At 48.4% G+C, this 142,414-nt stretch overlaps 2 protein-coding genes and 1 pseudogene across 6 annotated transcripts; 1 reads left to right on the forward strand and 2 right to left on the reverse strand.

The window, feature by feature from the left end:
• Nucleotides 1-2,533: 2,533 nt before the first annotated feature.
• On the forward strand, nucleotides 2,534-18,358 carry HAPLN3 (hyaluronan and proteoglycan link protein 3). 2 transcript variants are annotated; one of them, XM_060293527.1, is made up of 6 exons: nucleotides 2,534-2,684; nucleotides 10,526-10,705; nucleotides 12,667-13,035; nucleotides 15,474-15,776; nucleotides 16,677-16,932; nucleotides 18,137-18,358. In XM_060293527.1, exons 2-6 carry the CDS (start codon nucleotides 10,582-10,584, stop codon nucleotides 18,219-18,221), a joined length of 1,137 nt encoding a protein of 378 aa, XP_060149510.1. In that variant the 5' UTR covers nucleotides 2,534-2,684; nucleotides 10,526-10,581; the 3' UTR covers nucleotides 18,222-18,358. The 2 variants fall into 2 exon arrangements, with proteins under 2 accessions (XP_060149510.1, XP_030734521.2); XM_030878661.2 differs by having other exon boundaries at nucleotides 16,677-18,358.
• A 977-nt stretch (nucleotides 18,359-19,335) lies between these two features.
• On the reverse strand, nucleotides 19,336-83,890 carry ACAN (aggrecan). Of its 4 annotated transcripts, XM_060293869.1 has the most exons (19): nucleotides 83,533-83,890; nucleotides 60,990-61,084; nucleotides 55,197-55,273; nucleotides 53,059-53,442; nucleotides 51,950-52,124; nucleotides 50,510-50,637; nucleotides 48,484-48,777; nucleotides 47,068-47,472; nucleotides 45,035-45,209; nucleotides 44,409-44,536; nucleotides 42,819-43,112; nucleotides 40,812-41,027; nucleotides 34,688-37,786; nucleotides 26,448-26,561; nucleotides 23,100-23,258; nucleotides 22,594-22,676; nucleotides 21,582-21,726; nucleotides 20,589-20,771; nucleotides 19,336-20,209 (listed from the first exon to the last, which is right to left on the reverse strand). In XM_060293869.1, the coding sequence occupies exons 3-19, from the start codon at nucleotides 55,264-55,266 to the stop codon at nucleotides 20,133-20,135; spliced, it is 6,129 nt and encodes a 2,042-aa protein (XP_060149852.1). In that variant the 5' UTR covers nucleotides 55,267-55,273; nucleotides 60,990-61,084; nucleotides 83,533-83,890; the 3' UTR covers nucleotides 19,336-20,132. The 4 variants fall into 4 exon arrangements, with proteins under 4 accessions (XP_060149852.1, XP_060149853.1, XP_060149855.1 ...); XM_060293870.1 differs by lacking the exon at nucleotides 60,990-61,084; XM_060293872.1 differs by lacking the exon at nucleotides 40,812-41,027.
• Nucleotides 83,891-98,965: 15,075 nt separating this feature from the next.
• On the reverse strand, nucleotides 98,966-99,065 carry LOC115864738 (U6 spliceosomal RNA; annotated as a pseudogene).
• Between the last annotated feature and the right edge of the window lie 43,349 nt (nucleotides 99,066-142,414).

Here is a 142,414-nt window from a genome sequence, read left to right on the forward strand (position 1 = left end):
TCCTGAGAGGCCACTGGCAACTCCACTCCAGGGCTGGGAGGAGAGCTCCAGGGGTACCCCTCTCCCCTCACCCCCTCACACCATGCAGGGGCCATCAGGAGGTGGCCAGTGGGAGGCAGTGCAGGCCAGTGATCTGGAAGTGGGGCTTGCAGATAAAAGAGGGACTGACTAGCTGGGAAAGGGCATATGAAACCACCCTAGTATTCAGTGCCTTGGGACACAAGATGGATTTTCCAGAACAGACTTTGGGAGCCATGCCTTTGTACACATAGGCACCTCTAGGCAGCAGATCTGGCCATGTGGCTGCCAAAGGGAGGGTGTGGCTTTGTTGGAAGTTCATCAGAGATGTTAGTCTGGAAGTGGCTCCCCCCCCACAAGAGCTCCTGTTGCCAGGGCTTCTTGGCTGGGCAGGGATGGAATAAAAGGCCCAGGCTGTGGTCTCTGAATGAACTGGGTTTGTGGGGCTCCCCACCCCTGGGGGTCTATTGGCTCACTCCTTCCTGTCTCAGAACTCTCCTCTGTGGAGTTGCATGGGTTGGGTTTGAAGTCAGTCTTTCTGGGTGGTTGCTGGCTTTAGGACTCCCTCCTGGGAGCATTTCCTACCACCCAACCTGTTCAGGCCTCTCCTGGGAACTCTTGGATGCCTCCTCAATAAGTAACTGCAGTCGAGCCTTGTTAGAATGTCCCACTTGCAGAAGGGGAAACCAAGCATCACTCCCATCTGTCAATTTGTCCCTCTTTGTGGCGTTGAATATTTTCTGTGGGCCAGTCTCATTGGCTGGTTGGCTGGGTGGGCTGGTGTCACAAGCCCCCACCTGGACCAGGAGATCCAAGGTGACTATGGAATTGCCTAAGCCACTTCTCAGTCCCTTCTTCCTGCTCATCTTTGCAGCCTTGGATGTGTTGGCCACAGCCTTCTGAAAGTCCCCTTCCTGGGACCCTGGACCTGGGGCCCCTCCCTCCTGACCCCTTCTGTCTTTGGCTTCTCTCCCTGAACAGCCCCCTCCACTTCCACAGTGTTCACTATCACCTCCACAAATTTACTTTTTTATTCCTGACTGCAGTCCCGAGAGCCAGCTCTGAGATTCCACCTGCTGGCCAGCCCTGCCACTGGCTGGGACATTAAGCTTGCTTAGCTGTTACAAAACTGACCTCTGCTGTCCATCCCTCTCCCTACACGTGTGGCTGTCAGCACTGGCATCTGTTGACCCGCCTCTCCCAGGAGTCTAGATTGCTTTCCGTTCCTGGTTTAAATATAGTGGAGTGATTGGGAGTGCAAGGCCTCAAGTTGAAGAACCTGGGTTCAAATCTTGGCTCTGAGTGACCTTGGGCAATTTACTTAAATCTCTCTGGGTCTCAGTTCCCTATCTGTAAGGTGGAAATAATAGAACCGACTCCATGGCCTTGAGACTGATGGAGAGAATGTACATAAGCACTGATGTAAAGCCTGGCCCATCAGAGGCCTCAAAAACTTTGGTCATTGTTGTTAGAAAAGCTTGCAACTTTCCTAATTGGAACTCGTGTCCTATTTATTTCCCCCTCCAATCCATCCTGCATCCAGTGCACAGACTGGTCTCTCTTCCTTATGGAGGAACTTTCATTGGCTCCCTTTTGCTCATCAAGCTGGGAGTCACTTTGTGCAATTTAGCCTTGTCCACCACAGCTCTTTGTGCTCTGATTTGCTCCTGGCTGTGGGTATGTAATGCGTGCGTGTGCGCACACACACACACACACACACACACACACGCTGTCAAGGTGTATTTAGGAAGAGGCTGTGGGTTCAGTGACCACTTGGCCAAGGCTGAAGGACCTCCTTAGGCTTTGCTGCTGAGGAAACGAAGGGGCTGTCCAGGCCAGGCCTCCTGTTTGTCTGGAGGGGAAAGAAAACACCCTGTCCAAACAGAGGCATCCTGGGAGGTGGCTGCTTGATGGCTGTGCTGACAGATGTCAGGATTCTAAGGTAGGGTCACCCCTGTTGGAGGACCAGTCAGAAAGGCTTCCGACCGCCCCTGTGGGCTGCTGGGATCACCATCCCCCATCCTGTGCTCCCCCTCCTCCCAGGGCTCATTCAAGCCCCACCTACTAGGGGCAGCATCCCGGTGCCTGACATCGAGTTAAGAGGCGGACTGGTGATTTCCTGACGGTCAAACTCAGAGGCAGGAGGGATGTCAGCGCCCCCTTGCCTTCTATAGGGGGAAAGGCGGGTATACAGAACGCTCACCCCTCCCTCTCCTGAAGGTGGGGGGCAGCCATAGTCCACCTGCAGTGTGGAGAGGGGCTCCACCTGCTTAGTCCCAATGCTTTTGGTAAACCGGAGCGTGCTAATGAGACCCTCCCTCTACAAGCGCTCCGCTTCCATCCTCCCCCACTTCCTTCCCCCAGATGTGACAGCCTCAACTCCTGGATACTCCCTTCACATCGCGGCCAGCAGCTCTGCGGGTTGGGTGGTTTCCAGCCGAGTCTGGAGACAGCCCAAGTCTGTAGCACCTCCTCCCTTTGGGCCCAGCCCGAGGGAGGGAAAGGGGCGTGTGTTCCTTTAAGGGGCTGGCCCGCCGGGAGCGCGGGGATTTGTCCGCTGCCGCTTCCTTTCTGGCCATTCAAGATCCCCAAATCCGCCTGCTTCCTCGGACCCTGTTAGCCCGCAGCCTGGAGCGCTCGAGCCGTCGAGGAGCCACCTGGGGACGGTACGTGGCTCAGAGGTGGCCGGGCTCCTGGGGCCCCCTGTGGGCCGGTTCCTCTTTCCCCGCTTTGGGTCTCCTGCAGGCCCCACGCCTCCCGGGGCAGGGTTGGGGAACCGGCCGGAGGAGTGAGCTGGGCACCGTGGGGCCAGAGCGGAGCTGGGTTGTGATCGCCAGCGCCGGTGGGGGGGCTCCCCCGGCGCCAGTGGGTTGAGAGCAGCGCGGGGCGCGGGCTGACTTGCCTGGGACCCTTGTGCATAGACCCTTGTTCGCGAGGAGGCAAATGCCGAGGGAAACCAGTGGCCTCCGAGACCACTACCCGGGTCCCCTCTTTCCCACCGGGAGCCACCGGGTCCCTTCCCGTCTCGTCCTGTCGCGGTCCTGCAGCCTCCAGCACAGCGCAACGCCCGCCAGGCTCTGCCCCGGGGCATCTGTCCGATGCTTCCGGGGGCCGCGGGAAACCTGGCACGGGCTGGGGACAACTCGTGAGGCAGCGGGCAGGCGGACCTGCGCCTCTCGGCCTCTTACGGCCTGCTCTGGCCATCCCAGGGCAAACGCAATGGATGCCCGTCGGTTTCAGGCCTGGGTTCACTGGGGTTTCTGTCTTAGGAACAGCAGAGGGGCAGGGAGGGCTGAGGGTAGAGCCCTGGGTGGGAGATGGGATCGCTCAGGGAGGAATTTAGGGCTTTTGAGCAGACAGGAAAGAAACAGCTCCGGGCACTTGGACCCAGCTCTGTCACCAGCTCGCTGGGTGGCCTCCAGGAGCCTGTGACCCGGTCTGGACCTTGGCGTCCAGCGCCGACCTCCGGAGTGCCTTTGCCCTCTGCAACGAGGGGAGGTGATTGAGAGGGGCCCTGACCCCTTTCCCGCGGCCTTGCATGGGCCAGTGGGCTGGGAATGCTGGTAGGAAACACCTCCAGCTTCCACTTTCCGGGAACCGCAGGTTTCAAAGGCCCTTGTAAGCCTTGCCCAAACAGGGGGCACCGAAGTCAAATTCCTCTCGGGGAGCCGGGGCTGCTGCAGACCTGGAGGGCAATGCTGCCCTCTGCTGGTGTCTGGGAGACCTGTACTCCACAGCTGTGTAGTCGGGGTGGTCCGGTGGAGCTCCATCTTCCTTCCAAGTCAGGGTTCAGCTTACTCGGGTGTGTGGAGGGGTCCCAAGGCAAGTGGTGCTAGGAAAAGCAAGGGGATGGGCTGTCAGGAGACCTGAATTTTCTCTAACCTGTTTTCCGAAGTTAAAGCCTTGGGTCTTCACCTCCCTTGGCCTCAGTTTCCCAACAGTGGCGGCTTCTCTTCTAGACGATGAGAGAGAACAATCTACTGAAATCTTGTGAGACTCACTTTGTAAACTGTTAACAGTAGTAATCGTAGCTAATATTTTTTGAGTGCTTGCCCCCTCCAGGCAGTTTTCAAAGTACTCAGTAGCCATTCTCTTCCTTAATCTTCACAAAAAGATTTTCTGGTTGGTATTATTGTTGACTACCACTTTACAGATGAGGAAACTGAGGCTCCGTGACTTGCCCGGCGACAGACTGTTAGTAAGTGGGTGGAACCAGAACTGATTCCAGGTGGCCAATCTGATTCTAGAGCCTGAAGCCTGTCACTGTGTCTTCCGCCAATATGTATTAGCTACTATTTGTTGAGCGCCTGCTGTGTGTCAGGGGCCGAACAAAATTCATCTTTATAATTCTCACCACAGACCCATAGGGAGGTGCTACTATTATTATTTTTTACAGGGGAGGAAGTGGAGGCCCAGAGAGGTTGAGTAACTTGCCCAAGGTCACACAGCAGGATGCAGGTGTGTCCAGCCCTAATGCTGGGCCCAGACCTGTGTGCCCAAGTCTGGGTGCCCCAAATCAGCTGGAGCCACTCACTGCCAAGGTGACTGGGCTGGACTTGAACATGGGCCTTCCAGCTGGTGACATCTCTGTGGTGGTCCTGAGGGGCTGATGGCGGGGTAGCCAGCCTCAGGGAGCAGAGGCCGTCCATCGCTCCCCTTGGTGGTTGTGGTTGGGGATTGGCCCAGGGCAGGGCAGCAACTAGGCAGCAGTTGCCACCCCTGATTCACACCCAGGACTCTGTTCTGTGTTTTAGCCTTGACATTCAGGGTGGTCCTTGTCCTCAGGCCCTGAGCCTGTTAGTATTCTGTTAGTATTCTCTGGAGACAAGGAAACTTCTGTGCAGATGAGTCAAATGACTTGCCCAGGGTCAGTACTCCAAAGGAGGGTCGTAGCTCCTGGACACAGGCTGATCTTTTCTTCAGACTCATTTTGTTTTTCCTGGCATCCCCACACCTATTCTAAGGTTGCTTGACTGCTGGGTTGACATCCCAGAGGGATGTTAACCAGATCACACCTCTCCATTTGCAGCTGTGTTAATAAGCCAGGGAGTGAACCAAGGTGGGTGCTCAGACCGGGGGAGTAATGGAGAGCACTAGGGCTGTTTGTAGCTGGAAAGAAAGAGCCAGGATGAGGACATGCACTTGACTGAGGTAGGAAGATAGCCAGAATGATCCTTTTAGAATGTAAGTCAGATTCATGACACTCCTCTGTGGAAAACTCTTCCGTAACTTCCCTTCAGGGCTACAGCCCGGGGCCTGTGACTGCTACTTGGACCTCATTTCCTGCCACCCTCCCTTTCTCTATCTCTGGGCTCCAACCTTACTGGCCTTCAAGCTGCTCCTGCCATAGGCTTTTGCCCTTGCTGTTCCCTCTTCCTGCAAAACTTTTCCCTGGGATTTTTCAAAGCTCATGCCTTCACTGCCCATCCGCTTCTCAGGGAGGCCTTCCTGACCCATCCTGTTGACAGGACCCCCCCCCCCCCCGCTTCATCCTCTTCTGTCACGAGCCACATGTTCATTCACATCACATTATCCCACATGGTGTTTATTGTCCGTCTCCCTGACTAGAGTGTAAACCCCACAAGGACCCCTGGTTTGTAATCCCAGTGCCTAGAACCATGCCTGGCACATGGTAAATGCATGATAAATATCTGTTGAGTGAATGCAGTCAAGTCCCAGCTCCTTCATCTATTACCTGAGTAACCTTAGCCAAGCAACCTAGCATTTCTGAACCTCAGTTTCCTGGTCTGTACAATGGGGATAATTCTGACATTGTGAGGCCTATAAGCAATGATGTTCATGAAAGTGTGTTGACAAGTAGAAGGCAGCCCTTCAGTATGAGAGATTGTTATGGAGATTGGCTAAAAAGAGTTCAACAGAGTCCTGCCTCTACCACCTCCAGGCTGTGTCACCTTTAGACAGTTGCTTCATGCCTCGGTGTCTCTGTTCACTTAATTCACTTGTGGATTAATTGGGGAGAATGAAATTCTCCTTGCTGATCAGGGTGGGGGTGGGGAGCTCTTGGGAGGATCAAGGGAGCTGTTGGATGTGGAAGCCCTTTAAAAGCCAGGGAGAAAGTGTGGTGCCCAGGCTCAAGGTTGTGAGTGTGTGCCGGGGTCTCTGAGGCTGGGAAAGGGTGCCTCGGAGACTTACACTCTGCAGTTCTGGAGGGCAGAACTCTGGTTCTGGAGACACCAGAAGGTGCAACGGTCTGTTCTGCCTCAGCTCATATTTCTGAACTGTGAATTACCTCATCCATGGTTGGTAAGAACCCTGGGGGAACAATGTCAGTAAAACATGGAATCGCATTGGTCTGGTGGTGATTTTTTTTCCAGCTCGCTAGTGTATTGGAGTGACTGAAACAAGCGTTCTCACAATTAAAGAGAAAACCTTAGCAATGTATGAATTCCTTAAGATAAATGCTGCCAGTCCTGCAGAAAGTGCTTTTCTTTAATACAGATGTCCCTCGCTATCCAAATGCTTGCTATTCACTGTCCAACACAGAAACCAAATAGATTTGAATAACACAGCATCCCTCCCTACCTGGATCCCCCGAATTCTCAATATCCAAACTCTTGCCATCCCAACTCAAGGATGCAATAGATTTGGTGAGGGAGGAATGCCTGTACAGCTGGTTTAGCTGCTTAACAGAACTTGGCGTAAAGTTTTCTGATAAAAGTTGGAACCAGCTGAAGAAGTTGCAAAGACATTTCCTCTGTGTTAAAACAAAACAGAACATTGAAGAAGGTGACTTCACCCTGTGGCAGATTTTTAATTTTGGTAAATCCATTGGAATTTACCAAAATTGGAATCCAATGTCCCCAAGGGCCTACATGTTGAAGAAAGAAGCACTTGCCCCAGTGGTGGGTGAAGTCTGCAAAGGACTGATTGATGGGACGTGGGTGCCAGTGTCAGTGGAGTGTTAACGATGCTGGTGTTTTTTTGTTTTTTTTTTTAGAATTGCTCTTGTTTTTGTTAGTGCTCTGGTTATAAAGTTGCATATGTTTCGAGTAGTTTGCCCCAAACTTATTTTTCCCCTAACCTTGTTACTTTTTAATACATGATTTTACAAAAATACACATTTTTTTTCCAGGCAGACAAAGATCACTTTGTGGCAGAAATGCCTGCATTTGCTCATCCTGGGGAAGCCATTTCTCACTGGGGAGCATCTGTACTAGATGAGGTGCTGGAAAGAGGCTGGAAACGTTGCAGGCGGAGGCTGGGGAGCCCCTCTGCTCCAGGAGGCTCTGGGTGCCCAGGGACAGGGCGGACCCTGGGACATCCAGCCTCTCCAACCTCATTCCACTTTTCTTTGCATTCTAAACATGGAAACCCAAGGAAGGGAAAGGAAACTAACTCCTACGAGGACCTGCTGTGTGCCAGGCAGTGGACTATGTGCTTTATACATGTCACTTTCCCTAGTTTGATATTGTGGTTCCAGGCTTTGGAGCTGGAGTGCGTTCAAATCCTGGCTTTGCTGCTTCCTAGCTGGATGACCTTGGGCAGATTATTTAATCTTTTTGTGCCTTGATTTTCCCATCTGTAAAATGGGGATACCAATAGGTCCCTCTCTAGAGGTTGTGGTGAGAATTAAGTGAGATAGTAAGTGCTCATTAAAGTCAGCTGTTAATATTTTTATGCTGATCATAGCAACCCTGTGGAGTTATTTTTTAGGCCAAGTGTGGCTAAGCTACGTTCATGAAGAGACTCAAATGTGGTGGCTTAGATACAATAGGACTTTCTTTTTCTCTCATGACACAGTGTAGGTGGGGGAGATCCAGGGCTGGTGGGGTGGCTCTGTCATTAAGCCTGTGGTTTCCAGCTCTGAGTCTAAGGTGGCTACTCTGGCTGCCAACAGGTTGGGGGAAAGAATACCAAGGAAAGGCATCCCAGATCGTTTTCAGTGTGAGACCTGCATGTGGCATGTATTATTTTTGCTCACAAGCATATTAACTGTGAGCACATTAGCTGCACAGCATACATATAACAGAAAAGTGCATTATCAGGGGTCCAAACTTCTGTATTGGGTTGTTTGTGCTTAGGCTGCCCAGATCCAAGTCACCAAGAGGCTTTGTGGGTGTCACCTGGGGATTCCTCTTGGACAAGAAGCAAGACTCACGGTGTCCTCCTGTTGTACAAGGCACAGAGGGCAAGTCTGGGCCTTGGGCTCTCTGCAAAGAGGCCTAAGGGAACAGTGGATTCTACCCCTCAACTTCCTTCACATCCATTCCTTCCTCTCCAGCAAGAGCTCCTAACTGTTCTGGAAACAAGAATGTTTGCCCCACAATCCCACCACCCTTACAGGCCAATGCATTTCTTTTCTTTTTCCTCCCTCCCTTCCTCTCCCTTTCTCTCCTTTGGCTGCTCCCTCCCCTTCTGGTTCCTGTTCACAGGCATTCTTAGGGCCACACACTTACAATCAGAGCAGAGTGGCAAGTCTATGTTCTGCCTTGTCTATTCTAAATGATACCCTAAGCACTTTCCACGTTGCTGCATGATAATCACAGTCATGCTTCCAAATGCCTGCTGTCAACTCTGGTCTTGCTGCCCTACTTTCCACTCAGCCCCCAGAGGGATGTTTCTAAGATGTAGGTCTGATCCTGTGGCTCCCCTGCTTAAAGCCATTACTGGCACCCTAGGGCTTTGGGGACAAAGGACAGGCTGCTGGGTCTGACACACAAGGGCATCTAGACTCTGGTCCTGCCGTGCCCTCTCCCCTCCTTTCCCCTATATCAGCCAGGGCCTTGGCAGGAAGCAGAATTCACCCTAGATGTTTCCAACAAGAGATTCTAATGATGCGATGACATTTAGAGAGGAGAGTAAAGGCAACAAGCTAGGGAGTTGGGGCGCAGAGACAAGCAATGGCAGTCGGTGCCCCCCTGGCCTCGAGGAGAAAGGGGAGGAAAGAGTGTTACAAAGCCATGAGAGTGGTATTGGGGAGAGGAGCCGCCCGGCGGAGTTGTGATCCTGACGGGACACGGGTACTGCAGAGACACAACCTCTCTCCCCTCCTGCCCATCTCCTGTGTGTGCCTCCTGTTGGCTGAATCCAGCTGGAAGCCAGAGGGCCTGGGGGCCTGGGAGGAGTGATCAGTGCAGGGCAGAAAAGAGCAGAGATGGACCAGGGAGTTGGGGGGGGGGCACAAATGGACACCTGGCAGCACACCCCAGCCCTCCACGTGCTCTCTGGCCTCTGAACCTTTGCACTTGCTGCGCCCCCTCCTGGGCAAACCCTGCTGTCCTTTTCCACCTGGCTACCTCCTGTGTCTTCAAGTCTAGTTTTCTGTACCTTATCTTTGTACTCACCACACGATATCTCCTGCCTATGGCTCTGCCCCTTCCCTGGACGGGGCTCCTGCAAGGTGTGACCCAGCCTTTTAATTGTTGAGAGTACTCAGTAAATGGCAATGAGCAGGGCAGGGATGGGGGGAGGTGAGTGAGTCACTAGCTTCATGTGCAAATTTAAGGGAGGGGAGTGTGTGTGCAAAAAAACTCAATAATCAAGAAATAATATTTTGGGACTTCCCTGGTGGTGCAGTTGTTAAGAATCCGCCTGCCAATGCAGGGGACACGAGTTCGAGCCCTGGTCCGGGAAGATCCCACGTGCTGCGGAGCAACTCAGTCTGTGCACCACAACTACTGAGCCTGAGCTCTAGAGCCCACGAGTCACAACTACTGAAGTCCACACGCCTAGAGCCTGTGCTCCGCAACAAGAGAAGCCACTGCAATGAGAAACCTGCACATTGCAACGAAGAGTAGCCCCCACTCGCCACAACTAGAGAAAGCCTGTGCGCAGCAACAAAGGCCCAACGCAGCCAAAAGTAAAATTTAAAAAGATATAGTATTTTGATGCAATACAAAAAAATAGAATCAACAAACTACAGCCCATGGGCCAGCTGCCTATTTCATTTGCATGTCCACTGAACCTGGAATAGCCCCCCAGAAGTACTCTAGCATGGTATTAAATTTTTTTTTTTTTTACCTTGACCCGGGATAAGAAATAATTTCACACTGTGACCCCCCCCCCCACCACGACCTCATCCCCACAGATATTTCTGGACTGAAACAAAAGCTCTGCAGTGCAGGACTCATCTTCACTAACCATGAATGCAACCTGATGTTTTCTAGTCTAATCTAGTCTCTCGGTTGTCATTAAAAAATGCTGCTCACAACTTTTCCAATTCAATCCCGGTGTTTGAAAAATGGTGATACTGTCATATCTTCCTGCTTAATTTTCTCCATGGTCTTTTTGCTGCCTCCTAACTCCTGTTTAGGACTTGTTGGCTTGCTTGTTGCCCATCTTGCCTGCAGGGTGCAGTCCCCTGAGAGCAGGGACCTTGTCTAGCTCATCACCACTGTCTCCTTGGCCTCGAGAAGGGTGCCTGGCACACAGAAGATGCTCTACAATTTCCTGTCGATCGAGTGAATGAGTGGGTGCTGGAACCCAGGGGTCCCCGGCCTCCTGCCTCAGGGCTTCTCTTACTGGCTTGTTTTTCTCCTCTTCCCAGTTTGCCCCAGCCCCCAGCCTTCCCCGACGCCTGCGCGCTGCCACGTGCGGGACGCCATGGGCCTGCCGCTGCTGGGCCTGCTGCTCTCGCTGTGCTGCGTCTCGGGCCTGCCCTTCTACAACGGCTTCTACTACTCCAATAGTCCCCACGGCTGGAACCCGGGCAAGGGCCACGGCGAAGGTGGGTGGCCTCCTGGGTCAACTTCTGGCTTGGCCAGGTGACGAAGACCTGTCCTGGCCTCTGCTGTGTTGTGCAGGTTCCAGGCTGGGACAGGGGCGAGGGTATTAAGCCAGCAGCCCCTCTCCCAGCTGTGCAGTGGTCCAGCCTCGTTTCTAAGATAAGCAGAAGAGGTGTGGTTCTGTTACTCCGTGTTTGCTGGCCCCTCAGATGTGGAGCCAAGTGCACTGTAGGACAGTCATTTTTGCTTTTTATACTTTCCCCAAAATCCTGCCGAATTTTCCAAGATTCTGCTTAAACGTGACCTCCCCAGGTCTCCCCATTGGAAAGGGGGTTTGGGGTTAGGGAGATGTGAGTCTGAATCTCAATTTTGCCACTTCTTGGCTACGTGGCTTTGGGCAGGTGACTCTTTATCAGTGGTTTTACACACCTACTATGTGTCAGGCATGCTTCTAGGTGCCTTACATATGTTACCTGGTATGATCCTCACAGAAACCCTGACATAGGCGAGGCCTTGTTAGGTGTAGCTGTTTTTCAGCATGAGTTCCTTTGCAGGGAGCCTCCCTGTCTGTCTCCTGCTCACCCCCGAGGCTACCCCCTGCCCCCACCCTGTGTACCTCCAAGGTCTCAAGTCCAGACCCAAGGTCCTGAGACCATGAGGCCCCTATAGAGGGGCTCAAGTTAGAGATGGGCCAGCCTTAGCCCATAAACCTGGTTCTTGTGGTGCATGGGAGGCTCTGTGTTTGTTTGTCCCCCTAGTCCTGACTATAATCTCTAGAAGTCCTGGCCTCATCTCACTTGTGTTTCCGGGTGTTTGGGAAGAGTCGTGGTGGACAGTGGACAGAGAGTGAAGGGCAGGCTGTGGTCTCCTGTGGCCAGTGTGTTCGGGAAGGAGACTCAGGGAGATTAGAGTCCCAGCCATCCACCCATCTGGGGGTGCTCTTGCTGCCTGCTACACCAGTTTGCTTCTTTTTTTAAAAAAAAATATTTTCTATTTTATCTTTTTTTATTTTTGGCTGCGTCGGGTCTTAGTTGTGGCACGTGGGATCTTCCTTGCAGTGCACGGGCTTCTCTCTAGTTGTGGTGTGCAGGTTTTTTCTCTCTAGTTGTGGCGCGTGGGCTCCAGAGCACGTGGGCTCTGTAGCTGTGGTGTGCGGGCTTAGTTGCCCCACGGCATGTGGGATCTTAGTTGCCCGACCAGGGATCGAAACGCTGTCCCCGGCATTGGAAGGAGGATTCTTTACCGCTGGACCACCAGGGAAGTCCCCCAGTTTGCTTCTTTTTTTTTTTTTACATCTTTATTGGAGTATAATTGCTTTACAATGGTGTGTTAGTTTCTGCTTTATAACCAGTTTGCTTCTTATACCTAACAAACCTAGTGGCTTAAGACAACAGCCATGTATTTTGCTCATGATTCCATTTTGGTCAGCATTTTGGGCTGGGCTCCATCTCCTCAGTCTTGGCTGTGCTCACTTAATTGATCGTGCCTGCGGTTGGCAGGCAGATCAGCCAGGGGCTGGTTGGTCTAGGATGGCCTCGGCTGGGATGGCTTGTCTCTGCTCTCTGCGTGTTCTCACCCAGCAGATGAGCCCAGTCTTGTTCTGATGGTGGTTGGCAAGGTTCCGGGAGAAAGAGTAGCCTCAGCAGGGCCTCCTGGAGCCTCGGCTCAGAGCAAGCACCACAGAACAGTCACTTCCATCATATTCATTTGGTCAAAGCAAGTGGCAGGGCTAGCAAGGATTCAAGGTCACAGGGGGGCGGGGCATAGAGTCACCTCCTGATGGAAGGAGATGTAAAGTTGCGTTGCAGAGCGTGTGGATGCAGGGAGGGGTGCAGCACTGCAGCCATTCTTGCAATCTAGAACTCCTGGGCCTAGCGGGACCTGAGAGTGAGGGTGGGTTGGCCTTTGCAGGGGTACAGATGTGCTGCAGCGGGTCCCCATCTGCACCCGCCTTTCCCCCCAGGCATCTTCAATGGAGTGAAGCTGGTGGTAGAGACGCCTGAGGAGATCCTGTTCTCCTACCGTGGGGCCAACGTGACCCTGCCCTGCCGCTACCACTACGAGCCGGCCGTGGTCTCTCCTCGGCCCGTACGCATCAAATGGTGGAAACTGTCGGAGAATGGGGCCCCGGAGCAGGACGTGCTGGTGGCTATTGGGCTGAGGCACCGCGCCTTCGGAGACTACCAAGGCCGGGTGCATCTGTGGCAGGAGAGGGAGCGTGAAGTGTCACTGGAGATCCGGGACCTGAGGCTGGAGGACTATGGGCGCTACCGCTGCGAGGTCATTGATGGGCTGGAGGATGAAAGTGGCCTGGTGGAGCTGGAGCTGCGGGGTGAGACCCCAATGGGGGCTGGGTCCTGGGAACTACAGGGAGAGGGCTCTGAGAAAGCATCCAAACCTCTGTGCTTTTGGCAGATAAACATTTAATCCTCAGAACAACCTCAGGAGGAAGCTGCTCTTATTCTTACCCCCATTGTACAGCTGAAAAAACTGAGGCACAGAGAGGTCAAGTCACTTACCTAAGGTCACACAGCTCATAAATGGCCGAGTAGGGGTTTGACCTCAGGCAGTCAGGCTCCAGAATCCACTACTCTCTACTCCCTCTTGCTCACATCCTGTTCAGAGAGAGGGGGACAAGAGCGGGGCACCCAGCTGATGGAGACAGAGCTGAGATTCAAGCAGGGTTGGCAGGCAACACAAGCAAATGAGGCAGCCCAGGGAGAGTGATAGGGAGTGGTGGGGACTGGGGCACACTCCTGAGCCCTCATCCATCCGAAAGGAGCTGCTCTATTCAAGCCCAGCCGATGATGCTACATCAGAAGCAGGCCTAGTGCAGCCAGATTTTCTGATTTGAAAAGAGAAGCTTATATTTTTATGTGAAATCTAACTAAAAAAAAAATCAAACCAGTGCTGTGCAAGCCAGCCAAACTCTACACACTAGATCTTATGTATGGGTCCCTGTTGTGATCTCTACATGACTCCTACCTTCTCTGTCCCTAGGATGGGGCTCTGTGTCCTCATATATCTCCTACCTGTTAGGGAGGCAGCTGGGGGGTATGTAGAGAAGGGTGACCTGACTCCATGTCCATCCCATCCCAGCTGTGGTACCCTGGGTCAGTGCTTCACTCCCAGAGCTGCAGGCCCCTCACATGTAAAATGAAGAACAAGGGCAGTTCCTCCTTTACCTCCTTCGAGGAGATGAGGATAAATGTGAGTCAAGGGCCTATCAATCAGTGCAGCTCTTTGCCATCAGCAGCCGCATCCCCTGTCCACGTGGCTTAGATGGTGGCCCAGAGGTGGCCTATGACGTTGGGGATGGGAGGGAGCCTGTGAGAGCCATTTGTCTGGGGACCACAGAAGCAGCCTAGAGAAACAGGGAGCCCTCACCGTGTTCCTGCTGCTGGAAGGGCTGGGAATTTGGGACGGAACCAGGCATGAAATAAGCCCCCTGCAAACACACATGGAGGTTGTACGCTGATCGTCAAGGCCCTGGGGCCTCTCTGCCTCTTCAACCTGGCTCTGCCCAGGGGCCTGGCTTCCTGCCCCAGGTGATACTGGGGGTGTGGGGCCCAGATGTTCCCAGGCCCCTGGCCACAGGAAGGAGATTCTAAGGACTCCAGGCCCTGCTTCTAAACAACGTCAGTCCGAGGCACTAGGGACACCGCCTCTCCTTAAGGTTTCATCTGACTTGGTAGAGACTGGATCTAGGGTGTTTAATTTTTTTTTTATTATGGTAAAGTTTCAAACATGAATGGTGACTTTTGAGGGAGCCTATGGTACCTATAAGCCTCTGGCACCAGAAAGGGAAGCCCCCTGCCCAGGACCTCCCTGACCTTGAGCCTCCCCTTTATTAAGACCTTTTACCATCCCTCCTCTTCCCCTGAATTCCGTCTGTCCCACATGGAAACTTGTATTCTCCTAAGAAGCTTCCACATTAATGTTAGTGTTAATGTAGATGATGAGGTCTCAGCTACCGACAGGGAGAGCCAGAGCCCAACAGTGCACCCTCTCCTGTAGATGGCAGTACCTCCTCACTGGTGTCTTGGCTCAGGCTGCTGTAATAAAATACCGCAGTGTGGGCAACATAAACAACAGCAGCAATTCATTTCTCGCAGTTCTGGAGGCTGGAAGTCCCAGATCAGAGTGCCAGCATGGTCAAGTGAGGGCCCTCTGCTAGACTGCAGACTTCTCGCTGTGTCCTCACACGGTGGAAGGGGCTGGGGGTGGGGGGTGGTCTCTGGAGTCTCTTTTAAAAGGGCACTAACCCCATTCATGAGGACTCCACCCTCCTGACCTAATCACCTCCCAAAGACCCCACCTCCTAATACCATCACATTGGGTGTTAAGATTTAAACATCTGAATTTGGGGGAACACATTGAGACCATAGCACTGGGGTTCTTGCAACAGCCCTGTGAATTAGGCCTTAGTCTTATTCTGTAGTTGGGGATATTATTCTGTAGTTGGGGATATTAGTTAGCTGATTAATTCATTACCTTAACAAGCTAATAGTTTTCTGAGTACTGCTGTGTGCCAGTCTAGCTCTGGGAGGGAGGTGTAAAGCAGATATAGGCTCTGCCTCAGATTTGGATATTGGACAAGAGATGACAGGTTTACAGAGTTTTTCTGAGGGATTTTGTGTGTGTGTGTGTGTGTGTGTGTGTGTGTGTGTGTGTGTGTGTGTTGAGGGGAGCATCTGTCCCAGTAGATTTGGGTCTCCAATCAGCTGGGCCCGGCCCACCCATTCAAGCTGCTTTTTCCTCCCTCCCCAGGTGTGGTCTTCCCTTACCAGCACCCCCAAGGGCGCTACCAGTTCAACTTCCACGAGGCCCAGTGGGCCTGCGAGGAACAGGACGCGGTGGTGGCCTCCTTTGAGCAGCTGTTCCGGGCCTGGGAGGAAGGCCTGGACTGGTGCAACGCAGGCTGGCTGCAGGACGCCTCTGTGCAGTACCCCATCACGCAGGCCCGACACCCCTGCGGTGGCGTGGGCCTGGCACCTGGTGTGCGCAGCTACGGCCCACGCCACCGCCGCCTGCACCGCTATGATGTGTTCTGCTTTGCTGCTGCCCTCAGGGGTGAGTGGAATGGCTGAGCACAGGCCTGCGGGTGGAAGGGCAGTGTCTGGGGAGCTTTCAGACCTCTCTCCCCACCCTGCTGGCACCTTCACCTGGAGGTCTGGAGCACCCGCACATGTTGAAGCCATGTCCAGCTGAGTTTTTTTTTTTTTTTTTTTAAGTTTCCTGGTGTTCATTAGGGATGCTCTTTATTTTATTTATTTATTTTGGCCGCGCCTTGCAGCATGCGGGATCTTAGCTCCCCAACCAGGGATTGAACCCATGCCCCCTGCATTGGGAGTGTGGAGTCTTAACCACTGGACCAGCAGGGAAGTCCCCCAGCTGAGTTTGGAGTGCTTTGCTGCTGTTGCTTCACACCAATCATTGGTTTAGTCATTCATCAAACATTTCCTGAGTGCCTACTATGTGCTGGGGCCAAGGCTAGGCACTGGTCATCATAGACAAATAAAACACAGCCCGTCCTCACAAAGGAGTTCATTTCATGGGAAGAGAAATGAATAAAAACAAATTGGTTCCGTGCCATATCCCAAGCACTTAGAAAATTGCCTGGCACATAGTAGATGCTCAGTAAATGTCTGAGTGAATGAGAGACTCTGATTGGTCCAGCAGAGGTGGGGCACCAACCCAGGGTGCAATTAGGGAAGGCTGGGGTGGTGTACCGATATGACTGGAGGAACCCCAGCCCCATGGCAGGTAGGATGGCACTCTCAGAGAGGGAAGTTATCCCCCAACAGTATCCACTGCTGATGCCCATAGCCTGGCATCTCCCTAGGCTCAGAGAGCTGTCAGGTCTTTGGGGGCTGGTTGGTGGGGTCTGGATGGGCTGGCATTGCTCCAGGCCCTGTTGTCTTCTCTGGCTGCCCACTCCACTGCGCAGCTCTCACGCCCCACATCCCACAGGGCAGGTGTACTACCTGGAGCACCCTGAGAAGCTGACACTGGCAGAGGCAAAGGAGGCCTGCCAGGAAGACGGTGCCCAGATCGCCAAGGTGGGCCAGCTCTTTGCCGCCTGGAAGTTCCACGGTCTGGACCGTTGCGACGCTGGTTGGCTGGCAGATGGCAGTGCCCGCTACCCTGTGGCTCACCCACGTCGCAACTGTGGGTCCCTGGAGCCTGGGGTCCGAAGCTTCGGTTTCCCAGACCCACACAGCCGCAAGTATGGCGTCTATTGCTACCGGCCACGCTAGCGCCGGGCTCCAGCTCTGTACTCACACCTACCCCATCCCCTCATGGGCTGTATTTATTGAGTAGTTCATTTTCCCTTGCAGGTTGGGGCAATTTTCATTTTGTTTTTATACTTTTCAACTTAAAATTTTTTTAAATACTATTTTTTTTTGTAAATCCCACAGATCCTAGATCTTCCCTTTACTCAGGTAGACACTCCAAGGCTCTCCCCCTCCACGAATCCTCCTGCCCCTCTCCTCCAGGACACTTGAGGTTCATGGGCTCATGAGGGTGCTCTCTGCCATTGCTGAGTCCAGCCCCTTTTCCCTGCCCCTGGGAGGCTGGCGCCCAGAGCTGGCAGTGGCATGAGATGCCAGGGCGTGTTGGCTGCAATCCTCCCTCCGCCTCAGCCTGAGGGAGGAGAGGGCATCCAGGGCGGCTGTGGAGCTGGGCTTTGGGCCTTGCAGCCTCCTGCCCCCTCGTACTTCTTTGGCAAGCAGTTGGCCCACATCAGCATGGCGGAGGAGCTAGGGCTGGAAGTGGGTCCCTGGGCTTCTGTGTGACATCCCAGGGAAGAGAGAGACTTTCCTCCCCATCTTTTCCTTTTCTTAGTTCCAAATAGTCCATATTTTGTTCTCATTTTTCCCTATTTGGGGAGCAGCCCTCAGGTGTGTGTACTTTTTTTGGACAATAAATGGTGCTGTGACCCCTTCCTCCACCCCGAGTCCCTGCTCTGGGTCTCACTCTTTATCTCATTCAGTCTTAGGGCCCAGCTCCCTGCCCGGTGGGAATGGGGGACCATTCTGTCCCAGACTTCAAAGGTCGACTGGGTCTGTCCACTGGAGTGGGTGGGAAACACCATGGGCTGCACCTTTGGGCTGCCGTGGTCTGGCCTTGCCTGCCCTGGGGACACCCTGCCTCGGGGGCTGGCCTAGCAGCTGGAGGTGCTGGCTCGCTCTCCCACCATCCCACTCCCGGCTGTGAGTCTGTGCGGACACAGCACAAGAGTGGGAGGTACCTCTCGGGAGACCAGAGGAAGCTGTGCCCTGCAGAGGATCTTGGAGACCAGCCCTCTCTGTGCCTCACCTTCTGTCCCCACCGCCCCCCATGTCAGCCTCAGGAAACCAGACCATTTGCCTCTGCACAGGCACACCTCTGTCACCCACAATCAGTAACTCACTCTATCCTTCACGTAGCCCAGTGCTTCTCAAAGTGTGGCCAGCACCACCAGCTTCACCTGGGAACGTGTTTGAAATGCAAATTTCTGGACCCCACCCCTGACCTGCTGAGTCAGAAACTCTGGAGTGGGACCCAGCACAAGCCCTCTCGTTGCTGATGCAGGCTCAAGGTTGAAAACTACTGACACAGTCGTGTTCCCAATGAATCAGTTAATTAATCAATAAACTGCATGATTATTGCGTTCCTCCTATGTGACCATTGCTGCATCCTCTGCTTTTGTCCACTGATCCTTTCCAGATCTGTAGGTAACCTGGGTACACAAAAATATTCACCAACAAATACTCAACCACACACGTACACACCCAAAGAGACACTAGCAGACTCACACTGGCACACACTAACCAACACCCAGACACCTTCATAAACACAGAATCAGTGCCCGCTGAGCAAGTGTGATGAGAGGGTGGCGCCGACCTGGCCTTCTAAGGAGGAGGCTGGCGGAGGGTCACTGCCTGGAGTGCACACTCCAGCTCGACTCAAGGTCTGTTGAGGGAAATCCATAAACAGTCGAAATCGTTTTCGTTGGTATCCTACAGCCTACTTAAGGGCAGGATGCCCGGACCTTTGTGCTAGCGGCTAGCTAACCATTTGACCTCAAAAATGTATAAGCAAGATTCACTGTTCCTAGGCTGTCTGCAATTTTTTTCTTCCCTCTTATAAATCCTGATTTTGCTTCTGTTCTTGGACTCTCTCTACCAATCGACTCTTCCTATGTGAGCAAACAGTGTAAATCAAAGGACCAAACTCCGGATAGTGGCCAGATGTCTCACTTGAGTTGTTCTTTGACAGCATGCCAACTGGCAAATCCATACACAGCACCCGTTGGCGGTCTCTCTCTCTCACACACACACACACACCCCCACACCCACACCCACACCCACACACACACACAATCCATCATCCGCACAGGTACACTTGCGAAAATAAAGCACCACAAGTGTGACTGTCCCAGGCTTTCTGATCAGGCAGGATTTGCAAGAATTCGGGGTCATTTGATCAAAATGTGTCCCCACTGCCCCCATACCTAAGAGCCCCTTCAGTTGACCCTGGACCATGGTCGCCTTCTCTTTAAATTAAGAAAAGAAGGGAAAAGAAAAGAAATAGATCTCTTCCAATGTCTTTATTATCATTATAATTATCATAATCTTTAGTTTTCAAAAATATAAATAGGTGCACGGAACCCTGGTGCCTGCACGGTCCCGGGGGGTGGGGGAGGGAGGGGGGAGGGTTGGGCGGCACTCCCACTGGGAAGGAAATGCCCCCCGCCCAGCCCTGCCAGAGATCGAGATCGACACCTGCTGGGGTGGCAGACCTGGGTGAGACGACTCTGGAAAAGGGTCCCTCGGAAGGAACTCGACCCCCACGCCTCGGAAGATCCCTCGATTGCTCTCTCCTGCCCGCTCACCTGCGGCCGGAAGCCACCCCGTCTCCCCCAGGCTTCTCCCCCGCACAGATGGTGCAGCCCTCAGACTCCGTCTCATCCCATACATTCAGCTGCGGTTCCGCACTCTTCATGCCCTCAGGCCTCTGCCCCTTCCTCCCTCCTCCCTAGCTCTCCCTGGAGGTGAAAGAACCAACGATTGCACTGCTCTTGGATAAAGTCAGGAAACAAAAAATTACCTTCTTTATTTAACTTAACTCCTCCCCTTCTCCCCCTGTCCCTGCGCTGGTCCCTGGAAAGGCACAACGGGAGATTGAAGAAACGTCTCTAAACTCAGTCCACGGGTTACAATACGTTTGCTTTGCTTTGGCATTTGGGAGGAAAATTAGATGCAGTTTGGCGATTTGGGGGGGTGGGGGGGTGCATACACAATGTGGGATTTATTTTTTTTCCTTCTTTAATGGAATTCCTTATATGACAGAAAGCGACAAGGAGAGGACACCATCCCTGTGGGATGTCAGCCTGGCAAGGCTCCTGGGCTCAGCATCCTGGGCACATCCTGGAAGCTCCTCTCAGTGGGCCGTGCTGGGGCGGCTCCTCCGCAGGGGCTGTGAGCTCCGCTTCTGTAGTCTGCGCTTGTAGGTAGAGGCTGGGGTGAAAGGGAGATGGAAACATCTGGGTGAACCCTGGGAAGAAAGTGGGCCAACCCAGCCTCTCCCCGTCCTGACCCTTCTCCGCTGGCTCCCCTCCCTGCAGAAACCATGGGCTCTGGAAGGCAGCCTGAGGCTTTACCCACTTCCTGTTTTGACTTTTCTTGGAACCACCTTGGGCTTCGGGGCTTCGGGGCTTCGGGGCTGGTGTTGAAAAGGAAAGTGGGCCACCTGCTTTCATCTTCACCTTCTCAGTGCAAGTGAGCCCTCCCTGGGGGCAGCGGACATCTGTGATTGAGCCCATGGACGGTGCAGACAGCGGGGGGCAGGGAGGAGGACGTGTTGGCGGTATCTAACGCTGTGTGGGGCGATGCTCACGGTCTGTGCAGGTGATCCGAGGGGCCTCCCAGTGCCCGCTGGGCTGGCACCGGATGGTGGGCACATGGCGCTGGACAAAGCCCTCGGTGCACTGGTACCGCACCAGGGAATTGATCTCGTACCGGTCCTTCTTCTGCCCGAAGATCCTGGCGTGCTCCACCACGGGGGGCTCTCCGCAGGCCACTGAGGGGCAAACACCCTTCAGAAAGGGCTCTGAGAGGGTCTCCCGTGATGCCCCATACTGGTCATGAGCCAGTATGGCCCCCTCTGGCTGTGAGGAGATGGGCTCAGAGCCCAAGGAAGGGGCACGGAGCCTGAACACCCAGCAGTGAGCCCTGACTGCTGGGGAAGGGGTGCTTTCATGCCGCACTAAGAATCTGGAAAACACTGGTTCTAACATTTGGGTTCCTCGATGATTTAGAGCAGCAGTAAGGGAATAAAAGGGAGAAAGGTGGGGAAAGAGGGTGAGAGCCGGGCAGACTGTCTGTGACTTCTCTATGAAAACAGTGATGCAGGGGAAAGTGGGAACTAAAGGAGGCCTCGGGGGCAAGGGAGGGGAACGCGGCCAGGAGCGGAAACAGGTGGGGAGTGTCCTACCCGCACCTAGGTGTCCACAGACTTAAAGCTGATGATCAAGGCTGACAACTCAGACTCTGCGACTGACGGGCTTGGGAACCCCAGAGAGGGAGGCTCCCAACCTATGTGTGATTGTGGGTGACTTTCTGTGCTGATATCCAAGGCACCGTATGTGTGGAGGGGGTCTGTCCTCCTGTGACCTTCACCCTCTTCCTGTCCCTAGTGGGCTGGCCCTTTCCATCAGCTCTGGGATGCTGGCATTGGGAGTGGCCCCCCAGGTCAGCTCCAATCTGCTGGTTGGGCGGGTGAGGTGACCTCAACAGCCAGAAGTCCGGGTGACTCGCCCCAGGTCACACAGCAGGAGCCTGGAGTCTTGATTCTCTCCACGCTGCTTATCCCTCCCAGGCTGCTGTTTACCTGTGCCCTTTTTACACGTGAAGGGCAGCTGGTAATTGCAGGGAACGTCATTCCACTCGCCCTTCTCATGCCAGATCATCACCACGCAGTCCTCCCCAGTGGCAAAGAAGTTGTCCGGCTGGTTGGGGCGCCAGTTCTCAAATTGCTGTGGGTGGGAGTGGGGAAGGGGTGAGGAGGGGGCAGCCGCAGTACAGCTTGGCCGGACCCCTGCTCTCCCTCTGCATCAAGCCCCTTCCGGGCGGGGGCGCAAAGACTGCTGGGAGTCTGGTCAGGGCTGTCCCAGGTGCCACAGAACCCACGGGCCCTCCAAAGAACTGCTCACACCATCTGGCTGTGGTCCTTGCCAGGAACTCAGAGCCCCCAGGACTCACAGTCCCTGTTAATGAGCTGACAACACTCTCCTCTTCCATATGGGCCAACGGGGCTGGTCACCCAGGCTGCCTGCTTGGGCAGGACTGGGAGGTAGAGAGAGATATGGCTCGCAAGTCCAGACTCTGCCATCCCAGGCTTCTCCCTCTAGCCTGACTCAGGGACAAACAAGTCCCCTTTCCTCTAATGTAACTGCTCCCCTCCCCCATGACCCTGTTCATCTTCGCCTCTTCCAGGGAGCCTTCCCTGAGGTCCTTTGCTGACCTCCATCATTTACTATGTGTACTGTTCAGCTGGCAACCATGTTGCTTTCTATCTGTCTGTCTGTCTCCTTGAGTGGACTCGAGTCCTCTGTGGGCAAGGAACCACTCTAAAGCTTCCACGTTCCCTCTCGGTGGTTTGCCTTCATTCATTCATTGCCCTCCTCATCCCTCACCCTTCCTTTCAGGCCATTATTCAGTTGTGCAGCCCTGGCCTGGTCTCTAAAGGGACAAGAACGAGACACAATCTCGGATCTCAGGGCTCCCAGTCCAGCAGCTGCTCAGTGAATGTCTGCATGTGATTTGAATGTGTCTCTCTCCGGGGGTCTTTATTCATTTCCTCTGGGCCGCCAACTATCCCGGGTGCCCCCAGCAGAACTCACCAAGGAGTGTCCATCTGACCAGCGGAAGTCTCCTTCGATGGTCTTGTCATTCAGGCCGATCCACTGATAGTCCTGAGCATTGTCTGGAGAGAGGACATGGGTATGGGGCGCCCTGAAGGTGTCTGAGAAACTTGAGCTCGTAGAGACAGAGGGGATGGAGGGGTGGCAGGAGCTGGGTGGGCTCCTAGGAGCGTGACACCTGCCTCCAGGGTCCTGACAAGGGTCTTAGCACCTGCATGTTTGGAGTGCATTTGGACCATCTCCCTGAGCTGACATGGACTGGTGACAGACTCGGGGTTAATCCAGGGCTGACTCTGACAGACAGTGGGCTGTCCTGGGTGCAGCCAGAGCCGTTGGCCCCTCAGGCGGCGGAAATGCCCTTCCCTCCCTCCCTGCCCCCGACCCCTGCTGCCTCACTGGGCTCAAGTCCGCTGACTGCTGTCAAGGGAGATCCTTCGCCCACGTGACCGTTATCCGTTTGGGCCCCTGAGGCCCGGCGCACTCACTGTTGACAAATTCCTGCTCCTCAGGGGTGACGATGCTGCTCAGGTGTGACTGCTGCTTCCGGCACTGGCCCTCGGCGTCCACCCAGGTCGCCCGGTCGGGGAAGTGGCGGTAACAGTGGCCCTGGAACTTGGTCCAGCCCTTCTCACACAGCTTCTGGTCTGCAACACAGGTCAGGGGCTTGAGGAGAGGGCCTGGAGGCCGACTGGGGATGGCGTCTGCTGCCAGTCTCAGGGCAGGGATTCCTGCGTTCACCCTGCCTTCCGTGTCACTCCCCAAAGGAAGGGAGAGGCCCGACTGGATCGGGGCTCAAGTTGGAAGCCAAGAGGCCTGGCCCTGCCCCCTCCTCCCCAGGAGCCTCTGGGAAATGCCAGGGACCCTTTCTTTTCCTGATATTGCCTCCCACCCACAAAGCTTTTCTCCTGTTGAAGTCTGCGCTGCAGGGCTGGCAGAGCTCAGCAGCCAGGTAAAAAGAGATGGGAAGGTAGGAGGTGTTGAGGCTTAGGGAAAAACATGGCTCAGAGGCTGTGAGGGGCTCCAGGGAGAGAGGGAGCTGTGGGGAAGTGTGTGAAGGGGGCAGCAGCAGGCGGTGCTGGGGGCATGAAATGGAAACTTGGGTGGGGACAGAGGAGCAGAAATGTCTGCTTTGGGTCCAAAGAAGACACAGAGCTCTAAGTCTATCCTATCAGAGCACACGATACTGCCTCAGGGTCCACGACCCAGGGACCCTGGCTTTTCATTCTATTTCTTGGTGGCAGATGGGAAGAGGGGAAGGGCTTCTCTCCTCCCAAGCCTACATTGGTAATGGATTCTGAGTCCAGCAGAAGGCACTGATGTGGAGCTCTTGGAGCAGAGCCTAGAGGGACAGACAGAGGCAGGTGGTGCTGGAACTGGCCCCTTCAGGCTTGGGAAAGCCATTAGGAGTGTGTCTTCCCAACTCGGCCTTTATTTTTTAATTTTATTTTATTAATTTATTTATTTAACTATTTTTGGCCGCTCTGTGAGGCATGCGGGATCTTAGTTCCCTGACCAGGGACTGAACTCGCGCCCCCTGCAGTGGAAGCGTGGAGTCTTAACCACTGGACCGCCAGGGAAGTCCCCAACTCGGCCTCTAGTGACATTACATGGGTAGCTTTAACTGGCCCTCGTGCGAGTGTTATACCCCAGAAATTGGCAGATGCTACAAATCAGGGATCCTCCTTCCTCTCTGAGAGTCAGTTGTTAAACACCTGCCAGCACAGTACGGGACAGAGGGAATTCCAAGACCCTCTTTTCTTTCTTCCCCTGGTGCCTCACAGGTGAAGGGCTGTCCCTAGGGCCCCGGAGCTGAGTGTAGGGCCATGAACCCCCCAGGCTGTATGGCAGCCTCCCTGGTCTGGCTGTTCCGGGAAGAAAGGACCAGTACCTGAAGGGAAGGATGCTTAAGCTGAAGGAGTGGATGCTTGGCAGGGTTGGAAGACGGACGCTTGGGAAGAGCAGAGAGAGAGAAGAGTTTGAGGCCAGCAGCCTTTGAAGAAAGAGGCAGAGCAGCAGGAAGGCTTGGGAGGATGCTGCCAATGCCTTCCCCAAGGGTTTGGAAAGAAAGGCAGAGAGACTTCAGAGGTAGCTGAGCACCTGAGGAGGCCAGAGACATGTCATCCCAGGGCTGACTGTGGGTCCATTTTGGGGCCACCTGAGTGCCTGAGGGCTGAGTTGGGTGGGCAAAGCTGGAGGCAGCAGCTGTGCTGGGAGGGGCCAGGGCCATGCAGGATGGAGGCTCTGGGGAAACAGCAACACAATTCCAGGAAGGCTGCAAAAAGGAGCAGGGCCAGAGCCAAGGCTTGAAGCACCCTTGGGGTGGTGAGCGCTCAGGATTGGAGTAGGAGAAGAGATGCAGCCCTGCTCGGTTGGGCGCCCAGGCCCAGGGACCGGTTCGGGGGCTCTGGCACCCTCTCTCTGCTCCATCAGAGTGCAGAGCCCTCTGCGGGCCTGGCCTCCACTCCAGCAGGGCACTTCCTCTCCCAGTCTGACACCCAAGAGCTGTTGTCTGCGTGGACATTCCGTGCCCTTCTCCCTGTGGCAAATATTCTGGCACCCTGGAATCCTTGTAACTCTCCACTCCCACCCCAGACAAGACCCCATGCACCAGTTTCTTGGAGTCTTGGGGTGAAAGTGGAGAATGGGAGGCTGCAGGGAAGGAGGGTCCAGGCCAAGTCTTTTCTTCCAGAAGTTCCTCCACCAGTCTGTAACCTTGGCAGTGCCTCCAAGGAACATGCAATCCAAAACTACCTTCCCACTCTGATTAGGAGTTTCAGTTGCTGTCTGGAAGTTTCTGGGATGTCTAAATTGAGAGTTCATTGAAAATGGTTTTGAGCCCCTAAACACTTCCAGTTCTGCATGGACCATTGCTACTAGCAACTGCAAGCTCCACCTCCCCATTTCTGAGACGGGGTGGCCCTGAGATGGGGAGACTAGGAAACACTGAAGGTGAGAGGGCTGTGGGCTCAGTCTGGCCTCAGGAAGTTCCTGGCCCACAGCTCCCCTTGGCAGGGCCTGGCCCAGGTGCAGAAACTGAGGGGTTGGCAAGGCCCAAGAGAGGAAGCTCAGAGCCCTTGCAGCGAGGCTCTGTTCTCTCTGGCCAGCCTTTTGCCTTGCACAAGGGAGAGAGCAAGGAAGCGTGGACCGGAGTGGCACTGATGTGGCAGCTGTCACGGTGGCAATGAGGACAAGGTGACATGCAGCTGTCCTTGTGCATGCATGACTTGAGCATGCTGGTGACACGGGAGCTCTCAGACAGACCATAGCTCTTGCCAGAGAAGAAGAGGAAGGCAGCTTGACCAGTGTGGCACGGTGGCTCCCAAGGCCATGGAGGGGCCACAGAGGTCCTGTGGGCAATACGGCAGGCAGACACATGCCCATGGCCACGCTGGGAAGATCCGGGGCTCTCATCCGGAGCAAGAACCAATGACTCCCACCCATAGTGTCCTTCAAGACAAATGCATGGAATTGGCCCTGTCTTCTTAGTCTGATGCATGCACCAACTTTGCTGGTGGCATCTGGAAGCCCTGGAGCAGGTTAGTCTTTGAAAGGTCCCCCAGAGCCCCACCTTCCAAAGTGCAGGCTGGCCCGGCCTGCATGTCTCTTCTGCAGTCAGATCAGCCAGTGCCCCAGAGGAGGGTTTCCGCAGGGAACAGCAAGAGAAGGAGTGAGAGTGAGTGGGGCCGACTTCTCACTTGTGGCCCCTGAAGTGGCTGTCTGGATGGATCTTGGGGGCCCCACAGGGCCTAGAACCTGTGGTTAGCAGGGAAGGATGAGGGAGGAAGAGGGGTTGTAGCAGTTAGTAACATTAGCTGAAGCCGAGACGGTCGTACCGATCTCACACAGGTCCCCTTGGTAGCTGGGAAGGCATAAGCATGTGAAAGAGTCGATGGCGTCCACGCAGGTGGCTCCATTCAGACAAGGGCTTGAGAGGCACTCGTCAATGTCTGCAAGAAACCAAGGGCCACCATTAGGACTCCTGCCGGCAACTCCAGCTTCACAATTGCACTGCAGCTTCTTTATGGGTGGCCAGCCCTGCTGCTCTCCAGAGCCCTGGATTTTCTAAGAACTGTTGCTGCTGCTGCTGCTGCCGCCATCTTGGAGTGCTGAGCCAAAGATCCAACAAGGGTTTTCTTGGATGTGTGTGGCTCTGGATGGGCAAGCTTGGAGCATTGGAGCCAGGTTTCCCAGTGGGTGAAGGGATCTGCTGCTTCTGAGGGCAAATGCCTACTGTGAGAGTGAGCTTGGAGTTCCTCCAGGACGGCTTCTCTTGTGAATATTTCAAGAGGCCTTGAGGTCTGAATTGGCTCTCAAACGTGGCGCTGCGCAAGGACACTGGAATTCCAGTTCTTGAAGCTTGGTTAGAGCTCTTTCTTTTCCTAGCTTCTTCTGTAGTTATGAACCAAGGAAAGAGGACAAGGCCGTGCAGTACTACAACAAACAAGCTAGAAGTGGTTCACGGACTATAGGATCGTGAGAAAATGGCAGTGTGGGATATCCGCATGAGATTGTTAGATTTTTTTTTTTTTTTTTGGTTGCAGACACCTTCTTTGTCTTCAGTAAATTAGATTCTAGAGTATCTTATAAAGATGAAGCCAACATTGTTATCTTGGGGGGAGGGACAGAGACCCAGCCTAATATTTCCCCATGTAATCTCCTTCCAGTTTAAGGCCTCAGAACATGGACCTCTCCAATGAGTCATGATTTCTAGAAGGGCTGCATCCTGGCCAGTGGGAGACCAGTGTTTGAAGCCAGTGAGGCACTTAGTAAGTGGCCACCCACCAGCACCAGCCTGGGATACTGTCAGGTCCCCATCAGCCTCTGTTCCCCAGAAGACTCTTCTTTCCGTCTGTTCTTCTGGTCCAGGATGTTCTTTGTGATCCAACTTCTTTGTGGGACTTACATTGGTAAGTCATTGGCCTTTGCCTCAAATTTTCATCCATTAGCCAAGGTGAGAACTGAAACTCCTAATCTGGTCTTTCTGCACTTTCAGAGAAGCCAGAGACCTAGAGGATCCTTCTACTCTCTTTGTATTCGTTCTCCAAAAACACCGGCTGGGTTACTTCCTCTGGGAACATTATAAAAGGTATTGTGAAGCTCCTCTTCCCAGGGGATTAATAAAATTCTGGAATGAAAGGGTTCCACTGGCTTATGGGGGCAGCATGATATGTACAGCTATGTTCATACAACCTTCAGGACCTGGCGTGTCTGTGGGTGGTCTCCATGTAGGCAGCTCCCTAAATATGTTCCAGGACTTAGTTCTTACCTCTCGTAAGAACTGACTAGATCTTAACGTCAATCCTCTGATAAGAAGATAAAAGCACTTTCTTCTGGATCCTTTTCACTAGTGCATAGCCGATGTTATCTAGACCAGAGCTGGGTTTGTGCAATGGGAGGCCTGAAAATCTCAAGTCCTCAGGTATGTCTCTCTTCCCGCGAAGTTCTTGACTTTATTTCACGGAGTGTACACCATGGGCTAGAAACCAACAGTTCCAAGTTTGAAACTGTTCCAAGCAAAACCAAAATGCATGGAGGAATGGACTGAAATCCCAGCATGCACTTGGATTCCCAGCATGCACCAGGATTCCCAGCAGCAGCAGTAGCAGCAATAGGTCAGGCCGGTGGGCGGAAGCTGGGGGAGGTTCTCCTGCTTCAGAAAAGCTACTGTTGTCTTTCATCCATTAGCGTCATTATGGAAGATGGGAAGCACTGGGCAAGGGGGTATTAAGCAAATGTAGGCGCTAAAGCAGTTGTACAGAGCAGGGGACAGGAGTGGCCCGTGGGGAGAAGAGCCAGACATCAACCCCGGGGCCTCCGGCCAACCCATGCGGGAGAGGGCGGGAGGGCGGAGGCCCCAAGGGAGGTCAGGCCAGGTAGCTTCCAGTGGTCCCAGAAGCTTATTTCACATCACTTGCCCCCACAAGGCGGCCTGAGGACTAGGACAGTTTTCCTTTGGTGTTTGGCCAGGGCACAGGATCTGAGAAGGCTGCAGGGACTGAAACTCAAGGAACCAGGTTCCCGGGCTCAGAAGCTGTTTTATGCAGGGCCCTGGATTCACAGATGAGGAGGAAAGGAAGGGCCATAATCCTGAAGACCAGAGAGCCTGTGAGTGGCTCTGGAGCAGCTTAGAGAGGCCTTCAACAGTACGGAGAGGGCTGAGCATCCTGCGTGGGGCCTTCTCAGGCCTGTGGTGCATCCTCTCCCCTTCCACTGGCTGGAAGAGCCACTCTGGCCCTGATTTGCCCACCTCTTCCTGTGAAGGCAATTGGAACATTGCTTGTCTTCTGGAACCATGAGAAGAGTTGGGCTGGGCCCTGCTGTACTTTGGGTACCCCAGACAAGGTGACAGCAGATGGAGGACAGGAAGGGCTTTGGGCAATGGGCAGACTGTATGAAAGAAGAGAGGAAAGAGAAGGAGCCAATATCTCCCCAAAATCTTCTCTGAGCCAGACACTATGTCTCACACACACTTATCCTCCCAGCGGCCCTATGGCATGGATGTCGCTGGGCCATTTTACAGATAAGAAAACAAATGAAGTGACCTGCCCATGCTGGTAAGTGAGGGAGACAGACTGGAGAAGATGGAGGAGAGAATTAGACCATGAGGATGAAAGCTGGGCCTCTGTTCCACATGGAGAGAGAGAGAGAGACACTGGACTCCTGAATCTCAGCATCTCATTACCATTTCTGCTGCCCCAGCCAAGGGCTCACCGGTCATCACTAAGCAGCAGGGACTTTGAGTCCTCTTCTCTCTACTCTAACCAAACGGGATGGTTTGTTCCTGAACAAGGCCCTCTAGTGATATCTCTAACTTAAGGGAGAAAATAACTGAGAACCCTGGTAAAGGTGAGGGTTCTGAGTTGGAGACCACAGGTCTCCACCCTGAAGGGGTCTTGTCCAGCTGTTGCCTGGGTCAGAGCCCAGGATTTCCAAGTCAGAGCTTATTTTGTTCATAGAAAAGGTTGAATGAAGTGACGGCAGGCGCTTTTACTCAAGTGATACCCAACCAAAGGGGTTGCCACTCGTAAATAGCATGGTATGAATTGTACCCCTCAAGTTGTTCTGTGTACAACCTGTGCAGCTGTATGTACTGACCCTGGACATGACTTTCCTGGACAAGGATAGGGGGAAAATCTCCTCAAGAAGCACAGAGACAATTTCTTAGCTCAACAGATGCTCTGCACCCTGCAAAGACCTAGGATTAATCAGGATGAACAGAATTGAATACGTACACTCACTTTCTGGTGTATCACAATCGGCAGAAGGATTACAAGAGCATATTTATCAGTTCCAATTTGCTTTAAAAACAAACATGATTAGATTAAAAGTATGTTATAGTTATTTATACTATCAAGTTGTTTATATTTTTAAAGTTTGATCTTGAATGTAACTTTAATATCCTGCTAAATTCAATTAGTTGCCTGCTAAAATCTGCCCATGGACTTCTTGGTTAAGTCAAGAAGGTGTAATTTGTATTTTCACTTGTAACCCTGTATTTTCACTTGCTTGGAAAGCACTTCCCCCCACCTCCCAGGGATAAGGTGTCACTGGAATTCAAACATCACCCCACTAGGGGGAGAGACAGGGTCAGGTCATAGATCAGAACCCCAAGTCCACAAAGTAAAAGATGTCAGTTAAACAGAAAAGAGGCTGATTAAATTTTAATTTCACGCCCTTCTAACCAAGGAGTTTAGAGAAATCCAGGCAATGCCAGTGATTCCTGGGAAACTGGATGTGAGATCTGATTTCTCAAATTTAGCTGCCCATTAGAATCACTGCGGTAGTTAATCTTTAGATTAAAAAGAATTACCGCCAGCACCAGAGTCCCCGTCCCCGCCCCGCCCCCCCCCCCACCCCGACCAAGTGAATCAGAATAGCTCAGGGCGGGGCCCAGCTATTCTGATTCTAAGGAGTAGCCAGGATTGAAGCCTCAGAATCAGAAATCTAATCCCCACAGGAAATACTGTATTAGCAATGGAGGTGGGGAGGATGCTTCTGCTTTTTAAGTGGATCCGAATAGGATAGTCCTGCTTTTCTTTTTTGGCCACATTGCTAGGCATGCGGAATCTTAGTTCCCTGACCAGGGACCAAACCCGCACCCCCTGCAGTGGGAAGCGCAGAGTCTTAACCACTGGACCGCCAGGGAAGTCCCCAGTCCTGCTTTTAATTGCTAAAGAATCTAAGTATTCATTAAACATATTTATTTTGATGTAAAGAGTAGAGATTAATAATTTATCAAGAACTTATTTGTGGAACGCTGACTAAACAAGATGACACTGATCTATACGGTCTTTTAACAACCTGTGGTTCTCAGTTCTAGAGCCAGATGACAGGTGGGTGATCTGTGGATACTGGACACTTTCTGCAGTCCTTTTGGAAGCACCAGATCTTGAGCCTGAATTGAACAGGAGCGACTTGGGACCCCACGGGTAGAGTCATGGACAATGAGACCCCAGATTTTGCATGTGGATGACTCTTACCACTTGCCCTTTAGAGATGACAAAGCTTTTTGTAATCAGTGGCTTGAGAGATGGGGAAGGGGAACTGGTCAGATGTACACAGATGGTCTTAATCCTCATAGCAGTGTTTCTCAGCTCTGACTGCACACTGGAGTCACTTGGGAGTTTAAAAACCCCCAGTGCTGGGCTTCCCTGGTGGCGCAGTGGTTGAGAGTCCGCCTGCCGATGCAGGGGACGCGGGTTCGTGCCCCAGTCTGGGAAGATCCCACATGCCGCGGAGCGGCTGGGCCCGTGAGCCATGGCCGCTGAGCCTGGGCGTCCGGAGCCTGTGCTCCGCAACGGGAGAGGCCACAACAGTGAGAGGCCCACGTACCGCAAAAAAAAACCCAAAAACAAAAAAAAACCCCAGTGCCAAGGCCACAGGACCATTCCAATCAGAATCTGCGGGGATGAGACCCAGTGCCAAGGCCACAGAAACACTCCAATCAGAATCTGCAGGGGTGGGACCCAGGCATCAGAATTTTTTTGAAGCTGAGAACCGCTACCTTTGACCCTATTTACAAATGAGGTAGTGAGGGCTTGTCTGTGAGTGTCTAGTTGGACCAACTCCAATTCTACAGCTATTCTTCATTCTGGTTCCCCTGAAGTCTGGCTTCTAGCTCTTTAAGACCGACAACCGGTTGTTATGTTCAAGAGAAGGCTTCTTATTTAACCGAGTGTGTTAAACAGCGAACACCTCAATTCTTGATTGGACTTGCTCAGTGAAGTTAAGCAAATCACTTAACCTCTCTGTGCTGCAGTTTCAAATGGGGATGATTACCAAGCTCTCAGAGCTGCCTAGGAAGAAACTGTGGGAAAGAAAGCCCTTTGGAAATATACACCATTAGAGAAAAGCTGTCCTTATAGCAGATTAGTTAAGGGCCATTGTCACCTACTTCTAATTTCAGAGGTGCCAGGACATGAGTCTTGCTGTGTGACTTCTGATACCAGCGTCACATTTTTGCTTCAAGCATCAGATTGGGGAAGCAGTTGTTAAGAATGGAGAGAGGTGTCAAAAGATACCAAAAGAGGGCAAAGGGGTTCTGGTCCTGGCGGCTGTCCCCACCCCGGAAGTCCTGTCGGGCTCTGAGTCTGTTCCTCCCTGACCCAGGATGAGCTGGCTGACGGAGCTGAGCTCCACAGCACTTCACCCAAGATGGGCCCCCTGCTGCTCTCCATCTGCACACCCAGACCCAGGGGGGGACGTGTCTGCACACCTGGCACGATGCCCTCCAGGGGCACTGCTCACGGGGGAGACAGAGCCACTCCCACTGCCGACTGAAGACTTTGTGTGCTGGAAAGCGCACAAGGTCTCCCCAAGTTTTCATCAGGGGCGGGCTCTCCCAGGACAGAGGCAGTGCTCTGCCTTCCCTTGGGGGTGGATGACAGAGGGGTATGTCTATAGCCCCTGGGGTCACTATGGCTCAGTGGAAACACTGTCCCCTCGGTAGAAAGGCCAGGACCTTCCTAGGAGAGCCTACCTTCTCTGGCCACGGAGGCCCATAGTGTTCTCAGTCACGGCCCCCCACACGTGGGCACAGGCTGACCCCAAATCAGGAGAGAGTGAATAGGTATTCACCTTAGTGCCTGTTTATATAAACATATATATTTCCTGTCTAAGTGCCAAGGATACAGCATCTTTATATTATGAGTATATAATGTATTATGAGGTGTTATTCTGCATATATATTAATGTCTATAAACACAGAATGCTTCTTTGTGTATGATGTAAAGGTATTTTGCATGTGTCCTAGGTATGAAGCCCTTTTAGGGAAGGCCTTGGGTCTCTGATGCCTGACTTCAGACAGGGCGGGGCTAAGGGCCTGGGAGCAGCACAGAGAGCTAACCCAAGAATCTGAGCTTGGAGGGGACCGGGAGTTTCTTTTCTCAAGGGTGGTGATGTTCATGAGCTGAGATGTCCTCATGGCCACAGGCCTCAGGGTGCTCAGGGAGCGACAGGTAGATTCTAATCATCTTGTTTTCAGGGCCACCTTCAATCAGAGGATCCCCCAGACTCCTCACTCATCCCACAAGCTGCTTGGGCAAACAGGGGTCCCAGGGTGGTGGGTGCCCAGGGGTGGGGCACTGCTGGGTCACAGCTGACCTGCAGCCATGAACCCTGGAGCTGGGAGTGACAAGCTCTGTCTGTGTCATCTCCTTCAGGGCCAGAAGGGGACCCAAACCCCGCCCAGATGCAAGCATGGAGGGGACCATAGGGTCTTTCCTGGAGGGCTCCACTCTGCATGATGCAAGACAGCCTCCATGGAGATCCCCTCCCAGGAGCTGTGGGGCATGACGGGGTCTCCTCAACACACACCCTAGCTCAACATTTCTTTGAAATCTCAAGTTTTATCTTCAAAATTCCAGCACGTTTTGCATTCTACTCATAAAACAATCATTGGCTTGACAAAAAAAACCGAACTATTTCTCAGTTTAATTACTTGACTTTTTTCTCCTAAACCGCCATGTAGACCGGACACTCTAGAAAGACGTTCCATGTTTACCCTGTGCCTGCTACCCAGCACGTCACTGTGTACTCTCCTTCCCGGTGTGAGAAGCCTGAGCCCCAACTGACCTTGGTTGCCTCCTCCCAACCCCTCTGCCTGTACCCCCCATGGCCGATGAGGCTCTTACCTATGTCTCAGTGCTTGCCAGTGTGGCCAGGGGGACACAGGCATATGATGTGTCCCTCTGTCTCCTGGCAGGTCCCTGCACCGCAGGGCTCCTTGGCACAGGTGGTGGGGTCTGCAACTCCCGGGGAGAGGCTGAGCATCAAGAATGTAGATGCCTGGGGTACAGTGCAGCCTCTACGACCTCGAGGGTGGGGCCTGAGGCCCCAGAAGCCCACAAGGCTGGTTCTGGGTCAACACGCTTCTGAGGACCCTGTCCTTCCTGAGTCCCAGCATCTGGGAGTGGTTGGGGGCTCTCTGACTGGGGAAGGTCTCTCAGTACACAGGGGGAGGCAAGGGATCCCAACGCAAAAAGCAAAGGAAAATCATCAGCCTCTGGTGCCCAGTGCCAGGTTTGTGTCAAGGTGAGGCCATCACTATAGTGCAGAGGATTCACCTGCACAGGGTGAGGGTGGGGAGTCAGGGTCTAAAGGCAGGACACAGCCAAAATGACACTTCATAGTTCCTTGAACTGTGCAGGTTTTCACCCTGCACAAAGCAAATACTGGGGCATAAATGTCATCAGCAGATTCATTCTCTCATCTCACACTCACTCCATGGGAAACGGGCATAAGCAGAATTTCCAGCACTATCTAAATAGTGCTTCCCATGCCAAGTACAGACAGTTGAATTCACATATAAATGTTTGTGTCATGTAACTCCACTGTAACAATAATAATCACGAATCTACAAGTGTGCACTGTGTGCAAAGTATGACGCTTGTTCTCTACATATTTATATCTTGCTTAATCTTTCTTGGTACTATTCCCGTTCTACAGATGACGCTCAGAGAGGTTAAGAAACTTGCTTGAGGCTGCACAGCTCATCTGTGCTCAGAACTTGAATCTACACGTCTACAGTTTGAACTACCCAAACCCATTTAAAGGAAAATAATCCCAACAATACCTGCCATGGTTGCCTCTGATTCATCTGTCCCTCCTGGAGAGTTTGGGATGGAAGCATCAGTTGGGGAGGTGGGTGTTTCGGCTGTTTGGGTCTCTTCTCCTGAGTGCTCGGGGCTTGAGGACTCCATTTCTAGATGCGCCTCTGCAGGGCTCTGGGTCTGCTGAGTCCACTTGGATTCCAGGATGGTGGTGCTGATGACAACATCCAACCCCGAGGTGTGACCAGACAGGTCTCTGCTGATTTCAGTCCTGTCTCCAGAAGCCATGGGAATGGCCGAAGGTGAGCCTGATGCCTCTGTGCCCACATCATAGGTGGTGGTTGACTCTCCACTCACTTCCGGGGCAGCCGAGCCCTCCCTGGGGCCTTCCTGAAAGGCTGAGGTGCTACCTGTCACTCCCAGGCCTGAGGCTCCCTCCAGATCAGCTTCATGGAAGGTGGAGGTGGTTCCACTCAGATCAGGGGACCTGGAAGTGCCTCCGCTGGCCTCGGGGACAGCAGATGCTCCCACCTCAGCCTCAGGATAGGCAGACGTCTCGCTGCTAGATTCTGGGACTGATGATGCTTCTACCCCAGACCCGGGGAACCTTGGTGTATCCCCAGATGCAGAGGTTTCTCCACTGGACTCAAAACGCTGGGGGGTGTATGTTACAGGGGGTCTTTGGCCCAGTTCCTGGGAAACAGTAGGCTCAGTAACACCCTCCACGAACTCAGAAATGATTAAAGTAACTTCTGGAAGTCCTGAGGCCTCCCCACTGGTGCTCGTGGGTGCAGAGGATTCTCCGCTTACATCAGTGGTGCCAGAAAAGTCCCCACTAAAATATGGAGTACTTGATGGCTCTCCACTGGGCTCTACCAGTCCAGACTGAAGTCCACTTAGGTCCAAAAGTCCTGAATGGTCTCCAGACATGTCTGGTGCTCCAGACGGGGCACCACTAAGTTCCAAAATGCCTGAAGGCCCTTCTCCTGCTTCTTGGGCTGTGGGAACCTGGGTTACAGATTCCACCAAAGTTCTGTCTACAAGAGAGACAGTGGAGAAACCAGATGGAAGTCCACGGCCGTCATATGCTCCAGAGGGCTGGCTGCTCCCACTCTCAGCTCCAGAGGACTCTCCACTGACCTCAGCTACTCTGCTTGGCAGGCCACTGAATTCTGGAGGCTGGGGTGTAAACCCACTGGAGTCAATTACTCCAGAAGAGAGTCCACTGACATCCACAATCCCAGATGTGCCTGAGAGATCTGCCTCTCCTGAAGGGAGGCCACTGAGTTCCACGGACCCTAAACCTTCTTCTTCTTTAAATGTAGTTGGGGTCACTTCAACCAAACTGGTGTCCACGAATGTAATGCCAGAAGATTCACCACTGCCACTCACGGCACTGGAAACCAGGTCAGGGATTCCGGATGTTGTCCCACTGAACCCTGGTAACCCTGATGGCTGCCCACTGAGATCAGGGATCCCGGACGTTTCTCCACTCATGTCGGTTATGCCAAATGGTGGACCAATGCCAGAAAGAACTCCAGAAGCTTCTCCACTGATTTCTGGTTGTCCGGAGGACAGTCCACTAAGCTCAGTCACACCAGATGTTTCCCCAGAAAACCCTGATGGCTGCCCACTGACCTCAAAAAGTCCAGATGTTCCCCCACTAATGTCAGGAAACCCTGATGGCTGTCCACTGACACCAAAGAGTCCAGATGTTTCCCCACTGATGTCAGGAGTCCCAGATGCCTGGCCACTGAGTTCAGCTCCTGAAGAGAGTCTGCTTGCTCCTCCACTAATGTCCAACTCACTGAAGGGCAGCCCAGATGTTTCTCCAGCACCACTGATGCCAATGGTTCCCCTTCCTTCTAGTTCACCTGCAGTGGTGGCTGTGACCACTTCCACCAATGTAGTATCCACTAGGGAGACAGTTGGGAACCCAGATGGAAGTCCACTGAAGTCAGGAAGGCCAGAAGATGGGCCACTTCCAAGGTCCACCCCAGAATACTCACCACTAAATCCAGAGGGAAGGCCACCTGCTTCTGGAGCTTGCCCACTTCCTAGAGTTCCAGAAGGTATTCTGCCAAGGTCCAAGACTCCAGAAGCTGACCCAATCAAGTCTTCTTTTCCAGAAGTCAACCCACTAAGATCCTCAGCTCCAGAAGCAGAGATCTCCAGACTTTCCCTTCCAGAAGGAAGTCCACTAAGGTCCCCTACTCCAGAAGCAGAGGTCTCTAGATGATCCTCACCTACAGAAGGAAGTCCACTGAGGTCCTCTACTCCAGAGACAGAGGTCTCTAGACCCTCTCCTCCAGAAGGAAGTCCACTAAGGTCCTCTACTCCAGAGGCAGAGGCTTCTGGACCTTCTCCAGAAGGAAGTCTGCTGAGATCCTCTATTCCAGAGGCAGAGGTTTCTGGACCTTCTCCAGAAGGAAGTCCACTGAGGTCCTCTACTCCAGAGACAGAGGTCTCTAGGTCCTCTCTTCCAGAAGGAAGTCCACTAAGGTCCCCTACTCCAGAAGCAGAGGTCTCTAGATGATCCTCACCTACAGAAGGAAGTCCACTGAGGTCCCCTACTCCAGAGACAGAGCCCTCTGGGACCTCACCTCCAGAGGGCAACCTGTCAACTTCAGGAGTGGTGGTCCACGTAATTCTATCTTCATCTCCTGAAGCCAGTCCACTTTCCACAGGCAGGCCTGAGCCCACTGTAGAGGTGAGCCCACTGAAGTCAAGGTCTTCAGAGGGCAGTCCACTTGCAATTTCCCCTGAAGGCTGCCCACTGGAGTCTAGGTGTCCTGAAATTTCGCCACTGCCTGTGAAGTCACCACTGACTTCAGGCACCCCAGATACCTCCCCAGAGCCTGGCAGCTCAGTCCTGCTGGGTACTGGGGCTGAAAGTGTGGATGGCTCCTCTGAGGGGAACAGCTCCTCTGAGGGGAACGGTTTCTCTGAGGGGAACGGTTCCTCTGAGGGGAATGGCTCCTCGGAGGGGAATGGTTCTTCTGAGGGCAACGGCTTTTCTGAGGGCAATGGCTCCTCCGAGGCTGAGGGCACTTCCGTCGCAGAAGGGGCTTCTGTGCTCTCCTCTGTTGCTGTGCTAGTGGGAAGCCATGTAGGAGGGACCCCTGGAGGAAAGGAAGAAGAAAGATGAGGTGTGGATTTAGTAACTCTGCCCCATTTTAAGCTCATGCAGAGAAGCTGAACTCCATTCCTTCCACAGTAAAACTTTTCTCTCAAGAGCTCAGAGATGTGTCCAGACATTTTCTAATGGAACCTCGCACAGCCTCTTGGGAAGGATGGGGACCAGAAACTCCCCGCCACCCTCAGGCTATGCTTTGTGAGACCCTAGGGGGCGCCATTCACACTAGTTACAGAATGTGGGGGACTGGCTGCCACTGAAGACAGTCAAGGTCACCTTTCAAGTACTTCCACATTATTACCTCATTTATCTAAAACCATGATTTTTAAAGTGTGGTCTCCAGACCATCAGCACCAACCTTCACCTGGGAACTTGGCAGAAAAGCAAATTCTCAGATCCTACCCCAGCCCCATTGACTTAGGAATTCTGGGGCGGGACATGGCACTATGTGTTTTGTTTTTCTTTTTTTTTGCAGTACGCGGGCCTCTTACTGCTGTGGCCTCTCCCGTTGCGGAGCACAGGCTCCAGAAGCGTGGGCTCAGCGGCCATGGCTCACAGGCCCAGCCGCTCCGCAGCATGTGGGATCTTCCCGGAGCGGGGCGCGAACCCGTGTCCCCTGCTGTGGCAGGCAGACTCTCAACCACTGCGCCACCAGGGAAGCCCATACTATGTGTTTTAATAAGCTCTCCCTATCATGCTGATACTCCTTGAAAGTGGGAATTGTTCATCCGGACCCATCCCTCTGAGGCTGAGAGGGCCAGGTGATGTTTGCAAAAATACGTGAACTTTTTCAATTCTGAGAGCCCTATTACAGAGGACTTGGAAAATATAGAAAAAAAAGAAAAGAACAGAAAAGAAAACCCCACCATCCTAAATAATCATGGTTACATTATTTTCTTTCTGTCTTGTTTCCTTTGGCATTTAAAAATAACTAGCTGGGATTATACCTTGCATGTATTTTTGGGCTAATTTCCCAGGCAGAGAACATGAGCACAGAGGGTACTGGGTCCCAGTGGGCAGGTTTACAGCCTACTCTCACTTAAAGGAGAATCCTGGAGGGGGGGTGGGGAGTTCGATATAGCAGTGGTGACATGTAAGACGATTTTAAATGGATATATACACACACACACACACATACACGTATTGGGTTGGCCAAAAGTTTGTTTGGGTTTTTCGGTAAGAGGCTATGGAAAAACCCGAATGAACTTTTTGGCCAACCCTATATATATATATATATATATATATATATATCACATATCAGAAAATAGACACTTACAGATATGATATAACGTTTCTCTTTGAAATACATCTACATTTCTTTTCAAAAGGAGGTCAATTTGAAGAAAAAGATACAGAGTTAATAGCAGTAGAGATGGTTCCCCGGTAAGGCTCAAATCAGCGAGGTGGTGGGGAACTGAAGAAATATTGGAAAACATTTCTATGGGGCCACTGGAGTCCCCTCCCATGGATAACTCTCGTTAGTGGCTGCCCGAGTCCTGTGCCAAGCCACACACTCATGCCAAAGAGGCCTTGGTTATTCTTGTCCTTGTGAAGGTCAAGGAAAGGGCCTCAAGCAGGTATGGCTGCTGGGTGAGGTCTTGGGGTTAGAATCCCACCTGCTCCACTGATGCACCTTTACCTTCTGGTTTTGCATTTCCAGCACCCAGAGGAGCACTTGGTGTGGCCAAATTGCTTGGGAACTGTGCACTGAATAACTGGATAAATTAGTGGGAAGCTTTGATATATTCCTTTCTTCAAATGCATGTACCCCTGGGCGAGCTGACTCTAACAGGTGCACACAGGTTACTGTGCATTGCTCTAATTCAGCCTTACCCAAAGTGGGCCATGTTAAAAATGCTCCGTGAAGGGGCTTCCCTGGTGGCACAGTGATTAAGAATCTACCTGCCAATGTAGGGGACACGGGTTCGAGCCCTGGTCCGGGCAGATCCCACACACTGCATAGCAACTAAGCCCGTGCACCACAACTACTGAGCCTGCGCTCTAGAGCCCACGAGCCACAACTACTGAAGCCTGTGCACCTAGAGCCCGTGCTCTGCAACAAGAGAAGCCACTGCAATGAGAAGCCCTGAGAAGACCACACACTGCAACAAAGAGCAGCCCCCATTCGCCACAACTAGAGAAAGGCCACGTGCAGCAACGAAGACCCAACGCAGCCTAAATAAATAAATAAATTAATTAATTAATTAAAAAAAATGAAAATGCTCCATGATAAAAAAAGACCCTCTGGTCAGATTCATTTGGCACACACTGAATACATTGCCCCCCTCTGCCTTACAGTGCATATTAGCATATCCAAGGCTCTGAGAAGGTCTGCAGTGGGGGAAATCTGTATCTTCCTGTAAGCCAGGATTTCCCAAACCTTATGGCTAGAAAACACTTTTTCCAATAGGGTTTGGGGGTCTTCCGATTTCATCCCATCAAATCCCATCTGATTTAATCATACCAGATGTTGCTCAGCAAGTTCTGACTGGGGACGCCTGGCCCAGAAGAGGGACACGGAAGGAGAAGTGGGGCAAGGAGACAGGTCACAGTCAGACTGCCCACAGCCACCCCCTCCCAGGCCCTTTCCCCTCTACTGGAGCTCCCCCTGCAAGAGAGTTTTTAAGAGGTTAGAGAGTAGGGGTGTAAATGCAGGAGCACAGAGTGAGAGCCCTCTGATTGACACAGTGCTGGGCATTTGGGGGTGTGTAGCTGGAAGACAGTGCGGAGAGAGAGAGAGACAGAGAGAGAGAAAGAGAGAGACAGAGAGAGAGGGAAAGAGGTGTGTTTTATGAACAAAGCTGCCCTTTCTCTCCCTTGGGGTTTGTCCTAGAGGCCCGCTGAGGTGGCCGAAGTTGCCCACAGCGGCACATTTAGCTAGTGTAAGGGCAGGGGAAACAGAGCACAAGTCCCAGGGGGAGACCACCCTGCCCTCCCCCCACCGGGGCACACCCTAGGCTGCCAGGCGTGTGACGCATCGGGACGTGGCCCGGAGCCCGAGCCACACAGACCTGGCAGTGGGGAAGTGCCCGCTGGCGTGTAGGCGGGCTCCCATTCCGTCTGGTTTTCTGGCTCAGTGGTGAACTCTGGGATTGCAGTCGTCTCCTCCCCAACAGGGACAGCAGCCACGCTGGGCCCCACTTCAGTAGTGATCCAGGCTTCCACCTCAGGGCGCTCTGTGGGTGTCCTACCCTCCTCTTCTCCTGGAGAGGGCGCCGCTGGGATGCCTAAAGGGCACGTGGGTGGTGAGGGTTCCTTCTTACCAGTGACCCAATCCAGGCTGGCCCTTCTTGAGGGCAACTAGGGGATCCTGAGGTGGGCCAGGCCAGTGCACAAACCTTACTGGTCCTTGGCCTCCCACCACCCCACCCAGTCCAGTAGGATGGCTCTTGTCCTCAATTAATAAGAGCCGTTTGCATCAGCTATATCGATATGCACACACCATCGGCACTTTATTTCAGAGTGGTCTGGGGCACCTCTTCTACAGAATCTATTATACCTGCCAGGCGTTGTTTAAAGGTGTTATGCATATAAAATCATTTTATCTCACAATGGCCATGTGAAACAGATACTATTATCTCATTTACAGATAGGGAAACTAAGGCACAGAGGTAAGTGACTTGTCCAGTGTCAGTGGCTTCTAAGTGATAGATCTAGTCTTTGGACCCAAGTATCTGGTGCCAGACTCTCTGCTCTCAAGTACTGCAATGATGCTGCTTTTCTTGGGGACAGAAATTATATTCCAAGTGTGTCTGGATCAAAATCAGGAGAGTGCTATTTAAAATGCATGAAGCCATCCTGGCACTGATGGCTGAAGGCAGGATTCATTGACTGGGGGTAATTGTTCTGGTTTAGTGGGCTCGATTGGGAAGGAAGCCAAACTTCTTGGCAGTTATGTAAGAGGCTGAGTTTACAGAGGGTTGGGCATGGATGGTGGAGATGCATGGGAGGAATTTACTGGGAGGCTAACTGGCTTGGCTTCTAATTCCCAGAGCAGGGAGAAGGGTACTGGGGCAAGATCCTCATCAAATCCTCTGGGAGGGGACTGGCTTTCTTAGGCTGGCAGAGTGGGACTGAACTTTCTTTGAATTAGGTTTTAATAGGGGACCTGAAAGTCTGGGAAACTTTGGGGTTCTCAGGGTTTTTTTAAAATTAACTTTATTTTGAAATAATTACAGATTCATGGGCAGTTACAACTATACTGAGTTTTGATGTATAATATGTAAAATATGGCACAAGCCATTACCACAATCTACATTCTAGGCAGTGCATCTAGACCCATGGACCTTGTGAGAACTCATCCAATCAGAACCCAGCAAGGCCTTGGCCATGCCCTGGCCATGCCCACTGAGTTGTTTGATGACGTCACTCTCAGAACGCTGGTAACATGGCATCGAGTACCCAGCATGGGTCAATTTAAAATGTGAATTTTTGGTGCTTGGTGAAGAATAATAATTTGACTAAACTCATCACAGAAATATTTAGAAGGTGAAAATTTGACAAAGGTGTACAAATTAAAACAGTATATGAATATATATGTGTGTGTGTTATTTACTTATAATAATAAAGGTAACATTTATTGAGCACTTACTATGTCCTAGGCACTATGCCAAGCATACTGTGTGCACTACCCTTGTTAATCCTTCCAGCAACCCTTTGAGGTAGAAACTATTGTATCACTATTTTATAGAGGAAGCAGAGGAACAGAGAGGTTAAGTGACTTGCACAAGGTCACATAGCTACTAAGCAGCAGAGCCATGATTAAAATTCGGGTCTGCCTGATCTTAGAGCCCAAGTTCTTACTCATTTCTCTCTATGTGTCTCTGGGAGCATTTTAGAAGGATGTGCTTGCCTTGGGGTCAAAGTCTAGGGTCGTGCTAGCTCCAGAGCTGCCCCTGCCCAGAAAAACTGCCTTTTTCCTCTTTGCTGTGATGGATGGACGGAGGTCAGGGGGGATGAGCCGGGGGAGTCACCACCCCAGACAGAAGGGGTGCCGGAGGAGAGGTGAAGGCACATACCTCGGAAGCAGAAGGCGTGGTGCCGGGACAGCGGGTCCAGGAGGCCTGTCTGGTTGGGGTAGAGATAGACGGTTCTCACACCTGGCTTGTCCCCACCGCAGGCAGGCCTTGGGGTGACGATGGGGTAGCGGAGGCTGCCGTCAGATAGCCAGCCAGCGTAGCACTTGTCCAGGCCCTGGCTCCAGGCAGCATAGAGCTGGCCCGTGGTGGCCAGTGTGGCATTTTGGGTTTCACAGAACTCCTGTGCTTCCTGGAAGGTGAACTGCTCCGGGCGTGTGGCGAAGAACACCTCCCCTGGGGGCAGAGGCAGATGGCAGGTGTGACCCTCCACCCTCATGGCCAGAGCAGCCTCTGCTCACCCAGGGTCAGGGCAGCTAAAGTAAGATGAGTTGGTTTCTCACCATGGGAAGAACCTTCCCGCCTTTCTGGATTCTCCAGTCACACTTAGACACCCCCTCCTCTGGCTAAGAGAAGAACTCCCTTGGGCACCCCGTGCTCCCCCTAACCACAGCACTTAGTCACTGAGCACTGAATGCTGTGGACCTGCCAACCCACCCGCCCCACCCTGTGAGCTCATCGAGGGCAGGAGGTGGGGCCTGTAGCCGCTGTTGGGGGTTGGGGTCCCAATACCCAGAACAATACCCGGGTCTCTGTCTGATTTTGGGGAAGGAAGTTCACATTTACTGAAAACCTGCTTATACCAGGCACTTTTCATACACGTCTTATTTAATACTCAAAAAAGTCTCTGACATAAGCATAAATCAACCACATTTTATAGATGAGGAAACTGAGGCCTAGGAGGTTAAGTAACTTGTCCAGTTCCCAAAACAAGTGAGTGGCAATGTTGAGATCTTTCCTGAATACGAGCATTTCCAAAATTGGGTTCACTGGAACGGTAATTTGGTGATTTTAATTGAAATGAAAAGAAATGAAATAAGACCAAACAAAGGGTCTGTGTTTTTTGTTTTTTTGTGGTACACGGGCCTCTCACTGTTGTGGCCCCTACCATCGCGGAGCACAGGCTCCGGACGCGCAGGCTCAGCGGCCATGGCTCACAGGCCCAGCCGTTGCGCAGCATGTGGGATCCTCCTGGACCGGGGCACGAACCCGTGTCCCCTGCATCGGCAAGTGGACTCTCAACCACTGTGCCACCAGGGGAGCCCCAAGGGTCTGTGTTTAACTAAGCTTGGGCGATGCTTGGTTAAGCAGAGTTAGAGATATTTTTTACTGCAGGACTTGTCAGAGCCTTTGATTTGTTCATAGGCATTGGGATTCTCCATGAGGCAGAAGGTGTATGTAATACTTTTTGGTATAAGTAAATTAATTCATTTATCCTTAGAACTTATTGCTTTTTCAAGAAACCAACGCTCCCCCGCAATGCTGGGGAATCCACATGAACCATCTGGGAGGGAGAGGAGGGGCCTGACCTGAGAGACCGGCTGGGAAGCCCTTCTTTCTTAAACAGGATCCTTCCCCTGCTCCCTGCCCAGGTGGGAATGGGATTAGGTGGATGGTAATTCCCTCTTCTCTGTGTCACCCCATCAGCCCCCTGCCTGTCTAGAGACCAAAATGTGAGAACGTGGTCTGTACCATCGAGTCTGTCCACGTAGCAGTAGACATCATAGGTTTCTGATGGTGGTCGCACGCCATAGGTCCGGACCCCCGGGCTGCTGTCCTTGTCACCCACACATGGGGTCCGTGGGCTCACAATGGGGTATCTGCAGAGGAGGATGGGAAGGGCGGATGAAGGCCTGTTCCGGGGCCTGGGGATGCAGGGCCTCAGAGTGTGGATGGCAGGTCACTTGGGGACTTGGGCAGGGTGTGTCTTCTGCTGTCCAGTGGGATTCAAACCAGGAAGGAACTTCTCAGTCAGCACATTCCCTGTGTGGCTGGGGGAAGGGTCTGGGGGCCGCTGGGGGATTCCTGGCTTCAGAAGAAAGCCCACGGCATGGAAGGGCCAAGCTGGGGAAGACTGTGGGGCTTGACAAGGAGCTCTCTCTATGTCTCTTGAGGTGAAATGGCCAAGGAGTTAATGTCACCTGAGGCCCATCCCCACTGTCTCAGAATATGCCTTGATTCTGAGGGAGAAGTTAAGGGATTAGCCAGAAACCACTAATTAATGGGCATGCAGTGTGGTGGGTGCCCGCTCTGGCTCCCCAAGCCTGACCTCTCATGGTTGGGTTTGGGTTAAGAGGGGAACCCAGCTAGTCTGTCACCTGACGGTCTGGTCCTGCAGCCAGCCAGCGTCACACTGCTCGTAGCCTGCTTCATAGGCGGCCTGGAGCTGTTCGGGCGAGGCGATGACGGCCCCGGTGCGCAGGCAGGCCTGCTGGGCCTCCTCAAAGGTCAGCGAGTAGCGGGAGGAGCCCGGGCGGTAGTGGAACACAACTCCTGGGTGGGGAGGAGAGGGAGAGAAGGAGAAACAGGTCAGGCTCAAGGCATGGACCAGGTGCCACAATGCCAGTGACCATGGTGCCTGGTTCTCAAGGCTCTGCAGGTATGGAGGGAGCCCTGGCTCCTTGAGGAATGACCTCCCTTCATCCCCTCCTTCCTTTCCTACTCCCGATCTGATTCCTAGTCAAGCTAGTCCTCTCTGCTTGTTCAAACCACTCATGAAAGCCACCTCCTTGAGAGAGCCTTCTAGGACTCTTCTGCCGTAAGTCTTCCCAGCCCTCCTTTCTGGACTCCCTACTCCTAGGCTGCTCATTTTTCCTATTACTCTTGAAAACAAATGCATTTTCTCTTATTGTGGAAAGAATAAACAATCATTACAGAGCATTTGGAAAATATAGAGAAGGATAAGGAAGAAATCAAACAACCACTGCATTTCTTCCACTTGGCCCAGGGTCCAGGGTTCAGGGGATGGGTGGTCCTCCTGAAAGTGGCCGCAAGAGTTTGTGTGGGTGCACCGGGTGTATTTCTGGTGAGTGAGCTCATAGCTTTTGCCAGATTCCCAAAGGGTCTGGGCTCCACACAGCTTATCCTGGAGCCCCTACTTACTCTGCCTCCCCCATTGCATTCAGCTGGACACACATCTGCTTTTGACACTCCCCTGGGTGACTGGCCAGTTTATGTCACAGCTGTGGATCCCCAATCTGAGTCTGCCCCTGTTCTTGTCCTGTTCTGGGTTAGCTGTTCATGTGTCCATTGGCACCTTCCCATGTGGTGGCCACGTGGAGACAGTGAGGGTCTCTCCAGCCCTGGGCCAACCCTGGGACTCAGCTACGGTTGGTGTTACTCCAAAACTTCTAAACAATTCTTCCTTCTCAACATACTGTATTAATCTGGGCAATTCAGGCTGAAATCTCACTTGGTGGTATCGTGGGTGTGATGGTGGATGGCAGTGTCCATTTGCCCCTCCTCCAGGAGGGGACACCACCAAGGTCCTTAAGGAGGCCACCCCACTACGTCCTTCCTGATCACGGACTTGAGTCTGGGGACCAGCTGGGCTTTATGTGATGTGACATTCCAATAATCCAGACACTTACTAAGCACCCGAAACACCATCATCCCAGAACTGGGGTGGCAAACGTTTTCTGGAAAGGGCCAGACAGAACACATTTTAGGCTTCGTGGGCTAAATGGTTTCTGCACAACTATTTAATCCTACCATGATAGCCCTAAATGGCCACAGACAACATGTTACCAAATGGGTGTGGTTTTTTTTCCAATCAAACTTTATTTGTAGACATTAAAGTTTGAATTTTATATAATTTTCATTATATGTCACAAAATATTCTTCTTCTTTTGACTTTCCCCCTCAAGTATTTAAAAAGTTTCTTAACTCTTAGTTCATGGGCCATATAAAAACAGAGGATGGGCTGGATTTGGTCCACGGGCCAGTTTGCTGACCCCTGTCCTGGAGGGTCAGTGCTGTGAGAGGCCCAGGGGTCACCCAGTGCAGCCGACCTCAAGCGGTTCTATTCTATGGAAGTGCCTGATGGGGCTAGGAGGGCCCCTGGGAAAAAGAGCCCCCATTCTCCATCACACTTCACCTCTACCTGTTGATATATACCACCTATGACTTCATTGGAAGGAAATGCTTTGTGGCAAAAGAGCCATAGACACACAAAAGAGCGTGGGTATCACTGGTCTGGCCCATCCCCCTTGTTTCACAAATGAGGAGAGTCAAGTCTGAGAGGAGGGAGGCTTGTCCCACGTCCCAGGTTAAGCTAAAGGTATAGAAGACCCCCAGGCCAAGCTCTTTCCACCTACCCTCGATGCAGCCCCCCTGAGGGCCGGGCACTTACCCCCTGGCAGTCGTGGCTGCCCAGGGACCTCGGTTGCACCTGGGGCTGCGGTCACCTGCACAACGAGGTCCTCGCTGGTGAAGGCCGTCGGAGCGCCCAGGCCAGGTGTGGACTCCTCGGGAAAGGCCCAGGGCCGGGTAGCCTCTCCAGTCCTGTTCTCGGCCTCAGAGAAGGCGGTGGCCCCTACTTCGGGGGCAAAAGTGAAGGGCTCCTTGGGCTCCAGGGCGGTAGGGGTGATGTCAAAGACGGGTTTCACTGTGAGGATCACGCTGCCTCGGGCTTCACCCTCGGTGATGTTTCGTGGCAAAGGCAGCTCCACATCAGGCCAGGTCACCGTCTGGATGGTGATGTCCTCCTCACCACCCACCCCGAAGAAATCTTCTGGGATGTCCACAAAGTCTTCACCTGGGGCCGGGGGTTAAAGACAGGCATTAGTGCTCAGCCTGGGGCTGGCTTGGGGGAGGTGAGCAACTGATTGCCTCCTCCTCTGCTAAGGAAGGAAAGCACCTACTGTGTGCCTGGTACCTGGCTAGGCCCATTGCAGTGGTCCTCAACGATTTGAGTATTTATTATAGGGGTGCCCACGATTTCCAGACTGTAAGAGAATGCAGTCACCAGAGCACAAGACTGACCAATCAGCTCACTGCTTGTAAAGCCATCTTGTTCCAACATCCCTTCCTGATTAATGCCAGCCAGTTGTCTCCTTACCTATCTTGTGAGTACCTGTTGACCATCTGATGTTATAACTAGCCAACCGGACAATGTAAATCCGCTACAAAGAGAAATGGAAAAATCTTCCCAAGGATGCAGGAGCTCATGAAGTTGATGAAGGTGCCATGAGAGAACTGCCTGCCTCAGTCATGAACAAACGGGGGTCTGGCAGAAACAAGCCATTTAGTAATTAACAAAGAGAGCAACCATGAGGCGGCTAGAACTTCAAACAGAGTGGTAGGAATATTGAAAGGTTAAGAGAAGTTTTGCGGGAAATTCTAATTATTTTTGCACAAGTAACCCTCTTCATGTAAGATCAGGCTGTGGAAGTTAAACATGAAATGAGCTATGTTGTTGTGCTAGCACCAGTTTTGTCATTAAATTTACTCAACTCCAAATTATTCATTGTTTTTTTTCCCCTCCAATAATTAGCACTTAATTGTAAGTATAACCTAGGCTGTGTAAAATATAAGATAAAAACATTTTTTAAAGTTTTAGTTTTAAGGCTGGGTACGCTGCAGCCTTCAGTGCTTCTACCTTAGCTCCCCTAGGAACCCGTGAAAATAGGGGGTGCTAAGACAAGGGGTTCAGGTACCCAGTGGTCCTTTGGAGGGGGTAGAAACCAGCCCCCCACTCTAAGATCTCATCCTCTGGGCCCGAATTTCGGTGGCACGATCCCCTTTCCGGCCTCCAGCCCAAGCCCACCTGTGTAGCAGATGGCGTCGTAGCGGGATGAGGGGTCGGGGTATCCCGTCTGGTTGGCGTGCAGGTAGACAGTCCTCACGCCCAAGAGGTTGCCCCCGCAGTTGGGCCGGGCCTTGGAGATGGGGTAGCGCACGCTGCGGTCGGCCAGCCAGCCGGCGCTGCACATGTCCATGCCACTCTGCCAGGCCAGGTAGAGCTGGCCCGTGGTGGCCAGCCGGGCGCCCAGCCGCCGGCACTCATTGGCTGCCTCCTGGAAGGTGAACTTCTCCGGGGATGTTGCATAAAAGACCTCGCCTGCGAAAGATACATCCGGCAGGGTGAGGCGCTCCCTCCCACGCCTGCCCCATGTCCCCAGGGAGATCCATGTGGTTCCTTGGGGTTTGGCTTCTAACTTCTCAAAGCCCTGGTCCCACATGTCTGTATTTCAGATCCTGCCCTCCACTTCCTATGGGCTTTTGGGTGGGGTGATGTCAGTTTCCTAAAACAGGGACCAATAAAGAAGCTGCCAAAAAGACAAAGAAGTGAGGAAAGTGCAGAGCAAATGTGAGGCCCGGGAGGAAACTCCTGCCGGAAAGCATCTTCGCCCACACTTTTCTATGGAACTTCCTATCACCGGGGCATCTCTCCTATGAGTCAAGCATTGCCCACTGGAACAATCCTTTTTTTAAACTGATTTTTTAAAAAATGTTTATTTATTCGGCTGCGTCAGGTCTTAGTTGCGGCACATGGGATCTTTGTTGAGGCATGTGGGATCTAGTTCCCTGACCGGGGATCGAACCCACAGCTCCTGCATTGGCGTGCAGAGTCTTAACCACTGGGCCACCAGGGAAGTTGCTGGAGCACTCCTTTTTACAATTCCACATTCTGATGGGAAAAGCAGGCATCAGACTTTGACCCTAATAGCAGTGTTTCCCAAATTGGGGTCTCTAGGCCCCAAAGTGTCCATAAGGTCAATGGTGGGGGACTGTGGTCTCTTTTTACTGTTTTTGAAAACCTAACAAGGTTGTGCTGCAGGGAGGGATAGGGTGGTGGGCATCGCTCCCGGGGGTTGTTCTGTCTGTCCCTGTTCAGTGGCAGCTCTGGTTGGCCCTAATCAGTGTCTTTAATTAGCCCAAAGTGGGAACACAAATATTCGTTACTTAATCTACCAGCTTGGGCCCTGGGGTGAGAATGAGGAAAGGGGTCATGGTGGTGAGGAAGCTGGGGACGTTCCCTGCCTCACAGTGGGCCAGGTTGTCAGCCCTTCTCCTTCCTGGGCGCAGCCGTGATCTCGGGGTAGGGGTGGAGGTGCAGAGTTTGCAATGTCAAAATGTGTGAATGAGTGCTGATGGGGGAAGGGGTGTCATCCACTTGCCTGGGTAACTTGCTCAGCTCTGACTGTGACCAAACTTAACTCCCCTTACAAACCAGAGAAAGACTATAGGTTTCTTCTCGCTGCCCCTGGTGCTCTCCAGAACTAGCCCATTGGGGTGGCCTGGATAGGGCTGGGGGCTGGCAGCACAAAAGCTGAGAGGGTGGCTGGGAGGCCAGCTCTCCTGGGAATGACATTTCTGATAGGCTCTCCCTGGAGTGGCCTGGGTGGGAGGGGGTCCTTTGTGAGGGTGACAAGGCTGAGCTGGGCTTTAATTGTGCAGTGGAGCTTGGGACAGCGATGGGCTGGTCAAGCAGCGGGGGTCCTGGCTGGGAGGAACAGTCACAGGTGAGAGACCAGCTATAAATATTCTTGGGCCTAGTGATGGCCCAGTTTGCAGGTACCTCGGGCCACTGAGGCCCTCCCCCAACGTGGAGAGTGAGGGGGCCAGACCCTTCCTTCCTTAACTCTTCCCTCCCCCACCCACGCTGGGCATGATGAGGCTGGGGGCCAGGGAGGGGGGCGGGGCAGGGGCGGGGAGGAAGGGGGTGTTGAGGGTGTGATGTCCTGGATCAATGCCCTGCCCAGGAGGAGGCCCCTGTGATCCTGAGGGTCAGCAGGATGAAGGGACTGGGGAGCCGGCTCTTGGGAGGTCGGGGGGGGGGGTGGCCTCACCCTCCATCTCCTCTGCGAAGCAGTACACGTCATAGGTTTCATTGGTGTCACGGATGCCGTAGGTTCTTACACCGGGAAACTCATCCTTGTCCCCATAGCAGGCTTCCCTTGGAGTGTGGATGGGGTACCTACCAGGAACCCAAAGTAGGGATGTGACAGTCAGGGGATGGAGGGGGCCAGTGGCCCATGCCCTTGTATCCTCTTCCCTTGTGGGAGGAAACGGTGACTTACTGATGTGTTTGCTGAGATCTGCCTAGATCTGTGGGCTACTTGTTTCTACAGCTTTTTCCCCAGCTTTATTAAGATATGTTTTCACCGTTACTGGTGATTAAAGGCGGACCCCTTTACTGAATATTTATTGGTACCAAACATGTTCTATCAGGAGCTTGCAAATCTTTTCTGTAAAAGGGCACATAGTAAATATTTTAGGTCTTACAGGCCATAGGGTCTTCATTGTGACCTTGCCATTGTAGTGTGAATGAAGCAACCACAGACAAAATAACAGGAGTGGCTGTGTCCCCATAAAACTTTGTTTACAGAAACAAGGGGTGGGTTGGATTTGGCCCATGAGCCGTAGTGTGCTGACCCTTGCTCTGTAACATTTGAGTCTCTCATCAACCAAATGAGGTGCTATTACAACTCTATTTTAAACTGGAAGAAACTGGGGCCCAGAGATGTTAAGCAATTTGTTCCAGGTCACACAGCTTCCAAGTGTCAGAGTTGGGATTTGAGCCCAGCTCTTTCTGAGGCTGAGGTGTGGGCTCTTGCACTATGCTAGGCTGTTGTCTTATTTTGCTTTAAAAAAAAATGGCTAATGGGTTTTGTGTCCTAAGATCTTTTGCCTACCCCAAGATTACAAAGGGATTTCCCTTTGTTTTCTTCTTGTGGCTTTGTGGCTCTGGCTTTTGCATTTAGAGCTCTGATCCATCCCCAAAGAAGTGTCTCATCTTGCTTTTACAGACTTGATCACACAATTGCAGTCCCTTGAAGGCAGGGCTCTGACTGTCCTGCTGCGCAACCTATTCCTCAGCAGCTGTGCTCAGGGAAAAATGCATCAAGAGGCTTAATTTACATATGGCTTGCCTTATTAAAGACAAACTGAATGTAAAGTGGTTTACAAAAATGTATAAACAACAAAGTTTTAAAAAGATATAAGTGAAGAAATCATGGCAAAGGGAAAAATGAGTAGGAAAAATAATCATGTGTAATTTGCATGGAGAAAATGCTTGTGTAGCGCAAAGTTGCTAGTGGCCACTCACTCCACCGCAGGACAGAAGACCAAGGATTTGGGACAGGTTATCGGGGCCTGACCTAGAACTGGTCAAGGCATCCCTTCAGCCCCAGCTGAGGTTGGGCTCTGTGTCTGGCCGGCACCAGCTCAGTACTGTTCAACGTTCCAGCCCATCACCCACCCTACTCCTATGGTAGCCTGGGGCTCACCTGACAGTCTGGTCTGCCAGCCAGCCGGCGTCGCACTGGTGGAAGCCGTCCTCATAGGCGGCCTGCAGCTGCTCGGGCGTGGCGATGATGGCGCTGTTCTGCAGGCAGGCTCGCTGCGCCCTGTCGAAGTCCAGGGTGTAGCGTGTGGAGATGGCTCTGTAATGGAACACGATGCCTGCAAGACGCGAGACGGCAAGAGAGCAGGTCAGGCACAGCCTCCCGTCACCCAGGCCCTTGCAGAATTAGGGCAGGAGTCAAGGGGATGTAGAGACATCTGGTCGGGCCCCTAGCTGATGGGTGGCTCCTGTCTCCACATTTGCATGTGGTCCTTCTGCCTTTCCTGAAACACCTCCGGTAATGGGGAGCTCACTACCTCACAAGGCATCTTTTTGGAAACCTGTGATAATTCTGATAATCAGAAAGTTCTTTGACTTGAACTAAAATCTGCCTCCTTATAATTTTTTCTTGTCATTCCAGGTCCCTATATTTGCTTTGCAGAAAGAGACACTTAGAGCTCCATGCACCCTCAGCCCAGGGGCATCCTAGTGGGAATCCTGTTTAAGGCACAGGCAGGAGTGGACCGTCTTTGGCAGAGTCACCCAGCAGAAAAAATCTGGTGCCGACTGAAGTCCTAGAGCCAACCAAGGACAACCACATTCCTTGGTCCATCGAGAGCAAGGGAACCAGGGTGTCCTCATCCCTTTCTTTGGCTTCTGGAACTGGAGATGGGGGAGGGAAAAGACACCTGGGTAGAGAGTCAGGAGACTACTCTGGCTCACTTCCAGGGAAACTTCATTCAGGCAAGTCACTTAACCTCAGTTTGCTTGTCTGTAAAATGGGGATGATCACAAGGCAACCGAATCACAGGATTGATGGGAAGAATAGACTGTCATTTTCATGCGACTGTGGCCCTGAAGAATTTAATTCATTTAAATTCCAGAGAGAGTGATGTTACCAGCTCTGTGTTAGAAGTTAAGTAACTTGACTGAGGTGCAAACCGTCAGGGGGAGGAGCCGGGATTTGAAAGCCAGACAGCCTGGCCCGAGAGAGGATGCCATTCTGGTTCTTCCTGCAGGTGAAGCAGGGCCCCTGTGGGAGGAGGCTCTCACCTTTCACCACGACCTCCACGGTGGCCTTGCTGTCCTCGATGCCGTGCATCACCTCGCAGCGATAGATCCCAGAGTCATTGGAGCGCAGGTTCTGGATTTCCAGGGTGGCGTCGCTGGGGATGGCCGGGTAGTTGGGCAGCGTGACCCTGTCTCGGTAGGCACTGTTAACCCGCACCTGCCCTTCAGTCGCCACCAGCAGCACCAGCTCCTTCTCCTTGGAAATGCAGCTCCACTTGATTCTTGGGGCGAGGGGGGCGGTGGAGGGGGCGGTGGTCACGGGGTGCATGGGGTCGATGAAGTAGCAGGGGATGGTGAGGGAGCTCCCCAGGAGGACCCGCAGCGGGGACGGTTCAGGGATGCTGACACTCAGCGAGTTGTCAGGGTCTGTGCGGGAGACACGGGGGTGGGAGACAGACCTGTTAGTGCCCAGAGAGGACCACCCAGCCTCCCTGTCAGTGTTTCTGGAAATGACAAAGTCCCACGAGTGTGCTGGTGTCTATCCTGCGCCATATGGAATTCCCTTTCCAGAGCAGCTTTCTCAAGACCTCTGGTCTCTGTGCCTCAAGACAGGAACTATGGAGCCAGAAAGGGCTGCAGAGGAGGGCAGGGGAAGCTTCAGAGGGGAGACCACTTCTCTGTTTCTGAAACTGGGGTACCCAAAGTGATGCCAAGCCATAGGATAAACAGAACCCATCTTCCTGGAGTGACAGCTTGACTCAAAAATTGGCAAAAAATTATCTGGAGATAGAAAAAATTATTATAGGGAGGAAAAAATATCCATACAACTTTTTAAGCTAAGATATAAAAATATCAAATACTTAAGGAGTATAGCGAGGCCTGCTATAAGGAGGTCTGCCTCAGGCTCCATCCTGACCTTGCAGAAGGATGAATCATTCTCTTCTGCTGTTGGGGGATCGGGAGCCTAGCTGGAGAAGCACCAGAGAGGATCAGACATTTAAGTCTGCAAAGGGTCAGACTGGGGTGGGGTGGGATATGATTAGACTCCACAAAAACACATGGAGAGCATTGATAGGGAAGATGCAGCGTGTCTGCCAAATCCTGTTAGAAGTCAAAGATCTTCCTGGAATTGGCAAGAAGTTGCCTTTGAAAAAATAGCACCTTTCATGGAGATTCATACACTTATTGAATCTTTTTTTTCCAGGAATCTAGAGGTTGAAAATAAAAATGTTTCAGGTATTTGTGGGTGGCAGATACATAACAAGGCAGGGAAAGGGGAGCCAGGAATGTTTGGGGTGAACTCTAACCTTTTGATGTCCTGGCCGGTCACCACCAGGCCCTTCACAGAAACCTCCCTCTGATACTCAACCCTAGCACGTGACACAGTGTGGTTTTAGTGGTGGTGGTTGTCTGGGGACAGCTGGAAGTGACAGCAGCGCCTGGCTCTACAGTTTTGAAAGCTCTCAACCAACCCTCGTGAACTGGGTGGGCTGTGTGGGCAAACCACCCCAGGTTATAGCCAGGGGTCCCAGAGCAAGAGTACAGATGGAGACCCATGGACCATATGTCTAAATATTTAAAAGCTATAAATCAAGCCAACAGATTGTTAAGTAAAACATGTTCTATCTTCTTATTTGACAGTGATACTTTTCAAAATGAAAAGCCGGATTCAAATTTAGAATTCTTGGATTCCTTAGAGTTTTGCATTGAGATGTGTTGGCTAAGCTGGAGGAGGGGAAATCAGGGCCCCTTCTCTTCCCACCACAGCTCTGCATTTTGAGGGGTCTGTGTGTACCCCAGTCCTCACATCCCAGCCCTGTCTACACTCAAACAGCCACCCCTTCACCTCTCAGACTGGAGGCGTGGTTCCTCCATGGGAGGATGGACCCAGAGGAACGAACCATGCAGCCCTGGAAGTGACTTGGGTCCAGCTGGACAGGGAATTCTGGGCGTTCTGGGTACCCAGAGGGAGCACAGATCTGAGCGGACACATCTCACTGGCCCTACAGATTCCTCATTCTTTAGGGAGCTTTGGGGCTGGAGGAGGATAAGAGGGGCCTCTAGGGTGATGGCCCAGAGTAAGCACCAGGACTGGCAGGACTAGGTTCGGGTCCCCCATCCCCAGGGTCCAGTCCTCAGTGCCTGCTGGAGAGATGAGACATGAGTGGGAATGTCCTCACCTGAAACTTCTACTGAGATGGCTGCTGCGATGACTCTCAGAGTCAGAAACACGAAGAGTAAAGTGGTCATAGTTCACCTGGAAGAGAGGAGTTATTCGGAGGTTCAGATACAGTGAGGTTGAGGGTCATGTGTCACATGACGAGTGTGATAAAGTCCTGGCCTGTGGATCTGAAATTGCATAGGGATAAGGAGGCTATACTGTATAAGCACAGGGAACTCTGCTCAGTACTCTGTAATGACCTATATGGGAAAAGAATCTAAAAAAAGAGTGGATATATGTATACGTATAACTGATTCACTTTGCTGTACAGCAGAAACTAACGCAACATTGTAAATCAACTATACTCCAATAAAAATGAAAAAAAAAAAAAAGGTAAGGAAGCTGCCTGTGACTCGAGAGATATCTTCTGCAAGAATCCCCTCCTCACAAAACCTTCACGGATTTCTCAGTTTAATTACCGGTGTGAGGCTGGAAACCTCCTCCTACATTTTCTAGGGAACCTCTCATCTTCTGACCAACAAAGGCTCATCCTAAAGGATCCCTGCAATGGTTGATTTTATGTCAACTTGACTGGGCTCCAATATTTGGTCAAATGTTATTCTGGGTGGGTTTATGAGGGTGTTTTGGGATGAGATTAACATTTTTTTAAAAGACTTTTCGTTTTTTTTGATGTGAACCATTTTTTAGTCTTTACTGAATTTGTTACAATATTGTTTCTGCTTTTTATGTTTTGGTTTTTTGGCTGTGAGGCATGTGGGATCTTAGCTCCCCAACCGGGGATCGAACCCACACCCCCTGCATTGGAAGGCGAAGTCTTAACCACTGGACTGCGAGGGAAGTCTCAAGGATGAGATTAACTTTTAAATTGGCAGACTGAGTAGAGCAGATTGCCCAGCTAATGGGGGTGAGCCTCGCCCAATCAGTTGAAGGCCTGAGTCAAACAAAACGGCTGAACCTCCCCCGAATAAGAGATAATTTCTCCTGCCTGATGACCTTCAAACTGCCTTCAGACTCGAACTGAAACATTGGTTCTTCCTGGGTCTCAAGGCTTCAGACTCAGGCTGGAACAACACCCTAGCTCTCCTGGGTCTCTAGCTTGCCAAAAACCTCAGTAATCATGTGAGCCAATTCCTTAGAATAAATCTCTTTCTATGTGTATACACACATCCAAATGGTTCTATCTCTCTGGAGAACCCTGACTAACACAATTCCCCAGGCCCAGAAAAGTGACATGAGTTACCCAACCTCCCTGATGAAATCTGGACCTGCCACCGATTTCAAATTCAGGAATCTTGTGCGTTTTAGGATGGAGGATGCTCCAAGATTTGGGGCACAATTCAGGGGCCTGGTTCAAGTCAGGGGAAGGATGCTCACCCAGAGAGCTCTGTGGGATGGACAGGTTAATAATTTAGGAGAGAAATGAGAGCCCAGGATCCCTGGAGCCCTCTTGCTGGCCCAAACAATGATTTCATGTGAATTAGAGAAACAAACTTCCCTTATTGCCATCTGCTGGAAAACGGTCATGCTAAGTATACTAATCTTTGAAGGGCAACCCCTGCATTACTGGGATCCTGACTCCAAGTGGGCGAGTGCAGTTAGACCCCAAGAAAACCCATCTGAAGTTCCAAGAGATCAACCAGAGCGGTGGTTCTCAGCTTTGGCTGCACGTTGAGATCACCTGGGCTTCAGCCTGGTCCTCAGGCATTTTAAAATCTCCCCAGAAAGTTCTAACGTGCAGCCAGGATATGGGCAGTCACACTGCTGACACCTGTGACTCACACCCCATGACACGTGCCCGAGGATGTTTACTGAGCTGTTCTGTTGGATGGACCTGCATTGGCACGTTCCCTACCCTCCTCTCAGTCTGTGAGCGTTTAGTCTTGGTTTAATGAGAGTTTGCATGCTCCGCCGGAAGGAGGGAGGAAGCCTGGAACTAAAGACAAGAAGGGAGCTTTCAGAGGCTAAGAGTAATGCCCAACTGAGGCTGCGGCCAGTGTCCCTGACCTTGACTCTGTCAGCATCTGATGGCCCAGCAGGCGTCGCTATTGGCTCAGTCACCATCAGCTGGGGCCGGATGGATGTGAGGATGAGGGCCTCCCGTGGTCCCCATCTCTGGAATCTGTGTGGGAGGGGCGGGCAGGGCCCAGGACTCTAGGGACCCTCTTGGGTGACCCCAGTCTGTCATTTGAGTGATCTTTCCACTGCTATTCTTCATTCATTCCACATACATTGGGCACCTGAGGGATGAAGGGCCGTCTGTACGGGTGCTGCTGGGGCCCCAGAGATGGAGCCATGAGGCACAAAATGAGTGGGAAGTCTGGGAAATCCCAAAGGCTTAAGAAGCAGCTCCTTGCTCCTCCTCAGGGATGTTTCTCCTTAGAGGCTGTCTTCAAAAAGAAAAATCTCTGGGGCTCCAGGTTCTGGCTCTCTCAGGTCCAGTGTGATCCGTCATGGCCAAGAAATATTCCCCCGGAGGCTAAAACGGTCAGGTGTCTCCTCCACTGTGAGGAGGGGGCTAGACTTGCGGGCCCCCCTCTTCCCAGAGCCTCAGGGAAACCGTGTCCAGACACAAGGCCGCCTGTTCTTCTTCCCTCAGGAACACCCTTCACGGAGAAGTTCTGTGTATGTTTTCGGAGTTGTGCTTCTTTTCTCACTCTCTGAACAAGCCTGACATTGTCCAGGAGGCAATGGTTCTCTGTGGGGCTTGGGTCCGCTCTGTTTTTCTCCCTGGCCTCGGCCAGGAATGAAAAGGGCAGGGAGTGGGCATGGGGGAGGCGGAGTGTGGGCAGAGAAACTAATTTTATTTCTTCTTCTTTTTTTTTAAGACAAACTTTGGGATAGAAATATCGCAATAAATATGCTCTTGTGTTTGCGTGTGTTTTCTCAGCTGTAAAGAAAATAGGGAGAAATTCCATTCTGTCTGGGTTCCAAGTGTCTCCAGGACTCACTGAGCCTTTATGTGATGAGATGGACTTTGCCAGTCCTTCAACAGGGAGGCCTTTCTCCATGGGAGGCAGAGTTAGTTGTGGCGAGGGGATTGGGTAGCTGGGACTGAGGAAGGGGTAAGGGGGCATCTGAAATGGAGGGAAAGAGGAGCCTGGAGAGTGGGAAGTGGATCCTGGGTGAAGGCAGGGGTGTGTGAGTGGAGCTTCTGTGGGAGCCATGTGTGTGAGCTTGGGTTCATCATCAAGGAATCGGCTTTTTTAGGAGAGAATTATTAGGAGGATTGATGGGAGAAAATAAGCTTGCTAGTGCTTTGAACCTGAGCTGAGGCTGCGTGTGTGCATGTGTGTGTGTGTGTGTGTGCATGTGTGTGTGTGTGTGTGTGTGTGTGTGTGTGTGTGTGAGAGAGAGAGAGAGAGAGAGAGAGAGAGAGAGAGACCCATAGCTGAACACAGGAAAACCCACCTCCTCTTCAGCTAGACTCTGTCCCATGGTTGCCAACCCTGCTGGGCCTTTGACCTTTATTCCATCAGATTATGGGATTGAATGGGCAGCTTGCCTGCTTGCCCTGAATTCCTATTCCAGCAACGTGCAGTGGAGACCCCCAGACCTGGGTCCCAGTCCTGGCTCGGCCACCTCCTGCTCTAATAACACAGGACCCACCTCCACCGCTGTTTCAGAGACCGAGTAGGATAAGGTGCCAGGCAGGCCCTGCTTCTGGAGGGCGGGGGCTGTGTCTCTGGCTTGGTACCCAGCCCAGGGTCTGGCACTCAGCAGGCATCCACCAGCGCCACTCTCTTCCCACCTCCCTGGCGTCAGGCCCGGGTGAGCCCCTCAGAACGTGGGGACTGGAGAGCGTTTAGCGGTTACAGGGTGGCTTCTTGCCCTGGGATGAGGGTTGGACTAGATGACTTTCTATAAAGAATAAAACTGCGTTTGCTTCAAAAACAACATCACCACCCTACCAAACTTTGGAAAATAAGAAACTAGAGAAAATAAATCACCATAATCCTCGATCCTAATCCAACCATTATTCGTGTTTTGATAGTTTTCCTTCTGGTCTTTTTCCTTAGGCATCTACTTGCTTTTCATGGAGTTGTAATCTTTTTGCATCCTATTTGCTTCTTCCACATAGCACGATGGACCAAATGACTGCTTTTGGTTCCTTCAGAACTGATGGCTTTGGGGTTTTACAATCATGACCTCACTGCCGGAAATCCTTTCTATGTGGCCGGGACAGGTGGTCTTCAGCCTCTAATCGAACAGGAAGTGCTCATTCCTTCACGGGGTGACCCACCCATGGCTGGACAGCTCCAATTGTGCTCAATATATTTCAAGACGGAGTCAAGGTGACCCACCCCTATTACAATTTCCACCCATGAGTTCTCCCCTCAGGGACCACACTAAACAAGCCCACTCCTCTTTTATGGGACTCATGCCAGATCTTCAGGGGTCTAATCTGCTCTCCCATCTGCTGTTCTCCTATGGAGACATTCCTAGTCCCTTCAAATGTTCCTCATGTGGCTTCTCCTCCCTCCCTGGAGCCACAGAAGGTCAAAGCTGGGATAGACTTTAGTGAACATCAAGTCCAACTCTTCCATTTTACAGGTGAAGAAACCGAGGCCAAAGGAGGTAAGTGATTTGCTCAAGGCCACACAGTAAGTTGGAGATGGAGCCAGGACCAGCGTTCTGGTCCCGAGTTCTCAGGACTGGCTGTCTTAATGCCAGGTTTGTGAGCTCCACAAGGCGGCGACTGTGTCTGCTTGTTCCTCACTGTCTCCCTGGCCCCCAGCAGAATATCCAGCAAAGAGAGAGGGCAATTAGGAAATATCTACCAAATGAATGAATGAATGAATGAACAAATGGAGGCCCAAGAACCTTAGAAGTCACCTCCTTCAACCCCAGGCCTCTGAGGGAGGAGGCTTGGGCTGGAGGCCCACATTTGTTGAGCACCCATGAGGGACACAGCCCTTTGAGGCAGACTATTTTGCAGTCAATAAATCTCAGCTAGAGACATATATTGCTTGCTTGTGATGCGCACAGCAGTAATGATTAATGCTAGTGCATCAGTACAGTGTGTGACAGTGTGTGACTTTGGGAAGGTCATAGTCCAGGTGCAGCCCAGGAGTGTGACCCCCCCAGGGTCTTCCCTTCCCAGGGCTCCAGGGAGAGCCAATGCTTGAAATTGGTCACGATGGGAGTATTTACACCATGGAAATCAGGAAACACTACAAACAAGGGCTTTTCTTTTTCTTCTTTCCTTTTCTGAGAGTGGGCTTACCAGCACACTCCTGGAAGTTACTAACACTAAATAAAGAAGGCAGCCGGCAGAAGGGTAATGAGCACTTCTCCTTTTCTAATGAAGCCTTATTCGTCCTTCGTTTTGCTGTCCTGCATGAGTTCTGAAGCTGACCCTGAAACCAAGGCCAGTTTGCCAGCCTGAGGGCCGGGTGGGGTCACAGTCATCTCCATGTCATATTCTCAGGCCCAGCCTGACAGCCACATTAGTGTGGACTCAGCAAATGTTTGCTGGTTAAGTGAATGTATTCACTCCCCCTTCCCTGACCCTGCAGGGCCCCTGTGTCCTCCGTGAAGCCTCATCAGGCCCTGCCCCTCAGTTCTGCTCTCCCAACTGTGACTGCTTGTACAGCCACTTTGGCACTTATTTTTCTCTATTGTTTTACATACGTTAGCTTGGCCTCATCATGCAGACTGTGACCTCCTTAAAGTTAAAATCAAGCCTTAACTGAAAAAAAAAAAAGTCCTCCTGTGTTAATTCACACAGTGCGGGTCGGGTGGGGAGTGGGTTGGGGGTCAGGAACAACAAAAAATGGTATTTGACACCTACTTGTTAAACGAATGGGTGGATGCTGGAATTTAGTAGACTAGTTGACCAGTAAGATTTGTCAGTATCCAAGAAGCTCTGTGTCTGTGACTTAAGTCCTGAGGAGAGATTCAAGAGGACCAAGGTCAGCCATTCCCCTAGCCACCAGCCTCCAGCACATCATTTATTTGCAGGCTAACTTCCCAGTGGTGCCTCTTCTCTTACCACTCATGGATCCATGCATACAAGTGGTGGCATATGCACTTGAGATTGGAGTTTTAAACCCAGCATAGGGGAAGTGGTAGGGCTCCCACACCAAGGACACATCTGGCCAGAGTGACCCCAGCTGCAGCTGCTAATTTTCCACATATTCTAAATAGACATGGTGGGGGGTGGTGTGCAAAAGGGGAGCCAGGAAACTGATTCCAGGAGAACATATACAAGCCCTCAGTTTTCCTAACTGCAAACTGGTATCAGAATGCAAGCTTCACCCCAGGAACACTGTGAAGGTAATTTTCATGGATGCTAATACTGTTTTTGTATTTCCTCCTCTTTCTCTTCTCTCCCTTTTCTGTATTCTCTCTCCATCTATATCTTTTCCCATATAGTTGATTTCCTTATTCCTATTGTGTTACTTGCTTGGTCATCACCAAAGCATAGTAAATTCTGCAAATGTTTTCCTGCTTTCTGGGCAATTAAGTGGGTCCTCTGAAAAAGGCTGCTGGCAGTGGGTGGGGGGCTGTAGATCGACCTTTCAAGCCCATAGTTTTGTCTAGGATTGGCCTCAAGCAGCATTGTGCTTAGACAGAAGGGCACAATGAGGTGGGGAGGAAGGGTTTTCCTCTGAGTTGCTTATAGCCTAGCGGATGGAGACAAACCTATACCCAGAGATAGCAGACATCAGTGAGTGGGCGCTGGACCCTAACCTTGACCCTGCCTAGAATGACTGTATGACCCCGAGCGTCAGTTTTTCCATCTTTGACATGGGGCAGAGTGGGAAAATTGGCCCTGGAGTTCTCTGAGATTCTAAATGCCAGCTCCACACAGTTCAGAAGAGAGACTATTTGATATGGGGTCAGAGTGAGTCACATCTCACAGTCACATCACAGCCTCCCCCATGGTTAAGAACCAGATCATCTGTTACTTGCCCCTGCACCAAGAACAGCATTATCTGGGAAAGTTCAAGCCCACTTGGAAAGATGTCCCTTGTGCCCTCAATGTGCTGGGGAAGAAGTGAGGGGCAGCAGGATGCAAAGAGGGGAGCTGTGAGGTTGTGGGGGTCCTGCCTAAGTCTCAGAGGAATTAGGGGAGGCTCTAAGGAGAGGAGCAAGGCTCAAGTGGTGGAATTGGGAGAAAAAATAAAGAAATCAAGAAACGACACAGGTCCATACCTGGTATCTCTGCAAATGTGGCCATGGGCTTATCTCCCAGCAGTGCCCTTGGCTTGGGTCTGGCCCTGCACTTTCCCATCCTTCCTTTTGCTCACACAGTTTGTTCTTTCCAGAAGACTCTACATCTGTAGAACAGCTCTACATCTGACCTAATCATAGCCTTCTCTGAACGCAGTGCAAATACTGCCTCCTGGGAACTTCCAGGTACCCTGGCCTGAAACCATCTCCTTTCCGCCCATGTTCTTGTCATTCCTTGTTGTTACCACCAATTAATTAACGAATACATCCCAGCTTGTGACTTCTTTCCCACCGCTGGTTTAAACTACCAGACCAAGCACTTATGGGGGTGTGTGGGTGGCTGGGTGGAATGGCTTGGGTGGAGGGCAGGGCTGTGTAGTGAGAAGATGGCTGTGGAGTCACAGAGATGCTGTTAACTCACAGTCCTGATACTTATATGGGAACATAAAATCTTGGTCCAATTATTTAACCTCTTGAAGGATCGGTTTCTTTACTTCTAAAGTGCTGATCAAATAGGATCTATCGCATAGGGCTTTCGTGGGGATTAAATGAGAGACACTGTGTGGCTCTCAGTAAATTTTGTCTCCTTTCCTAAGTCTTGTCCAACTGAATCCTCCCTCACTGAGGAGGGAGAAGAGAACAGCTGCATCATGCACACCCATCACGGCATTCAGTCTAGCATAGACGCACTGAGCACCTGCCGTGGTCGCCGAGGACAGGGCTCTGCATGTAGTAGCTCCACAACCAACACGTGCTGACTTGATAAGAAGTTACACCCAAATACAGTTTATGCCTCGATCTAATTTAAATGATGCCCCATGAGGATGGTCTTTTGATCTGCAATGATAACAAACCATGGGACCCCCTCCCCCACCAACTAGGTTAACCTAGGCTCATTCCTGCATTCGCACCAAGCCTGGGCACAGGATGTGGGTTCGAGTAAAATTCTGGACTGTAAGTAAGATCCTAATGCTGCTGGGGTCGTATCCAGTGACACAAGACCTGTCACTCTCAGAGCTTCTCCGTGTTCACTGACTGAGGGCAGCCCTCCCGGTTCCACCCTCCAGCAACAGTGAGTATCTTACAGTCAGAAGCAGCTTATACAGTGGTTTCAGGGACCATCTGAAGACTACCTTTATGAAGGGCTTACTATGTGCCAGGAACTATACTCTGACCATAATGGTACATAACGCCATGCTTAAAAAAACCTTTCAAAGGTTGGTTTTGTTATCCTCACTTTACAGATTGTGAGATGACTGCTCAGAGAGGTTAAACAACTTGCCAAAAGTCACACAGATAGTAAGTGGCTGAACTTGGCTTGGAACCCATGTCTTATGGCTATAAATTCCATGTTTCTTCTCAACATTCCCAGCCCCTCTACATTCATTAGTTTTACTCATTCATTCACTCTTCAGTCAACAAACATATTTAAATTAAGGGGAAGATAGGGGATGTTCTCATTGAATTTCAGATCCAGAGGGTTTTAGGGATTGGTAGAGCGTAAAATGAGTCCCTAATTAGTTCATCAGAGGGAAATCCACATTTACTCCAGCTCTGCCCAGGACTACAGAGCACCTGGAATATTGGGCAGGGCTGGGGGGATCTTGACAAAGATTAACACAGGGTCCAATCTGGAGAAGGTGAATTCCCAAGTGAGAGTCCTGACCCACTCTTGGACCTTCCATCAGCAGGGAGGTCCCCAGCCAGAGCTCCGAGTCCTGTCTTTCCCTCTGTGCCTAGAAGTCCAATGGAGGAATGGCCCCTGCAGCCCAACATGGCAGCTCTTCCCCAAAGTCCTTCAGGCAAATTGCCTGAGGGGGTCCAAAAAAAGATGGCCACTGCACAAATCCAATTCTGCTCTGCTGGGCTGCAGGCAGCCCTTGCTAACTTCTTTCCAGGGGTCTTCAGGGCTGGTTTTTAAAAGAGCTCCAATCAAGTCATTCTTGATTGAATGCGCCATGTCTCAGCCAGTGTCTGCAAAGGCATGAACATCACTTGCTCATGAATAATTGGCCTCCTATCAGCCAACTCACCAGAAAAGTCAGTAGAGCCCTCCCTTGGGCTGGGTGTTCTGGACCTTTCTAATGTCCCACCCTGCCACGTGAGGACCCTTGCCTCCACCAGCTAGAAGAACTGGCCAACTCCTTGCAGGGAGAGGCGACTCAAGGGAAGGAAGCCCTTTCTGAATTTCAGCTTCAGACATCAGCCCAATGAGCTATTTCTGCCAACGTCAATCTGTGGCCAAACTCCCTGTCCTTACCAGGGGCCAGGAGGATGCTGGTCCCACAACAAAAACAGCACTGGCCTTGGTTTGCTGAAGGTCTATGTAGGTTTGAAGGTAAAGGCCCTCCCTGCGGAGGTGGGTGATGTGCACAATGGGAAATTGGAAGGAGTAGACCCTGGTTCAGGGCACAGAGCACATAAAAGACTTTAGAAAACATCAATTTCTCCTCTCTCTGGCCTTTCTGTCGTGATTCCCTTCACCCACCAATAAAGGTCCTTGCTAGTAATAACTGACCTGGATCTATTGTGACAAGATATATTCTGTTCTTCATCTTCTCTCTGGGGTCTACTTTAAACCCCATGCAATTTCCTCAAATGGCCTCTTCTCAGTTTCCAGGGAGACAATATGGTTTGGGAGAAGGTGGGTACCTTAAAAATACAACCTGAATTCATACCGTTGACTCATCACTTGCTATCTGGGTGAGCTTGGGGAAGTCTCTTGGCAGCTCTGGCCAGAATATCCATGAATGAGGCCTCTGGAAATGGCTAATTTCCAGTTAGGAGGAGAGGCAGGGAATGATGATTCCCATGACAAATTGCTCTAAACTTCTAATTTCCTTTAAATTATCAAACAGAAGTCTTTATGTCCCCTGAGTAGTCTGGTCCTGTCGGGTGGTGTGGCAGGAGGAGATAGAGGAAGGGAGCTTGTATCACACTGGAACCTTGAATGAGTCAGGGATGCTGAGCTCAGGTCAGGAGGGACAGCTAAAGCAAAAGGGATCTTGGCCTGGGCTTCCCTGGTGGCGCAGTGGTTGAGAGTCTGCCTGCCGACGCAGGAGACACGGGTTCGTGCCCCAGCCTGGGAAGATCCCACATGCCGTGGAGCGGCTGGGCCCGTGAGCCATGGCCGCTGAGCCTGCGCGTCCGGAGCCTGTGCTCCGCAATGGGAGAGGCCACAACGGTGAGAGGCCCGCGTACCGCAAAAAAAAAAAAAAAAAAAGGGATCTTGGCCTATATTTCATGGCAGAACAGGACGAATGTCCTTAGAATGAAGTCCAGCCTGTCCCCATGGCCTGTAAGTATCCTACATGATACGCCCTCGCTCCTGCACACACCTCATCCTACCTCTATTCCCAGCCACATTCTAGCTGTTTCTTCTTTTTTCTTTTTTTCTTTTTTTTTTTTGCCGTACGCGGGCCTCTCATTGTTGTGGCCTCTCCCGTTGCGGAGCACAGACTCCGGACGCGCAGGCTCAGCGGCCATGGCTCACGGGCCCAGCGCATGTGGGATCTTCTCGGATCGGGGCACGAACCCGTGTCCCCTGCATCGGCAGGCGGACTCTCAACCACTGCGCCACCAGGGAAGCCCCTAGCTGTTTCTTGAACATAAAAACTTGTTTCCCTCTAAGGGCTTTTGTACCTGCACTTCCTTCTTCCTGGTACACTTTTCTGGATCTTTCCCTAGTTGGCCACTCTTCATCATTTCAGCCTCAGTTCAAAGGTCCCTTCCCTGACCACCTTGTTCCCTCACCCCTACCCAGTGCCTCCCTATCATGTCACCCTATTACTGTTTATTTATATCATTATCATTATTAGAAATTATTGCCATTTTCTGTTTGTTTGTTTATTGTTTGTTTCCCCTCCTAGAATATACACTCCATGAGGGCAGGGACTTTTGTCTGTTTCGCTTACTAATCTACACACTTCAGGTGCCTGGAACAGTGCCTGTCACATAGCAGGTGTTCAACAAATATTTGCTGAATAAATGAATGAATGGTGCTTCATGAATGGGCAATGTTCTTTCTGGATTAAGTTCTGGAATGGAAGGAGTGTTAAGCTTAAGACTGATCATAACTGTTGCAAGTGATTTCAAAGCATTCTTGCCTCTGCAGTCCTGGAATATGTTGGAAGCTCTAGGAGGAAGGGTAACTCCAAATGTGGCGAACAGGGGTAGCCTAGAGCATGCCATGGCCCCTGGAAAGATTCATCCACCCTCCTCTCCTGTTAAGAGGGGACCAGGAGTGGTCAGGATGGGCCCAGGGACCACCAAGCAGGGAGTGGTGGGTGACCCAGGAGATAGCATCCAGGGACAAAACAGAACTCAGAGTCATGCTGGCAGCCTGATGAAGGCTGCTTTTCTAAGGTGCCGGGAGTGAGCCAAGTCCAGAGCTGGGAAGGAAGGCCAGCCATGATGGAACTTCCTAGGGTGGGATGGAAGCAGCCAAACCTGGCCCCGAAGCCTATGACTGGACCTGGGTGGGCACCAGAGGGAAGAATTCAGCTCAACACCACCAACCTTTCCCCGTTATTCCCACCTCTCCCCACTCCCAGTTGCAATTTCCTTGTAAAACCAGTTTAAAGTGGAGAGTGGTACACGGCAAGATTAATGGATCCTGATTCACTCACCCGGGGACACTGAGCTTTGCCCTGCTCTCTTTGTGGAAAAAAACCTGGTACTTGGGACATACCCCTTCCTGTTCTCAGCCTTCCGTTCCAGCCCGGGCACTTTGGAGGTTTTCTCTGCATTAATTTCAGACGTTGTGTAAATATCAGGCCTGGGAGTTTGGAAGAGTATCCTTCAGCCCAAACTTTCCATCAGGCACAAGCACCTTTCTTGGGGCAGGAATCTTGGGCCAAGAACTGAGTTCCCTCAACTTGGCGCTGACCACCAACCTGGCAGGACAGAATGCTCCTTCCTGCAGGAGTTTGGGAAGGGGCTAGGGGACCAAGCATGACTCCTTGGTGGCCTCTCTGGGTAGAAACTGAGCCCAGGTTTCAAAAATGATCTTCAGTAATGGTTTCTAGAAGCCGAGGGTCCTTGCCAGAAAGGGCCACCAGGCATTTGGGGTTACAGCCAAATTCCTGAACAAAGCCGAGGGCCAGGTGCCTGAGATGCAGCTGAAAGGAAACAAGGGGCAACTAGCCCAACCTCTTAAACTCTAGGGGCGGATGCACGTTCTTGGAGTTTAGTCCTGGGGTCTAGTCATTTGGAATCAAACCTCATTCTTTTGACTCTAGTTTGCGTGCCCTGATTCCAGGACTGGGAAGACTTCATAGAGAACATCCACTTAGCTCCTTTTGGGTCATGCTTCTCTTTGAGAGCCAATGGGAGCTGCAGACCTGGCTCCCAGAAGGTAATCTCTAAGCCCTTATTTAGCTGGGGGCCTTGGGCCATGCTGGATAGTCTATACTAACAGTGTGATTTACGGTGGGGGTCTTGGGTCATGTGATATCAACTTGACCTCTGGAGGGGCTGGAGACTAAGGTCAGCCATGTGGGTGGTCAGCCACGTCTATATGACCAACCTCCAGTGAAAACCCTGGACAGCCAGGCTCAAGTGATCTTTCCTGGCTGGCAACACTCTATGCATGCTGTAACCCATTGTTGCTGGGAGAAGTAAGCATTGTCCACAGAATGCCCTGGGCGAGCACATCTGGATGCTCATGCCCGGTCTCTCTGGGACCCTGTCCTGCGTGCCTCTTCCCTTTGCTGATTTTGATCTGTATTCGTCTGCTGTAATAAACCGTAACTTGTGAGCATAGCAGCTTTGCTGAGTTCTTTGAGTCCTTCTAGTGAATTACTGGACCAAGAGGAGGTCTTGGAGACCTCCTGAAACTGCACCTTTCTGCTACATCAGGTTAGTTTGTCCTGCCCAGGGTGGTTCAGTGTGGGTTGAGTGGACGAGACAGTGGACAAGCCCTCTTCTTCCCACAGCCGTCCGTCAGTGACACTGCTTTCCCTTCTTGGTGCATGTGCTCTGAAGAGCCGAGCATTCTTTTTTTGGCCCTCATGTGGAAGGAATAATTGCCTTTCATCTGGAAAAGTTCCAAGGACTTCTTGGCCCTCCTCCTTCTCTCGTTTCCTCTGTCAAACACCCACCATGTGGAAAACTCTGCAGCAGGTGATGAGGGGGATTTAAGGAAGGACCAGTGTGAATCCACCCCTGGGGCTCACTGTGGGAGACTGGAGATAAGATATGGGAATAAATCCTACAATACAAGAGGGGAGCCTCTCTCAATGAGAGGACTCCAGAAGCTGCGATACAGAAATCACTCCTGTTGGGAGGACGTGAGAGAGCTTTGAAGAAGAGGTGGCTTTTGAGCTGAGCCTTGAAAGATGAGGACACTCTGGGCATGTGGAGGTAGGGAGAGGGCATTCTAGGAGGAAGGGACCACATGAACAAAGGCATGGCGAAAGGAGTGGATCCAACTGGTGAAGGATCAAATAAAGTTAGAAACAAAGTTGGGCCAGATTCTGAGGAGCCTCCATGATTGGGCTAATGACTTTGGCTTTATTCTGTAGGTGATGGGGGGCTCTCGGGGGTTTGGGGAATGACCTGATCTAAGGTGTGTGTCAGGAGGAAATCACAGCCCCCACTATCTCTGCTGGCTGATCCTTGCTCTGTGAAGTTCCCATGGTGATCAGGTTCACCTCCTCCATTACAGCAGGAGCACATGCTCCTAGAGCATTTGTCTGCCTCTGCAGGGAGATTTCACCCACTGGGCTTGCCCGTCCTTGGGCCTCCCTCACCCACGAGCACCTACCATAACTACTTCCTCTAAAAATGGCTGTCTGTTGAAGGTTGAGCCCAGGCCGGGCACGGCGCGCAGCAGCAGTGTGAACAAACAAATAATGTCATTCAAGGCTCACAGTCATCCTGGGAGGGGCACCGTTACTAGTCCCATTTTTAGAAAGGAGGATACCGAGGCTCAGCGTGGGTAAATGACTTACCGTAAATCCCACAGCCAAGGAGCGGCCGAGCCAGAATTCAAACCCAGATTAGTCTGACTCCAAAACCAGTGCTCCTAGCCAATTCTCTGCTTCCCATGCCCGTGCCAGGGATGGGGGCAGGTGCTGAGGACGCAGACTGTCACGAGTTTGTTCTTGTCACCCAAAGACCTTTGACAATCTGTGGCCTCAGCTTAAAGGCACGATTCAAAGAACGGACATTAGTTGTGTGCCTCCTACACGGGGAGGCTTCGCATTTTGACTCAAAGCACCAAGGCGCTTCGGTGCTGTAGAATAAGACCTCACGAGAGGCAGGGAGCTTGCTCTCTGAGCCCCTCACAGACCTCTCTGACTCTTGACTTGTTCAAGAATAGTCGGCGAAGAGGTGCAAACATCGACATGAGATGATGTTGCCCCCACCCCGTTCCCGTTTCCTCCCTTTCCAGCTGTCCCTGGCGTGTCCCCCGTTCTCTGCCAGCTGTTCCTGGCTGTGTAACTGTGCCCTGCAAGGCTGTCAGGATTATGGTGCCCAACAGCCTCCCGACAGGATGCCAGAGCAGCGAGCTTCATGAAAGCACCTTCTAGGGATTCATGCCATCTGCTGCCTCCCAGTCAGGGTTTCTTCAACAACATTGTCCTCACAAGAAAGTTACCTTTCCCTTTTTAACAAATTGACCTCCTTTTTAAAAAAGCTGTGATAAAATACACATAACATAACATTTACCATCTTAACTATTTTCAAGTTCATATATTTTATAGTTCAGTGGCATTAAGTTCATTCACATTGTTTCTTTTTTTTTTTTTTTTTTTGGGGACCTCTCACTGTTGTGGCCTCTCCCGTTGCGGAGCACAGACTCCGGACGCGCAGGCTCAGCGGCCATGGTTCACGGGCCCAGCCGCTCCGCAGCATGTGGGATCTTCCCAGACCGGGGCACGAACCCGTGTCCCCTGCATCAGCAGGCGGACTCCCAACCACTGCGCCGCCAGGGAAGCCCTGTTTCTTAACCATCACCACTATCCATCTTTAGAACACCTTTCATCCTGCAAAACTGAAATTCTGTACCTATTAAACAACAACTCCCATTTCCCCTCCTCCCCTCTCGCCCAGCCCCTGGCAACCACCATTCTACTTTCTGTCTCTATGAACTGGACTACTGTCTTTCCTTTTGAGGAGGCAAATATATATCCGTAACTGGAACCATCTAGAGATCTTTGCATGCTATTTCTATTGGACAGGTTCCATGTTTTTCTGGACTGTTTTTTATATCCAAGGAGGCCTTCATATACTCAGGGCTCTCCCGGGTACCACCTGGTCTCCAGCATCCTGGGACGTCTTCACATACCCCAGAGAGGAGCTGTACCTTCATGGGGTTGGGCTCTAAAACCACACACAAGATGGAAACCAGGTACGATCAAAACTCACCTTGAAAATCTCTTAGGAAGGTGTCATGGCGGAGCCCCCCACATTCTCTCCTAAAGAGTTGAACACAATCATCTTTCTTCCATTACTGGGTGGGGCTGTTGTTTGTTTATCTGAGCAGCAGATGAATTGCTTGTTAGGAGGGCCATGTTGTATGAGAAATACATGTCATGAAACACTAGATACACGTGTGGTGCCTCAAAATGCTCTCACTCAGAGAAATGAGGGAACGGAGGCCAACTCTGGGAGCAGCAAATTTGAGCTCCTTGTCTCTGGCTCACTGGGAACACAGACCCATCAGCGGAATGCCTGCAGAGTTTCTTACTAAAGCATGCTCTCTCCCAGTGACCACCACTGCACTGTAGCTGAGCCTCCAACCCAGGATAGCCTGATGCCAATTTCCCTTGATGGAAAAATTCACTCACAGCTGCACAATCAGCTGTACGAGGGCAAGGAACTAGGGCTCTCTGCATCACATGATGAGCACACATCACTTTCTCCAACCTAGCTTGTGGGCTTTCCGGAAAGTCAGGGAAAACTTTTAATTTCTCCTTTTGTATTCCCTACTGTGTCCAGTAGAGAGCCTGGCATGTAGAATAGTCCAATTATGGAAAACTGTTTACTGACTTGGAAACATGTTCACACTATATCATAAAGCTCAAAAATCAAGTTGCAAAATAATATGTAGAATGCAATTCCATTCTGTACTTATGTATACCTATTCACAGAAAAAAGACCAGAAAAATAAATAGAAATTTAACTCTGGTCATTGTTGGGGGAGAGTTTACAGTAGATTTTAATTTTTTCCATTTTGAGCATTTTTATTTCCTAAACTTTCTATGTTGTTCTCTATTATTTTTTAAAGGAAAAATGTTTCTAAAAATAAAATGAAATTTTATATCCTTTAAAAAAATCTAGGGGCTTCCCTGGTGGCACAGTGGTTGAGAATCTGCCTGCCAATGCAGAGGACACGGGTTTGAGCCCTGGTATGGGAAGATCCCACATGCCGCGGAGCAACTAGGCCCGTGAGCCACAACTACTGAGCCTGCACGTCTGGAGCCTGTGCTCCGCAACAAGAGAAGCCCTGATAGTGAGAGGCCTGCGCACCGCGATGAAGAGTGGCCCCCACTTGCCGCAACTAGAGAAAGCCCACACACAGAAACGAAGACCCAACACAGCCAAAAAAATAAATAAAAAGCTGAGCTTATGTCCTTCCTAAAAAAAAAAAAAGAATCTACATTCAGGCCAATCGCAGTAGAAAATAAGCTCCAGTCCTGCCAGGCCGTTAGGAGAACTGGAGTTTGTGGGTCAAAGCCAATGGACTCCCCAGTGACCAAGGTGACAGCCAATTAGGGTTGGTGTGGGGAGGTGGGGAGGAGTGTCTCAGGGAGGAAGGGAGGAGGGAGACAGTTGTCTATGTGTTAGAAGTCTTGGAAACCTGCTGGGAAACAGAATTTTCTTCTGTCACAGTGAGTGTTCAACAGACTTTGGGCCCAAGGTCTTTCCAGCTCATGGCTCCCTCTCCTGAAGGTGGCCCTGACTCTGAGCCAAGGAATCCCCATGAAGTTCAAGGGCATAGTGTGCAGGAATAAACAGGGCTTTACACACACCCCCTGAAGGACAGGCCCCAGACTGGGTAACAAGCCCTGGTGCTTCTCTTTCTTATGCTAGATGTCAGGGTCTGGTCTGGGAAATTCATCTTCTCTCGAGGCACAGTGCACAGAATAGCCAGGAAACCATGAACTTTATAATCAGAGAGTCATGAGTGCAAGTCCTGGCCCTACCACTTAACAACTTTGCCTCAGTTTCACTATCTATAAAATAGGGATAATTAGACCTACTTCAAAGAGCTTCCTGCTGACGCAGCATGAAGTGTGCGTACGTGGAGAGTTTGGTTCAGGTCATGGGAAGGCATTTATATCCTTTGTACTCAACTTGCCCAGTCTCTGGTTAGCTTACACGCACTGACCTATTGGAAGATATATCATTTATTTAATCTGCCTTCCCTGATAGAACTTCCTTTGTATCTTACAAATGAAGCATAGATCTAAAATATAACAGCAAGTCAATAAAGGATGCCATAGGCTGAATTTTGTCTCTCCCCCACGCCGAAAGATATGTTGAAGCTCTAACCCCCAGTACCTGTGAATGTGACCTTATCTGGAAATAGAATCTTTGCAGATATAATCGTTAAGATGAGGTCATTACAATGGAACAGTAGGCTTGCTGCAGTTTCCAGGTGTGTCGGGAGACTTGTGCTAGCTTCAAGGTGGCAGGGAACATAAGGCTCTTGTTGCATCCCTCAGGTCCCTTCCTGCTCCAAGCTTGTATGACTACCTTAAGAGCATAAGTGGGCAGGAAAGCAACTGAGGAACTTCCGTTTGGGCAAGAGGAGGCAGTCACATGATCAGCCAACCCACTGCTACAAAACGTCAGGTTCTGAGACACCAGGAACGGGTCCGGGGATATTCATGATGAACAGCTTTGAGAGTGTTTCGAGAGCACTTGCTCTGTGCTACGTACCTTGGTTTAGCTATGTTATCTTGCTTTATCCTCCCAATAAACTTATGAGGGGAGAGTCATTATACCCAATTTGCAGATAAGGAAACTGAGGCATGCAAGACTAATCAACTCTGGCAAGGTCACACTGCTGGCGAATTGGCCAAACTGGGCCTGGAGCCCTTTGACCTGACTCCACCCCTGGAAGACAGTGGCCTGATGGATTTCTTGGTGAGTCCAAGTGCTAGATGTCATCAGGAAGGGAACTGGGAATAAAATGTAGGTGACAATGTGCTGGACTCTCCACCACAAAAGAAAGACAAGGTGGAGCTGGAGTTCAAGGAAGGCCCAGAGTGGGCGGGGCCTGAGAGGACAGGTGCAGAGCTGGTCGGGGGTAATGTTGCTCAGTGTGGACAGTGAAGGTGCAGAAGAGCTGCCCACTGAGGTCTTCAGAATCATGAAGACGCTGAGCTCTGAGGCCAAGGAAACCTCGTCTTGTTCTCTATGCTCTCCCTGGTGCCTGGCCTACCTCCTACCATGTCATGGGTAGTGCTGGGACCCTGCAGCTTGAAAGATGTACAGGAAATGAGATGAAAGATAGCCCATGGTCCATGTTGGGTGGTCCAATGATAGAATTTGAAGCTCCAAAGGTGGTAGAACCTAAAAATGTAAATTTATTTCTAGAAGCAGCTGCTCCCCAAGACATTCAATTCATCATGAACTGCTAAGGAAAGCTTGGAAGGGGAGTGGCCATTCCTCTCCTCAGCTGGGTCCCGCTGATGGCAGAACATCAGCTGGCCCAGGTGACTATGCAAAGTCCCTGGGCCCTGGCCAGGGTGGGATGGGGCTACTAAGGTGGCTGGGACAATGGGGACTGTTCTTAGACAGCCACCATGTTCTGGAGATAGAGCATTGGGAGCTGGGAGACTGGGCCCTTGTTCCAGCTCTGACAGCCACACCTCTAGCCAGGACATACTCTTTTCTAGGTCCCAGCTTTCATATCTATGACAAGAGAAAGATGCACCACACGATGGCTTTCAAAAGACATAAAATCAGAGTTGTTCTCATAGAACCTGACACAGACCCTCACAATCACTGCCCCTCTCAACTCACTTCCGTGGCCCCTGAGGGGTGTCAGAGACACCCGCCCCCATGCCGACTCCTTGTGGAGCATGGTTTGAAAATTACTGGATTGAAGTCACTCAGCAGACTTTGACTGAGCACCTACTGAATGCTAAGCATTTTCTAGGTGTTGGAGACAGAAGATGATCAAGACAGACAGGGCTCCTGTCCCATGCAGCTTTTGTTGTTGGAGGGGCTGGGAAGGGGGCAGACAACCACCAAGGAAAACAACCAAGCAGCAACTTTTAGATAGTGATAAGCTACAGAGAAAATGCAACAAAGGATTGCTGGGGCGTTGGGGTAGAGGTGTTCAACTTCTTGAAATTGGGTGGCCAACTTAAAGGCTTCACCAAGGAGGTGACATTTGGACCTGAATGACCAGAATGAACCAGCTACGCAAAGTGATGTGGGAAGGGCATCCTGGCAGGGGAGACCATGTGGGCAAAGGCCCTGAGGTGGGAACGAAGTGGGAGGCCAGTGGCTGGAGGGTGGTGGATGAGGGGAGAGTGAATCGTGGATGCTGAGATGGCAGGGAGACAGCTCCTGAGGGTCTTGGGCCAAAGAAGGGGATTGGGCTTTATTCTTAGTGTGAGAGGACCACATCTCTACGGCCTTCTAAGGGCCTCTGCAATCCCCAGAGGGCTGAGGCAGGCGTGATTGCTGCCTGCATCTAAGGGTAGGTCATCCCACAGGGTACTTGCAGTGACTGAGGAGTAGTCCAGACTAGTTGCCAGTTTCCAGCCATTGAAGTTGCCTGAGCCTTATCTGGTGTATATAAGAGTCTTGCTGACCCCCGTGGGTAAAGCCCGGGTGCTCCCAGGCACTGAGAGGGCAGAGGGAGCTCCTGAGAGACGAGCGATGGAGGCCGAGGTGGGTCGAGGGGGCAGTAGGAGGCCAAGGCTCTGAGTCAGTGCTAGGAGTTTCCTTGACTAACAAAGCCACTCCAATCCCCAACCCGGCTACATAGCAGTCCTCTCCCTCAGGGATGGGTTTGAAGACAATCTAAGCAATCAGGTTCCCTCACACCAGGGGGACCCTGTCTCTTAAAACATCACCAAAGCGAGTTACAGCAGAAGCCACTGCAGGCTGGGCTTAGGAGGCAAGTAGGAATCCCAGAATGAGGCTGCCCTAAGGGGAATTAAGGGCTGAGGAAAGGGCTGGAGAAGCCCCCTGGCTGGGCTGTGTGGGCCTGGGTGGGGGTGAAGCCCACCGACGGAGTGGTGAGGACAGGAGACAGAGACAGGTAGGTAGACAGGGCACCTCTTTGCTCAGCTCTGGGGCTGCCATTCCCCCCTGGGGATGCTACTCACTGAGACTTCTGGGAGACTGGTGCCCCCTGGAGTCGGACAGCCAGTAGAGCACACAGGGTTAGGCCTGCAGCCGATGGGGTAGGAGGCAAGGGCAGTCAGGTCTGGAGAGAGAAAGTGTTCAGATGCAGGACTCAGTCAAGGAGCCAGGGCCCCACCCTCCGGAAAACCACACTGAATGTTCTACCTCTCTCCCCATTTTTCTTTTAAATCCAGGAAAAAAAAGGAACTAAAATGAGCTTCCAACATGACCACCCTTTAAACGGAAGGTAGCAGGTAGGAGGTGAAAAAGGAGAGGTTGGGTCCAGCCTTGCCCTGGGGATGGAGAAGGCTTGTTGGGTCAGTGACTGCATTTGAAGTTTAGGGTTTTAAGCTCTACTTGGTGGGGTCTCCCTTGTCCCGGGTTGGCCCTGGGGCCCTGGTGCAGCAGCCTCATTCCTGCTGCAGCATCAGACCTGGCTGACTGCCTAGATCAGCATCTCTAGACTGAGTCCCTCACTCTGCTCTAGGGAAGAAGAGTCCTCTGGTCACATTCAATGTGAGGAACTTGATGGAGATTTCCAATGCCCCTTAGCATATTGAGCAGTCCTGCAAGAAAGGGCACTTTTTATTCTGTTTAACCCTTAGGGATGAGATCCTTTTTACATGCAATGCTACTGACATCCCTGGAAGGAATGTTCTACTTTGGGGAACCCTGGCCTAGCTTTTTCTGCCCCTTGGGACAAAGGTACTTTAATCCAGGGTCAAGGACAATTGTGTTAAGGAAGAAGGGCCCCTGTCTCAGGCAGGAGAGGGGAGGCAGGCTTCCACTTTCTCACTCCCCTAAAGGACAAAGGTGAGGCCAGAGGCTGTAGTTCTGTCTGCAGGGAAGGTAGGACAAGTCACCTTGAGAGGCAGGGCTAGAGGGAGGGGCTTAGAACCAAACACAACAGGAGGAACTGTTTTGGGCTTTAAACTAGGGGTTCAGAATCAGGACTGCATTAGAATCACCTGCGGAGATTTTGAAAAATGCAGATTACTAACCTGCCCCCCACTATCAACAATCTCTGGGGGCACATGAGGCCTGGGAACCCTTGTTTCTCAAAAGCTCCTTAAATGTTTCTGATTCTAGGGACAGAGGTTACCTCTGGTGACAGCCTTCCAGACCCCTTTTTCAGTGCCTCGTAAAACTGGCAAACATCTGCTACATCCCTGAGTCATCCTAAAATCGAGGTGTTCCCCTGAACCATCTGAATAAGCATGTCAAAGTGAGGGGGTTTGGTCGGGAGGCGGAAGGAGCACCCTTGATGGGGAAGGGAAGTAGTGGAGGGAAGGTCAGGGAAGATCTAGGGTTTGTTGGGGAAAATACCCCTACATATGACCCAGGGTGGTGGCCAGGACAAGGAAGCCCAGGTTTCTTGAGAGAGACGGGAGTCTGGGCTCCCCCCTTGCCTTGGACATTTCTCTTCTAAAGGGTTTTCTTCCCCAAAGCAACCCTGGGGCCAGGAAGGACCCTGGAAGGACAGAGTCAGAAGGTGGCCCAAGGGTGGGTAATGGGTGGTCCCAGGACAAAATGTGTCCACAGTTGGATGGGATGGCACAGTGTTTATGTGACCTAGCACCTCCTATTACTGGTTTGGACGTGACATATGATGTGGAGGGAGGAGCCTCAGAAGCCTGGTTAAAGCCGTGGCTCTGCCAAGAGCAGCCTGTGCCCTCCCAGTCCAAGGCCCTCCCCTCTCTGGGACTCAGTCTCTTCACCTGCATGATGAAGGAGCCAGGTGATTTAAATGTCTCCTTAGTCCCCCTGTGCTCTAATGCTTCATGATTCTGAGAAGCCTCAGGGAAGTTTGCTGATTTCCCAAATCCACCCATTTGGCTAGTGGCTTTCAGTTAGGCCTTAATTTGTTGTGATTTCAACTCCATGTGGTTGAGTAATGGTTCCATTTTAAAGAAAGGAAAATGGAGGTATTCAATGACGTGCCTGCACTGAGATAAGTCTCCAAGTTCCTGATCCTGATTTGGTCCTCTATTCAGCAGCTTCCTCAGTTCTGATGTCCCATTCCTACCTCCCTCCCCCCATGGGGATCCTGCTCTTGGGACTGTCACAGCTCAATGGCTCAAAGGCTGTACCTGAAGTTCCCTCTAGAGGGCGCTGCTGCCTGGGCGGTAACCTGACCTGGCGGGAACCAGAGGTCCTGGCTTCTGGCTTTCTTGGGATAGAGTGGCAAAGTGGAGGATGCCTGTTTGGGTGTTGCTGGCACTTTCCTTGTCAAGAATTGAGAGGAGTTTATAGTGCAGTGGTCCACTGGTTTGTTCATTCAGACTGTGCCCAGCACTGGTTTGGGCACAATGCACACCAGATACAAAAGAGTCCTGCTTGGGCTTCACAGGCACCCCTTCCTGGACAGTAATTTCTCACTGGATCTCGACCTATGAGGGCAGGGCTTAGTATATCCATTTTACAGATAAGGAACCTGAGGCTCAGAGAGGTGAAACAATTTCCCCACATCACACAGCCAGTCAGTGCCCAGTTCACGTGACTCCAAGTCAGTGCTCTTCCCCCTGCACACACTGGAGGATGCACACATTGGGCTTCTTGCTGCAGCTAACCATTCTCCCATCTTCTCACCCCTTGCTGGGAGCTGTGTGTGTGAAGAGGTGCTGACCCTGCACCCCCAGAAGCAGAAGGCATTATTGTGGCAACCGTGTCCCAAACAGCAACCTTCTTTGACCTCATGATCACATGTCCGTACCTGCTGATACTGTAACTTTCCATAGTGGGACCTTTAAAAACCTCAGATAATCATAACAGCTGCTATTTTATTGTAGGTCTACTCTGTGTCAAGTCCTTTATTTGCTTTATCTTGAATTCTCTCAGCTGTCTCACAAGCCCAATTTCACAGGTGCAGAAACTGAGGCTCAGAGAAGATGACTTGTCTAAGTGCTCATAGTTCGGATTTCAACCTGTATCTGGGCCACCAGAGTCCAAGTTCTCTCTACTTTACCTCTGTGCCCCTGGCTCTTTTTTCATTTGTTGTCTCCTCTTTATTGCCTGCCAAACTCTCCCTTCTTGCCCTCCTACCCCCAGCTTACCTTCCTGCTGTTACACACAGTTGGGCATGGCCTGACCCAATGACTAAATGAAGATCTGGAGCAGAGTTTCTTAATCTTGGCACTAGGGACATTTGGGGCTGTATAATTCTCTCTTGTTGAGGAGAAGGCACTGTCCTGTGCATTGTAAATGTTTAGCAGCATCCCTGGTCTCTACCCACTAGATGCCAGTAGTATCGCTCCTCTCCCACCGTGACAACAAAAATTGTCTACAGACATGACCAAATGTTCTCTGGGGGGCAAAATAGCTCCCCAGTTGAGAACCACTGCTTTATAGAAATGAGGGGTCAGGGTCAAGTTGATTATAACCTGTCTTCCCCTTTAGACCATGAGTGGCTGGAGGGCAGGAAGAGTGAATCGTTTTATTCACTGCTGTGTTACCCACACCTAGTGCTGTGCCTAGCATGTGACAAGTGCTGCTGAAAGAAGAATGAATGAATGAATGAACGAGTAGTTTCCACGGGCATGGTATGTTTCAGGATGAGGGCCTGAAGGCCTAGGTTCCCTTCCAGATCCTCACTGATCTGCACGAGGCTGGCCTGGAGCACAATACCTTTTCCTCTCTAGGCCTTGGTCCCCTTTGCCATCTCTTAAATAAGGGTCCTCACTGGCCCTGAAGCCCTGGACATCTGTGGCCTGGGAACTGCCATGTTCCACCTCAGAGGCCCGGAGTCCAGGGGTTGAGGAGAGGGGCTGTCTCCCAGGCTGGACATTAAGATCTGCCCAGTCTTGAGTTTCTCCTTCCTACTCTTGCTCCCCAAGTCAAATCAATTACAGAGAGACGGGAAGTACACCCCCTCCCGCCCCAAGACCATATGCAGCAGAGGTGGCTCCCTTTTTGGGTGTGTGTCTTAAAAGGAAAAACATGTAACCTCAAAGGTAACCAAATATCCAAATCACGGTGCCCAGCATCACACACCCCAAATCCACCTATTCATGAGTTTAACAAAAAGCTTCTTTAGGATACACTGTAAGGCCATTGAGAGGGAGAAAAGTCGCCTCTTACACGCCCAGGCCAGCCCACAGGGCCGCCCTCCCAGCACACACATACACACACTCACACACACACACATACTCGGCCGCTTACAAGAAGGCTCTGAGTTTTTAAAAGTAAACTCTACCGTTTCCGTTCTTGCCCTGGATTCAACTTTTTAAAAAAGGAACCGTTTCACTGGTTTCCCTACAAATTCCCGTCTCTCTGGTCCTCCCTTTGCCTCAATCCTGCTCCCTCCCTCTACCCCTACCCTTGCCCACCCCCAGCAACCCATCCTCTTCAGTCACCACTCCAGCTCCCACCGTGCCCAGGGGCCCAGACCCCCTGACAGGGATGGGGCTGTTCTGTTAGGTCAGGGGAAGGAGAGCAGCCTCCCCAGGGGAGATGCCACACGGACAGCCCAACCTTTGCCCCCTGCAACAGGGCTTTCTTAAGGAAGGAGGGTGGTAGTAAAGCTCCCATCAGGACCCAAAGCATGGCCCACAGGCAGCCTGGTAACAGCAGGAGAGGATGGTTCCCGGCTCCCATTTCAAGATGTGTTCCCATCCACAGACCCTCTTTACCAGGGCAGTCCATTAGCCCTGTCCCTTCTTCTGCTCCACTTGTAAGCAGGCTTGTCCTCTTCCTTGAACTTGCCCTTCACTCCCACCTCCAGCTTCCATCCCTCGCTGCCTCTACTCCCATGATACTTAAGGGTTTTGTTCCTATAGGGGCAGCAAGGATGCCCCAGCGCCTGCCAGCTGGAGCCACGAGGCAGGAATTTCTCAGAGACAGAAATATCATCAGGATCAGAGTCTCCCAAATTCTTTTGATCACAACCCGCAGTAAGAAATACATTATACAAATATCAAATTTGTGTCTATTTGTGTGTATACATATATATTATCAACACATATACACTTATGTAGACCTGCATAAGTATATATCAGAAAGAAAAGTTTCCAGAAGCAATACTTACCTTTATGACATGGGAGGCACTATGAGATTATTCTTTCCTATTTCATTAAACCTCCACGAAATTGGTTTCAAAACCAGCAATTGGACCACTCCTGTTCTAGATGTTCATGTGCGAGCGGACTAAAAATGACACTCCGAACAGGGTCCTGAGGGCTTCCCCTGGCTCAGCTGAGGTCTTCCTACTATCCAACAAGAAGGGCCTTGGGGGGACCAGGTTCTAGCAGGGATCATTAAAAAAATCCACACCAAAAGTTGGACACACGGTCTTTTACTAAGACAGAACTGGGACCCCAAAGGGGCCTAGAAACCACTAGAGGAGAGGAATTCAGGTTTGTGGTACCTGCTGAGAGCCAAACAAGGCACCCACACTGGGTCTTTTAATTCTCATAAAAATCCCCAATCGGAGGTTTTCATCCCCTTTTTAGAGAAGAGGAAACTGAGTTTCCTTTGTCAAGGAAACCTTGCTTGACAAAGTCATGTAGCTAGTAGTTGGCCGAGCCGGGATTTGAACCCGGGTCTGCCTTGGCCGGCAGGCTGCCTGCCCACCCACATGGCTCTTTCCCACCAGCTCAGCAGGCGAGCTCTCTCTTGGACTCCCTCTCAGACTGGGGAGTCTGACAGGCCATTCTGGGTCTGTGAGGATGGAGAGTGCCCCATCTTGGCAGGCGGGGGTACAGGCTGCCTGGGATAGGAGTGTGTGTGTGAGAGGGTGACAGGGGCAAAATGTGTGCCTGGGTGTGAGGAAAGGCATGGGGACAGGTGTGGCTCACACCAGACAGCGCAGGAGCTCACCCCTCAAGCGCACAGACTTCCTCCAAAGAAGTAATAATATATGTTGTTTTCCCCTCTGGCTTCTTTGCTCTTGTGTTGATCAGAGGGCTTTCAAATAATAAAGGAAGAATGCCAATTTAAGTATGATTTTCACTGAAAATTCTAGGAAGGAAAAACTTCTACTTAAGATTAAAATCAGTAATAATAATAATATCGAACAGCTTTGAGTACTTGTCCAGTGGCAGGCACTGTGCTAAGAGCTTTGCTTGGGTCACATCACAGCTTCTGTTTATTGAGGACCCGCTATGGGCCAGCACTGAGCACAGAGCCTGGCACCTAGGTGGTGCTTAGCAGATGTCAGAGAATGAATGAATGAATATACCAGGCATTTAGCTAGAAACTACACAGAAATACATCGAATTTAAACACAACTTGATGTAACCTGAGGAATTGCAGCATTTCTCTGAGAGAGATTTTCTTCCTTTTGATAATTCCTCCATCCAAAACTTCTTAAACTGGAGAGATCTTTTGTTCTGTAATTTTTTCTTTCAGGTTAGAAGCGTCTCCCCAGCCCCACACTCCCACCCCTAACGAGCTTTTGGGTTTTCTCCCCCATTGCTTTTCCATTCCTGAGTAGTCTCTTCCTGGCTCAGTGACTGACAGGCCAACACGCCAACATGGATCTTCACAGAGCCTCCTAAGCCCCTTTGCCCCTTCTCCCTGGCAGCCCAGAAGACAAGGAAGAGAGAGGAGGATTTGATCCCAGACCTCCGGACCCTTCAATCAGTACTCGTGATCAACTATGGCCTCAGAAAACCTAGATTCTAGTCCTACCCCTACCCCTAAGTCACAGTGCAACCTTTAGTGAATGATCACACCTTTCTAGGTTCACTTTCACTTATCATGAGATGAGATGAGTGTGTTTCAGATTGTCAGCTACCCGCCCACCGCAGCATCCAGGAACCAAAATGCCACACTAACCCAATTCAGCTTTGCATCTTCCTCCCTTCCCTCCTGGTAGCCAGCCACCCCCCCGCAAAACTGGAATTTACACATCAATCAAAATGCAGAGACCTGGGTTCCTTAGTGGTGAAACCCTAGAAAAACCCCATCAGAACCCCGCTATGACTGCAAGGAGGAGAATGATGAAGAAGTTTCGGTTGGATCTTGTTCCCCAGTAGGAGATGACTCCCACCCCTACAGTTTGCGGTAGCCTAGAATGTGGCTTCCATTGGCATTGACAACTGCCTACCCAACCCCAGGGGTAGAAAGGGTTCCTGCTCCACCATCACTGGCTTCTTCTGCAGAGGGATCCAGAGATGGAAAGGCAACCCATGGCCATGTGTCCTCCCCTCCCCTCCTTTTCCTTGAGAAATGCCCCTTCTTGGTGGCATGTTCAGAGCGCTGCTCTTGTCTCCCTTGCTGGCAGCTCAGGAGCCCTGTCCCAGGCTCTGCCAATTCCTCCTGGCTTTCCCCCACCCCTCCGGGTGCCCAGTGGCCAAGGAAGTGGGACCAAAGGGTTCTCTCAGCCTCTACTTAGGCACCTGCTGGGTATCTGACACACTGCCGTGTCATTTCGTTTATTCCTCAGCCACTCTGCTGCTGAAGAGGCCTCCTCCTTCCCCACTGACAGAGGGCAGGCCAAGGCTCAGAAAGATGAAGCAACTCCCCCAGCTCAAAAATAGCACAGCGGGATTTGGACCCACAGTTTCCTGACTCTGGAGCTGCTACTCTGTCCACTATGGCTCCTCCCAGACCCTGGGGCTTGAAAAGTGGGTCCCTTAATTCTGGGGACCAGGAGACAAGAGCCCCTCCTCACGTGTCCCTTTGCCCCATTCACTCTGAGTCTGCAACAGCCAGAAAGTTTGCTCAAGTCCACTGCGGACGCAGCCGGTGGATGTCGGGGCCCCCAGCACACACCTCCCAGGGGGGTGGGGGAGACGGAGGCAGCACAGCCTCCAGCACAGAGGGGGCAGCCACAGCACCGCTCCCGACTCGCCAGGCGCCCTGGGAGAGCCTCTCTCTGGAGGGCAGGAGACGGTTACCTTGAAGAGTTGGGCTCCCTTCTCCAAGAACTTCAGTCCCATACACTTGGCGAGGCAGCGGGGTCTCCTGGGGCCAGGAAGCCCGGGTCTCGCCGCGCACAGGCGGAGACGCTCTGGGAGGGCGCTGCGCACTCCTCCTCCTGCCGGCGTCCTGTCCGCAGGTCCCCTCGGGCGGTGGCCGCAGCGGCAGCGTCTGGGTTGCGGAGTCCCGGCCGGCCTAGGGAAGGGACACTGAAAGGCGCCCGGAGCTCCCTGGCACCCGTGTCAGATGCCGGCCGGCGAGGGTGCTGAGAGAGAGACTTGAGCAGCGCCGCGCGCGTCCTCAGCTCTGAGAGCCCCCTCTGGAGCAGCGGGAAGGTAGGTGGGCGGGCGGGCACGGCGCGCGGTGACACATACATAGGGGCGGGCGGGGGAGGGGAAGGCCCAGGAGCGGGGCGGGAGGGGGCGAGCGCGAAGGGAAACCCCACCCCCGGGGGACCCGAGGGGCGGCCGACAAAGGGAGGGGAAGGCAGAGGCGCGGACCGGCGCGCGGCTAGGGAAGCCGCCGGGCGCGCAGGGCGCGAGAGGAGCGCTCCCCGCCGCGGCGCGGCCCCGGCGGCCCCGGCGCCCGCCGGAGGACGGCGGCGCGGGAAGGGCTAGAGCGCCCGCGTCTGCAATGCGGTCGGCCGCTCCTCAGTCGGAGGGGCCCGGGAGGGCTGTACCCGCACTGGCAGCCCCTGCGGGCCCGGCTCTGCAGCCGCCGCGGCCGGACAGGGCTCCCCGGCGCCCGCGCGGGGGTCTGCAGCTGACGCCCCTCAAGATGCGATAGGGAGGGGCGTGGCCCCCTGCTCCCAGGCCACAATTCGGAAGGGCCCTCCTGAAGAGCTGGCTGAAAGTTTTTGGGGATGGGGTGCGGCGAGATGGCAGGGGAGTGCGGAGCGGGGATGGTGGTGGCGGTGGGGAGGAAGTTAGGGGACAGCTGGGAGGCGTGCTGGGGCTGGGAGCCTCAAGACCAAAGGCTGAGGGTTTTCAAAATCTAGGAGAGACCAAGGACATCTCAAATGAAGCAGGAATTCTCCAGTAGCTGCAGAGACCACCCTCCTTAATTTTGTTTCCACGCAAAAGAATAAAAGAACTAACAGGTTTTGAAGACCTTCTGAGCTGGTTGTTTAATACACATTAATGTCTCATTTAATTTTCTCAAAGAGCCCAATGAGGTAAATACACGTAAATATTACAACTAATCTCCCCTTGCAAAGAAAAAAAAAAAAAAGATGTGAAAACTGAGGCTCAGAGGGTAATGGAGTTACCAGTCAAGGTGGGGTTTGAATTCAAACCCAAGGTCATACTCTCTGCTGCTACACAAGCTGCTGGTTCAACCTTAGCACTTTGGGGGACCCAGGCTGGCTGGTGGCCTTCAGGGTCCTTATGGAGGAAGCTGCTGGTGATTGACACTAAGATTTAGTGGCCTTGGTCAGTGTGGTAGAAGCCGCTAGACCCCTGATTGGGCAGGGACTGAATGGAGAAAGACAAGAAGTGGGATCTTTGCGGGCTGCCCATTACAGAGATAACAGACCCAGCTTTTCCTTGGCTAAAAGGAGTCGGAGTGCCTCACTTTCCCCAGCGTGAGTCCTCTGGAATTGTGTGGGTATTTTACTGGCCATCTCTTCTGCGGGGCAGGACTGGCCCTGGCCCAGCACATTCTCTGGAGCTGGCCCCCAACCCTTCCCTGCACAGGACAGTGAAGCTTAGGGAGGGCGTGGTGCCCACTCCACCCGCTGGTCCGGGGACCTGGGGTTAAGGTGTTCCACTGGTTGGCGATTCTGGCTTCACCAGTGTTCTACCTGAGTCTGTTGGCTTCTCCGAGTCAGGTCTCTAAGTTGCAGAGCACTTTGGGCACTGCTAACAGGACAGTGACCAGAACCCCTTAGGTGGAAACAGCAACTTTCAAAGAAATGGGATGAAATCTTATTAGTTACTGGCCCTAATGTCGGGACCAGGGGAAATGACCCTTCTAGAAAAAAAAAAACTTTAAAATTCCAACAGGAGGGTCATGAATTCTCATGTCAGTATTCATTCATCAGATGCTCTTGGTGAGAACAAACCGCACCCTCATCTGTGAAATGGGGCCATATCTGACATATATCCCAGGACACATGGGGTTAGTGAAGGACAATTCAATTCAAGGAAAAATATTAATTAGGTAATTAATCTTTGTAATGAAGGGAATGAATGTTTATTGATCATCTAGTTTGTAATGAAACCAAGAAGCATATAATAGGCACCTTTTGTGTGCCAGACACTGCTTGATACCACGGCCTGGCAGGTGACTCTTATTACCATTTTACACACTAAGAAGCTGAGACTAAGAGGCCACCCAGGTAGTGAATGAGTGCAGGTTGGCATGACTCCACACTGCCTACCTTTACAGGCTGCAGAAAACCCAGCATGATGGGAAAGCATTTGGATACTTTAAAGACCGTGTTGAGAGAATCAAAGGACATGAGTGTCTGAAAGCCCTTGGTGGCATATGGACGTTCCCCTATTCAATGCAGGAGTCTACACAAGGGAACTCCTTGTGTAGTATTTCTGATCCTGGTTATCTCTCCTCTGCTCAAATACTTTGTAGCTGCCTTTTCCAGGCTGCCTGACCTGGTCTGCTGTCATAGGCAGGTTCTAACCTCTCACTGCTCAGAGTAGTCTACAGACTAGCACAGCCAGCTGGGAGCTTGTTGGAAATGCAGACACTCATGCCCACCCCAGACTCAGAATCTGCATTTTAATGAGACCCCCCCAGGTGTTTCCTATACCTGCTGATGTTTGAGAGGCACTGTGCTGGCATTGTTCAGCAGGTTTACTCATTACAGAACAAGAGAATCTCTGAGCTAGGAAGGGCTCTTAGAGAAGGTTGAAGACAACTTTTTCTGGGTCTTCACTCAGCCTGGGACTGAGTTCTAGGGCAGGGCACTGGAGACATCCCTCCTAGGATGCCATGGCTCCATAACCCAGTAATTATGGCTGTGTGTCACATCACCCCAAAACTTACTGGCTTAAGACTCATTTACTATCCCTCATGGTTTCTATGGGTCAGGAATTTGGGAGAAGCTCGCCCAGGCAGTTCCGGCTTGGGCTGTCTCATGGGGTTGCAGTCAGATGTCAGCTGCAGGCCCATCATCTGAAGGCTAGACCGAGGCTTGAGGATCCAGGTCAAAGGTGGCTTACTCACATGGCTGGCGAGTCGGTGTTTGCTGTTGGCTGGAGGCTTCAGATCTTCCCCATACAGGGCCTGCTGGTGGAGCTGCCTCATGGCATGACACCTGGCTTCCACCACAGTGAGTGATACAAGAGCACAAGGCGAAGCCACAATGCTTTTTTGTCCTAGCTTTGGAAGTCACACATGGTCATGTCCACTGTAGTCTATTGGTCACATAAGGCCAACCCTGTATTAGTGTGGGAAGGGACACACAAGGGTGTGAATACCAGGGCATGGGGATCGCCGAGAGGCATCTTGGAGGCTGGCTTCTACCCTCCATTAAACTGACTGTTAGAAGATGGCCAGTCTCCCAGTCCATCTAACTGTATCATCATGTTATTGTCCCTTACATGGTGATACCATGTAAATGCCTCACTAAGTCCAAGTGTAAGGTGTTTTCAGAATTCCTCTGAAGCATCTTTCCAATACCCCTGTATGAGTAAGGGGTCTAGCCTGCTCTCTGGGACAACACATCTGTCTCAATTTCTGCAGGACAGGCTTCATTTAGCCCAAGGGCGTTTTCATATCATCCCTCTATGTCTCTCCTCACAGCAGAATGCCCTCAGGTCCTTCAACTATTTCCCAAAGGAGTTTCCTCTGGCTTCCTCACTCTCTGGAAACTCCTGTTTGTGGATGCCCCTCAAATGTGTAATTCCCAGCATTGGATGCCCAAGCTCAGCTGTGGACTGACCAGGGCAGAGCCAAGACAACCTTTCCCTCTCACCGTTTGGGCATTCTGCTCCTACTGGCACCACCAAAGATTGGTGAGTCTTTGAGCTTATGCTTTTGGTTGATATTGAAACTTGTGGACAGTTGAAACCATCAAACCGTTTTCATGCTGGCCACCACGAAAGGGCTTCCTGTGTATCTCAAGCAACAAAACAGGGTTGAGGAGGGGAAGGTTCCCTGTATGTTCAAGAGCATTGGATGTGAATCCCATGTCTGGCACACAGATCTTGGGCAAGTTTTGTAAGCTCCCTGGGTCTTGGTGTTCTCATCTGAAAAATGGAGCTACCTTATGGAATTGTTGTGAGAATTAGAATGAGCTAGGCTGTCAGCACCTAGCAAATGATCTGGCTCAAGGTGCAAGGTGGTTAGTTTTCTTCCCTGCTGCCCTTCTTTGCAGTTTGATGTCCCTGAATAAGTGCATTCTCTTCTGTATGCTGGTTTCTGGGTTTGTAAAAGAAGCTAAAAATACTCACCTCATAGGAGTGTGGCAATGATTAATACTATATGTAATGTGTGTAGAAAACGCTGTGATCCTTTCTGGAAGCAAAGGGCCATAGAAACATGATAGAGAAAAGCGTTCTTATTGCAGAACTGGGCCGGGGAGTGGAGTCTTCTGAGAACTAATGGAACATTTGAAAAGTGCCGTTTTATTTCTTTAACACCGTGCGAGTGACAAACTCAGAGGGAAGTGGGGTGTTACCGTGTTGGTTTCTACCGTCATAGTTGTCATCATCATCTTCATCATCATCGTCACCAATTACAAAAACACTTTTCAAGCAGGTCTGGGGTAAGAAGAGGTGTAGAAGGATGCTTCCCTAGGTAACTCCAGGCCCCAAAGCTCCTGAAAGCCTCCCCATCTTTCCTTTTCCCCACCCTGCATCCTATGGGGCACGTCCTACAACTGGGCCTGAGCTGAGCTGGCTCTTCTCTGCTTTTCCCTTTATTCCAGCCATCAGAGTCTTTGGGGACTGACCGCCCAGCCCTTGTCACACTGGACTTGATGTTTTCATTTCTTTCACTGGTAAACATTGTGTCATTCTGGAAAATTTTTCCTAGATTTTTACACATAATAGTACAGATACAAAATATGTATAAAATGAACAAATATGGTACCCCACAAACAAATGCTTGCTAGAAATGAAATATAAGAGGAACAGACAGCAACTCCATAGTTTGGAAATGATCTGCTAAGACAGGCATGACTTTTCACCACAAAACTTGGTACTCATTTGATATACGGTGCTGGAGAATAGTCATCTTGACATTTTGGTTGTTTCTCCTGATCTATTTGGTTTTTTAATGTGTATGCCTTCAAGAGGAGAAAACCAGAATATATAAGAAAACTCAGAATATGAGAAAAAGTCTTATTTAAGTAGATGATCTTTCATTCTTAGGACATTTACTTGTTAACATTTTAATCTTGAAAGAGTCATAAAAATAGGCATTAAAAATGCTGGCGGGTTCTCTGACTGGTCTCAAAAATCCCCAGTTTAAAAAAATGCGATTTCAGTTTCTTCATGGGCTAGCGCAGCCTCATCATCGTGATATTTATTGGTTTGTTTATTTGTTATTTATGATATTTAATATTTATTATTGTGGTAAAATATAAGTAACATAAAATTCATCATTTTAACAGTTTTAAGGGTTTAGTTCAGTGGTATTAAGTACATGCACATTGTTGTGCATCCGTCCCCACCCTCCATCTCCAGAACTCTTTCATCTTCACAAACTGAAACTCTGTACCCATTAAATAGTAAACTCCCCATGCCCTCTCTCCTTCCCACGCCTGGCAACCACCACTCTACTTTCTGTCTCTGAGTTTAACTACTCTAGGTACCTCGTATAACTGTAATCACACAGTATTAGTCCTTTACTGACAGCTTGTTCATTTAGCCTAATGTCTTTAAGGTTCATCCATGTTGTAGCAGGCGTCAGAATTTTCTTTATTTCCCAGTAATCTTTACTGGGTACTTACCCTATGCTAGGCCCTGTGCTAAGTGCTTTGTTAAACCTCACAATGATCCTGTGAGGTCTTGTTGCCTGCATTTCACTGATGAAGAAACTGAGGACAGGGAAGTTTAGTAAGCTGCTCAAGTTCATGTAGCTGCTAAATGGTAGAACCAGGCATCTAATCCAGGCCACCTGGCTTCAGAGCTCTCATACTTAAAGAAAATGTCAATATCAGTCATTTATTGAGCACCTATGTGCTTGGTACTAGGCTAGGCATTGTACCATTCCCCCCCCTTTCTTTCTTTTGATATATAATTTACATAGAATAAAGTACATCTTAAGTATGCACTTTATTCTATGTAATTTTTTTACATCGACAAACACCACTCTAATCACAACCAAATCAGGATGTAGAACATTTTCAGCTCTTTAGAAGGTTCCCTTGTGCGTGTTCTAGTGAGTACACCGTCTCCTGCCCGCTTCCCCCCTCGGCCCCCGCCCCAGGAAGATCACTGTTCTAACCTCACTGACAGACCAGTTTTGTCTATTTTTTACTTGATAGAAATGTGATCTTCACATGAGTACTCTTTTTTTTTTTTTTTGCGGAACGCGGGCCTCTCACTGTTGTGGCCTTTCCCGTTGCAGAGCACAGGCTCCGGACGCGCAGGCCCAGCGGCCACGGCTCACGGGCCCAGCCGCTCCGTGGCATGTGGGATCTTCCCAGACCGGGGCATGAATCCGCGTCCCCTGCATCGGCAGGCGGACCCTCAACCACTACGCCACCAGGGAAGCCCGAGTACTCTTTTTTGTCAGGCTTCTTTCACTCAAACCAGAGGCAAACTGGAGAGGGTGTGGCCCACCCAAAAGGAGAGCCACTAGCCAGCTCCAACTAAATGTTGCCATTCAGGAGTTCAGGCTCAGTGTTGCTGGGTCATGTAGTAGTAGTAGTAGTAATAGTAGTTATTATTGTTGTTTTCCTTGAGAAGCCAAATATCTAGACTTTTATGGAATATCAAATTATGATTAATTTGAGAAGTTATAGTACATGTCAAAACACTGAAGGATAAGCAAAATTCATCTATGAGTGGTTGGATGAATACTATGGTGATGGCAGTGAGAATGGACAGGAAAGGACATCTGAAAGGAAGAATCAGAGACACTGGACCTTGAGGGAGAGAGAGAGACGCGAGAATGAAGAATGGCCTCGGGACTTCCCTGGTGGTCCAGTGGTTAAGACTCCATGGGGAACTTAAAAAAAAAAAAAAAGAAAAAAAAAAAAGAATGGCCTCAACCTTCTGAAGCTGAATGACTGGGAATGGGGAGTCCCTGTCAAGAGCCGGGCAGTCTGGAAGGGCAGCTGTCTTGCGGAGAAAAGACAGGGAGTCCCCTCTGTAGCCAAGTTGGGTTTTCCGAGGTGGAGGGACATCCAGAAGGAGGTGGCCAGCAGGCGGAGAGGAATGTGGGGCTCGGGCTTGGGGAAATGCTCGGCCTGAGATTCCACACGTCTGCTTTTAAAATAAGATCAGGGAACATTAAATTCCAGTCGACAAATGCTAAAATATACTTTAATTTCATACTGTAACTAATTAAGGGAGAGAGTAGAAGGGCAGAAAAGGGGGCAGAAGAGAGGCTGCTGGAGAGAAATGCAAGGATGCGCAGAAACAGGAAAGGAATGCCAGAGACCCTGACACACCAAGGAAAAGCGATGCATGTAAGGTGGTTCTAGAGAAAAAGAAATGTGGACAAGTATCAAACGTTGAGCTTCCATCGGCCGTAGACAAAACTAGGGTTTGATTGCATGACAGCTGCATCTTGTGGCTATTAGGACCTTGTAGCTAATGAATTTTTAAATTCATTTTTTGAATGACCATTGCATTTTTGCAGCTATAAGCACAAATACAATATGAATCTGATGCTTCGTGGCACTTACTCCTAGGCCCAAATAAATGAGATCAACAGCTATGACCTTCTTATATACACTGGCCAGATCTCACCATGGAATCATGGCATCAAGTCCACCTTAGGTCCCAGATCAAGTCAGAAGTCCAGCCCTGCAGAAGTCACCCCAGCCTTCCTGAGGATCCCTGGCTTAATAAGGGCATGTATAGCTCAGGCTAGAAGTTCTCCACAGAGTTGTGTCAGAGCCAGTTTAACCTTTGAGAGATGAAGAAAAGAGACATGGTAAAATTCATTCAGCTTAGGGGGTGGTGTCGTTTAATTGTTGTTCTTTCTTGCATCCCATCTTCCACAATTGAAGGAATAGGACCATTGAGTCCCACTATTGTCCCTACAGAGTAAAATGGTCGACCAGGTCCTAAGTTGTGTGTGTGTGTGTGTGTGTGTGTGTGTGTGTGTGTGTATGTGTGTGTGTGTGTGTGTGTGTGTGTGTGTGTCAAAGGAATAGTAGCCATACAGCTACCAAAGGGACACTTACAATTGAATTCAAAAACAGAAAATTGACAAATGAGAGTGACTTAAAGCCATAACAAGCAAATATGTATATATAAGAAAATTAATACTCAGTAAAACTCCCTGATTGAGAGGTGATAAATGACAGATGCAGAGGAGAGAATGGTTAGCATTGAGTGGGGTGAATCAGAGAAGACTAAGAGGGCAAGGAAATTCTATGAATATCTGGGGGATAAATAAATAGAAATTACAGTGGAGGGGCAGAGGGCTTCCTCCCCAATACCCTCAGTCTGCAGATCAGTTGTTGCCTGTGCCCAGGTGAGCTGGGTCCCACTGCCTGTCCAAATCTCACACCCGTAAATTTTCTCCCCATCACTGGCCCCTCTGCATGCCATAGTTGGAAACGTGGCTTTTCCAGAGTCAAAAGCCAGAGCACAAGGCCCCTATTCACCCCGCTGGGTTTGAAATTCTCCTCCGAAATTCCTTTAACTGCAAACGCCTTCTCCCAAGTACACTGTGCATCTTTTCAAATTTCAGACATAAACAGCTGTGTAGCCCCACCTGGCAACCCCCTCTCACCCTCCTGATAAAAATAGAAGGGGCTGAGGTGGGGAAAGCCGTGGGCACAGTGGGGTTTTGTGGATCAGCTGTTTGCACGAGTGTTCCTGACCCCTCTGCCTATTTTGGGAAGGGGTTTCTCTCGGGGAAGCTTGGAGCTGGATTCTTGGGGGATTTGTCATCCCTGGCACCTTGGCCCCTTCCATTCTGGGCCCAAGATGCATCTCTGTGGTTGTGTGTTTAACTCTGTGTCCCAGGGAGAAACACCTTTACCTGTGGTTATTGGCTTGGGTGTCAACTCTGGTGACTGTGGGGGATGGAAAAAGTGGTGGCAAGAAGTGCGGGGAAGCAGCTCGTTTGCAGAAGCCACTGGTGTGAAAACTGTCACCAGGCCCCCAAGGCAGGCACCATGACCCCACGAGCAGGTGAAGGGCTTTTAGAGGTAATAAGCTCTTACCTTGTACACTTGGTTCCTCTGTATGGGACAGGGGTGAATGAGCAGTGCAGGGCGAACTGGCAAGTTCCATGAGATTGGCCTTATGTGAACTGTTCTAGGTCCAACTGTACCGTTTACCAACGATGTGACTTTGAACCTCAGTTTCCTCCTTAGTAAAAGAGGAATTTCAATATTCCCATAGAAAGATGCAGATGAGATCCTGCTGCTTCTCTGCTTACAACCATCCAGTGGTTTCTGGTTGCATTCAGGACACCACGGCCAACAGAGCTTGAGCAACCTGGCCCTGCCTCTCTCACCTCATCTCCCCACGAGTCACCTTACTCTTCCCCTCTGTGTTTTGGCTCCATTTCATCTTCAGATTGTACTTTATTATTTTTTTTTATAGATTTATTTTTGGCTACGTTGGGTCTTCGTTGCTGCACGTGAGCTTTCTCTAGTTGCGGTGAGCAGGGGCTCCTCGTCGTTGCCGTGTGCGGGCTTCTCATTGCAGTGGCTTCTCTCGTTGCCAAGCACAGGCTCTAGGCACGCGGGCTTCAGTAGTTGTGGCACGTGGGCTCAGTAGTTGTGGCGCGTGGGCTCAATAGTTGTGGCGCACGGGCTTAGTTGCTCCACGGCATGTGGGATCTTCCCAGACCAGGGCTTGAACCCATGTCCCCTGCAGTGGTAGGCGGGTTCTTAACTACTGTGCCACCAAGGAAGTCCCTCAGATTGTACTTTAAATATCAGAGAGGCCTTGCCTGACCACCCAACTTCTCTGCCTCCCCCAGTTTCTATTACGGCATCTCATTCCTTCCCTTCCTGGGCTAGACCACGCCTTGCTGGTGTGTATTTTGAGCTGTTTACTTGTGTAGTGTCCACCGCCCTCTCTCACCAGACTCTGAGCTTCAGGAGGGTAGGGACAAATATCGTCAGCTCCCATCTCAGTGTGGGGCATTGCAGCCTCCCAATTGATATTTGTTGAATGAATGAGTAGGTCTAGTTTGCTCTCCTTTGTATCTGCTGTGTCTGGCACATTTAGAGAATCTAGAAGTGAATCATAATAACTCACATGCGTTGAGCACTCTGTATTAGGCACTGTTCTAAGCATTTTGTGTCTAGTAACTCATTTAGTAACCATAGTAATCTTACTGTTTGTTAATGGCCCTCACAACTTATTCCTGTTTTACAAAAAAAGAAACTGAGGCCTGGAGAGATCAAGCCCCTTGCTAGTGAACGGCAGAGCAGAGATTCAATGCCAGACAATTAGGTCCCAGAGATTGTGCCTTTAACCTCTCACCATCCTGCTTGAATGAGAAGTGAGTGAAGGAGAGCAACTAGCTCATTGCAGGGACTCATAAACATTCATTTATCCTTTCCCCCTCCCTGTCCACTTGGTTGAAAGGGTCAAATTAGAGCTATATAAGACAGTAAAGATGTGTAAGGTATAAAATCTCTAAGGGTGTGTAGGGTGAGGCCTCTGTACCGATCAGCCAGCCTCTATCAGCCAGGAGAATTTCCTGGGCATGGTGGGGTTAGGAGAAGTCTAAATGACAGGAGAGAAGGGTGATGACAGGCCAAGGCCATGGGCTGAGGCTTGAGCTGGCAAGGGTGGGGAGCAAAAATAACTAGAAGCTACAAATCGCATGAGATAGCAAGTTAGAAAATTGATGGGAGAAGAGGAGTACCGCTAAGATGCATTAGGACGTGAAGCTGAAGATGATGACCCAGCAGGGCCGTCAAGTCAGGACCCACAGACGGGAGTTCTCCTTTTCCAAGATGAAACCACAGAAGATGTAAAGTTAGTTTTTCTTTAGTCAAACCTGGCAAGAAGTGTTCGAGCTCCGTAGTCTGACATCAGACATCAGTTCATATGTCATGGTTCGACTTCTGGCATTTGCTTGGCAGCCTAAAGTTTGCCACCTGTAGCTGCCTAACCCTGACTCTAACACTGAACCAGAATCTACCAAATCCGGAAGAGTTGGCATCTTTGACTCAGAGAAGATTATAGATTTGGAGTCTTCGAGCTGGGCAGGATTATGTGGAATCCTTACTCTTTCATTGTATTAGGACTGACGTGTTGACTTGGACCCCAAATTAAAAGTGGATGATGGGGAAGCAAAGCAGCATGGGTCACTGGGAATAGTGATATTGAACTTGTTCTGTGCTGGTTGGCCTTTGGCCCATGTTTCAGTCAGGATAGGCTGGGTTATGCTTCAGTAACAACAGTCCCCAAATCTCAGTGAGTTGAAATAACAAAGATTTAGTTCTTGCCCACGTCCACTGTGGATAGTTGGGAGCTTTGCACCAGGTCATTATCCTCCAGGTCAGGCTGATGGAGCAGCTGATGGATTACTGTCTCTAGTCAGTATCTCAGTGGTCGAATAAGGTTTGGGTTCCACATGGCTATTTTGGTCCCTGGGATCCCTTCTTTAGGGGTCAGAATATCTCCCAGAGTAGGTAAGGGTGATATGATGCATGGGGGGCTGGGGGTGCAGCCTGGATGGCTCCATTATTGGATCCTTGTTGCCAGAACAGCCTTCATACTCTGACAAGGGTCTTGGACATTTGGTGGAACCCCATTTAGTGCCCATTTGCCTGTGGTCCAGACCCACTCTTCTGGAAAGAAAGGAGGGCAGCCTCCTCCTTGTGTTCCTTACCTGGGCATTTGGGACCTGGAGGCCCCACTTAAGATGTGTTCAAGCCTTTGACACAAGGTGGTGGGTTCAGTGTGCTTGCCAGGGTGAGGGCTCCTCTTCACTCTAGAATTGTTAGCTCTGCAGAAGGCCCCTTTCCTTCCCCATGGCTTTCTTCCTTTTCTTCTGGGACCAGATCTTGGAGGCCACTGGGCTCTCCAAAAGGTGGAGGCATCACTGGAGTTGGTTGTGGTCTTGCCGGCTATTCCCATTTGGGGACCTCTTGCAGGCTTACCTGCTCAGCTGGTCAGTGAGGAGCTCTGATGACACCTAAAAATGATACAAACAAGGAATGATTATAAGAAAAGAATGGAGCATCTTGTGCAGTGACAGCAAGGATGCAGGGAGGCATACCTGGAGCCACAGGGCTCCGCTTTCCTAGTCGCGGCTTGGCCCTGGCTCCAGGAAGCCTGCCCTTCCTCACTCAGCAAAGGAGGGAGAAGCTTCCTGGCTTATTGGGACAAGGGGAGGATATAGGCTAAGAGATTCCAAGCTGTCTCCTTAGGCAAGGCACACAGAACAAAATCCAAGGGTTTGTGCTGGGACTAAGGCCTGAGAAGCCTCAAATTGCTTCATTTTTGGTCCAGGGAAGCCATGGGGCCTTGGCCTGGGTCCATCCGTGAGAATCTAGGAGTTGAAATACTGTGGCCTAGGAAGAGCCAGGAATGGGGAGTGGAGGTGGGGATCAAGAGCCAGGTCATAGGAGAAGGCCTAACCATCCACAGCACCCCTGCGCTATGTAAGATAGGGCTCACCTGGAGGCAGGTAAAGGCTTCATGAGGAACCAGAGCTAGAGAAGATGCAGGAAGGGACCAATGATTCAAGTCAAAGAAGTAGAACCCTGGGAACATGAATGCCTGGCTGGAGCTGTGGATTGGAACCTGGGGTGGAGGAGTCAAGAGAAGGGACAACCAGGCAGCTTGTCTACAGCAGGGGCCTTATTGAAGGTCATGTCTTGTTGTTGGGGCTTTGTTGGTGACGAATCTAGAGAAGGCACTGGCATGACTGGCACATGGCATAGCGTGGGCAAAAGACAGGAGGCAGAATAGAATGCCTGGAGAGGCCACCCTGAGTAAGCTTGACTCAAATGGGGAAGGGGCCAAGAAGACTCAGGACACACTAAGGGGTTCTGAGCAAGAGAAAACTGGCACTGATATTTCTGCATGTAAAAACCGTGCCCCATTGTCAGGGCCCAGCTCAAATGCTACCCCATCTAGAGAGTTCTACCATAATCTAGGGTCAAAATATACCTTCTTCTATGATTCTATATCTGTCAGTTCTTGTCATAGGTGCCTTGTACTTGAGTTAGTTATGGCTGTCTCTCCCAACAGCCTGATCTCTCTGTGGACAGGACCCCACCGCAGGGGACTCCCAGCTCAGCACCTGGCTCTCAGGTATCTGAGAAGCCAAGGGGAAGGCAGCAGGACGTGGTGGGTCCTTTCCCCATCTTCCAGAGTGCTGCTTCTCCAGGGACGAGCCAGGACCACCTGCCTTCCAGGTACTTGGGCTGTTTGTTTAGAATTCACCCCAGACTTGCCAAATCTGACTTTCCGAGGTTGGCCCCCCAAATCTTCACTTTTTTACTTTCTTTTAAAATTACTGTTGGGACTTCCCTCGTTGTCTAGTGGTTAAGACTTTGCCTTCCAGTGCAGGGAGGGCAGGTTCGATCCCTGGTCAGGGAGCTAAGATCCCACATGCCTCGTGGCCAAAAAACCAAAACACAAAACAGAAGCAGTATTGTAATAAATTCAATGAAGACTTTAAAAATGGTCCACATCAAAAAAAAAATTAATGTTAACAAAGCATAATTTATGCATAACAAAATGTACCCATTGTAATAAAGTTTGATGAGTTTTGGTAAATTTACACAGTCATGTAACCATCATTTCCATCATGATATAGAGCATTTATTTCACACCAGAAAGTTCTCTTTTGCTCCTTTGCAGTCAATCAACTACCCCACTTGGCTCCAGATGACCACTTCTATTTGTTTCTAGAGATTTGTTCCAGAATTTCATATAAATGGAAACTTGTGATGTGGTAGGTTGAATGGTAGTCCCAAAGATGCATCCTAATCCTTGGAACCTGTAAATGTTACCTTATTTGGAAAAAGTGCCTCTGCAGATGGGATTAAGTTAATGATTTTGAGATGAGGAAATATTTCTGGATTATCTGGGTGGGTCCTAAGTGCCATCACAAATGTTTTTATAAGAGAGAAGTAGAGGGAGATTGAATACCACACACACACTGGGGGAAATCAGTGTGAAGATGGAGGCAAAGATTAGAGTGATGTGGCCATAAGCCAAGGAATACTGGCAGCCACCAGAAGCTGGAAGAGGCAAGGAATGGAATCTCTCCCAGAGCCTCCGAAGGGAGTGCAGCCATGCCGACATCTCGATTTCAGTCTTCTGGCATTCAGAACTCTGAGAGAATAAATTTCTGTTGTTTTAAGCCACCAAGGTTGTGGTAATTTTTCACAGCAGCTCTAGGAAATTAATGCATGTAGTACGCAATTTTTTGTGTCTGATTTCTTTTGTTCAGTTTGATTTTAATATTCCTCCATGATATTTGTGTTCATAGTTCATTTTTCTTATTTCTAGTAGTATTTCACTGTATGGATATTCCACAATTTGTTTATTCATTTTACCTATTGATGAATATTTGAATTGTTTCTAGATTCAGAGTATTATGAATAAAGCTGTTATGAACAAGTTTCTGTGTGTGTGTGTGTATGTGTGTATACATGTATTTTATTTCTCTTGGGTAAATATCAAGGGGTGGAATTGTTGGGTTATACTATAAGTATATGTTTAACTTAATAGGAAACTATCAAGTTCTTTCCCAAAGTGGTTGTACTATTTTGGATTCCCATGAACAATGTACAAGAGTTCCAGTTACTTCACGTTCCCACCAACACTTGATTTTGTCAGTCTTTTATTTATTATATATGTATATGTAATAAATAAAAATATATAATTCAACTTTAATTAAAAAGTATGATCTATATATTATATATAATCTATAATAAATATACATATTTATGCTAGAGTTAGTTATAGGTTATTTTAATAAATATATATGTACTATATATAATAAATATACTGAATATATGTAGTATACACATAAATTCCGAAAAACACTTACTTGTTAAAAAAAATGCTTCTTTTTTTCCAAAAAAAAAAAGTTAAAAAGTTCATGATAAGTGATGTACAAAGGTGATACTTTAATATTACCGGAAGATTGAAAATACTAGTAGTTTTAACTATAGAAATATCTAAATATGAACCAAATGATATTTAGTGTAAAGTGTAGATATTTAGTGAAGTGTAAAGTTGTAGACTTGAGATCTTTCATTTTTATTTTCTTAAATTTTGTGTTAAAAACCAACATAATTCTTCAAATGTTATTTCACAAATGTTATGGTCAAAAAATATGGAACACTTCCCAAATTTGCATGCCATCCTTTCACAGGGGCTGTGCTAATCTCTGTATCATTCCAATTTTAGTACATCAGTCTTTTAAATTTTAGTTATTTAAATGAATGTATAGAGGTACTTCACTGTGGTTTCAATTTGCATCTCCTCAAATAAGCATTTTTTGGTGTGCTTATTGGTCATTTGTATATTTTTCTGAAATGCCTGTGCAAATCTTTTGCCCATTGTGTGTGTAGGAGGTGTTGTTTAATTTCTTAGTGAACTTTAAGAGTTCTTACTGAACTTTACAAGTCCTTTGTTGAATATAAATATTGCAAATATTTTCTCCCAGTCTATGGCTTTCCTTTTCATTTCTTTGACAGTGAATTTCAAAGAGTGGAAGTCTTTAATTTTGATAAAGTTCAGATTTCCAGTTTTTTCCCTGTATAGTTAGTGTTTTTTGCGTCCCACCTAAGAAATCTTTGCCTACCAAGGTCAGAAAGATATTCTCCTGTTTTCTTCCAGAAGTTTTATAGTTTTAACTTTTATGTTTAGGTCTGTGATACATCTTGAGTTATTTTTTGTGTGATGTGAGGTAACAGCTAAGATTAACTGTTTTTCTTACAGATATTCAGATTTTTTCAGCACCATTTGTTGAAAAGACTAGTTTATCCCTGTTGAATTACTTTGGCCCTTTTGTTGAAAATCAGCTTGTAGGTTGTTTACCCATTCATCCATGGACGGATCATGTGTTTTTGAAGCTACTTGATGATATTACTTTTTAGATTTCTTTTCCCAAATGGTTTGTGGTTCAAATCTGCATTTTTACCGAGCACCTTTGGTGATTCTTGTACTGGCTAAAGTATGAGACCCTTGGGTCATAGGGCATTGGTTCCTAATCAGGAATAGAAATGATAATCACCCAATGCCAGGGCTCCACCTTCAAAGGGCCTAATTTAGCACGTCTAGAGTAAGCCCCCAGAAGAAAACTTCCCCAACTAAGAGCTATTGATTCTTTGCTTAAGAACAATGGATACATCCTCTCCTTTTCATTCATGTGTTCCTTAGACACATAACGACTGGCTCTTCTGCTGGGCTCTGAGGTGCCTCAGTGAACAAGGTTTGTTTGAACAAGCAAACAGGCCAGTGCAGCCCCTTGTGTGCAGATGGGTCCGACAGAGCCTTGTGGGAAGAGTGGGTGAATCTGGTGGTCCTGGGTGCCACTGTGGATGCTGCAGTTTGGGGATACAGGGAGCCTCTCTTTGTCCTGCAAAGACCCCCACGAGGCCTAGCTATACCCCCGTGCTGGTTAGAGTCTGAGCGTGAATTCCTTCTTGAGGTTAAGACTGCATGTCACGTTCCCTACACTTGTGAACTTTCTGGCTTTGTCTTGGGACGGCTACGTCACGCTGTCTCCAAGTGCTCTGTCCCTAGTGGAAAGTTTTGGTCTCTGGAGGTGCTGAGAGAAGGCAGCTCTGTTGGGTCTGGTGGATTCTGTGACTGCTGAGCTGTCCACATAACTTGGTCTCGGTCCACACTGCCCTGTTTGTTTGCCGTCTGGGTCGCTTCTTCTAGTAGGGTTGACTGTTCCTCTTGCCCAATTTCACACCAGACCTGAAGCCATTTGGCCTTTCTTCCCCCGCTCCTCCACCTGATCAGTGCTTCTGGGCACGTTGTCCAGCCTGATTGCTCAAAATGTGCAAACCCAGCTCAATAGACAGGGCATCCAGGCCCTGGAGGCATTAACCAAGCTCATCTTTACATGGTTTTCTTTCTGGTCTGGGCTAGAGCCCTGCAGTTCTGTAAGGAGAGGGGAGCCTGTTTGCTGTTCCATAGAATGGTCCAGAAACTCCAGCAACTGGCTGTTGCCCTGGAAGTGGAGGTAGCCTGGGCACTGGGGTACGCTGCTTTAGCTCTGAAATTGGTCAGAAGCAGTGGTTCTCAGCCCTGGTTGTACACGAGTATCACCTGGAGAACTTTGAAAGCTCCTGAAGCCCAGGCTCTATCCCAGAGCAATTCAGCCAGGATCTCTGGAGGTGGGATCGGGGGTTACAGTATCTGTAAAGTTCCCCAGGTGATTCCAACACACTGCTAAGTGTGAGAGCAGCTGCTCTATCTAAAAGGACAACACCATTGAGAGAGGTGAGGCAGAGTTGGGGGTCTGGAGCCCACCTTAGTCGACATGCCTCCCTGGATGAAATATGGCACAGTCTATTTTGTTTTTGATTAAAATTATAGGGGTATCACCCCACTTTATTTTTTTTTAAGTATTTTATTTATTTATTTATTTTTGGCTGTGTTGGGTCTTAGTTGCGACATGTGGGATCTTCCTTGTGGCATGCAGGATCTTTCGTTGTGGCTCGAGGGCTTCTCTCTAGTTGTGGTGTGCAGGCTCCAGGGCATGTGGGCTCTGTAGTTGTGGCGCACCGGCCTAGTTGCCCCATGGCATGTGGGATCTTAGTTCCCTGACCAGGGATCGAACCCGCGTCCCCTGCATTGGAAGGCGGATTCTTTACCACTGGACCACCAGGGAAGTCCCTCACCCCACTTCCTTTAAATTTCTATTTCAGCTGTAACTGATGCTCTTCCAGTGTCCACCCTAAGATCACCTTTTGGGTGCAAAACATACTCCCTCAGGCTGGGGAACAGGCTGCAAAGGGCATAGGCTTTGTTTGGCTCTGTGTTTTCAGTCCTTTGCACGCTGCCATGATACCACGGATTGGTGATTAGTGGCAGAGCAGGGCAGTGACTCAGGAGAGCTGGTTGGTCTAGGGGCTTTAGGTTCATTCTTTAGGCTTCTCCTGTCCCACCTCACGACTCAGCCCTGATTCTCATCTTGGGCTTGTTATCCCCACAAACCCCCAATCCAAGCATCCTGCTTTCCTACCACAATGGCTTCTCCTTCTGGCCACATCCTGCTACATCCTCAGTGGGATCTCGCCTTTCTTCTAGTCTTCACCCTCTCCTTCTCTCTTACTCAACCTATCATTTCAGTAACTCTTTTGCCAGCCCCCTACACTTCTGTACCCATCCTGTATTTTATAGAGAAAATTGAAGCTGTAGATTAAGATTCTGCAACTTCCAAACCAGCAGTGTCCTCACTCATTCTTCCCCCAACCTTCCTGTTGCCATAGTGGAACCTCCTTCCCCCTCTCTGAGGCCTGTTCTCCAGCTCACCTCAGAGACCCCATGCATCCCCCAACCCCACTATCTTCTCAGAACCTCCCATTGGTGATCCCTTCTCTCTTTTGTATTTTCAACCACTGGCTTTCACCTCCATCAGTCTACTGAAACAGCTTTGGCTGATGTTACCTTTGAACTCCCATGTAACCAAATCTGTTGGATTTTTTACTCTCTGTTTGACTGACCTCCTGACCTGTCAACAGCAGGAGGCACAGATGACCCCTCCCTTCTTCAGGTCCCCCCCTCCCTGCTCTCTCCTGACTTCCTTCTACCTCTCTGCTCACTCCTCCTCAGTCTTCTTTGTAGACTCATTCTTTTCTCACAAGCCATTAAATGTAGACATTCCCCAAGCTGGGTCCTAGGTGCCGTTATCCTTCTGTTCAAAGCCAGTTACAAACTGTCCAAAATTCATTCTTTTGCATGTGGATGTCCAGCTTTCCTAGTACCATTTGTTGAAGCGACTGTCTTGTTTTCATTGAATGGCCTCCACTGCATGGCACTCTTGTTGAAAATCATTTGACCATATATATATTCAAGGGCTTATTTCTGGGGTCTCTAGTCCATTCCATTAGTCTATATGTCTATCTTTATGACAGTGCCACACCGTTTTGCTTATTATAGCTGTGTCATAGGTTCCTCTTTGTCACTTTAAAAAACATTTAGTTTTTGTTTTTTCACAGATGTATGTGTGTGTCTGTGTGTGAATACAGCTTAAAGAGTCAATTATACTTTAAGGCTTATTATTCTACCTCTCAAATCAGACCCTGCCTCTCTTTGTTTTCTGCTCCCTGGAGGCAACCACTTCAATTCTTTTATCTTTTTCATTTGGAATTCATCTCTGTATCCTTAAGTAATATGAACATAGTAATACTTCTTGGTTTTTAGGTTCTAGGCATTATCTATTGACTTCTCATTGTGTTGGAAATGAAGATTTAGCTCTCTTTTACCACCATCTCCCAAAATGTGCACACTTTCTGTCCCCATCATCCTCCTGGTAGAATTAAATCATAATTTTGGACAAGTCAGTAAGAGCATTACTATGAGAGTGGAAATGTGCTTCACAGCCCAGCCATGTAGAATACTGTCATATATTTTCTTTTCTTACAGAACTTCTTGTTTTCCCTTGACTTAAGAATATTTTTATTTGTTTGCTACATTTTCTATGTATGTATCATTCATTCAACCCCAGAGGGTGCCTGGGAACTCCCTTAGCAAAACTCTGCTGAACATGAGGAAGCCTGTAATTTGGGGATGGGTCATATATCCGTGAACAGGACACCTTCCTTTACTAGCAAGAGGCTTGTCCACTGAGAGGCGATTGGAGTTTCCTTCTATATATGAGGTGCTGGGCTAGGGTGACAGGGATGGATGTGACAGTATTTTGCACACCAGGTACTTACAGTTGAGTAAGAGAGATGGTATTGAGGCAGTCATTCCAGTTTGAGGCAAACTTTGATGAGAAGAACAAGAGCAACTGCAAATTTGAGAGAGGACAGGTTAGGAACAATTATTTCTAAGTAGAAGATTCAGGGAAGGCTTTAGCAGGGAGGGGGTATTTAAGCTGAATTAAGATTTCAATGGGAAAGGTTAGTGGTGCAGAGAGAATGACATTTAGGTGCAGGGAAAAGGAGGAAGCAAATGTACAGAGATTGGAAAGTGTACTGTGGGTTCAGGGAAAGATGGGAGGCCTGGTGTGGCTATGATGGGGGATGCATGGGGATGCATCAGACAAAGGAGAGCTAATTCTGTGCTTGGGCATCTCTGTGCTAGAACTGGGTTCAGTCTTTTATAGGCACCAAACTAGTAGTTCTCAAAATGTTATCACCTGGGAATTTGTTAGAAATGAAAATTCTTGAGCCCCACTCAGACTCATGGAATCAAAAACTCTGGGAGCGGGACCCAGCAATCTGTGTTTTAACAAGCCCTCTAGATGGTTCTGATGCATGCTAATGATTGAGAACCATTACCCCATCCAATTTGATGCTTACAACAACGCCATAGCCAGGCACTCATTATCCCCATTGTACAGATGGGGAAGCTGTCTCAGAGTGAGAAGGTAACTTACCCAAGGTCCAGAGGGGTGCTGGAGCCGGCTTGCACTGGCTCTTGAGAGCAAATTATAAGCATGTCTTCCCAACTCTAAATTTAGTGATGTCATATTGGTAGTTTGAAACTGGCCATAGTGGAAGTATTAACACAATGGAAACTGGCAAATGCCACAAATCAGGGTGTCAAGCCCACCCCGAGAGCCAGTTGTTAAACATTCACCGGCATAGCACTCTCAGGGCACTCAGTTGGTAAGTGGTTGGTAGGCCTGGGTCTTGAACCCTGACAGCCTGGCTCCTAAGTGCATGCTCTTAACCACTAGCTTAAACTTATTCTGAAAGTCTGGAAAGATGGTCTGGGGCCACAATGTGGAAATCTTTTAAGTGCATGGTAAAAATTTGGGCTTTATTCTGTACACACTGGATTTTTCAGAATTTTGAATGGGTAAGTGATAGGATTGTATGTTTAGGCAGGAGAACTAAATTGTTGGCTGTGGCTTTTCACTTTGCAAATATGGTGAAAAGATGGGATTGAGGGGGTGTTGTATGGAAAGTCAAAATACATAGTTACACTCCATAGAGAAGGGGCTCCACAGCCAGGGGGTTGCCCATTCACAGAAGAGGTCATGCAGCACTGCAGAGCAGATGCCTCGTGCCTCACAAAGCCTTCTTGTTCTACAGGAGAAAGGTCCCCTGTCTCTCACTCCAACCGTCTGCCACAGCATGTACTGGCCTTAATGCAGCCCTGCTGGCCAGAGGTGTCTCAGGAGTCCCTGGTACAGGTCATCATTCACTCTGCAGCCACTGTAGCAGACCAAGTGGTCACTTACCCACATTCACTCCTCCTTCCTCAGGGAACCTCGAGGGTTTTCAGGCCCCCTTCACATCAAGGCAGCCATGTGCCTCTGGGAAGGATGGACAACCCTTGGATCCCAGAGGGTGAATCCTGATTGGGTTTAAACCAGCAGTTCTCAGGACTGTTAAAAATTGAGGACTCTTAACGAGCTTTTGTTTATGTGTTACATCAATTGATTTTACCAGATTAGAAATTAAAGCTGAGAATTTAAAAATTATTTATTAATTCATTTAAAAAATAACAGTAGAGGACTTCCCTGGTGGCACAGTGGTTAAGAATCTGCCTGCCAATGCAGGGGACATGGGTTCGAGCCCTGGTCCGGGAAGATCCCACATGCCGCGGAGCAACTAAGCCTGTGTGCCACAACTATTAAGCCTGTGCTCTAGAGCCGGTGAACCACAACTACTGAGCCCACGTGCCACAACTACTGAAGCCCACGTGCCTAGAGCCCGTGCTCCGCAACAAGAGAAGCCACTGCAATGAGAAGCCCACACACCGCAACGAAGAGTAGCCCCTGCTTGCCGCAACTGGAGAGAGCCTGAGCGCAGCAACGAAGACCCAATTGAACCAAAAATAAATAAATAAATTGATAAAAAAACGAACAACGAAGAAATCCGCACTCTGTTATTAAAAAAAAAAAAAAAACAACAGTAGACCCATTACATGTTAACATATTTTTTATGACAAATTAGTATATTTTCTAACACAAAAATATTTCATGGGACTATCTAGTTGTAAGAGAGGAGTATTCATGTATTGTATAGTTGAAACTTGCTAAGAGAGTAAATCTCACCACACACACAAAAGATAGCTGTGTGAGTTAATGGATGTGCTAATTAGCTTGGTTGTGATAATCATTTCACAATGTAACACCTGTATCAAAATATCATGTTGTACAACCTAAATGTATACAATTTTTATTTGTCAGTCATACCTCAATAAGGCTGGGGGAGAAAGGAAAGAAAGAAAATAGGAGTATTTGAATAGCTCTTTCATATAATTGGATATTTTTCTTTGATACTACACCAAAACTCAACGAGAGGTAGTTTTGAAAAAGTTAGTTGTAATTTGCTATCTGAAAGGAGGTCAAAGAACTTTTCATACCCTGTCGCAGGAAAATCTATTTGTGTACCTTGTGCTTTGGGTGGATCGGCTACCCATCTGTGATATTTGGAAAATACTGGTTTACTGAGTATGCACATACTCCAAATGTTGACACATTTTGTTATACAGCGTAAAAAATAAAATCATATTTGTTAACATCACCACCAAAAAGCTTTTATTGGGAAGCTGCCAAAGTCATGATGTCAGACACAAGTTTTCCAAAATCTGAATTTTCGTTTGAAAGCTTGAATTTCGTCATTGGCCACAAACACTGTCAGTTGTTTTCCTTGAAATGACAGGCTCACTTTGTTCATTTTTGAGAAAATGTCTGCCAGATAAACAAGTTTGAATAACTATAGTTTGGCAATTGTTGTTCCACGTAAAAATAATGTTCTCTGAAAAAAGTGGCTAGTTTAGTTTACAACTCAATTGTACAAATGCTTTTTCTCTAGACAACCATTTTCATACATCAGACATGCTGTTTGCTTTTATGCTTTATGCATAATTTTCATTTCATCACAGGATATTAAAATATCATGTTAAAAAAAGACGTGTTTAGGTGTTGAGATTTAATAAAATTAATAATTCTTACTGCTTCATCAAGGACATCCTAAAGTGAAACTGGCTTTTCTTTTAACTGGGAGAGCATGATACCAAAGTATACAATGATACTACTGTTTGCCACTGCTTGGGTGCTAAGACCTCAGCAGTTTAACCCACCACTGCTTTTGCTTTACCAGTGCAAATGTCAACGTGGTTGATAACCCTCAAGATAAACCATAAGATTCCAAAAAAGTTCTTCAACACTGAATATTTCAGCACCACTCGTCTGTTGCCGAGCATTCACATAAAAGATCTTCTTTGATGATTAGCTAGTGCTGATCTTGAACAAATACAAACAAAGCAGCTGACACAGGCACCCCTGTGCATTTGTCCATTTATAAGACAAATGTACAATTCTGCCAACGAGAGATCAATTCAGTCTTCATGTTGACAAGTAAATTGTTAATTCAGTAAGTTGTCGTATCACTGGGAAATGGCAGTGCTGTGATTTTTTTTTTTTTTTTTTTTACTGAGTTTTCATTCGGTAGGTATTCAACAGTGTCCGCTGGACAAGACTTTTCTTAGTCTTTCGATTAATGCAGTTTGATGACTTATTCTGTCAGATGTTTCTGTGGCTTTTTCACTTCTAGTTGGAAGAGCTGTAACAAACCATTTCTGGCTTTTTAAGAGCTCATAATGTCTACGTTTAAAATATTTAATTCTTTTTTCTTTAAACTCTGGTTTTAAAATGATGCCACAACTCAAATGGCCCCATCAGGGCTGGAACAGGGGTGAGACAAGTGAGAGCCGAGGGCACAGGGTATAAGGAGGTGCCCAAGCTGCCTCCCTGCCCTTGCAAGAGCCTGAGAGCGAGTGCCTCCTGACATCCTGCATCCTGGGAACCTCACTAGCCTCCCCCTAGAACTGGCTCTGGGCACCATAATGCCATTCAGAAATGTTCTGTTGCATAAGGCACAATGAGGCAAATAATTAATTTCTATAAAGCTGAGGGAGAGATTGCTTTCATCCTATTTTTGCTTCTTGTTCACGGTTCCTCCCAATTTCCTTGGAGTAGATTCCTCCTATCAGTAGTCAGCCAACTCTCTGACATATCACTTTCATCTTCTTCAGTATCTTTAGATTTAGTGATGGGTTGAGAAAGTGAGTCTTCTAAGCACCACTTTTAAAGCTAATGATTGACTCTTAAATGTAAGAAAATATATATTATAAATAAATTTATAAATTTCAGAATAAAATATTATTAAATTCTAAAGTAAGAGTTTGAGATCCAATTTAAAAATTAAGAAAAAATTTTGAACATTTAGGGAATAGTATTTCAAAACGAGCAACAAATTGTACTTCTTACATTTCTGTGTAGGTGCAGAAGAAACTTTGGGATTTCAAAATAAAGGTTTGTTGGATGATAATTAGGTCACAAAATACAGCAGGTATAACTAAAAATAGCCAATAAAAACACAGCAGAAGTACTGAGAACAAACTGAGTTAATCTCTGAAAATACATGTATTGATATTTATGCCCTAAGCTTACTTTTCTTAGAAAATTCTAGAAAACAGAGCAATACACAAGTATACATTTCACGAACTGTCTGACATCATATATCGTTATATATCATGTAGCCTCTGGGAAAATCTACTATATACTCAGGAAAGGATGAACATGAACAAGACCTATGAAGTCTTATATTATTTTGAAAATTGTTTTAATTATTTTGTTTTTTTATAATTTTAATTATTATTATTATGAAAATTGTTTTAATCTTACAGACCCATTTAAAGGGGTCCCACATGCCGCAGAGCAACTAAGCCCGTGCGCCACAACTACTGAGCCTGTGCTCTAGAGCCCTCGAGCTACAACTACTGAGCCCACGTGCCATAACTACTGAAGCCTGCGTGCCACAACTACTGAGCCCACATGCCACAGCTACTGAAGCCCGCACACCTAGACCCCGTGCTCTGCAACAAGAGAAGACACTGCAATGAGAGGTCTGAGCACCACAACAAAGACCCAATGCAGCCAAAAATAAGAATAAAAATAAAATAAAATAAGTTTTAAAAAAGGATCACATTTGAAGAACCGCTGGTCTAAGATAATGTTAGTCCCCTTGCCAGTGATTGGTTTAGGCATAGTTATGTGACATAATTCTGGCCAGTGAAACATGAAGAGAATTCTGCTGGGTGGTTTCTGGGAAGGTTTCCTAGTCCTTAAGAGAGAAATGCAAGAGATAATCTCTTCCTCTACTGGATATTGTTGGGATTGGATGTAATGCCTGGAACTGTTGCAGACATTTCATGCCTTTGAATTTTGCTGATTTGTATCTTCCTTTCACACTCCATATAGAATATGTCAGAAAATTCCATTAGCTCTACTGTTAAAATATATCCAGCATCTGACCTTCTTCTACCACCTCCACACTCCCCACTCCAGTCCAAGAAAGTCTTTTTTTTTTCCTCCTTCAGGATAAGTCTTTTAAAAAGAAATCCAGATCATGTCACTCTTCTGGTCAAAACCATTTTTTTTTTTTTTTTTTTTTTTTTTGCGGTACGCGGGCCTCTCACTGTTGTGGCCTCTTCCGCTGCAGAGCACAGGCTCCAGACGCGCAGGCTCAGCGGTCATGGCTCACGGGCCCAGCCACTCCGTGGCATGTGGGATCCTCCCGGACCAGGGCACGAACCCGCGTCCCCTGCATCAGTAGGCGGACTCTCAACCACTGTGCCGCCAGGGAAGCCCTGATCAAAACCTTTTGATGGCTATCCTTCTCTCAGGATAAAGGCCCAAGTCCTTACTATGACTACAAGGATGTACCTGATCTGGCTCCCAGATACCTCACCCTGCTGCCCTGTCCCTTCCTTACTCATTCCATCTTCCCTGGTTGCCTTCTGTTCCTCAAACAAGCCAAGCATGCTCTTGTCCCAAGGCCTTTGCCTAGTGCTTTTCTAGATGTCTGCATGGCTTAGTTCTAACTAATGCTCCCTTAGTTCTTTTAGGCATTTGCACAGAGACACCTTCCCATTACCCCCAGCCCCACCTGGGACTTCCTACCCCTTTTATCCTGCTTAATTTTTTTCCATGGCATTTTCATCTTTGACATATTACATAGGAATTTGTTTGTTGCCTATTTCCCCCCACCATAATGCAAGTTCCATGAGGCCTTTGCTTTGTTCAGCACTGTAACCTCATCACCTAGAAAAGTACTTGGTACTTAGTAGTGATCGTTAAATAAGATTTCCAGAAAGATAGAAAAAAGTGTATGGAAAAGAGGAAATAGTGACTAAGAATTTCATAGAACTGAAAGAAATAGATTGAATTTTAAAAGTTCATAGAGTATTAAAATGGGGCACATTGACTCAAGACAAACAAATACTCAAGTTAGAGGCATTACAGAGAAGTCTCAGAACACCAAATACAGGAGAAAATTCTGAAAGTTTACTTTCAGAAAAAGCAGAAGAAAAAGCAGATCATGTACAAATATAAGAATTATACTGACGTCAGATTTCTCATCAGGAAGCAATGAGGCATGGGAAAGAAGGACTTGTAAATAACTTACTAAGATTTGTCATTCTCTAAAAATAAAATTTTAAATAAAGGGATAAAAATTGTTTGTGACAATCAAGGACCAATTCTGGGTGATACCAGTGTGGCAGGATGGGGATAATGTTGAGGAGATGTAGAGACTGGAAAGAGGTGAGTGAGTGCCAAGGGAAAAGAAATTGACAATGAAAAGTAAACATTAAGTGTCATACTTAAAAAGTTAGGGGAAACAACTAGAAGAATAAAAATAGAATATACAACTTTCAATCTAGCATAAGAAAATCTGATTCATGCAGTGGAAAGTAGGACAAAGAGAGAAAACACATAGAATAAATACAAAATAAGATGGTAAATACAGTAAAACACAAAGTGAGATGGCTGAAATAAGTCCCAATATACCAGCAATTAAAATAAATGTGAGTTAAACTCACTGATCAGATTGGATGACAAAATGAAAACAAAACAAGATTAAGCAATATTTTGTCTTCCAGAGACAGTGACAGATAAAGTGTTATTCTTAACCCCTTTTTCCTTGTTGCTTTTCTTTATAGAGGTTGAAACATTAAATTGTTACTCTCATAATCTCCACTCCAAGTGAAGTGGCCTTGGGGCCCAGCTCTATGCCATGAGACATAAGTGGAAGTCAGCTCCACCGAATTTTCACAAAAAGCAACAGAAAACCCACATAAACCAATAAAAAAAAATTAGAGTAGTAACCAAACACTTCCCTACATCAAAAAGCCCTAAGATCAGTTAATTATATGAACCATTTAAGGGACAAATAATCCCTATCTTACACAAGTTTTCCAGAAAATAGGAATGAAATGAATAATGATTTCATGAGGTTAGTATAATCTTGATTTCAAAACTGATAAAAGAAAAGAAACTGTGATCAAGAAAAGAAAATTATAAGCCTGTTTAATTTATAAGCATAACTATGAAAATCCTAAGTGAGACATTAATTGAACTAATCTAAATATGTATTTTTTAAAAATCACAATGAAGTAGAATTTATCCCAGGAAAGCAAGAATGGCTCAGCATCAGGGAAGAAAGTCAATGCAATTCACCATGTTAATGAGTAGAGGAGAAAAAACACACCAAAGACAAAGAGACAATCTTATCTGTTTTGTGCAATAGATATATACATGGTTTTTGATAAAGTGCACACCTAATTATGACTTTTAAAATTCTTAGAAAATTAAGAATGGACAGAAGCTCCCTTGATAAATGATATCTACCAAAAACATCATACTTAAAGAGAAATTTTAGAGGCATTCCTTTTCATAATAGGAATTAGACAAGGATGCTTGCTATTTGACATAGCAATTGAGATGCTGTGCGTGCAATAAGACAAGAAAAGAAAATAATAGGGAGAACAATTAGGAGGGAAGAATTAAAACAGTCATCATTTATAAATAAGATGATCAGTTACATAAAAACCCAGCAGAATCAACAAACCTCTGGCACTACTAAGACAGTTGAACAGATCTACCAGATTCAAGATCAACTTGAAAAAAATCAGCAACATTTCTGTGCTCCAGGAAAAACCAACCAGAAAATGGGATAATATTTGCAATAGTAACAAAAATTTTAATGACAAAAAAATGCTTGAGATATTTATAAATACAATTTTAAAATAAAGGTCTTAAATGAATGAAGAGATAGACTTATGCTATCCAATCCATAGCCACTAGCTACATGTGAGCACTTAAAATGTGGCTAGTTCCAACTGAAATGTGGCATAAGTGTAAACACTGAATTTCAAAGACTTAGTATAACAAAAGAATGTAAAGGATTTCATTAGCTTCTTTATATTGATCACATGTTGAAATGATGATATTTTGGACATATTGGGTTAAATTAATTTCACCTATTTCTTTTTACTTCTTAAAAAATATTGCTACTAAATTGTTAAAATTACATATGTGGCTCATATTATATTTCTGTTTCACAGTGGTAGATCATGATTATGATGGTATAACTTAACACAGTAATGATGTGAATTGTCCTTTAATCAATCTATATCCAATGCAATTCCAATCACAATTCCAGCAGAGGTGTGTGTGTGTGTGTGTGTGTGTGTGTAAATTAGAAAAATGGTTAAGAAAAGATACTAAGGGGCAATTTACAGAAAGTGAAACCTGAACTTTTTGAAGAGATACTTTACCTCAGTAGCCATAAGAAAAATAATTTTAAAAAGCAATAGCATTTTAAATGCAAATATTGGCAATATTAAGAAAGCTGAATAATATCAAGTGCTGGTCAGATGGTGAGGAAACAGGAACCCTGATACCTTATTGGTGAAAGTGTAAACTGGTTACAGGCATTCAGGAAACCAATCCAGCAATACTTAGTGAAACCAAGTGAATGTGTATCTTGCAAGTCAGCAATCCAAATCCTGGACACGTAAGTCCCAGAATTTCTTGCAAAGATCCATAAAGGGACATGTACATGGCTGTTCATCATTACATTATTTGTGGTAGATAGGAGTTGGAGACAGCCCAGGTATCCATCAACAGGCAAATGGACCAAGGTGGTGGGGGCGTGTCGTGGGCCGTTATGCAGTAGTGGTCGTATGTAGAAGGGCTAAATAGCAACACTATACACTTTCCAAATATAGGACTATGATGAAAAAGTTAGAAATAGAGTGAATCTCTAACAGTACCACTTACATAAATTAAAATCACAAACACTTACCATAGTATTATCTTTTCAAAGGCACATACATATAAAAAATGCACATTAAACAAATTTGAATGCAGTTGTCAATGGAGAAGGTTGGGAGTGAGGATCTGGGGAGAAGAGGAAGAAATGGAAACAAGAGAAAGTGGCCATGCGGGGACAAGTATGCATATGATCTTCTTTTGTCTACTTGAAACCCTAAAATAAAACAAAATTGTAAAATAAAATAAAATGATAAAAATTTCACCAAGGTGCATAATTATTTGACAGGATCAGGAAAACAGTTACTTGTCTTCTGGGGAAAGCGCTCTGCCCCACGTTGCTCCCGAGAACCCACTTTTTTTAAAGAGGTCTTTCCTGTGGCCTCACAGTATACCAGGCCTGTGTGAGGCTCCTGGAAGCCTGTGTGGAGAGAGCAGAACAAACTGAAACCCAGTTTCAGTTTGAAACAAACTCTTTCCCCTGAGCGGGTGGACTGCTTCCCTGGTCAGGCCTGGGAGGCACCTTGGCCAGGCGGGCAGATTGCGAAACACAGCGGGGTCTCTGTGCAGGCCTGAGGTAACCCAACAGGAGCGAGGCTGCTCCTCCTGGGCCGCAGAGAATGGGCTTCTCTGTGTGCGCTTGTTTGCTTTGGTTTCGAGCTAAAAAAAAAAATTATTTCACACATAATTAGGGCTGTGGCAGTGAGATTGTGCTCAAGGTGCTTTTACTGGAAATATCAAGAGGAGGGACAAGGCACGGCTGTGTTCCTCTTCCAGCAGGGGCTGGAAGCAGGAGGAGAAGCCCCAGGCTGCATGGATGGGACAACAGGCAGTGTTCAGGGCAGAGAAGCAGCTTTCACGGAGGCAGGCCCAGCTGCGAGGGGCTGAGGTTGGCTGTGGAGGTGGCAGTGTGTGGGCTGTGTGGTGCGTGCCTGGGGTGTGGTGGGGTGAGGACTGTGTTGCTCCCCACCCCTGCCTCTCCTTTGCCATCTCCCAGCTGCCTGTGGAGGAGGACAGGCGTCCTCACAGGAGGAAGAGGTGGGGGGAGCAGGCAAGGGGTGAGAAGGAGGCAGGGGCGAGAGGTGCAGGCCACAGGAGAGGCTGAAGGGATGGGGAAACAGATGGACCGCACACTTCCACTTGAGTCTGCACAGCCCACGTGCCCGACACCGAGCTGGCCCCGTGGGAGCAGCCCGGCACCGTGGAACCAGCCCTAAGCCAGGCGCCGGGTGACCTGGCTTCCAGTCCTGACTCTGCCTATGACTGGACAGGTCTCTGGACCTTTCTGGGCCTCACATGGATTCTCCATCCCATTAGGGCTGGACCCTCAGCCTTTTGCAGGATGGCAGCTCATTTAAAAAAATATGTTTTGGGAACACCAAATACCATATCTCCCTCTCGGAGATTCACAGTGCACATAGTGTATTAAAGGCTGTGAGGGAGGAGTCCTGTAGAAAAATAAAACCCTGTTTCACTTGGAATTTGTGTAACAGAGCACTTTCCAAAACATTTAATTATAGGGACCCCCCACTCTATTTTGCATAATGTTTATTAGCATCGTGTGTATTCAGTTACTATTGATGAGTAATAAACCATGTCAAAACTTAGTGGCATAAAACAACCATGTTATTATGCTCCCAGATTCTGTGGGTCAGAAACTCGAACGGAACACAGGAGGGATGGCTTGTGTCTTCTCCATGCTGTTTGGGGCCTTGTCTGAAAGGCCTTGAAGGCTGGGGGTAACTATGGCTGGAGGCTGTCTTCACTCATGCGCCTGGCAGTTGTTGCTGGCAGTGGTTGGGACCTCAGCCAGGGCTGGGAGCTGGAACACCTCTGCGTGTCTCATCCGCGTGCCTCGGGCTTAGCGGCCTCTGGGTAGTCGGACTTCTTACCTGGTGGCTTAGGGCTCCCAGGCGAGTGTTCCAAGAGACCTATGCAGCAGCTACATGTCTTTTATGACAGCCTTGGGTGTCAAGGTCACATGAAGAAGAGCAAGTGGGATGGGAGAGACTGCTGTGGCTACAGTGGGAAATTATACTGCCACACTCTGAGAAATGGTGGGTTAAAGCTCTGAGGACTTTGAAGGACCTTTTGTAATTCCACCAGGGCTCTGTCCTCTGGGTCCTGCACCCCTACTCGCTCTCACACTCAGGGCCAAACTTCCAGGTCCTGCCCTCCATGCTGCCCCTGCCCTGGCTTCTCCCTGCCCTGCAGCCCCACATGGCCCCGGAGAGCATCACAGGCTAGAGAAAGCCCACAAGGGGTGCAGTTTCACTCAGGTCAGTAGGACCCACAGTTTCCTTGTCGTTCTGATTCTGAAGTCCCTTTGGGTTGACTGCTCATTTCTTCCTTTTAAGACAGGTTTTGTTACCAACTCTCCTGAGCCGGTTTCCAACAGGGTCCTTCTTCTGGTGTCGCTCGGGGCAATAGAATGAGACTGAGTTAGGTTCAGAAGTGAAGGAAAGCTTTATTCTTTGATCAAAGAGTAGAGAGGTGCGAGCTCACACTCTAGAGTTCATGCTATCCCTGAAAAGCTTTTGGCAGGGCTGCCTTATTGGGCTTTTGTCGGCGGGAAGGAGGTTGGAGTTCCAGCACATGGCCAAATGCTGCCATCTTGAATTGAGGTGTTGTGCACAGAGTTTTTGCACACCGCCCATGGAGCTGAAGTGTTGGGTGCAGCCATTTCACACTAGGAACTCTGGTCTGAAGTGCCAGGGGCCATGCCTCTGCACGCTGTACCCTGTGACTAGACTAAGCACACACACACACACACACAAAAAAAGGTTAGACTTTGTTTTATTATCCAGATTCTTTGTTTATTCACTGAGAATTGTTAATGGACTCTGCTGGTGACAGTTTGGTTGGGAAGCTTTGGGGAGGACAGGTTTGACCAAGCCCTTCTGGAAGGCCTGTCTTGTACCTGCTTCTGGGAGACCATTTCTCCCTGACCACCCCATATTTTTTGTCCAGTTTTCCCCACTTCTAAATCCACATCCTTTCCCACAAAATTCTCTTTTTCCAAACCGGTCAACCCAGATACAGCTATAGTGACCAGCATACTCTATGTCAGTTAATTAGTGCAGAGAACACTGAGCACGCCAGAGGAGAAGGCAGCTTGGAGTCGAAGGATGAATGGAGGTTAGCTGGGTCGGGGGGGAGGCAGGGGGAGGAGGAGAATCTTCCAGATGTAGAGAATGGCCCCTGGAAAGACGGTGGGGAACAAGGAGCATACCAGGCACTTGGACATGGTCTGTCAGTGGGTGTACAGAACTGCCGTGGAGGGAATGTGAGATGAAGCTCTTGGAATCAACCATTCAAGCAAGATTTTGTAGATCTTATTCAAGTCTTTGGATTTTATCCCAAGAGTAAACAGAGGGAAGGTTTTAGAGAGGGAGGGGACTTGATTTTTATTTTGGAAAGACCCCTCTGGCTGTTGCTGGAGGATGGACGTGAGGGTGAATGTGGACAGCTGGGAGGTTGTTGCAGTGTTGATGTGGAGATGGAGAGAAGTGGATGGCTTGGGCAGATGTTTAGGAGGCAGGGCCTGGCTTCGGCACCTGTGTGGTGCTTTTTCTATGAGAGGGAGCCCTGGAGAAGGACGAGCTTCATCTGAGAAGATGAGAGTTTGCATCTGGGAATGGTGGCTTTGGGCTACCTCTGAGATGTAGTTTTCAAGGAGGTAGTTGAATATGAGGGTCTGAAGTTCAGAGAAGAGGCTGGGGCTAGATACACAAACCTGGGAGTCAGCTCCCTGTAAACGGAGCTGTGGAGAGGACGATCTTGCCTGGGAAAACGTACAGAGGGAGGCGGCAGGGACCCGGCGATGCAGAGGTGCCTAGTGATATGTAAGAATTCTAGGTTAAGAACTTTAGCAAAATCCTGGGTGTCTCCAACTTATCAAAATCCAGATGGGGCCAACTGAGCCTCTGTCTTTCTGCTGGTGCTTGAGATGGCCCAGTCTCCCCAAGGAGTCTCTGCCCCTCCCCTTTTACGGAGAGAGAGGACAAGGTGTAAGGTGAGAGCTTCTTGGGATTGAAAGACGGAGAGAGATCTGGGCCTCTTCTGTGTTTTGGAGACTTCTGCTATATTAAAAATAAACAAATTCCAGAACATAGTTATAGAAACTGTGGCAAATTTTTAAAACTTTTTATTTGGAAATAATTCCAAACTTACAGACAGCATACAAAAATAAAACTGGTACAAACATACCTATAACCCTTTACCCAGATTCACCTCCTGTTACCATCTTACCCATTTGCTTTATCACTTGCTTCCCCCCTTTTCTCTCCTTTATCATCTCTCTCTCTCTTTATCTATCTATCCATCTATCACCTATCTGTCTATTTTCTTTTCTGAGCCATTCAAGGGTAAGTTTTATGTTGGGCTGGCCAAAAAATTCGTTCGGGTTTTCTGTTCCATCATATGGGAAAACTCGAATGAACTTTTTGGCCAACCCACTACCTTTTGGCTCTTTACCCCTACATAGTTCAGTGTGTATTTCCTAAGAATAGGGATATTCTTGTACATAACCATAGTACAGTTATAAACTTCATTAATTTAACATTGATACAATACTTTCATAAAATCTAGTATTTGTATTCCAATTTTTTCAGTTAACCCAATAATGTTCTTAATAACATTTTCCCCCCTCCCATATAGGATCCTGCCTAGGGCCAAAGCTTAAATGTCATGTCTCTTTAGCTTTCTTTAATCTGGAACATTCCACAACTTCCTTTGTCGTGCATGACATTGGCATTTTTGAAGGAATACAGCTTGCCCTTCCCTTCTTTTATTTTATTATTTTTATTTTTTATTTTTTTGCGGTACGCGGGCCTCTCACTGTTGTGGCCTCTCCCGCTGCAGAGCACAGGCTCCGGACGCGCAGGCTCAGCGGCCATGGCTCACGGGCCCAGCCGCTCCGCAACATGTGGGATCTTCCCGGACCGGGCACGAACCCATGTCCCCTGCATTGGCAGGCGGACTCTCAACCACTGCGCCACCAGGGAAGGCCCTGCCCTCCCCTGCTTTTAACTGAATGTGCCTCACTTTGTGTTTGCTTAATGTTTCTTGATGATTAGATTGGTGTTTGTATTCTTGGCTGGAATACTGCACAGGTGATAATACGTCCTTCCTCAGCGTATCACATCTGGAGGTACGTGATACCCCTCTGTCTCTCCTTGATGATGCTAATTTTGATCCCTCAGTCTAGATATTCTCTAACTTTTTCATTGTAGTATAATTATTTTCTCCCTTGCAACTATGGGGAACACTTTAAGACCATGTAAATATCCTGTTCCTCATCAAAATTTCCCCCTGGATTTAGCATCCACTAATGCTTCTTGCCTGTCTTTATCATCATGGCAGCAAAATGATGATTTTCCGGTTCCTGTACTCCCACCCCATTTAATAGTTGACTCTCATATTGTATTTTAACCAAGAGTCCTTCCTGTCCCCTATTTATGTACCTATTTATTATCAGCATGGACATGAATTTTTTCTCAATGGTTTATAATTCATGACTGTACTTAATTGTAACACACTGTACTTAATTATTTTGATGCTCAGATTGTTCTAGATTTAGTCAGTGGCTGGTCCTTCAAGCTGGGTCCCATGTCCTTTTGACACGTGCCCATCATTTTTTGAGCACTTACTTTGCAGCATAACAAGATGTTCCAGGCTCATCTTGTACCAACCCTTCCCCAGGCCTGGAATGAGACTTTTCTTTAAGGAACCTTGATTCTTTTAGTGGAGAAGAATATTACAGACCAAGATCTGAGCATTAGGCATGCTCATTGCTACTAGGGTGGCTTTGCTTCTTGAAGTTGTGGTGTATTTAAAATATTGACATAAATTGATGTTTTTATAAAAATGCAATAGAGTACAATTGAGCTACTTGCAAGTGAATAATGGGATTTATAAAACCATATTATTTCGCAGTGCTTGGTAGCGCTGTCCTGGGACATTGAAACCAAGTGCTGATCATCATCTTCTGTCCATCCTGGCAGCTGATATCTGTGACTGTACAAAATGCCTTATTGGGGAGAATTTCAAAAGTCTGAGTTTGAAACACTTTGTGAAATTTGAAGTTCAAGCCAAATGACCCTTCTCTGCTGCACCCCGGGTCCCCCATTCCATCCACCTCCTTATTACAGGGTTAACATTTGAATAGTATTGGTTACAAAAGTACCTCTTCAGCTTCAAATGCCTGGTATTGTTTACCTGAGGAAAAAGCTCCTCTCTGTGACCTTATTGCCCTGGCCTAGGGCTGACCACAGATGCTGACCTTCCCCCAGTTGGGCACCTCAGTCCATCTGGTCTCCCAACAGTAGGTCTTTCTTTGGCCCCTCTGAGCATTCCCCTTTTTCCTATAAACAGTTGTAAAGTATTCTGTGCCTCCTGAGCTGAGCCCAATCAACACCAGCGAAAAGCTCAGATCGGCTCTGATGCCAAAGATGGGCATAGTCTTGTGTTTTGAGAAAAAACACTCAGGCTTAATCTTTTTACTATTATAGCCTATTCTGTGTTTAAAGCTGTGGCCTCACCCTCTGACCCATAGTACCCTGGGTCTCTGAGCTGCAGATCTTCTGGAGGTTTCCCAAGGAGATTGGGGCCACTATAACCCAGGATGCCCTGTAGGCCTCACCCCACCAGGGAGAGGTTGGATATTGGGTCTTGAGGAATGGAGCCTGGGGGCTCGGGAGGAAGGTGTTTAAGCAGCCTGTCACAAGTCAATCCAAGAAGGCTTTATTGAATTAGAACCCCCTGCAAGGGCCTGTCCTGCCTCAAGGAGGCTCAAGTCCAATTCCTGCCTCAAAGAGCCTCAGTTTAGTGGGGAAACTGCCTCAACCAACTGGAATACAGTAGGCTGTGGCTTCTGCTTCGGAGAGAGAGCAATTGCTGTGTCAATCCAAAGAGGAGAGAATTTCCTTCAGCTAGGAGGAGGCTTTCTGAAGGGGGTGGCCTGCCAGTGGGACGGTGGAGGATGAAGTGAGGGGAAGGAGAATGGGGAGGGGAGGTTGGAGGCAAGCCTCGCCTCCACACACCCAGCTCCTCCCCAGAGTCTCCCTTGCTGGCTTCTGCTGAGGCTTCAAGGCCTGGTTTTAAACAGGGAGTACGTGGGACAGAGCAGCCAGATAGCTGTGGGAACTGCAATCCTCCCGTTGTGGGTACTTGCTGGCACCTGGAACAGGGCCTATGTTCTGTGAACATCCACTGCCCAACACAGTGACCTTGGGGTGAATTCAAAGTCAGGAGTCCCAGGAGAGCATTTGCCACCACTCACCTCTGTAAGGCAGACATCAGGAGAGGAGTCCCTACAAGGATGGGATTGAGGTGGGAGCAGGCCAGGAAGGACATTTCTCCCCTGGATACATACCCAGCTGATTCAGGAAAAGGAATAATTGATCAGTCTGAGGAGGGGAGCTGCTCAGAAGCTGAAAACGACTTCTTGTCTTCAGTCCGGTTTAAGAGTAGGCCTGTCTGGGACAAGACTCTGAGAACATGAGTTTGTTTCTTTTCAACCCTGCTTCCACCTCAGGGCCTTTGTATCTGCTGGCTCTTCTTCTTGGATTACCCTTTCACTGAACACACACCCTCCCTCCTTCATCCCCTCCAAGACCTTTCTCATCTGTTACCTTTTCAGTCAGGCTTCCCTGACTTCCCTGCAAAAAACTGCAGCACATTTCCATACTGGTATTTCCTCTTCCTTACTCTATTTTTCTCCATTGCAATTATTGACACTTGACATGCCACATATTTCATTTACTTATTTTGTTAATTGTCTGTCTCTTCTTCTTTCCCTGCTGCACACAATAGAATGTAAGCTCCACGAGGGCAGGAATGTTTGTCTGTTTCGTCCACTGCTTTATGCCTAGTGCCTAGATCAGTATTTGGCCCGTATTAGGTCCCCAATAAATATTTGTTGATAGACATAGAACCTCTTTGAGCAAAAATGCCGGGCTGACTTGTCTGAGCACTGCATTCAGCAGCAGCATCTGGGTGACAATGTGATCTAGGGAGTGTGGGTGGCCTCAGCAACCTTGGCAAAAGGCCTCAAGAGAAAACACAGCAGAAAGTCTCTTTCCTGGTAGTTGATGCTTAACACTCAATAAATTTCCATCTTGCCCACTTGTGAGAGCTGTTTGCAAATTACACTGTGTTGTGCGGCATCCCCCATCCTCCCTGGCTGATGCTGGATGGTGGGATGCTTTGGCTGGCCTTGTGCTTCTTGTCAGAGCCCATTCTCTCAAGGGGGGGTTCTTTTTCCTGCAGAATGGATGCTTTGCATCCTCAAATTTGGGCACAGATTTTACAGGTAAGCCACAGCTCTTAGGTAGAACAGGTGCCTTTCCTTAACTCTGACTTATTTATTCCACCGCCTACTTGACATCTTCACTTGGGAGTCTGATTGGCATCTCAGTATATGGTGTCCAAAAATGAGCTCCTCGTCCCTTATTATAAATCTGCACCTTCTAGAATCTTCCCCATCTCTGTTAGAGGTAACTTCATCCTTCTACTTTCTGAGGCATGAAATCTTGGAGTCAACTTTGACACCTCTTTCTTCCACACCTCATCTTTAATATGTCAGGAAATATTTTTGACTCTGTCTTCAAAATGTATCCAGAATCCAACCACTTCTCACCACTTCCATCATTACCACCATGGTCCCCACCATTATCATCTCCCCTCTGAGTTACTGCAACAGCCTCCTAACAGGTCTCTCTTCTTCTATTTTGTCCCCCTTTAGTCTTCACATGGAAGCCAGTATTAAAACCCATGTCAGATCATGACACTTCTCTACTCAAAACCATTTATCATCTCCCCCCTTCACTGGCTCTACTTTCCTTCTCTGTATTCATCTCCATTACTCTCTTCCTTACTCCATTCCAGCTGCCCTGGCCTCCATGATGTTCCTGGAATATACCAGGCACACACCTGCCACAGGGCCTTTGCATGTGTTGTGGCTCAGAGCTCTGTCTCCATTGCTCACCCTCTCTCTTTTGAGATTTGCATTCAAATACCACCTACTCAGATCACTCTGTCTAAAATCCAAATCTCCTCTAAATACTACATTCCCCCTTTCCTTGCTTTATTTCCTACTTTGCATCTATTACTAACATACTACATATTTTTTACTTTTTTCTCTTGTTTATTGTGTATCTCCACTACTAGAATAAAAGCTTTCTAGTGTCTCAATCTGTTTGGGCTGCCAGAACGAACTACCATAGGTTGGGTGGCTTAAACAACAAATGTTTGTTTCTCACAGTTCTGGAGGCTGGGAAGTCCAAGATCAAGGCATTGGCAGATTCTGTGTCTGGTGAGGACCTGCTTCCTGGTTCATAGATGGCTATCTTTTTGTAGTGTCCTCACATGACAGAAGGGGCAAGGGAGTTATCTGGAGTTCCTTTTATAAGGGCACTAATCATATTCACGAGGGTTCCACCCTCATGACCTAAGCACCTCCCAAGGGTCCCACCTCCTAATACCCATCCCCTTAGGGGTTATGACTTCAATATATACATCCTATATTTTGGGGGACACAGACATTCAGTCTATAGTGCTGAGTATTTTAGTCTGGTTTCCCAGAAGCAGACCCTGAGGTGAGGATTTGTGGGCAAGTGATTTATTAAGAAAATTTTCCCAGGAGAAACAAGTGGGGGAGGTGGGGGGTGGCACAGGGGGGAGTGGTGGATATCAAATCCTGGGCACTTCCTGCTTTGCAGCAGTGACTAGTTTGGAGGGGAAACGTCTCCAGCAGCCCAGAGCAGCCCTCTGAAGAACACAGATGCAAGCCTTTAAAAGCAAAGCACAGAGAAGCTGGAGAGGACTCACAGACCAAATAAAGGGGATCCGAGATAGAGCATTTATAGCTATAATGGGCAAAGGATCCATTCAGATCCCTGGCCTGCACCCCCCCTCCCCCCATGTTAATTTGTCTTCGTTATCTGTCTTCATTCATTGGGTACAAGGGGCTTACACAAAAATACAAGATCATTTCCGGAAGAATACACAAGAAAATGACACAATGACCACCTCTTGGGCCTGAGAGAGAAGAGTCGGGGGAATTTTGCTTTTTACATTTATCCTCTTTGTCACTGTTGGAATATTTGCCATGAACACGTCCTTGAACTATGGTTTAAAAACCCACATGTGTTTTACACTCAGCCCTTCATTGTTTTCTTTCTCGAGAACCTTCTAAATGGGAGGGTCTGTGCCATGCAGTGTGAGGACACAAGGATGCTGCCTGGTCAGGGAGGTAGGCAGAGCTGTGACAAAGGCTCCAATGACAAGAGCCCAGATAAGGTCACAAATGAGGCAACAAATCCTCCCAATGGAAGGCAAAGCGGAGAAGTGAGGAGGGTCTCACAGAAGAAATGGAGGTGGGAGTGGGTCTAGAAGCAAGAGCCCCATTTAGCTCAAGATAAAGGTTGAGTTTATATCCTCTCTGTTCCTGGCACTGGGCTGGGCCTGGGGGTTTGGGCCCCTGGACCCGGGTAAATGCGGGAAGTGTGTGGTTGACTGAGGGAACTCAGCCTAAGCTCAGGCCCACAGGCAGTAAGGAGCTGGTTTGTGAGGAAAAGCAGGAGCAAGCTAGGGCCAGGCTGTGAAGAGTGCTGACCAGGATAAATGGTTGTAACTTAAACAGCGTGTGGCAACTTTTCTACACAGGGAAAGACTCTGTGCAGTCACAATAATTTGGAAGGGGGTGAAGAGGGCATTTTAAATTCCCACTTCATACCTGATGACATATTCCAGTCCTTCTTGGACCTCATTTGCACTCACTGTGCACCACAAAATGATATCCTGTCTTGAGTTCTGTAATCATTTTATGTGTCTTGGTAATAATAATAATGATCAAAATTTCTTCACATGCCTTTTATTAATATACCTGATACCTAGTGAGTTAGTGCCAGGTGCCAAGTTTACAGGTGAAGGACCCTGCAGCTTAGATTGTTTTGGAAAGTGGGGCAACTGGTCCTGAGATCAGGCCTTATGACCTCACACACCCTTGGTTCTGGCTGTTATGACACAGTTGTCTCCTGTCTGGGCTGATAGTAACTTGGAAACAGGATCCATATTTCATGCTTTCAAAATCCTGTGGTATAAAATAACATGCAAATTTCAATCCTCAAAATCCAATGTGCAAAAAAAAGAGTAACTTTATCCTTTTGAGACTAATCTCTGCTCTAAGTCCTGATTCCCCTTCATGGTAGAAACACTCTCAGTCAACCTGTGGTTGGTTCCTCTCACTTCCCCCTTGGGTTGTGGTGTCAAGGGGCTGGGGTTAGGGCAGCGACACATTCCTATGTCACTCCTGTCCCCATATGAGAGAGCCTTCAGGTTGGATAACTCTCCTTGTCCTTCAGGGCCATCCTGGCACACACAGGTGCCTGCCTGCTCTGCTGGGCCACGGGAACTTGGTGATCTCACTGAGACCTGCCTGCCTGCACACCCCACCCAGACATTTCTACTTTGGGTTGTTGCCGTCTCTCCACTGCTCTCGGATTTTCTGAACCCATCTGGCTCTGTCACCCCCATTTTACCAGGGGTGGGGCAGAACAGGCTCCACTGCCCGTGGACACACGTGCATTTCAATGCTCTTCACTTCCCATCCAGTCTCTTACCCGTAATCATGGACCTCATCCAGCCCTGGGCTCCAAGCCTTGCTTTGACATTGAACATTCTCCCAAACTGATTGCCTCTGCTAAAATCCTTCCCATTACCTCTAGGGCCTCAACTCAGAAGCCAGGAAAAGACTCATTTTCTTATTTTCCTCTATCATTCTGCTTCATTATCCCTTCTCTGAGGCAAAAGATCCCACATACTGTGTCTGCTGGAATAGGGAAATGGCCATGGGGTCCAAAGAAATACAAGATTCAAAGGAAAAAAACCACAGTTGACATTTCAAAATATTATATAAGCACAGTGGCAATATGCTCATCTCATAGTAAAATTTCCTGATTTTATTGATTATAAGTTGTGCCAACATGTGTCGTGATAAACCAGCCTGGAGCAGAATGCTTGGGTTTGGATCCCAGCTCTGCCACTTACTTGCTGTGTGACCTGGCACAAGTTACCTACCCTATCTGTGCCTCATTTCCCTCATATTTGAAATGGGAGCAACAATAACTTTATAGGGATGTTACAAGGATTAAATAAGCAAATGTATGGAAACTGGCATATAATAAATGCTTAATAAACATTATTCTTATGGGGTGTTGGGTCCTTGGGCTCACAGCCTTGGAAACCCACTCGGAAGATGATGCAAAGCCTGAAGTTTGGGATGATATCCTGATACTGTCTGGCTTAGTGCCTCCCCTGCCCACTGCATATATCTCTAATAGCTCTCAACAGGAGATTAAAGCTGCCACTTTTTTGGGTCATGTAACAGGCACTGTGGTTTGGCATGGAAAATAAAGTCCCTCTGGGGACATATAACTTCATATTCACCAGTATTTATATGAAGGAAGATGAAGTATTTACAGTTAGAAATCAAATTGATTTGCTTTCCAAAAGCATAAACCATAGGAATCCAAATACAATGAAGATGAACAGAAAGAGCCTATATCCTAGAGGCAGCCTGTACCTTAGAAGTTGTCCACTTAGTTCTTCCTGTATTAAAGAATAGGAGGTCTGGGATGGGAGAAGGGGGAGGGGATTTGCCCAGGATCACACTGGCCAGTAGTAGAGCTGGATCTAGAACCAGGTAGGTGATCTGCTTTCCATTTATGGCTCTGACTTTATCCAGTCACCCCAGTTCTCCAGGATGCTCCAGCAAAGGCACATATCTTAGGCAGGCCTTTTTCTCTATATCCCTTTGTACTTTCCTCCCCTGACAAACTGAATGTAAAGAAACTCTGAGGTCCATTTACCTCCCAGCCTCAGAGCCTAGGGCCACTCTTAGCAAAACTCCCAGACTGTGGGCCCTGGGGCAACTCATTTTCTTTCTCTAAGCATTAAATCATTTCTCCTTTGAAAATGCATAATGCAGCGTGACCTACTGACTTTTTTTGGCCTCTCCCATTGCGGAGCACAGGCTCCGGACGCGCAGGGTCAGCGGCCATGGCTCACGGGCGCAGCCGCTCCGCGGCATGTGGGATCTTCCCGGACCGGGGCACGAACCCGTGTCCCCTGCATCGGCAGGCGGACTCCCAACCACTGCACCACCAGGGAAGCCCGACCTACTGACTTTGAAGTGTAGTGAGGACCAGGATGTGATAATGTAGGCCAAAGTGGTTAGAGTTTAAATGGACATAAATAAGAAGCAGACATGGCTGGCCCCTCCCTTGGATGTGTGGACTCTACCATGCCTTTGAGACATTAGCAATCAATATACACAAGGACAGCTCTGCCTGTTATAAAAGCCTTGCGAAAATGTATCTAGGACACCCAAATCACCAAGTCCACAGTTCCTGCCCCTGTAGGAAGAGCAATCGATGGCAGTAACCAAAGACTGAGCCATGGGGGCCTCTACCCAAAAACCCCCCTTCTGTCCAAATTTGCACACTTTGTTGTCAGTGTTTCTTAACTAGAGACCACTAGATGAGGCTGGATCTTAGCCAGAGTTCCTGATTTAGTCTTTAACGAAGTGGGCCCGTGGCTCCTTGTTTCTAAAAATCTGCAGGCTGCTTTAGAACACCTTCGCCCCACTCTCAGACCTACAGGACTGGCTGTGTCACTCCAGGGGGATCTCCAAGATGCAACCTGCACCTCTCTCTCCATTAGACTGATTTCCTGATTGTATTTTGATTGTCTGCTTAGAGTTTGGGGCTGTGAAATTAGAGCTCGGCAGTAGGTTCAAGCATTTCTTCTGGGTAACTTTGAGGTCCTCTGAACTTCTGTGCCCAAGGAGTCACTAAAGAGGAAATGAACCCTAACCCTCATCATAGATACAGGGACTGGTGCACTTTAAAACAGACAAACAACTTTAGAGGTTTTTTTCCCCCCTGATTACAAAAGCAATAATACATGCTTATTATGGAAATCTTGGAAAATACAGAAATGGAATGCATATACAGGCTTTAAAAAAAAAACTGAGAAAATATACCAAAGTGAGATTTAAGTGAGATTACAAATGATTTTTACTTTTTGACTTTGTCCTTTTCTGTATTTTCCAAGATTTCCATAATAAGCATGTATTATTGCTTTTGTAATCTCACTTAAATCTCACTTTGGTATATTTTCTCAGTTTTTTTTTAAAGCCTGTATAAGCATTCCATATATTTCAGGGGTGCGCTGATAAGAAAGCTCTCAAAAAAATTCCTGGTTTATAGCATTAGCCAAAATCTATCTTTTAAATACTCCACCATGACTGATTTCAAGCAACCAATAGTTTAACAAGTGACTTTCAAAATTTTTGAAGACGTAACAATTGGCCTATGCAGGCCAGTAAGAGTCAGCTCCAGCATACCCCTGGTTGAGATCGTATGGGGTGAGATGTGTGCCCTAAATTTTTTCATTTAATATTATGTTCTGAACCACTTGGCAACCATCCTTGTAATACTTGATTCAGGCAAGATCACAATGGATGCATTGGGAGAAAGTTTGTTAGGGGAAGGACATTCGCCCCACAGCTTACTTATTACTTGCGAAGGGATAAAAGTACCTTTACACTGAAGACCAAGGGATCAAATGTGTCATCCCCAATAATGGAACAACTCGACATGATGGGCCTCTTGATGTGATACAGGGGGAAGAACACAACATTGCCTGGGTGGTATATTTATCAAAAAGGTTTAATGTAAACCTAATCACGAAGAGACCATCGAATATCCAGATTGTGGGATTTTTGGCAAAACAAGCCTGAGCTCTGAAAAAAATAGTCAGTGTCATGAAAGAAAAAATAAAAAAGGGCTGGGGACTGTAGATTAAAAGGAGACTAAAGAGATGTGACAGCTAGGTGTAACACATGATCCTTGACTGGAGGCTGGGTTTAAGAAAAACAGCTATAAAGGCCATTTTGGGGGCAGCTGGAAAAAGTTGAATATGGGCTCTAAAGTAGATCATATTATTATATCAATCTTGGTGTCTTGGGTGACATAATGGTAATATGGTTCATGTAGGATAGAGTGCTAGTTCTTAGAAGAGGCGTTGTGTGCTGCAGTGCTTAGGAGTGGAGTGACAGTGTCTGCAGTTAACTTTCAAAGGATTCTGCAAAACAATAAAAAGACAAAGAAAGTCCCCCCTCACCAAAACTCCCAAACAGCAACACACGCAGATATAAATATAATGGGGGAGAGAGAGAAAGCGGCAAATATTAACAATAGGTGAATCTAAGTAAAGGACATATTGATATTCATTGTATAATTCAAACCTCTGCCAGTTGGAGGTTTTTAAAAAATAAAAAAATTAGGACAAATTTTTACATTATGCTAGTTTCCTTCACAAATTATTGTTATTTTAGTAATGCATACTATTCCACCATAGAAATATGCTATAATTTATTTAGCCCAATCTACTGTAGATAACATATTTTTACTGTTATAAACTGTGAACGTCCTTATAATGAAAGCTTAGCATGCATTTATGATTGTGTCTTATGGTGGACTCCTTGTTACCTTTACCACAGGTAAAAATAAATTTTTTAAATTTATTTTATTTACTTTTGGCTGCGTTTGGTCTTCGTTGCTGTGCGCAGGCTTTCTCTAGTTGCGGCAAGTGGGGGCTCCTCTTCGTTGCGGTGCACGGGCTTCTCATTGCCGTGGCTTCTCTTGCTGCGGAGCAGGACCTCTAGGTGCACGGGCTTCAGTAGTTGTGGCTCACGGGCTCTAAAGAGCAACCTCAGTAGTTGTGGCACGCGGGCTTTGTTGCTCTGCAGCATGTGTCTTCCCAGACCAGGGATGGAACCCATGTCCCCTGCATTGGTAGGCGGATTCTTAACCACTGCGCCACCAGGGAAGTCCAAGGTAAAGAATTTTTAAGCAATTTTTAGGCTCTGGGATGAATCCTCATGGCTTAAGCTTACATGAGACTGAATTATCAACTAGATGCCAGGTTATTAATGTGAACAGAAGAAAACATCCCTGTGGCCTCCTTCAGAGGGTTGGGTGAAGGATAAGGATGTATATCAGAAAAATTAAGATACCCCACACAGGAAAAGTGGGGAGCAGAGGTGCAGGCAGCACATTAGAGGCACCTGGTAGCTTTGAAACAATAATAGGCCCAGATCCTACTCCAGGAAAAGTTGAATCAGCATCTCTGGGGGTGGGAATCTGGCAGTCCCCAGGGGATCATGAGGTGCAGCCAGTGTTGAGAAAAGCTGATGTTGTAGATTCCAGAAGAAATGGTCCAGGAGTGGGGAGGTAGCCAGGGTGGTGAGAGGGAAGGGTGAGAAGAGGTACTAAGTAGCTCTAAAAAGGGACTGGCCAGAAAGAGAAAATGGAAGTGATTAAGAGGGACTTGAGAAAGTTATGTTGGGTGGGACATGATACGATGTGACTTTCTTCTTTCTGTCCCCAGGGACCTCTAGTAAATTTATAATTACTTTTTAATGCTTTTGTAGTTGGGCTTATTTTTTGGGTGTGTGTGACATCTAGACTTGTCTCAAGGTGAGGACCAGGTGAGAGCAGAGGTGGTCTGAAGATGGCTCCAGTTACATTAATTCACAGTGGGAGGGAGAGTTGACAGGGGTGCGAAGGACAGCATCATATCTTTTCTTGCCACCTGCCCTTTGGGGCACAAATCCATGAGGTGGCTCTGCGGGTCACTCTTCTTTCTTCCTGTCCAACCCACGGTAGAGGTCACAGAATTATAATAATTCTATTATTTTATTATTAGATTTAAGAGACAGTCTTTTGATCAGAACACACCATTGTTTCCAAGGTTGTATCGATTCAAAGCCAATCAAGGTAATTCAAACCACAACAGAAATCTCTCTTTGAGAAAGCTCATTTTAATCATTTTTCCTGACTAAAATGACGTACTTGCTTCTTATTACATTTTCTTATAGTATAAGAGACAGATAGGCTTCCTATTCTGAAGATATACCTGGGAATTTTAAGCAGTAATTAGTGTTGATAGCTTTTCAGCTTCATTTTGCATCTGCATCAGAAAACTGAATGTCTTCTTTCTCCATAAGGGCCTTCTAAGGCAATTTTTAAGAGGTGAGAAATAGTGGTTATTTGAAAGTTGCTTTTTCTTCTTTTTTGGCACAATTGCCTATTTAGGACAACCATCACCAAAAATAAGACGTGAATGTCAACGAAAGCAACAAGTGTACTTTGTTTATTTCCTTCCATAAAACGCGTAATTCTTTTAAAATAACAACATATAGGTAAAAGCTGAAGTGTATGGTTTTTAAAAATAAATTTAGATCATTTCAAGCTAGGACAACTTAAGAAACAAAATGTTGCATTATGTGGTCAACTCAGTCTTCCTTTTCCTGTTTGTTCAAAGATGAAAAGAGAAAGTCGGGATGCATTTTTCTACCTTACCAATTCTTAGGTGATTTATCATTTTGGAATTGATTAGAGCAAAGAGAAAATACTATTTTAAAAAAATGTATAGAAGACGTTCCTACTCTAAAAAGATTTTGAAGGCTTTTTTTTTTTTTAAGATGTTGGGAGTAGGAGTTTATTAATTAATTTATTTATTTTTGCTGTGTTGGGTCTTCGTTTCTGTGCGAGGGCTTTCTCTAGTTGTGGCAAGCTGGGGCTACTCTTCATCGCGGTGCGCGGGCCTCTCACTATCGCGGCCTCTCTTGTTGCGGAGCACAGGCTCCAGATGCGCAGGCTCAGTAGTTGTGGCTCACGGGCCTAGTTGCTCCGCGGCATGTGAGATCTTCTCAGACCAGGGCTCAAACCCGTGTCCCCTGCATTAGCAGGCAGATTCTCAACCACTGCGCCACCAGGGAAGCCCTGAAGGCTTTTAAAAGTAAAATTCCTTGCAAGTAATCTAGGTTGGAGTCACACACTCAAATGCTCACAGGCACTGTGCAAGAAAACCAAATAATTTTGATGTTAGATGACCCCTGGAACTCTTAGTGTTAGAGATGCAATAGGGAATGCTGGAGACTGTGGAAAACTGGAAAGGGTCATCTGTGTCTAAATACTTCTCAGCATCAGCATAGCCTTCTTTTTTTAAATGAAAGGACAGAAATCTGTATTTTCATGTTGTTTTTCAATTCTTAAATGTCAATGTATAATTCAAAACTGATTTGCGGGAAAGGTTTGGTTCTCACGTTGACAGTCTGAGACATCTTATCAGATAGGAAAAACTGAAGTGGAGTGTTGGCAGAAGGGGGCAAATGCACAGAGTGTTCTGGAGGAAGATCTGGAAAGCTTGGTGATGGACTGGGTGCAAGGAGAGGAAGAGCCTGAAGGCTTGGGAGGACTCAGGATTGTGGACTGAAGGAGAGCTTGCTTTGGTGAAAGGACTCTGTGTGTGTGTGTGTGTGTGTGTGTGTGTGTGTGTGTGTGTGAAAGAGAGAGAGAGAGAGATGGGTGAGGGTGGGAGGGTTGGGCACAGATGGGAAACCAGAGGAAAATGAGCTCTGTTTTAACAAGTTGCATTTGAGATCATGGTTGGGCATATCCAAGAAGAAAGGACAAGGAGGATGTAATTAACCTTGAACTCAAGATGTGCCTACAGCATTAGGCAGCTGCAGTGTATATGATGAGAGTTAGTGTCTGGCATCATCAAGGGGGCATTTGTTTGTACTGTCTTGCTCTCTGCACTTATCAGAAGATTGTACTCTGTTCTGGATACCACTTAAAAAGCAAACACTCTTTTTCTCTTAAATTACAAAAGTAATACATTTTCCATACAGAAAAGTGGGAAAAATGCTGAAATTGAGAAAAGGAAAATTGCCTATAATCCTGCCATCTATAATAATAATTAATGGCTTCATATATATCCTTCTTGTCTTTTATTTGTATAAATATATACTTAAATAGTTTACAGAATTGCAGTTATATGGTAAATACTGCATTGTAATATGCTTTTTCCCCATTACATATCTTGAACATATCAATAAAATATCAATACCATATTAATAAAATAATCTGCTATAATATGATTTTTAATGACTATTTAACATTTATTCCATTTGATGAAGGAATCAAAATTTAGAGCTAAAAATGCTTTTGCATACAAGCTGCTTCTCCATATTAAACAATGTCATCTTTAATTCTAAATCTTTGCACACATTCCTGGTTATTTTCTGAGGATAAACTCCCAGAAGATGGAATTAGTAGGCATGCCAAGGCAAGAGGGCACTCCTGAAAACTTGAAACCAGAAACAGAATCTATTTTCTGTGAAGCAAGGGAAAACTTGAGACAGTCTTCCTAAACAAAGCAAAGGAATTCAAGGATTAGCTGGAATTTCAGGAGTGAGGATGTTAGGGACTGGTTGACCTTTAGCTGTGGAGGTGTGGTTACTGAAGTGCAGCTATTGCTGATTGGCTGACAGAACCATAGGACTGTTTCTGATTGGCTGGCTATCTGGAAGTGTGGGTCATTCATTGGCTGACTCTCAGAAGCTTGGATTCTGGTGTGAAGCCCGTGAATGGAACAGGTTTTAAAGTCTTTGTGGTGCTTAGTTTTTACTATGGCTGCAGAACAATTAGTCTTTTTCTGCAAGAAAAGAGGAACTTTTAATTCTCAAGTCAAAGGGTCAAATTGCTGAATATACCCATATATACATAACATGAGATCTACCATCTTCACAAAATTCCAAGTGTGCAATGCAGTATTGTTAACTATAAGTACAACGTTCAGCAAATTTCTAGGACTTTTTTTTATTCTTAGATGACTGAAACTTTATTCCCATTGAATAGCAACTCCCTATTTCCCTCTCCCCTTGGTCCCTGGCAACTACCCTTTTAACCTGTGCTTCCATGAGTTTGATTACTTTAGACACTGCATATAAGTGGAATCATGCAGTATTTGTCCTTCAGTGACTCGCTTATTTCAGTTAACATAATGTCCACAAGCTTCATCCATGGATGCATATGACAGAAGGTTTTTGTTGTTGTTTCTGTTTGTTTGTTTTGTTTTTTTGTTTACAGCTGGATAATATTCCATTCTACGTATATACCACATTTTTAAAATCCATTTCTTTATCCATTCATCCCTCAATGGATATTTAGGTTGCTTTAGTCTCTTGGATATTGTGAATAATCCTGCATTGAACATTGGAATGAAAATATCTTCATGGGATCCTGATTTCAATTCTTTTTGATAAATATCCAGAAATGGGACTTCATACTGTTTTCCATAGCTGCTGCACCACTTTACATTCCTAATATTCAGTGCACAAAATTTCCAATTTCTCCACAACCTCATCAACACATGTTATTTTCTGCGTTGTTTTTTTCTTTTCAATAATAGCCATCCTTACAGGTGTGAAGTGATATTTCATTATGGTTTTGATTTTCATTTCCCTGATGATTTGTGATGTTGAGCATCTTTTCATATGCTTGTTGGCCATTTGTATGTCTTCTTTGGAGAAGTATCTATTCAAATCCTTTGCCCAATTTTTAATTGGGTTATTTGTTTTTTGTTATTCAGTTTTAGGGGTTCCTTATGTATTCCAGATATTAATCCCTTACCAGATATATGGTTTGCAAATATTTCCTCCCATTTTGTAGGTTACCTTTTCCCTCTATTGATGGTTTCCTTGGTGTGCAGAAGCTCTTTAGTTTGATGTAGTCCCACTTGTCTATTTTTGCTTTTATTGCCTGTGCTTTTAGTGTCATATCCAAGAAATCATTGCCAAGACCAACATCATGAAGCTTGTCCTCTATGGTTTCTTCTAGGAGTTTTATAGCTTCAGGTCTTATGTTTAAATCTTTAATTCATTTTGAGTTGATTTTTGTTTTGTGTAAGATAAGGGTACAATATCATTCTTTTACATTTGGATATTCAGTTTTTCTAGCACCATTTGTTGAAGAGATTACCTTTTCCCCATTGGGTATTCTTGGCACCCTTGTTGAAAATCAGTTGATAGTATATGCATGGGTTTATTTCTGGGCTCTCTGTTCTGCTCCATTGGTATACATGTTTGTCTTTATGCCAGTGCCATACTGTTTTGATTAGAGTAGCTTTGTAATATGTTTTGAAATCAGGAAGTGTGAGGCCTTCAGCTTTGTTCTTCTTTCTCAAGATTGTTTTGGCTATTCAGATTCCTTTGTGGTTGCATGTGGATTTTAGGATTGCTTTTTCTATTTGTGTAAAAAATGCCATCAGGGGCTTCCCTGGTGGCACAGTGGTTGAGAGTCTGCCTGCCAATGCAGGGGACACGGGTTCGTGCCCTGGTCCAGGAAGACCCCACATGCCGCAGAGCGGCTAGGCCCATGAGCCATGGCCACTGAGCCTGCGCATCCGGAGCCTGTGCTCTGCAACGGGAGAGGCCACAACAGTGAGAGGCCTGCGTACTGCAAAAAAAATAATAAAATAAAATTTTAAAAATGCCATCAGGATTTTGATAGGAATTTCTTTGAATCTGTAAGTTGCTTTGGATGGTATGGACGTTTTAACAATATTAAATCTTCCAGTCCATGAACATGTTATGTCTTTCTGTTTATTTGTGTCTTCTTTAATATATTTCAGGAACATTTTGTAGTTTTCCATGTACAAGTCTTTTGCCTCCTTAGTTAAAATTATTCCTAAGGATTTTGTTCTTTTTTGAAGCTATTGTAAATGAGATTATTTTCTTAATTTATTTTTGGATTGTTGTTTGTCTTTGGCACCCTATTTGAAGAAATATATGCACAGACTAAAACACTCTGGAAGAGATCGATAATGATAGGAAGGCTAGAAGTCTTTCTATATGAAGGAAAGGTTGAAAAACAGTGATAACTATCCTTGGATAGAGAAGATCAGGGTGGATGTGACTACTTTGGTAGTCAAATCCAGTGACTACCAAAAGGCACACTTCGTTTTCTCTAACAATGGAAGCTCTCCAACTTTGGAATAGAGGCATCATTAAAGGTTCTATATTTGCTAGACACTCATCATACCACCTGGTCAGGAGTCTGGGGTTGCGACACTTTAGACCTGTGAGTGAATCCTAGCTGTGCCATTTGTCAGGTCACTGTGTGACCTGGGGCAGGTTATTTAAGCTCTCTGAATCTGAATTTTTTTCACTTACTGAGTGAGAAAAATAACAGTATCTTCCACATAGTAATGCTATGAGATCTATGCATAACACAGTAAGTCATAATTCTGAAGACTTAGAGTGTTCTTTGCTCTTTGGTGATTTCAGTGAATATTATTGAGAGCACATGGCAATGTGCCAGGTGCTGTGCCCTCAAGAGGATTATAGAGAGGCAAAGATATGATCCCTGAGCTTGAAGAGATTTCAGAGAGACAAGGTGGAAGGAACTAGACTTGACACTGCAAGCTGGGGATGGGGCATTTTTCAGAACGAGGCACAAAAATGCATGTATCATGTATGTACATGTATGTACAAACCATGTAACAAACATACAAATATATTTGCAAATTAAAAACAGCAACAAAAAAACAAAGAAAAGAAAGAAAGAAGGAAGGAAAGAAAGTAAAGAGGTAAGAAAGAAAACCACAAAAATGCTTACATTGGTTCGGTAATTTTTTTTGTTTTATTTTCCAAATTTCATGCAATATTATTGTAACCACATGAAGAAATTTTATTCTCAGCTACTGCTGAAAAGTTCATAGAAGGGGAAAGAATGAGGAAGGACAAGAGGACCGTTGACATTTGGGTTACATTATATTTAAAAATAACTTTATTTTTCAGTACTATAGAAAAACCCATATTTGGTGACATGAGTAGATTTTAAGGACAAATTTAGCCTGCTACCATCTGCAAATAACTTTTAATCCTTTAGTTGCATCAGTATTTTTGTAGCCAATAAAGTGGTACTGATTTATGCCTGCTTTTAAAGAAACCATTTAGAAAAATGTTTCCAGTCATTGAAACAACAAGCTTGAGAATTTTTAGATTCACAAAAAGCTATTTTTCTGAGGGTGGTTAGATTCTAAATGTAACCCTCATGTAAATATATAGAAATATCATTCCAAGTCACAAAATAAAGCTTACAGGTCAGTGACCACATTCAAATGAAGCTTTTAATAAATATTTCAGTAAATGAAAAACACACTTATTTGCTCAGCAGATATTGATTGAGTCCAGTGGCTGGCCATGTCTCCTGCTCTGTGCTAGGGATACCCATGCTTGGTATTGTCAGACTTTACCTCTCTATCCCCTGGAGAGATTAATCAGAGTTCTTTGGCCCCAGGTCAGGAGTTGTAGAGGGTTAAGCTTGAACTGGATGACTCGAAGCTTCTGTGTTCCTGAGACATGGCAGCTGATTCTTGCCAATTCCATGACATGGTTTCGTTTACAGCCAGATAAGAAGCATGTGTTTCTTGAGTGATTTTATTCTTATCCCTGAATTTCTTACTAAAGGCATAATGCAGGCATGGCAGGTATGCTTAGTTATACTGAGGCTGAAGTAAAGGTCTCTCAGCAGGAGGGCATGCTTGAGACATCACCATACCTTGGTTACTCAAAAATTCATTGTTTATACTTTCTACCTTGATGAAAAAATTAGCAATTTTTACCTATCTCAGAAAAAAAAATAGTACTATGAAATATGTTTTGCATTCATTGATATTAATGGGGACTGGGTAACCTACTGGGAACGATCTCAAACTATGTCCACACTTAGGGGTTCAGACACACAGGAATGGGGTGGAGAAGCCAACAGACACTTAATTGCAAGGGAGATGAATATTTGAGAACCTGGAAGAGAAAGGAGGACACCACAGGGAAAAGAGGACAAGCCATGGTGAGACTGACTCAGCAGAGGGGTTGAGTATTGAAGGGGACCAGCATTTCATTACTCACAGTATTTGGCTGTGACTTGAACTTGAACTGCCTGAGCCCGATCCCCCTGGAAATGTGTATGTGGACTGGGGAAGAAGGGGCTGTGCGTGTCTAACCCCTGGGGACCTGAGCAGCTCTAAGAGAGTGCACCACCGGGCACCTAGGAGGTGAGCTCTGGCAACTAGCAGGGGCAGTTGAGAGCATCAAGGTGTGGTCAGCACTGAAGATGAGTGGTTCAGATGAGTGGTGACAGGATGGTGAGCGGCAGGATGGTGAGCATGGTGTACAGTGCCCGGGGCGGGGAGCTGAGGTGTAAGATTAGAGTTTTAATTTGCATGCCCCCATCTCCAGAGCGTAGAGCATCTTATCAAGTTTGTTAGTCATTCCACCTTCCTATTCTTTAAATTGGATCTCCATATCCTTTACTCATTCTTTACTATTGAGCTTGACTTTTGTTGATATTTAAGAAGTCTTTTACAAATTCTGGGACCAATCCATGTCAGTTAAATCTGCTGCAAATATCTTCCCCAGCCTGTGGCTTGTCTTTCTCTCTCTCTTTTTTTTAATAGTGTCTTGTCATATAGGAAGTTTTAATTTTAATATTATCATTTTTATCAGTCTTTCACATTATGGTTTACATGTCTTTTATGTCTTATTTAGGACATTCTTCCCAGCCCCAAACATAGGATAAATATTCTACATTTTCCTGAAATATTTTCAGAAATATGAATTCTTCTGTCACTAGTTATTGTTGCTCATTGCTATGGTTTTGAAATTCATCTGTGATTAGTGTAGCTGTAGTTCATTCATTTAGTGATCCAAAGTATTTCATTTTATGAATAGATCATGATTTATTTATACATTCTATCAAGGGACATTTCATTTGTTTTCTTTTTTTTGGTCTGTTACAAACGGCACTGAAATAGCATTCTTGTACTGTCCCTTGGGGGCATATGGAGAAGTTTCTGAGAGTGGAATTGTTGGGTCATAGGTTAAGCACATCTTTTCTTCCCCCTCATCTTAAACTTTACTCGGTGAGGAAAATTGTTTTCCAAATTGGTTGTATCCAGTTACACTCTCTCCATAGATGTAGAAGCGTTGACATGAACTTATGACATTGCCAACACTTATCTTTATTATTTCCTTCCTTCAGGTTTACTCTGTTTTCCTTTCTTAAATGTCTTGGGTACTTTGCTGATTAGTTTTCAGTCTGCTTTTCTTATATAAGAATTTAAGGCTACAAAATCTCCCTGTACTGCTTTAGCTGCATACTGTAAGGTTTTTTAAATGAATTTTTTTAAAAATTTATTTATTTATTTATTTATTTATGGCTGTGTTGGATCTTCATTGTTGAGCGCAGGCTTTCTCTAGTTGTGGTGAGTGGAGGCTTCTCATTGTCGTGGCTTCTCTTGTTGTGGAGCACGGGCTTTAGGCACGCAGGCTTCAGTAGTGGCACGTGAGCTCAGTAGTTGTGGCTTGCGGGCTCTAGAGCTCAGGCTCAGTAGTTGTGGCACATGGGCTTAGTTGCTCCGCGGCATGTGGGACCTTCCCGAGCCAAGGATTGAACCCGTGTCCCTTGCATTGGCAGGCAGATTCTTAACCACTGCACCACCAGGGAAGCCCTAAAATGAATTTTTAAACATAATCTCCAACTTATAGAAAAGTTTCATGTAAAGTATAAAAAATTTGTCATGGAGCAGCAGAGACCAACCAGGGTAAGAAGGATACCTGTCTGCTTAGGAGAGAGGTGGCAGCAGTAGCAGGAGGCTGGTTTCAAGGGGGATGGATCAAATGTGTCACTATGTCAAGGATAATGGGAGCCAGATTTCTCACTATTGGCAAAGGAGTTACATCAATGGAGAGGGAGATAACTAGAATGAACCCTTGATGTTGGATTGGAATTGGAAGCATTCGTGTGAGGTCTGTGGGTACCCTCCTTACCCAGCTTGGGCTCTGACACCTGGCACTTGTCTGCTGCTCTGTGTGGCTGCCCTCCTCAGCCTGCTGGGACTCCGGCACCTCCCCTCAGGCAGCCCCTAGCCTGGTGGATGCAGTCCTCACCAGCTTTGGGCTTCAACACCCCACACCAGGCTGCTTCCTTGCACAGATGCCCTCCTCTCCTGGCTGAGGCTCTTACTCCCCACACACACTGCCCCCCTGCATGGACGTGCTCCTCATTCCACTTGGACTGTGACACGGGTTCCAGGTTACCCCTCTCAGTGGACACCTATCTTGCTTTGTCCACCTGATAGCTTAAAACTGAATGGGTCAGGAAGGGAAGTGAAGGAGAAAGGCATCCCATAAGTTTTGATACATAATATTTTCAATGTCATTCAATTTTAAATAATTTCTAATTTCCCATTTTAATTTTTCTGTAATCCATCCAGAAGTTTGTTTCAAAATTTCTAAAAAATTTACAGTATTACATTTAGTCATCTTTTTGATTCTTGATTTCTCTCTTAATTGCATTACATTCAGGGCATATGGTTTATATGCAGCTGATTGTGGTTTTTATCACGATTTGCTTCATACCTAGTAAATAATAAATGTTTGCAAATGTGGTATGTGTTCCTGAAAAATATTTCTAAGCGTTGGATACATAGTTCCAAAAATGTTCGTAGATTAAACTTAATTGTATTATTTAAATATACTGTCCAGACTAAATTTTTGTCTGCTTGATGTATCAGTTACTGAAAGAAGTATAATAAATCTGCCATTATTACTGAGGATTTATAAATTTCTCCTTGTAATTCTATCACTTATTGTTTTATAAATTTGGACACTCAACTTATGTTATTATAGTTGTTATAGCTTTCTGGTGAATTACTGCTTTTATAATTATGCAGTTATTGATATTCTCAATAATGCTTTTTCTCTTTAAAGTTTAATATAGCCATAGCAGCTGGGTTTTTTGGCGGGGGTGGGATTAGTATTTCTTGGTATATCTTTTTCAGTCTTATTTTCAACCTTTCTTCTTCATATTTTGACTGTTTCTCCTGTAAATCTTGCACATATAGTTGTGAATTTATAAATTTCTATCACTTTTTGATTTGGACACACATTTTTAAAACCATATTTGGCAAACTTTTAAGTGTTGATTTTAGACTTTTACCAGTTGTAATAATTCCTAATATAGTTATTATTTTTACCATCTTACTGTATGCTTTCTCTTCACCTTGCTTTTCCTGTGCCTTTTTTTTTTACCCCCTCTTCACTTTTTCTATCATTCTTACCTTGTTTTTAAAAATTTCCCTCTACATCGTAAGCATTTGGTGAATGCTGGCTAGTGTGATTTCATTTGGTGGTCAAGAAAACCCTGTGCTTATACGATATTCTGCATGGGTGTATATTTGGAAATCTTGGATTCGCTTTATTTTAGCTCTCAGCTCTGAATATTCAGAACCCTGGCTTCCTCCGGACCTATCAGAGCTCTTAAACTGAAAACATCCAGTTTTGTATCTTACATTTTCTCCACTTAAATATATCGTGACAATTTTTCTCATGTCTATGCCATGTGATGTCTATATAAAGTCTACTGTTGGCCATGAATTTGTTTCCAATTGCTTTGTTATAAGTAATGTCGCAGTGAACATCTTTGTGCCCAGATATAACTCCTCCCTTAGGATAAATTCCTTGAAATTGCTGATCAGAAGGAAGAACCATTTTTAAAGGCCTTGCCTCCTGAAATATCACACTCTTTTGTGTGGACGTTTTCCAGCAGAGTATAAGAATGCTCAGAGACCATTCCAACAACTCCCCTACCAAGGTCACACTGACACCCCCGGGAGTAGGGGTGGTCAGGCGTCAGGCAGAACCCCAGTCAGGTGCAAGAGAGAGGCAGAGGATCGGGTAGGCTGCTGCCCGGGTCCTGGGAGCACTGGGTGGGTGTGGCTTGAGACTGGGATCTTGGGGTGAGAGCCAGGGAAACCTTCCTCCCTCCCACCTGCTGTCCGTGTAGTGGACTCTGCACTCAGACTCCCCGCAGCAGAACCAGGCACAGCTCAGAGAGAGCAAGACACTCGGTGTCTCCGTTTTGCAGACCCGCCGCTACTCCAGAGGGTCTTGGGGAAGCAGGCCTTGGGGCTAGGAGGGAGGAGCCCTTGGACACCCCCCTTCCCCCGCACTGGATGTACTTTCCGCCCTTCTAGTGCAGAGAACAGCCAAGTGGGCCGGCCCTGTGTTTGCCTTAGCGCCTGCTCGGTGGAAAGCCAGCTTGTGCTCAAATCGCTACAATCCCTTGACTCCGTGGCAGCTTTGCGTCCCCCGGAGGTCTGGGCGCTTCTCTGTGCTCTGGAACTTTTCTCCAGAAGTGGGAGGGGAGGGAGAGGGGACGAGGCTAAAATCGCCGCCTGCCCGCCCGCCGCCGCCGCCGCCGCCGCCGCGGAGCTGCCAAGGCGCTGCGGCCGCAGGAATCCGGCGGGTAGCGGCGGGACCGGGGCCGGGAGGGGCACGGGGACTAGCCGTCCTGCCGCCTGCCCGCGGCACAAAGCCCGCCCTTGTTTGCGGCCTCGGATGCATGCCCTGGGCCCAGACCTCCCGGGGTCCTCTCTGGCCCGCGCGCGGAGCCGAGTGTCCTGACCACGCCGGGAAGGGGACGTGCTGCCTGCCGCAGACTCCTGGAGGGGGTTGGCGCGGGGGTGGCGTGGGGGAGTTGGGTAGACACGCTCTGCCAGGGAGCCTGGGCCCCAGCCTTGGGCTCTGCTCTGCCAAGGAAGACCAGGCCCAGGCCCTGATTGAACCCAGCCGGTGGGGTTTCTCGAGCTGTGAGTCATAGGCATTCGCCACCTACGGAGGCAGTAAAGGTGCCCTTGTCACCGTCACCGGTCAGTGGGCATGATGGGGATGCTGGGGTGGTGGTGCGGTGGAGGCGGGCACAGGCGCTGGGTGCCTTCCCCTGGGCTGTTTTCACAGAGCATACGACTCTGAGCGTGCCTTGGCCAGACTCATCCTCAGAGGTGGGTCTGCCAGCACAGCCCTGCCTGCCTGCCCCATCCCTTCAGTACACCCTTATCACCCACTGCCCACCATACACCAGGAGTGACTGATCTTTTCCAAAGCCTGGCAAATAAATGGCAGCAAGGCTGGAGCCGGAGTCCCCTGACCCCTGACCCTGCATGGCATTCCTTACACTTGCACCTCTCAGGATGATGGGCATCCATCCCTCCACTCACTTCTCTACTTAGCATCCATTTATTGAGCACCTGCTGTGTGCCAGGCACTATTCCAGGTGCTGGGAATACATCAGAGAACAAGGCAGACCTAGTCTCTGCCCTCAGGGGTGCTGTGGCCTGACTCCAAAACCTATTCCTTCACCACTATTACATTGACTTTGGCAGATCACTCCCTGCTGGCCTTAGCTTCCCCTACCTACAGATTCAACATAACGGGTCCACAGGACAGACTGCCAGTCCTGTGCAGCTTTTTGCTAAGGATCTGCTTATTGGTGACTGGCAAAGAGCACTGTGGGGAGTTAAAAAAAAAAAAAGGAAATTCCAGGGAAGTGAGAAGAAACATGTGTGAAAACTAGGCACCACACTAGATCAGCATTAAATCAAACCAGGGTCTGGTTAGAAACAAGTGCAGACCTGCTATTTCTCACTGAGTCCTGTTATTTTTACTCAGCAAATTCAAGCAAGATTTCATGGTCACATCCAGAGGGCAGGAAAGAAGAAAGCTGTGATCCTCAAATGCAAGGCTGACCTGTTTGC

The sequence above is a fragment of the Globicephala melas genome, chromosome 2 (genome assembly GCF_963455315.2).
Source record: "Globicephala melas chromosome 2, mGloMel1.2, whole genome shotgun sequence".
NCBI classification, from domain to species: Eukaryota; Metazoa; Chordata; class Mammalia; order Artiodactyla; family Delphinidae; genus Globicephala; species Globicephala melas.

Bases quoted from the DNA above. Each gene is read 5' to 3' on its own strand.
- HAPLN3 (XM_060293527.1), top strand. From the start codon at position 10,582: ATGGGCCTGCCGCTGCTGGGCCTGCTGCTCTCGCTGTGCTGCGTCTCG. The intron at 13,036-15,473 runs GTGAGACCCCAA...CTCCCTCCCCAG, and splicing joins GGTGGAGCTGGAGCTGCGGG to GTGTGGTCTTCCCTTACCAG. The intron at 16,933-18,136 runs GTATGGCGTCTA...TCCTTCACGTAG, and splicing joins CCAGACCCACACAGCCGCAA to CCCAGTGCTTCTCAAAGTGT.
- ACAN (XM_060293870.1), bottom strand. From the start codon at position 55,266: ATGACCACTTTACTCTTCGTGTTTCTGACTCTGAGAGTCATCGCAGCA. The intron at 53,443-55,196 runs GTGAGGACATTC...TCTCCCGCACAG, and splicing joins CATCTCAGTAGAAGTTTCAG to ACCCTGACAACTCGCTGAGT. The intron at 22,677-23,099 runs GTGAGTGCGCCG...TCCTCTCTCCAG, and splicing joins GGAGCAGGAATTTGTCAACA to ACAATGCTCAGGACTATCAG.